Source organism: Larus michahellis, chromosome 2 (genome assembly GCF_964199755.1).
Source record: "Larus michahellis chromosome 2, bLarMic1.1, whole genome shotgun sequence".
In the NCBI taxonomy this organism is placed as follows: domain Eukaryota; kingdom Metazoa; phylum Chordata; class Aves; order Charadriiformes; family Laridae; genus Larus; species Larus michahellis.
Genome location: NC_133897.1, coordinates 79,361,139 through 79,477,321, shown reverse-complemented (window position 1 = coordinate 79,477,321; position 116,183 = coordinate 79,361,139). Strand labels below are relative to the sequence as shown.

The window sequence follows — 116,183 nt, the reverse complement described above, 5'->3', positions numbered from 1 at the left end:
GAATCTGTTGAAACAAAAAGGTGCAACTGAAATCAGAAACTGGCTTTGGTTTTGCCTTTTTTTTTTTTTTTTTGCTATAGAAAACCTGTCTGGCTCTGTCATGTTGTCTTATGTTACCAACTAAATACATATTCTTATCCATATTCATTAAGGGGCCTACGCAATCCCTGACTATTTCATAACAATAAAAGACAAAAACCACAGCCAAGATCCTAGAGAGCGCGGCCTGTCTGGAAACACGCTGAACACGCGCAGCGGCTGCTGGCAATTCAGATGATGAATTAACCCTGTCAGCCAGAAAAATGTATCTTCAGGTTAAATAGAGCTTCAAGCAACCAGCTTGTATAATCACTTTTATATTCAAGTCATATAATGGAAAACGATAGACAGTCATTTTGGCCAAGAACTTTTCTTTCAACACAAGAGAAAACACTCATGGAAAAGGGAAAAAATGGAAAAAAGGGGAAAAAATGCAGCCCAGAGGTTAACTGAGGATTTAAACTTTTTGTGCATGGAAAACAGTACAAGAAAACTAAAATAGAAGCCATGATTTCACATAAATATTTAGTATAAAACCCTGGAAAACTCCTTACCAGCTGTATCATCAGGTTTTTTTATCTGTGAGAGTCGAACTAGCTAAATAATGGAAACAATACTCGTTAGATAGCTTTCTAAAAAACTGCAGTGGAATTCATTGGGGGCATTAGTTCATTCATGTTTCTTGCTATCCGTATCTTTGACACCGGTATGTTACTGTTGGGAAAACCAACTTACATCAGTACGAGCTGTTTCCACGTGTGTTGAATTCCCCAATGATTTTTGAAGCAATTTCACTAGGAGATTGGCTTCTGCTTGTTGAAAGCAGCATTGCCAATCCTGTGTGGAGACTTTACATGTCAGCCTGAGAGGAAATGGACATTTTTGCCTTGGGTCTGTTTCAGAGGGACAGGAAATGGTGCAAGCCAAAATGTCCACTTGTGAGTGCTTCTGGTTCTGATGGACTTTTTAATGCATCATGGAGTCCTTCAAACTGGAGATGACCCTCTTTAGAGGGAATATAAGAGAGATATATAAGACCAGTGGGAGTGAGAGAGCAGGGAGCAGCCACTCCATTTCCAGTATAGCATCTTGCTAATTACCATAGGGAGGCAGGGAAAAGGTAAAAAATACTTTGCTTGGAAAGAGGCCATGAGGCACGATGGCTTCGAAACTTTAACTTCTTGTTGCCAACATTTTAGTAGCCTATTATAGACTACACTGTTTGATGGGGCAGTCCTGAGGGGCACAATCTCTCTTCATGCAGGACTGATGGAAAAACCTACTAGGGCCTGCGGAATTAAAAAGCACCTGTGAACATTTAGCCAAGCTGTGCTGCCCTCTGAAGGCCAACACATGCTGCTTAGGTTTACTCCAGTGCTGGGAAAAGATACGGTGACCAACCCTGCTCTGAAACTGGGGAGACAACTGATTGTTTCCAAGGAAAGGGAGGAGTCGGGGAAGGCGGAGAATGACTTGAGAGCAGCCCTGAGGAGAAGGACTTGGGGGTGCTGGTAGACGGGAAGTTCAACATGAGCCGTCAATGCACACTTGCAGCCCAGAAAGCCAATTGCATCCTGGGCAGCATCAAAAGAACTGTGGCCAGCAGATCCAGAGAGGTGATTCTGCCCCTCCACTCTGCTCTGGTGAGACCCCACCTGGAGTACTGTGTCCAGCTCTGCAGCCCTCAGCACAAGAAGGACATGGACCTGTTGGAGCGGGTTAAGAGGAGGACCACAAAGATGATCAGAGGGCTGGAGCACCTCTCCTATGAAGACGGGCTGAGAGAGTTGGGGTTGTTCAGCCTGGAGAAGAGAAGGCTCCAGGGAGACCTTATAGCGGCCTTCCAGTACCTAAAGGGGTCTACAGGAAAGATGGGGAGGGACTCTATCAGGGAGTGTTATGATAGGATATGGGGTAATGGCCTCAAACTGAAAGAAGGCAGATTTAGGTTGGATATCAGGAAGAAATTCTTTACCGTGAGGGTGGTGAATCACTGGAACAGGTTGCCCAGGGAAGTTGTGGATGCCCCATCCCTGGAAGTGTTCAAGGCCAGGCTGGATGGGGCTTTGAGCAGCCTGGTCTAGTGGGAGGTGTCCCTGCCTATGGCAGGGGGGTTGGAACTAGGTGATCTTTAAGGTCCCTTCCAACCCAACCCATTCTGTGATTCTGTGAGACGAGGACAACACATCCTACCCAGCAGTGTACGCGGTAAACTCAGTCACAAAGAAAACTGTTAGTGTGCATCCACCTCACATAACAGGTGAGCCATTGGCCTAACTGTTGGCAATATCCCCTGGCCTAGAACACTTGCAGAGTCATGTATGCTGTGTGTTAGCCACCCCACGAGCTCTTAGTGAAATCCCTTTAGCACTTTGTCTCTTGTCCTGTAACGTGGCAGAAAACCTGCCTGGGCGAGACCAGGGAGAGACCAGGGCCTGCTGGGGAGTTCATCTGCATGATGAATAAAACTGACATAGGTTCCTAGCCAGATGATTTTTGCCACTGGAAAATTAGTAACGAAGTCTCCATAGTAAGGTCAGCAGGTTCTACTTATTATTTTTTTTATTTTTCTTTTGGTGGGGAAAAATGGGAAAGAGTACAAAGAACCACGGGAAATGCCATATACACGGGAAAAGCAATTGTGACCAATGCAAGAGCAGCTTGATCAAACCTCCTTCCCCTCTTCCACATCAAATACACAACACACAGTATATGGAAGCCCAGGACTCTGTCTCACACCGTGCTACACCTACTCAGCTCCCTTCCTGCGGGCTGAACTCGTCTCAGCAGCAGGCCTGGGGATCAGGGAGGGAGGACTCACCACTGCTGTTCTGCTCCAGTTCTGAAAGAGCTGCTCGGTGGGGACCCATCCCAAAGCTCCTGTCCCAATTCTGTGATTTCAGCCTCACGTCCGGTGCTGGTCACAGCAGTCCTGGCTGCTGGGATGATTCTGAACCAGTGTTTCAGGGGTGCCTCCTCACTCCATTATTCCTCTGTGTAGATTCAGCTACATTTGTGCAATTGGGAGTCCTCCACCCCTACTTCCACCTCAACCCACGTGTTCCTCCACACAGTGCTCAAAAGCTCCCAAGTGAACACCAGACAAGATCCCTGGCTCAGATCTACAGGTTATGAAAACTTTTCCTAACCTGGACCTGTACAGAATCAAAGTCCATTAACTTTTCAGTTTTCAGACCCTATCATGACCACATCTTGCCTTATTCCTCCATATGCCTTTCAGATGACTAGCAGGATAAAAATACTAACCTAATTAATTCAAGCAATGAGAAGGTTCCAATGAAACAACAAAACCAGGTGGATTACGGGTTAAAAAGAAAAACATGCAAATTTACGTAATTGAAGCTTGTCAAAAGACTTGCTTGTCTTTAGAAAGACACTTTGCTCGAAGCTTTCAAAAACTGTTGGTATTATCAGCTTCTGGGCCTCATCAGATGCCGTGGAGAGATACCAAGCCTACTGCTAGTTTATAACCCACTGTTTAGACAAGACAGGGCAGCTGTTGATCAAAACCTTTGGAGATGTGTGTCCAACCCCAGAAGAGAATAGTTGTGACATATTTTACAGCTGAATTGTCTTGGTAGTTTCGATTTCTTGCAATACATAAAAGCTAACATTACCAAGAATAAGAGTCTGAAATGTCTCGCTAGTAATTCTAAACCAGTCTTCATGCTTTGCTGGTATTCTTCATCACTAAATCCCCTGCCTAGCATACTCCATAAGCATGCACCAGGCATGTCCGCTAATATCTGACCCAAATAGCAACACTTTATGTCCTCCAAATACTAGCCCAGCAAAGCAAAACTCACGCTTTTGTTACAGTTTTCAGTGTTTGTTAGCAAGTAAATCTTGAGTTAAACTGGTCTTGAAAAAATAGTTGCCTACTAATAGGTTATAACTAACCAATATATCCTCGGTTCTAGGCGATGACTTCTCGTAAGCATGCCACAGAATGTAAATGATAATATCTAAGCCCTCATAGGTATGGAAAGCCTTACTTCTTGCATTAGTAAGTGTATGGCCCTGGTCAGTCACTTTGCATTTAATCTCAGAGCTCCATGAGTAACCGTCTTCTGCCTATCATACACTATATCATTGTGGAAAAGTTTTACAAAGTGTGAGAAATTCTTCCCCTTCAAGTACAATTTTTGGTGTCCTGTATTTTATGATTCTAGTACCACCCTGAAGGTCCTCATCTGCTTTTTTTCAAAAGTCAGTTAATCTTTATTATAGGACTGACACTGTAATTATTAATTAAATAAAAAATAAAAAAAATCAGTCATATTACGACTTCAGCCATCTCAGTTGTTTTTTACCAGATAAAACAGTTTATAGTTTACAGTTATAGTATTTTCTCTGTAATATGAGAAATAAGGAATGATCCTTTGTGGGTACTTAATATAACAACCTTCTACAACTTCCATTGTTGCATAACCAGCTTGTAAAATTACAGGAAAGACAATGCCTACATCTCCATCCCCACGTACCCATTTAAGTCATACCTTATCTATTAGTATAGAATATTTAATTTATTAACTTCAGGATATATCTGACATACATAAACATTTTTTCCTGCAGTTCTTAGAGAATTTGCAATATGGCCCATGAACAGGTATAGTCTCATCATCAGTAGTGTGGAGAATAGATCCCTTACCCTTTTTCCTTAACATCACAGTACACTCTAAAATAATAATTACGTATCATGTCACAGGTTGTAGACGGAGGTGTGAGTTGGTAGATGAGGAAAAGGCCCAGGCTCTGCACGGGGCTCTGGGTCTTTGTCTCCTTCCAAATTAACAGGAGGAGGACTGCCAAGTCGGAGAAAATTTGCAATGTAGCGTTGTATGGATAATGCACAAATACTTGGAGGCCTGTGGTGGGAGAATGGAGCACGGACTAAGTATTTACAAAGGGGGAACCCACAGTCTATTCAGACAAGGGCAGAAAGATTTGTATTTGCTTGAACCAAAATTCATATCGATTACAGAGAATGCAGAAGTATCACCCCTACGCTGTCTTCCACTGGAAATCCATAGTATTTGTTGCACAGACTATACAGCAGCATTGTTGCAGTTTCCTGTCACCTCCAGCTCTTGCTTCTACTGACGCAGAAATTTTTTGGCCACATTTAAGGGGACAAACAGCTACAGTCAATAACTATTTTTAAATTAATTTTTCTTACCTGCAGGCTTTCTTAGTGCCTCACTTTCACTCTCTCCATGCATCAGCGTGTGTTAATTTTCTTCATATCAGCCACAAGCTCAGCAATGCCAGTTTTCTTCCTCTGTGCGTTCCTTGCAGGACAGAGGCAGGACCATCACGGGAGCACTAAGAACACAGGAGAGACTGTCTCTGTTTGCAATTCTGCAGTGGCCTGCAAGCAACTCAGAGGAGAATCTGGAGAGAAAACAATAATCTCTGCGCAGCTGGACTGGCTGTAGCCTCTACAGCCACAGACTTTTTTGGCTGATAGAGACTCTATCAGCTAAACTCCACCGTCTTTGCTGAGTGCACCACAGATGATCTTCATCAGGTCCACGTTGAACACACCAAGTCGCTCCAGAACAGGGGGCACTTAGAGAGGCATGCGGGGCAAAACACATGATTACCCTCTCTGCAAAACTTCTGTGCAACTTCTGCTGTAACATCTGGGGCACAATTTGTTGTAACAAGCGAAGTTTGATCAAGTCCTATCTAACTAAAAGAAGAGCTGTAAATAGTTAATGCTTCAAGTAAAGGTTTCTGTCAACCGCAGGCAAGAAACTACAGTCTGGGATTTCCCTTGGGTAAAACTTTATAGTGAATTACAGAATCACAGAATCTTAGTGGTTGGAAGGGACCTTTGAGATCATCGAGTCCAACCACATAAAAAAAAAAAAAAGCACCCACCAACTAAACTCCACACCCACAACCCCACACAAAACACCCCACCACAAACCAATAATCTTGGGCACGAGAGCATGCCCTGAAGAGCCATGTCTACACGTTTCTTAAATACCTCCAGGGATGGTGACTCCACCACCTCCCTGGGCAGGTTGTTCCAGTGCCTGACCACTCTTTCAGTAAAGTCATTCTTCCTAATATCTAATCTAAACCTCCCCTGACGCAACTTCAGACCATTTCCTCTGGTCCTGTCATTATTTACTTGGGAGAAGAGGCCAACACCCACCTCTCTACACCCTCCTTTCAGGTAGTTGTAGAGGGCCATGAGGTCTCCCCTCAGCCTCCTCTTCTCCAAGCCAAACATGCCCAGCTCCCTCAGCCTCTCCTCATATGACCTGGTCTCCAGACCCCTCACCAGCCTGGTAGCTCTCCTCTGGACACGCTCCAGCACTTCTACGTCCCTCTTGTACAGAGGGGCCCAGAACTGAACACAGTACTCGAGGTGAGGCCTCACCAGTGCCGAGTACAGAGGCATGATGACTTCCCTGCTCCTGCTGGCCACGCTATTCCTGATACAAGCCAGGATGCTATTGGCCTTCTTGGCCACCTGGGTACACTGCTGGCTCATGTTAAGCCGGCTGTCCACTAACACTCCCAGGTCCTTTTCTGCCGGGCAGCTTTCCAGCCACTCAGCCACTCAAATTAGTTTTCAGCACTACTAGGTACTAGTAAAATTAAGAAAATCTGGTGAGGTTATCCCATTCTTTCTGCTAATAGAAGGAAATAATAGAAAAATACCTCTGACTGCATTAGCCCAACACTTCTAACTGCCAGTTGCGTCAAAGGGAAGCACATCAACCCTTCCTACACCTGTAAGAGAGAAAAACATCTTTAAATTTACCAATCTATTGATTTGATTTACTTTTCAAGCTGGGGTCAGCTTGCAAATCATGGTCCATTTAAAGAAATATTTACATCAACTCTAGCTGAAGAATTAAAACGAACATTGGTTCATTGGCACAAGTAATCCAAAATACTCCAGGCAAGATTAATATAATCCATGTTTTTGTCTCTGTTCCCATCTTTCTACGTATCTTGAAAGTGCAGACACAAACTCAGAGAAGCAGCTCCTACCCGGCTAAACCATCCTGCCGTGAAGAACTGGGCTACTTATTTGAGGAAGGAGAACACATAGAAAGGTTTAAAGAATCTGACTCAAACCCTGTAGCAGTATGCAGTCATGCAGTCAGTTTAATTTCTGAAACATTTCAGTTACACCACGATCCTTGGCTTAAGTCCTACATTTTTGTCACGCAGAAGAACTTAATATGAAGACAACCAAGCCGGAAGCCTTCCAACAAAATTAATCTCTAATACAAATACCCTTTGGTCAAGGGAAGACAGTAATCAAAAACTTTCTGCAGGGACAGTTAGAACAGATTTTGCAGGTTGTATGTTGAAAACCTTCGATCAAGACCAAGGTCCAGCAGCGTATCTCGAAACATAAAGAGTAATCAGCTGAATTTCCTGCTGCAGGCAAGTCAAGTTGGCTTCCTGACTTGGAATCACATCCCCAGACCACAGACCTCCTGGCCTGCGGAACTTGCTCTGAACAAACTCTGGATGCGCAGTTGAAGCAGCACCCCTGAACTAAGCTCCCGACAGTACCAAAAACCTCTGCCGTCAAGAAACACCTGCCTGCAATTAGTGCAAACCAGCCGGCTGACCAGCAGGTGGCTGGGTTGTACCACACGCACAGCTCAAGAGAGGTGCTAAGAGCTCGGTACGGCTCCAACGCAAAAGAGTTTTCTTCCTTTGCCCGAAAATTAAATATTTATTCACAAATTGAATTAGGTAGCTGAATGCAAGTTTGTTTGTTTTGCTTTTCTTTTTGATGTTAAATTCAATACTGTAACTGCAAAGCAAAGCACCAGTTATTTTTCAGCCAATGCAACACATCAGTAAAAAAACCCAAATTATTCAGTATTATAAAAAAAACAACCCAAGAACACAATCTGTGGTACGCAGTCCTTTTGGAGGAGTTAGCAACCTTTTGACACCTCTCAGGGGAGTCAGCAGAGCCACCTCCTCCTTTTGGCAGGGATGTGGCATTCTTAGTCAAACAGCAAAAGATCAGAAGCCGTGCAGAAAGCATTGTAAGCTTTGATCTCATCACACGTCGTGAACTAAGCAGGATCAGGACAGGAATCCTTGAAGTCAGTCCATCGGGTAACCGGTAACAAAGGTATACGGGGTACGTAGCAAGCAAATCCTGAGTAGTTACCGAGCAAATCCAGCTATAACTGCACTGCGCTACCATGTAGGTGGTAATTTTCAGCTAAGACACACATCCTCATCACTGGTAGCCAGTTTACTCCACGGCACTTTGACGAGTGTGGACGGTTGCCCCAGTGCCTCCTCAGTATTTTGGTAATGGAAATCTTCTTCACGAATTATCTGCTGTAATTCTAGCCAAACACGGCCCTCTTCTGCTACCCAACTGCTAGTTAGCACAGTCATCTGCTGTTTTAGCAGTTGCTGGCTTTTCAGCACACCGGACCACTGCACACTTAAGGAGGATTGAAGAGAAGAAAAATAATCAGCGCTTAAGTGAAGGAATGTTGTCAACATCACGGACACTGCCATGACCGTACGTTCCACTTACTGAAACGTTCAGTCAACAGCAATCTTGGACGTGGATATGTTTTCAGTAGGAAGAGGAAGCCAAACTCTCTATTATAACAGCAGGAAGTCAATTTGTGTCTCTCTGCTTTCCAATTCAAAGCTACTGGAATTCCTGAAGCACAACTGGAAATACATGAGCATGTTTCACTACCAGGAATCTCCTTTCCAAAAGCACTTCCCAGAATGTCACCACACAATAAAAAAAATTTAAGTGATACAACTTAAAAAACTAGCATAATTCAGCTATTTTCATGCCTATTCTACTTCCAAAATGATTTACTCTTGCTCTGGAAAGCAGGGCTGATAAAGTTAAAGGAACCTCAAACTTTCAAAACCACACTGCTGTCATAAGAATATTTAAACAAATGCATAGACACTATTTTTAACAACTTTATTGGTTTAATAAATGCTGTTGTACAAAATTAGTCTCTGGAACATTGAAAAAGCATGAATTACACTGTAATTATATTTTATTTACCATATTTTAGCAGAGGGTGTACGATTTACTATTTTTCCAGAAAATAAACATTCTCAAAATCTGAAATAAATACTGATTTTAAAAATCACCACAATAATATTCCTTGTCTCACAGCAAGAGCCAGAAATATGTCTCTCGTTTTTCCTCCATTTCATTTGAACCAGAGGGTAACAGCACTGTACTGATAAAGCTTTTTGCATTTCTACACTGCCTAGCTGCAATTCCTGACAAAACACCTTCAGAATAACAGCAGCAAAACCAGAAGGATAAGAAAGTATCTGAAAGGCTCAGTGGCTTAATACTTTCAACCACAGTAACAGATGGCTGAAACAGTAAGGGGAATTTGCACCCCAGTACAAATGTACGAGTCATAAAATCAAAACCCCATTCCGCGCAAGGCGGTCACGTTTCTCGTTCCTTGAAGAAGTCCGTTCCTTTCAACTCTTCTGGTAGATAGTCCTGCTCTACGGGCTCCTTGTACATGGGGTTATACTTATAGCCTTTACCATAGCCCAGGTTCTTCATGAGCCTTGTTGGGGCATTTCTCAGGTGCAGCGGCACAGGCGGCAGAGGTCCCGTGTGCATTCTCAGACATTCTTTGACGTTGCTATACGCCCTGTACACCTCTATAGACTTTGGTGCTCTGGCAAAGTACACTACACATTGTGCTAGAATGACCTGGAAACAAGAAAAGGAAAAATGTTAAATGACTTCTTTTAAGCTTTTTGGGAAAAGGTCTGTTATTCAGGTTGTTTGTGTAGCGTGACAGGGATTATGTTTTTAAACTGACCTCTGCCTGCTACTATAGTACAAATATGATTAAACAATCACACAGCTCTTCGCAATTTTCACTACTAATAAGGAATTGCTACTTTATAATATCAGAATATTTTAACAGAGAGAAAAAAAATGGACACAGCAAAATGACGTTAGTTCACATACCACATCTTAACAATAAATATGCAGTGAATTTTATTTCAAACTACCACATCTATTTTAAGATTTAGGATGCTCTCTTACTTGTCAAAGAAAGGGCGTGCTGAATGAACAAGTAACTAAATTTTCCTTGTCCTTGCAATCTCTGTTTCTTTTTATAATTACAGATGGGTTTTACAGTTTGCATTGCTTTCACATCAGTGAATTAATGAAGCCTTTACCTCACATTCCGGCATTCCAATAAAGTGACAGCCTTGATAAGCAGCAACTGCTTGTGTTAAAGCCAAAGGGTCTGCCAGCCCTACAAAAAGGGATCAGATAAAAGCAGGTTAGTCAGTTTACTTTAGTTACCATGTCTTCCCCCACTCCTGTAAGATAGAAGGTTATCCATGCGCATTTCAAAGTTGCTTTCTTAGATGTTGGAACCTCTGGTACAATACTTCGCAGTACATAAGAAATACTGCCTCCATCCACAGCCTTCCTTCTTCTGCCTCCCCCCAAAAAGAAAGGTCTAAATTGTGGGTATGATTTACAGACTAAATCTGTTGCCACATGGTGGCAGCCTGAGCAGCAGCCGCCCATATATGATTCACTTACTTTTCGAACTGAGAAAGAAATGGGGAAATATTGCTATATAGACATAGCTTCCCCAGATCTCATAACTCTTCACCCATCACATACGTGCCTGAAGTGTTGCTGCAGCTGTTACTGTGGATAAGTCAATCAAGATGCCTTACAGCCAGGGAGTCAGCTATCAAATCTGAGGTTTGCAAGTCAGGCTAGGCATTCACCTTCCAGAGTCACTAAAAAAGCAGACATCCCTGAAATGCACATTCTCTGTTACACAAGTTTACTAGTGACCTACAGTCACCAGAGTTTAAAAGAATCCATATTAATACACTGCCAAAACCTGACCCAAAAATATATGTTTCTCCTGCAGTAGGTAATCATCACAATGCCACGGCACATAGGTCTCTGTCTGTGTATACAAAGTTTTTGTGGGATGCGGAGCATTTCAGTGTTTTGTACCTATTCTGCATACAGCTGTTTTGGGGTCGTTTTTTTTCCTCCAATGCCAGTTTTTGGAAACCTGAAGCCTGGCAGATCTTCACTCAACATAATATTCCAACAAGAAATACTGCAAATACTGACCTATATCTTCACTTGCAAACCTCACCAGCCTCCTTGCCACATAGAGTGGATCTTCACCACCTTCAAGCATTCGAGCAAGCCAGTAAAGGGAAGCGTTTTCATCTGAGCCTCTCATAGACTTATGCAGGGCAGAGATGCAATTGTAATGTTCTTCTCCTATTTAGAATGGGGAAGAAGAGATACACAAAGCTGTTAGGAGGAAAAAAAGTGAAATGCATTTAAGGGAACAGAATATATTTTACTAGATCACAGCAGGTAAACATAACCTGCTTTTTCAAGTTCTTTTTATGTGTATGTTACTATGGTGTTCATTAAAATGTTTTCAACGTCGTCTTCGTGCTTTTCCACATGGTTCATTCCACTAAGTACGTAAGCCAAACAGAGTAACTGCAGATGAAAAGGAGGGTGTTTTTTTAAACACTGCACGGCAAACAATTTGGTTTTGGTACCCTAATGAACTTCCCTTCAAAACAAAAAACATACAGATATTTTAAGCAGTTAGGAAGAACACCCTATATAAATATCTCCTAATTGACAACGAGTAAAGTATGACCACATACAATCCACTGACCATTGCTTTTGGACACACACAGAGCTCTGAGAAGACAAGAGAAGATTCAGAGAAATCCAGTACTATACACTAGTGATGATTTAGAAGAAGAAATTTCACATCAACTAAAACCAGAAAATAAAGCGTGCAGTAAAGGACACACAAGTTTGCTGTACTATGTAGGGAAAAAAAGGAAACATTGCTGCGGATATATAATGATGGCACATTATACAATCTGGAGGAAACTGTATCACAGCACACAACCCTGGCAAATTCCTAAGAAATGTCAAGTTCAGTTGTGGGCACCTGCACTACTGGAAGGGTCCTGAAAACTGTAAGCCGCTGAAACAAAAACCCCACAAACAAAACCTGAAATGCCAGACTGCTAAAGAAGGAGTGGGAAGATGGAATGAATTACCAGGTAATTTTTTTTAACATTAAAGTTTAATATAAGATTAGATATGGACTCCAAGGAGAAACAAAGCCATTCCACACATCTTTTCAGGGCTACAGATAAAACAGAGGGTCAACATTACACACACTGAATGAGACCCTTCCTGCTTGCAATTTTTCTCTGTGCAGCTGGTTTTGATTCTTATGCATTTCTTTTAATCAAACTCGTAAGAGTATTTTGCTGCAATATTGTTGTTAAACTTTCAACATAATCTGCCTTTTTTATTTTTTAAAGTGCCTGGCATTCCTTGGCTCACAGCGAAGTGTGTATTATAAAGACAACTGGCTGCATGCATAGCCATCTGTTAATACTTCTCTTCTTCCTACGGCTAAAAGGATTTACAGCTCAAGGGCCGTATCAGAAGACATCACCATCATTTGTAGCCCCTGCCAAATAAAAGGCCGCATGCATGAGTTAGAAAACCAAAGCTCCCATACAGCTGCAATTTATCCTTTCATAGCCAGCAAGATCTTTACCTCCCAGGTCAGAAACTAGGTCCATCTTCCTGCAACGCTGTACACGCTGCAGTATGGTTCTGTGGGGAATTCAACACACGCGCTGCTGGCGTACACAAGGCAGCAGACAGCTATTTTTGCGAGGACTCCACACAAAGAGCCCTGTGGTATGCAGGCATTACTCGTGCCAACACAAACAGCGTGTCCATGCTCTGTCATAACACTTGAGTGAGTTAGTTAGTAGCAATAAACCCAAGCAGCTGAACTTGCACTGTCCTCTTGGAAGAGGCGTCTCTTGGTCTCTTAAAAGTAAGGAAGACAGTCTTTAAATATCTGCAGAAGCTGGACTCATCCGGACTTTTTTTTTTCCTGGAGTGCTTTTATACACTGTTTGGGTTACTGTAAAGTGTCATACTTGGGGATAGCAGCTGGAGAGGCAGAAGGAATCCAGGAGATAGGTTGGGACTAGAGATACATACCTGCAGGGGACTTCAGAGTATGCAGGCTGAGAAAGGGGACAGTTTTCTCCCTTTATCTCCTTCCTCACAAAGTTAATGTTGGTGACTGAGTCATCAAAATGATGACAATACTTATACACCAGACTTGGACTTCTTCAGTTGTATTTTAAATGCAATTTCAATTAATGGCAAAATACATGGAGCAACGAAGTTTTATGTTTCTTTTTAAAAAATGCAGTTTCTATATATTCTATGTAAGTTACCAGAAGCACTTTAAAAAAAATGAAAAAATTTAAAAAAAATAATTAAAGAACTTTTTACAGACCATTACAGACCTTTATTTATTAGCTCTGTCTCTCAGGCTGGTTAGCCAACACACAGATTTTGGCCATATCAATTCAGTGGAGACAGACACATGCCAACTTATCTATCGCTGCTGTTCTGCATCCTGGATGCCTCTTGAAATCAAAAGTCTAAAGAGTTTTTGGAATCAAAACACATTTGCTCTATGCAGTTCCCACAAAGGTAAGTACCTTTCCAATGAGAAACAAGATACTGCACAAGAAGCTTTGGGGAGGACGGGACTTTCTAGTGTCTAATGTATACAGATGCATAAATCTCTTTTGATTTATGCCACTAAATTGCTTTATGTGCTCATGAAGAGTCTTCCAGTTAATTTAATATGACGATTTATCTAAAGCCTTATTGGTAGAAGACAGGGAAAAGACCTCAGTTTCACTGACCATAATTAATATCTGGACTTCTTCAGCAATCCCTATTTATAAGGTAGTGGGCAGAAGTAAAATCACAGTTCCCATCTCACAACATTTTCTGTCTTAGCCAAAAGTAAATATCAACTGCCCATCCATAAAGGACAGAAGAAGACTTTTGAAAGCATAGATTATCTGCACAAAGATCAGAACAATAGCCTAATGACTGCATTATGAATCATTTCCTTCCTAGACTTCTTGGTGAAAGTACATAAAAGAATGTCCAACTACATATATTTGTCAAATTTTGCAAAAGGTGACCAAAAATAAATAATGATGTAAAATCAAAATTCCAAATTGACACAACTCTGACTGAACACTAATCAATTATTTAGTGCTTTCTACATGAACACACTACATGTCCCTCCACTTTATAAGGCTGAAGCACTTTATATTAGCAGATTGTAGATTCCACCACCACAACGGTGATTCAAAAAGTATTAGCTAAAACTTGCTACAAAAATTCTCTATTTATACAGCAGCCTCTATCCAGAAGCCCTTTGTATATAAAAAGACAAACAGCTATCTCTACTATGGACAAAAGTGGTCAACCGAGACACAGACTACTCCACAGAGGAGAGGAATTTTGTAAAGGCATGTACTCGAGCAACCTGCTATTGTGACAGTATCTGTGTCAGGCTCCTTGGCATTCGTACAGTCAAGAAAACCAGAATTTTCACTGCTCTCACCACTCTCTGAAAATCTCTGACAGAAAGAAAAACCCTATACAGAGCTTGAAGGATTTCTGTCATGCAGAAGGGGCTGACACATGCTACCTAGACTTGATGCAAGCCTTAGGAAGAGACACTCTGCCATCTCTAAGAGCAAATAGGCTTAGGAAGGCTGGGAGCAATAGACACAGCCAAGAGTTCTGCATGACAGTGGCCACAAGGCGACAGCAAACACACAAGGGACCTACACAGCACAAGAAACTCACACCAGTAAACTGGTCAGATTTTCCGTTTTCTCCTAATCATGACTTCTTCCTGCCACAGACCCCATAAAATTTTTCTTCTCCCTCCCCCTGTCTACCCTCGACTTAGCTGCCATCATATCAATATCTGCCCAGCTGACTTTCTCTTGACAATGAGCCATCGTTTCCTCTGTGTAACAAGAAGGCTGCAAACAGACATATACATTATGGAATCACGGCATTTTTCAGAGTTGGAAGGGCTTACAACCAACCTCGAAAAATCCATTATCACAGGTTTTGAGTAGCAACAGTTAATTAAGCATATCAGATACAGTGGCAAAACAAAAACCAATCAATCCTCCAAATACTGCTTGGCATAATCATTTGATACTATACTGCACAGTAATTCAAGTATTGCCGAAGAACTAGCATATGAGTTCAAAGGGATTCATCTAATCCCTAACATTCACTCTCTGATTTTTAACCTTCTCACATAAAATGGTATAGTGGCCAACTACTGTGATGCCTAACATTGCCAAGTCACAAATTTAGCAAGAGTGGTTATCACATTAGGAAGCCTTAAATGCAATTAGATTTATGTGACCTGCCCTAAGCAAGCTACAAAATTCATTACCTTAAAAAGCAATTCTAAAAATAAATCCAGCTGCTCAGGTTTTCACCTATATTGTTGTGAATGTGAGCACGTCCAAGACTTTCAAAGGAGTAGAAGCGCAATGGAAGATTTCCAACCCTCCAAGAACAAATCTCCTCATCAAATTACTTCTCCCTCTTTACATTGCAATCCCCTTAGAAGACAATATTCTAATAACCTTAAAGAACACATAATTTCACCGTGGAACTGTTGGCAGGGATGCAAATACGTCTTTCAACTACCCTACACTTCTTAAGTGGTCAGAGGAAACCCTGTTTGGAAGGAATTTCTGGGTGAGCCTGCTACACTGTAAAGTAAAAGTAATTTTTAGGCCAAATTTCAGTACAACCACTGATTCACCATCTGGTACGCAACGGGGAGAAGAAACAGAAATTATAGAGACTACCAGCTCTTGAGAAGACTGCTTCTCAGAGACTATGTCAGGAACTCACCTGCTCGGTCATACAGGATGTGAGATCGCTGTAGCCCTTCCTTTACATGCTCTTCTGTTATCACAATGCCATCTGCAGAACCACCTTTGCTAATATTTAAAGGGGTGGTCTTCCCCGCTGCTAATCTGGCCTGAACTGCTAACTGGAGTCCATTTAGTCCGGTCCTTGCATCACCATCGCAAAGGTAGGCTAGGGTATTTAGAGCTTTCTCCTCGATGTACACCGGGAATCTGCAACAGAATAACCATACAGTTAGCCCTGATCCATGCTCCTCTCCTTTCGTATTTAAGCTAGAGATGGCATTTCTTTACAAAGTTTGTTGAGAGGCAAAGGCAAGGTTTGTTGGGTTCAAGTTTTGTTATTAACTCATTCTGTCATGATTAAGCATTGCAGAGTGTGGGGGAACACTGTGGGACCCAACCCCTCTTCCTCCTGCCCCAATGCAAGTTAAATACAATTGCACATGAAAAAGGTAGGGCAGGAGCTCTCATCTATTTAACCCCCTTATTTTTCCTCATGTCATCAAGCTCAACAGAAAGTAGGGCTAGCGTTTTGCCAGAGCACAATTCTAGCACAAGCAACTGAACTTTACAAGGTTTTACTCCATCAGCATTTCATAGCTAGCACTTCAAATTCCTTGTTGGAAGGAGAATGAAAAGGTAGGAAGCTATCCACGTGTACGTGAGAGAGTACACTGAAGTATAAAGTAATTAGCATAAGGTTTTGAACTAACTACCACCAGCAAGAGAGGCTATCAGGTGTTCTTTAAAAAGCAGCAACTGGAAGGATTGTTTACATTGTAAAGCATCTGAGTGCCCTGCATTCTTTTTTTTTAAATGTTAAGAGCTATTACATCTTAGTCACTGGGGTACAAAAAATATCTTACTAGAAAGAAAAGGCATCCCAGTGCATGCACTGTTCTTGCCATCTACTACTCCAAGTGTGCCAGACTATACAAACACATAAAAAAGCAAATTCCAGTGAACACACAAGCTAAATGAACAAGACAGGAAGAGTTGAGAAATGCAGCAGCAGGTAAAGATCTCCTGAGATCTCATAGCGGGTCAGTGAAAAATCTGGGAAAGTCCTCAGGCTCTTTCTCCAGGTTTTCATCTGCTGGGCTGCAATCACCACTGTCAGGGCACATGCAAACCAACTCGCCTCTGCACATCTCACATGCATACTGTTGAGGATTTGACCCTCAAACTTCAGTTATGTAGACAAGATAATGGCTAAGGTGTTTGCCGGGCAGAGGGTACAACTGATTTTATTTGGAAAGAGCAGCTAGTGGAATTAAAGCATGACATTAAGTAACGGTCCAAACTTAGCCATTTTTAGTAACTGGACTGAAAATCAAGAGTGACATGTATCAGCATAGATTAACGCACAGAGCTGGCACGAGAGGCAATTTCTTATGAAGTCCTTGTGTGCCAAATAATTAAGGATTCACAACAGCCCTGCACCTCATTCATCATAAAGATTTATTACTGTTACTAGAAGTGGTGAATGAAAAGGCAACGCCAGGGTTCCCAGACACATGTATCCACTGATTTTTATTACTTGCCTCCTCTTCCTCCTTGCAAATCCACTTTGCACTTGTCACACAAAAGAAAAAAACAGTAGATGCTGGAAAAACTCCAACAGACAGTATTTGTGCCCCCTCATGTCCACATATAAGAGAGAAAAACTTTTAGAGCTACAATCTTAATTCCGCACCACTGCAAGTGAAGACTGACACATGTCTTCTAGGGCCATAACCCATGTTGCAGAGATTAGGCAGCAGTAATCACATCCTGTGGGAAAAATAAATCTATCTATATACACATATGCATCTCATCATATTTTTATTTCCATCTTCTTCATTCTCATGTATTTGATAAAGCTAAAAAAACCCCAAAACACACACACACAGTGTGGCACTACAAAACAACTGCACTTTCTCCTATGTGTTTCAAACACCATCTTCACGTTTGAACTGTAAAGAAGAACAATGTAACAGGGACTTATTCAGTCAAGTATCTCATGCATCAAACTCCTTGAAAATCAGGGAGCTCCATTCACCCCTTAGCACTACAGATAGGCACCAGATTTTTCTACGTGCAACGAAAGAAGCCAGGAAAGAAAGCAAAGACATTTTTAAAAACCCAGCAGGCACTACAAACAGGCATCCTGCTGCTAATACTTCCATCAACAGGGAACAAAACCAAATATGCTGCACACTGAGCAAACACTTGGTATACACCAACAGGGCAGACTGAAGAGAAGGTTTCACCTGCAAAGGCTAAGCTCTGCCTCCTGTTTGCAGAGAAGACCATGTGCTTGAGGCTTCCTCACATGGATACCCACAGCTGCGCTCAACGAGTGCAAGTGGAGGTGAAGCTTTCAGAGCCCTAAAAGGCAGATACTACACTTGCAAGAAGCTGAGACGTCTGTCCCAAACAAAGTTGAGGCCTCAGAGCACTTTTGCCATTTATTTGCTAATTAGAAGCTGGGCAAGAAAGCCGAGTTGTATTCCTCTCTCTTCAATTTCACTGTAGGTCTCTAAGTGCCCTGCTGACTCAACACAAGCAATTAGTATCACAGGAATTGAAAAAAATATGCACAAGGAAGTTAGGAAAATCTGGTTACAAGCAAAGGCCTTGTCCACTTCCATGGTGAAATCCAAGTTACAACATACTGGTAACAGAAATTCCACTCCAAATAATGTATTATATATCAGGCTGATCCAGTCCATGTCTACAACAATAGCATGACATACAGGGCATAATAAAGAACAAAACCAAATGGAGAAAATTGCCACATACAAGCTATTTGCACAGCATATTGCTGAGAATTACTGATTGGAAACAACATAATGCTTCCCTGTTCCATAATCTCAGCTCCATTTACGCTCAGTATTTGGAAACAGTAACATTTTATACTCAGAACAACTGAATTCAGTTATTTTTTCTGATGAATTGAAATCTTAAGTTCCATTTTTTTGATGGTTTAACTTCACTAGGCAGGAGCCTTATTTCAAAATCAGGATGACAATTATTTCATTACCTTGGCTTTCAAAAGACCCTTGCTGTATTTTACATTTTTAAGCCCACCCTGTCTTCAGAAGTTCAAGTGCCCTACACCCTTACACTTTACCCGACTTCTGTACACCCTGGAACTGCAAGGCAGAATAACTCCCATGGTTTCTGACCTCTTCCCAAGCTCCGGATCCTCTTGCAGATGGGCAAGCTCATATTTTTTTCAATCTCCAAAATTAACACTGAACACCCACTGCATGCCAATGCTTAATGTTGGTACCTTGTAACTGATGATACTTGGAGACAAAAACATAAACAAGCCAAAAGGGATGCCCCAGGATCCATCACTCACTGAGCTGAAGGTGATATATTAGCTTAAGAAATGGAAAACTACCACTACAGGATAATAAATCCTTCTTCCCATTCCTCCTTATCTCCATACCCTCAAGACAGTTTGTGCCAAGAACCAACATGAAACATATGATGATCTACCCATAAAACCTGTACAACAGCGCAGCATTTGATACAATGAGAAGAGGGCGTAAGAAGTATCAGAGAGTAAATACAAGGTAGTCCAGGCCAGGAGAACCTGTATCATGAAAGATTTAAAAATAATTGAGCAGAACATGAGATGAAAGTACCCACTGCTTCTTTCACATATAAATCAGTACTTTCTTACTTTCTCAGTGCAATATTCTCACTACACTCGCTCCTTGACAAACTGCAACACTCTTACAGGCAAATACGGCTCTTCATCTGAAATACTGCAGTATGATAATGTATTGCTCACTGCCTTAACGGCATTGTCTTTGAATGTTGCCTCTCATGCTGGCAACTCTATTTCCTGCAAGGAAATTGGATGGATGTTCCAAAAAGGGAATGATTTTCAAAAAGGCATTGAACACTAAAGACCCAAAGGAAGACCATCTTCAACACCGTGATTTACAAACCAGTGAATTCAAAACCTGTCAGTACTTGTAATACAGCCACTAACAAGCTGAACTGCATGATGTCTGGGCTTGCCAAAAGGAAACTGGGGATTCTTTCGTTTCCCTCAGCTGTGCACCTTCTGTGCTATCTAACTTCAAATACATTAATCCACCATCCAGATTACTGTCTGACTTCAATTAGAGATACCACTCTGAAGGCAGCACTTGAATGATAAAAATAAAAAGCCAAGAAAAGACGAATTTTATTTCCTCCATCACTGACACGTGTAAGTGTAGCACATCAGTGTACACCCGGAACAGTTTGCGCTACAACTGAGACAGTGTCAACTGCAGAAAGCACAGGCAAAGTTTCAGTAATATAAAGCATCTTTAACATTGACTTCTCCTTACTTTTCTTCTTCATTAGTATGTTTCTTCCTTTTATATTCCTCTGACTTTCAGCTTAATTTACCGCAGGCTTTAAGAGGCACACTTTGATGGCAGTAAAGTTCATGAAAATACAACGTAAAGCACATCTTATCCTAAAGAAATCCAGTAACTAATAAATATAAAAACTGTCAAAGAAGCTTTATGAGCGTGATGATATAGCAAAGAAAAAGATACCACAGTAGGTAACACCTCCTGCTATCTCTATTTCAGCTTTACAGCAAGAAAAGGCCACAGTGGGGTGAAGCGAAGCCAGGCGACATAACCTCATCAGAAACCTGCAGCAATGGTGGAAGCAAGATAAGAAAAAGCCACCAGGAAAACTTAAGGAAACAGATTCATGTAGAGCACACTTTCCTTTTGATAACTGCTGTACATGCATGGAGTGCAGAGACAGTGAAACCTATTGAATCACTCAGCGATGGCTGTGTTCTTGCTGAGCACAGAAGATGCCTGTAAAGACTAAGGAAGATTCACTCTCATCTTATTCTTCAAGGGAATGGGAGAGACCACAAAGAATCATCCTCTTCTTCAAAATGTCATCGAGGTCAGACATCATGTTAGGCAAGTAATGTGATACCAAGACCATCTGATAAACTGAGGCCAAGCAGCACATGCAGTACTTCATACTACACTTCTGTGGTTTGGTAAGGAAGACTCACATGGGAAATGAAATATAAAATTCAATATACACATCTCTTGTGCCTTCTGGACAGATCTCTGCAGCATTTTCAAAGTGGGCATGCCCCACATTTGGGGACATGCTGCCTTATAGCTCCTTTTCCAAGTCTGGAGCAAAGGTGAGCACAGTGAACAACCAATTCAACTAGAATTGGTGACTTTAATTTATTCCTCAGGACAGCATGAACACTGCTACCTGCCTGCATCTAACGACAGCCCTGCTTCATAGAGGCAGGGAGGTGAAGAGGTAAAAGGCGAGACACATCTGCTCCTGTAGACTAGTAGATGGAGAAGAAATGAAGAAGCAGAAATGGTATGGACAGTGAAGCAAGAAGGAGGAAATGGTATGGACAGTGAAGCAAGGAGGAGGAAATGGTATGGACAGTGAAGCAAGGAGGAGGACAAAAACCAGAACCACAGTGAGGGACAGAATGGCTTATAGAACACCAAACTCATCAGCAACAGTATGTATCAACTACAGACCTGAACCAGATAGCAGCAGGAGAGACAGGAAAGACTTAATGCACAACTACCAATGCTCCTAGATTCTGAACCCCATTTTAATTTTCAAATGCTTGACTCCTATGTTAGCCATTGGAGTAGGGCCCTCTCTCTTTTCATAGATTTCTGAAACTGTGCTAGTCTGACAATCTACCTGCCAGACTTCGTTCAGTTTGATGAAGCACCACACCATGCTGTTTAAATCATCCATAGCTAACGGAAGGTTACAGATACGGAGAGTCTAGCGAAACCCAAACCCAAACAACTGCAGCTGAAACTATGCCTTGTACTTTAATCCCATACAGAAAGGAAAGTCTCTGAACCCCAGTCAGGGTGTAGTCACAACCACAGCTGTGCCATTACATTAAAGCTGACATGCAGTACTGCCCCCTCTTCTAAAATTCACATTACTACAATATGTTAAAGCTACAAATGAGTAAGCCATGGGGCAGGGTATCCTAAAAATAAAATGGGAATAGCTTTCCTTTTCCCTGCCCTGACCTCAGCATTCAGGCGAGTGATTCTTAGTGCTTACGTTCTGTGACAAACCTAAAGGACAAAGTGGACTCCCCCTCATTAATTTTATACAGAGTGCTGCCCAATTACCACCATGTCAATAGACTGTTAATTACTAGGAGTACAGACAAGAATCAACATGAAGGAACTGTAACAACTTGCATAAAAGTAGTACAATACCAAGCACTATTCTTATATGCCACCTAGTCATTTCAGAAGGCAGATAACATCCCTTATGGACAAATCTGGACCTCGGTTTTTCCAAAACTCCTCCAAATGTTTAATGTGATTCTATCTGTCTTGGACAACAATGAGCAGAGAAAAACAAAGTCTATCTTAAAACAATCTATTAACACCTCACAGCGACAGCCCCCCCTCCCCACAGCATACCATAAAATATACAACAGCACTTATCTTGCATAGTATCCTCCCTGATCTTATTAGAAAAAAATTATCAGAAAATAACAAGCTTTTGTTGGCCCCTTCCAAATTAGTTTAAGAGCGGATGCCCCATCCACCACTTAATGGTAACATGATGCTTTTACAACCAGTAGCAAGAAGTAACACACATTAGGACATGACAAAGACCCAGTTATGGGCTTCCATAGCAAATCCTCAGCAGCAGAACAGATTTAAATATCCTGGGAGGGTGAGTCAGGAGCTACAGATCCAAGTATAAAACCCTCTCTCCTAATCCAGACGGTGAGATTATGTTTTGGATGGAGAGAGACAGTGCTTTGAATTCTCTCTCTCCTATCACCCCCCGCCCCTGCCATATGCTGCTACTTCTTTTCTTTACTATTAGAAGTGGCTAGGGTTTCTCTTCCCACCCCCCAACTGCTTCATTCTCTCCCTGGCAGGCAGTCAATTCCTCGGGCTGTGTGCGTTAACACCCTGCAGCCCATAAAGTACTCACTCCGAGCTCTCACTGCTGCTGCCAGTCGCAGTGTTGCCGTGCTGGCTGCCCTGGCCCAAAACCTGGAGCCCTAAAGACCTGACGGCCCGCATCAGAATCGCCTCCATCGCTTCAACCGAGAGCTTCTCCAGTACAATCACCCGGCATCGGCTCAGAAGAGCAGCGTTGACTTGGAAGGAAGGATTTTCTGTGGTTGCTCCTATCAGGGTCACCGTTCCACACTCGACGTGAGGAAGGAAAGTGTCCTGAGGATGGGAGGGAAACAGAAAAAGCTGATCGCAATCAATGACAACCTGAAACATTCCATGTGAGTAGGCTATGTTTTTTGTGTCTTGTGAGTCTTTGGGTTCCCTGTTGATATGACAAATAACCTCACTGACAAGGCAGCTCATCTGCTCAGCTACCTAAATGATTTAATTTCACACACACAGCACGTTATGGGCTGTTCACCTTAGTAACTCCTGCTTGCACCAAGAATGACCCTACCAGCTGAAAAGAAACAGTGTCAAAAATCTGTGAATTTTTAGTTTATTTATGTGACCTCAGTTTATTACTTGGCAAACGTAAGATATCATGAAATTGCCGTATCAAGTATAACAAATAGTGAGGTTACTTCTAAATACTCTTGGAACCAATCTTTAGGGCTACAGTTCCCTGCATAATTCTGTAGGATGGCTCAGAAAATGATAGGAAGATCAGAGTACAGTTTGCTAGAGAAACTGCAACTGTATTGCAGAATTCAAGCTTTCCATGGTATGACTATGGTCTCTTTTCTCACAGAGAAGAGGGGACAACATTAAACCAAACACCCTAGGCACATCCGCATTCCAGACCTTTTTAAAGGTAATGCAGAATGCTACCCTTGTGGAGGAGGCTGAAATGAAGATATGTACAGCAAACATTACTAACATGACTTTGCAGAAACAAAAGTCAAGTATAGCTCAGACTTTTATTTAAATCTTTGAATCACAATAATTAAACATTGATCAGAACTTAGCTATGAAATTTAATTTTTATGTTTTTCCCAAATTAATCTACTAAAAACATTAACATTATAATCAAAAGCCTGAAGTAAGCTATCATCTTAAGGCAAAGTGGGAACTTTTACAGAAGTACTGACAAAGGCTTTTTCCAAAAAGCGGCGTAGTACAGTACCTGTTGAGATTTATTGAAACGATGGATCTCGTCAATAAAGAGGATGGTTTTTCTCTTGAAGAGTCTTTTTTCATTCTGGGCTTGACTGATGACATCTCGAACATCATTTGTCTTGGCACTTGTGGCCGACAGTGTCACAAACCTCGTGCCATTCTTTTTGCTGCTGTTGGCTATGATGTGTGCCAGTGTAGTCTGAAACAGCAATAGGAGAAAGCTTTGTAAAAATCGTTTTGGACACAGACAGTACTCATTTGAAGGAAATATGTAAAGAACAAAGCTAAATGTTCTGGACAAAGGGACCGTGTTGACAGTTTACAGAGTAAGGTATTTTACTTTATGCTATTCTAGCACACAGAAGATTTAAAAACTTCCTGCAAGAGGCAGCTGCCAATTCCACTGCTGCATTTCTAATGCCTGCACTTTTACGTACCAGACCTACTCAGTCGCAATACTGAAAAGGACAGCAATGACAGCTGTCTCCTTTACCACAGAAGAACTCTTCACCAAATACATTTGTCACATAAGACGGGCTGACTGCAATTTGCCGTTCAATTATTTTGTAGAGTATATTAATGGATAAAGAGCTGGACTACCCCGAGACACCTGCAGGAGAGTTTACGGTGCAACCACGTTTAAGAAATAAAAAGCTACAGTACTAGAAACTGTAGGTATACTTAAGAAAATGTAACTCTTTAAATCTAAATAGTCAACAGCAATCAAATACTGGCCTAGGGAAGTAAAAGACAGCTGACTGAAGAAACTGTTGTCTGGTTTGAGCAGATACATTGTTTTTCTTTCCTTATAGACAATTCCTTCAAATCAGAATTTATTTATAGGGAATTTCACTTGAGCCTAACAAAGCACAAGCAACCTCTGGTACTACTAGGCAGATTTACTACACCCAAAAACATCACAGGCATTATTTTCAGACTTTTCTTCACAACCCCTAGTAAAGGCAGGTGTATCTGGATGTCCCAAGCAGAGTGGATCTCCACTTGAAAGTGCTGCTACCGAAAAAACAGGTGATTCTTCCACCAAGCTCACTTTTCTATTAAAGGAGGAGCCCAAGGAGACTGAAGACAGGAAAGCCTCAGCAGATGAGGAGTGGGACAGGTGCTGACAAAACCGCTTCAGAAGATATTCCAAGTACTGAGGTTAAAGCAGCAGGTGCTGCCAACCTGATCCTCTTGCACGGAGGCTGCAGAAGCAACCACCTACCACACGGCTACCAGTGGTGTTGGCAGGACCTCATTCACTGCCCTAACAGCGCTGCTCTTTTTAATGGATCTCCTTGTCCCTGAAATGGCAACCAGCCCAAGATGGGAAAGGGGAGGCTAAGGGGGAGGATGTATCGCTATTTATTCTTGCTTTAGTTTTAGTAAGGGCTTCCTGAATGTCTTCAGCAGAGGTGTCATTTCATGTCCTAATACAAGACTCACATCCTGTGTCAGATCCTCTCTCAATCCTGCAGCTGAAGCACTAGCCTCTCCCCTCCTTGTATCACTGCAGAAGCAAGACTGGAAAGACACTGGAGTGCTTGCAGCAAAGCCTACAGAAATCAGGAAGAACTGGGAAATCAAAAACCAAAAAGTGAAACTATCTTTGAAACTAAGCTGACAAGATAAAACCAAAGTTGGTGTTTCCTTACAAAAGGGCCTTGATTCAGAATGTACCTTCAGAGCATGTACTCATGCTTTAAAAATCACTGAAAGAATGGAAACCCCCAATACATCAAATTTGAGGATGAAAAAGGAAAAATGTACCTCTTCCTTCTCTAAAAGTGGCAGCAGGGAGGGAGGGGGGGATAAAAAGAAAAAATATCAAGTGGCTATACTTCTTGTAGCTCCACTTGAACTGGTAGCTCGAACTGCATCCTGGCCTTCATTAGGTCATAGATAGTTTTGTTGTTCAGAAAAAAAAACGCAATGAGGATTTATTTTTAAGCACATGCACAGAGTCCATATTTCTACCCCTAATTTGGAAAAAAAATTACAGAGATTTGTTTGAAAGTTACTGTTAGATCAAGAATCTGCTTGAAAACTGCTGCACGGCTCTCAGCCAGCATGTACCTCTCCGCTCTGCCAACCTCTGGGTCAACAAAGGTTGTAATAAGAATAACAAACATTGCCTTTCGAAAGCAGTGCTTGACATGGACAGGCATGCTCATGGCTTCTTCCTTCTGTTCTGCACAATCATTCATTTAGTAAGTTAAACTGCCCATCACAATGAAACTTTCCCTATTCCTCTGAAAGCCTATTATTCCCAGCGAGCTCAATTTTTTTATGCTACTTTTTCTCCTACCATCTGCAGTGAAACTCAGTAACATGCTACACTGTTTTCCCCCTCTTTGTTACTATCAGGTTACAACCTAGGGAACATATAACCCACTGGAGACTTTACGTTAAGCAGGATGGTCTAAGTATGGAAGGCACTAGCACAGAACTGCAACTAATATGCCAAACCTCTAGTTTCTCTCACTAAATTCAGGGGCAATGTATTTGAGGGATAAGAAGAAAATTAAAAACCCAATACAGAATAAGGCATAAGAAAACACACTGACTATCTTTCATTGTCTGAAATAAATTTTGTAGTAGGTTTGATTCTTACATTAGGAAAAAAGTCTTTTAAAATAGTGACGCTGATGTTGCAATTTAATATGAATGAGATTTCCATATCAGAATGAACATAACAAGCAGGAAGTGGAAATCTAAACAAGTTGATATTCTGCTCTGTTTATTATATGGGTGTTTCTTCTTTAGATCATGTTTTTTTTCCTTTTGGGGAGGAGCAGAAGTATTGCTTCCCATAAGTAAAGTGGTATTTATATCAATGAGAACAGGACTGATCCTATGCCTTTTGCTAACTTCACTAAAAATTACACCTTACACCAAGCTCACAGTGTAATATCCTTGCCCCTTTCAGAAATCCCGTCCTCTTCCGTGACCCCACCAAACTGTCCAAACTCATCTCAAGTTTTATGCTGAAAACTGCAAGACTTTAGTGACTTATCTGTTGAGACAGCCTGAAGAAGTGCCATCATAAGGAGCCATTCTGAAACATGGAAACATATCCACCAAGAATTTCATGAACCATTACTCACCCATGAATAACATTTTCAACTTGAGCCTGTGGTCCCTTATTTCCAGATTCATTACAAACAGAACAAACATTTAACTACTGAAACTCTCCTCCACCATCCTGCAAATTTCTTCATGCCAGCCCAAAGGGGAATATCCTTTCCCAAAGGCTGCAATTACCCGAGATTTACAAAAACCCACCAACCAAACAAAAAAATAGCCAAACAAGCCCACTCCCAGCAACTATGCTACCAGTTCCTCCAGGATTAGATGAGAGTTATGGATGAAATAAAAGTAACCCACAAAGTGTGCTTGGCTATACGCATCTCTTGCTGTCAGAGCAGATAAGTCAATCAGATTTGCTGTTTTGGTTAGCTGTATGTCTGTACTAGCAGACAAGAAATTTCTGTATATCCACAAGTTTTCTTGACTGGGCAACTCTCTTTGGCGTAACCTATTTCCCTATTTTCTGCGCTGCCCCTAGTCAATGCAGCCTCACACCCATGGCTGGAAGAAAACAAAAAAAAGCAAGTACAAATTAAGCATGTCCTATTAATGCTGATGTTCAATGCCTAACATTACCCGCTTAGAAGCAAGGTGGTCTTTTAATTTTTGCACCTCTTTACCAGGCCATTAAACTATACCCGCTGCATTAGCTCATCAAAGCCAGGAATAAAGAGTGGTACTGCCTTGCTCTCTTCAGAAAGCAGAATTGAAAAAATTGGGAAGAGATTACTGTATATGGTCAGATCATAGTCAAGACGACTCCAGTCAAGAGCTGACTGAAATCTAAGGTCACTCTTGTGGAAGATCAGCTAGGCCTTGTTTAGGGATCTGCCTACAGTTGCCTGTTCATGGAGACTTTCCTTATTCATTCTTAAATTGCATAACTTTAGCAAAAAAGTCACTGTAGGTGTCAGTCACAGAAAACACATGGTCTCTCAGGTTATATCTATACTGTGTTCAGCAGTCATGTCAGAGAGCTCCTGCAAGGTGTGCAGAACAGCTCACAGTTGTTCTGTTCTGTTCCAGCCTCACAGCCCTTTTCACCTCTCACATCCTTCTCATGAAGAGCTGACACTCGTACTACACTTTATGGGACCACACTGGTGCAAGAGCTCCTTGTACATAGATGGGGCCTTCCAACATACATGCTTCTCCCATCAAGTCTGGAAGGTTGCACAGTCTGCTAGGCCATGTTTGGGTGACCAAAGCAGATCTGGCACAGATCTGCATTAGAGTATAGACTGCAGTGCAGCATGGATTATTCCTGAGCAGGGATAATCTAGTTGGCATCTAGGCTTCCCCACCAAGTGACTTTGCTGGTTTGTTCCAGAGCAAACCACAGTGTGAATTATGTTTGCAGCAGGAATGACAAAAGACTGACAGCCTAGTGCAAAAGCCCAACAGGCTAGCTACACCTATAGACTTGTAGGGTCTAAACTATGTTATCAGAGTTCTGAACTGGCATCCTGCTTTTTTTATGCTGCTCTCTGACCGTGACTTTCCTCGTATTTTTGCCTCTTCCTTTATTCTGGCCAGGATTTCCATATCTTTGCTTACACGGTGTTGCCATCAACAGCCTATCCTCACGCTCAACCCTCCCTTTGAGGGCAGCAGGGCCATACTGTGGTTGACAAGCAGTCAGGAAAGGCCACAGTCTGTTTCACTGCCCTGAGCGTGACACCAACAGTGCCAGCATCCTTGGATGCCAGCCAGGGGAGCAGTTCCCTAGGATGCAGCTTAAAAAGCTGGGGTCTGTCCTACCCAACACTGCTGAGCTCACCCCAAGCCACCGCACTGTGTCACAGGAGATGAGCCGGACTGCGTCTAAAGGAAACTGGCAGGATAGCAGATGAACATGGCTCAGGGACACTGCCTATAGAGATAAACGCAATCAAAAGTGGCAGCAGTTGGCATTTATATAAGGGCAGATGCTATTCTTACCCATCTTGTTTGGTTCCTCACACCCCAAATAGCCCACTGTGAGACTACTGGAGGAGTAAGGTGTCACTGAACAACAGCCACAGCATGTGGTTTACAGCACTTCCAGAATCCAAGTCCGACCAAGCATAAACAGAGGCAAGGTCATTGCATAATGTTTACTGAAATGGAGCTGTGCCTCCATTTGGTGCATCCAGATTTGTCTCCTTGTATTCCATCTGCTTTACAAATACAATTGTATTTTCTCTCCAGTTTTCTCTTCCTAGAGAGCTACCCTAAATTATTCCAGATTTAGACTAGCATAAGCAAAATCAAGCACACTGTATTCGAAGACTTCTCCCAAGCAATGGCAGAGACAAACTCATTTTTCAGAGGTGTTCTCGACTTTCACTCTATGCTACTGTAAAAGACAGTATTTTCAGTCAGAAATCTCATGGTAATCAATCAAAAGAACTCATTACTTCAAATGGTTCAAATCAGGCCCCAAACCGTACGAACAAGAGAAGATGAAATACACTCAAGTAATCAAATAGCCATTTAGGTAATCACTTGAATTAGCAAAATAAAAAACGCTGGAGGAAAGGGACAATAAATATGCGGGGAGCAAAATACATAAGTTGGACTTGCTGCTTGTGTTTCAATGTGTCACATAGCAAAGTCTTGAATAAAAAACAAAGACAAGAAATACAAGAAAATCCCAGAAACAAAATATATACTCAGTGGAGATTTGATACAAACTTCAAAGACCACTTTGGTGGTCTTTGAAAGAAAGGGGTTTTTAATGCTTTGCGCTCATATCAACATGGCATATTTCACCTTAGTACCAGATTGCAGATATGGACCCCAGAAAATCACGCATGAATGTTCGTCTTATCTTTTTTAGCAAGCAGGTTCCAGACACTTGCTGCCTACATTTTGTCTTGCTAAACAGCAAACATAGAGGGAATGTTTACCGTATTTAAATACAGAATGTTCAGGTTTACAAGGCTTAGCCGTATCTGTGGCAGGAAAATTATTCAGTGCTCAAGTTACGCTGTGTCCCCCAGCTAACTCTTTACTAAAATTGGTGCCCCATGGCAGACAAGCAAAAATCTAAATCCCTGCATTAAGGTGTCATAAATCACAGAACGGCTTACTCGGATTACACTAGGATTCATACAGGCTTTTAAAAATTTGCATAGTCAGGATGAACAAGCTAACTGTTCCTAAGTTAATAACCACGGCATCTCTTTGAGGCGGTGTTTCTTCTTCTGGCCTGCATCTGGCCAGCTTCTTAAAAGCAGAAAATACATTCTTGTGTTCAACACTTAATAGTGACAAAAGTAAAAAAAACCAAAGAGTCAAAGCCTTTTCACCTAGAGCACCTTGGCTTCCTAAGAAATCAGGATGACAAATTAAAAGCACAAAGATCACGGTCCCTTAAAATAAGAAAACTCAATAAATACAGGTGGAAACTCAAAAGAAGATAAACTCATAAGAGAAGTACCCTGATTTTGTCTTTTCCAATTTTGATTGTGATTCCTTGAATAGTCAAGTGCAGCTGAGGCTGAAGTCAACTTGGGCAGAGCAGTACAAAACACAGGTATTTCTCCTCAGGTATCTAGCTTTATTAGAATCATGATAAAAATTCTCCAAGAGTACTCTTGACCTACAATATGAAATACTGCATTTATAGCGGTTTAATAGCCAAGATCATTCTCTTCTTGCGTAGAAGAGGACAGAAAAAGACCGATGAACTACTACTCCTCATAAAGGTCCAGATTGATAAATAATATGTAAATTAATTTGAAATTTGGCCCAAGGATTAATCCATCTCCAGTTATTTTATTTTTTTTACATAGTTCTGCTCTACCCTTTTCAAAAGTATTGGTTAGCGCGGCATTTAGCTGTAGAAATAGAAGAAAGCATAGATGGGCGGCAATAATCAGATTCCACGGGTAGCAGAAGTGTGAAGAGGTTTAAGGGGCCTATAACCATCTTACACAGCACTTCTGAATTTAGACCAACATATCTAATTATACTCCTATTTTAGCAACTACTCTCCAGTGCAAGGCTATTTTCTTTGATGAGCAGAGCTCAGTACATGGGCTTGTTACATTTGAAGCTACATAACATGCCATTATTTCTTAATATTTTCCCACTGAAAAAGACTGTATTTAACAGAAGTTTTTGATTATCAGTCAACCAGGTCCTGAGGCAGCGAGAATACTTATTTCTCTTTCACAAGATCTTTCAAGTTTCAGGCACTAAGTTATGTGATTCTTCACATAAAAAGAGATATAGGTTTCCCTTTCATCTGTCCATCCTCCACTTGTTTCAGGTTACTTCCTCATGAAATGTGTTCTTACACATTATATACACACAACCCAAACAGTAACTGAATAAGGCAGGCAGGCAACCACAGACTTCTTTTTCCCTCTTTAGGGGGACTATTTTGCCTTGCATATTAAATCTGCAAGGACAGGAATTTAATATCCAAGTAAAGGATAGAACTTTAAGCCATTTACCTGAGACAGACAATATGATTCATGGGAAAGAAGGCCTGAGATAAAATTATATTCTAGCACTATCCTAGAGACATTGATACGCATGGGTGAAGGGAGAAGTTCAACTTTTTGCAGTAGGCATTTCTGGTTCAGCCAGGAATGGATGGTCTGAGCATGTAGCCTCAAAACTTATTTGTTGAGGAATAACCTAGGAAGGAGATGAGCTACCCAACAGCTTAAATACTTGGAATGAGAAAATATAACGGATAAATTGTGGAACCGCTCCTTGATGGGGCAAAAGGCACAGTCTTTGAAGCACGTCAGATGACTCATGAGCAGTAGAATTTAAACTCTATGAGAAGAAAGCTTAGTAAATACAACTCTGCACAAGGCATATGGGTGAGGAAGACAGGTCATGGGAAAGAAGAGTGAAAGCTGCATTATTACATGCATGACACAAGTCACCCCTATTTGAAACGAGCCTTAGTACCACAGAAGGCTCCTAAAAAAGACCTGAAACACAAGTGTAAGCTGTCACAAGCTCTTGAAAAAGCATTTCCATAGCCAAAAAACCAGTGGATTCATCTGACCACAACCCAAAGGCCAGTGGATTCAGTTCCAATTTCCAGAGACTGTATGCAGCCTTTGCTTTGTTACCACTGTATACGTAACAGCATTATCTTCTAAGGAAAAAAAGGGCTTCAAGAAAGAGCAAGCAGATGCTGTTGACACAGATAAGAAACCAAAGGCAGAAGAGTATGAATAAATACAGACGCAAGCCCCTGAAGACATTCCTCCTTCAATAAGGTGGACTCCTATTTATTAAAGAATTCGATTCTACTTCTGTCTCTGGCCATTTTGCTTGGCGAGCCACCTCACCCTTGACAAGTTTTTAGAAACAGCCCTTCTTTACCTCTTGTCCTCGGATCTTTCTCTTTCTGGTATTACCCAGTTATTTTAAAGAAAGGGGCAATAATTTAAGCTCATTAGCTAGTTCTTTTCAGTTTTGTGTTATCTAGCCTGAACAACTTGTTGCATCATTGCTAACAGTATTAATCTATCAATTGTTCTCACACCTGCTCCTTATTAACTTACATTATTATTCAAATACCATACATATCAAGTCTCTTCTTATCTTCAGGTAAGTGTGCTGAGCAGAGCAAGCTGCTGCTCTGTCCTTAACTTCTGTGCTAGCATTAATTCATCAGTTATCATTTTCCTTATCCAAAATTTCCCACAAATACTCTCAGGCAAAACCAAGATATCTAACCACATATAATATGCAAAACTTAGTGCTGTGCACACATTAGACTGACAGAAATAACCATATATTTTGCTTGCTTAGCTTCACCCCCAACCCCCAAAATCTACAACACAGAGAAAAAGGACAAAATGCAGGTGAGATCTTTTGAGATCTCCCTCCTGACCACACCTGAGACATTCATTTGGTCCTTCCCTCACTACAGCTGTGGATCCCTTCACTGCTGTGCTGTAATTATAGTGCCTTTTGGGATTCACCATGGTCAGCCCCTGGTATCTTAAAAGAGGCAGAACAAGAGACTCCCTCAGCCAGATCCTGCAAAAACTTATCAGTTTCAGGTGGATTATTTTATAGGTTTATAGGTGGATGGGTGGCTGGCCATGATGTTAGCTCCCTTCCACACCTGTGCTGCCTTCTGTCAGGGGGCTGGAATTTGTGAGCTAAAGCAAACCCTACACTAGTAATCTTGCCAGTATTTCACTCAATTTCCTACCCATCTTTACTGATTCCGTTTTGTTGCTGTTTTTAAGCGTCTCACCTTCTGCATTTTAGTTAACAGCTTTGGAGTTTACCAAATCTAGATTATATGAAACTGACAAGGGCGTGCGTAACCAAAGTGCAAGCTGCAGGGAGTGGGGCTGGTGGGGTTGAGCCACTTCTGTCTTATTCAGGCGGCAGGTGGTGCTTTTGTAATCTAAGTGAAAACTTCTGGGCAGCAGCCCACATAAAGAGATCACAAAAGAAGCCAATAAGGCAAGAAAAAAGGGTGAGTTCAGAAAAATAAACCGGTCCCACTCTTTAAGTTCATTAGCCTCGAAAGCCACACGAGACAGAGAAGGGCCTGGGCACCTAACCCGAGCTGCGCGGGGTGAACCTGTGCCCGGTGCCTCACCGCTGGACCCGGGGCCAGGCCGTGGCAGGAGCGGCGGCGGGGCCCGGCGGCGCCACTCACCTTGCCGCAGCCCGGTGGCCCCCAGAGGATGAGGGAGGGGATTTCGTGGGTCTCCAGCAGGGACCGCAGCAGGGTCTGGGCTCCCAGCACCCGCTCCTGCCCCACGTAATCCCCTAACGTGTCCGGCCGCAGCCGCTCGGCCAGGGGTTGCCCTTCCAGCTTCTGCGCCAGGCTCGACCCGCTGCCCGCCGGCGCTGCGGAGCCTCCCTCCTCCGGCTTCACGGCGGCCTCCTCCCGCCCCGCCTCGCTCCTCCTGCCAGCGGCTCCCGGGCTCTGCCCGCCGCCCCGGCCCTTGTGGAAGAGGGAGAAGACGCGGGGGGGTCCGGCGGCCGGGCGGGCCTCCTCCGGCTCCCCCTGCGCATGGCTCCCCGGCGGGGCGGTAGCGAGGCGCGGCCGCTTGGAGGGGGGCGAAGAGCCCGGCTCGGCCTCAGCCCCCCGGTCCTGCAAGCACTGGTCCAGGTGCGAGTTGATGTGCGCGCCCGGCAGCTCCCGCAGGCAGACGGGGCACTGCACCCGCACCTCCTCGTCGGTGCCCTCCATCGGCTCCCGCCACCGCCGGCCCTTGAGGTGAGGCCGGGGCAGGAAGCGAGGCCGCCGGCCCTCGGCGCCCGCAGCCCTTCGGGAGCTGTAGTCCGCCCGCCTCCGCTCCCCGCCCCTAGCAGCGAGGGAAGGCGGATGCCGTTTTCCCGCCCTGCAGGGAACCTCGCCGGCTTCGAGGGGAGGAAGGGGACAACGGTGCCTTCAGCGCCCACCGCGCCGCGGCGGCTTCCCGCAGGAGCGGAAAGGCCCCTGAGCTCAGGGACCACTATGGCGCCCTGAGGGGAGCCTGCCCTCAGCCCCTGTACTCCCAGTGCACCGTGAGGCCAATTCCTCAGAGGTAGGGGCCCGTCTGCCCCGAGTTATGCCTGTAACCCGTGCTACTGTTTTTCCACCTTGACAGAAAATGTTGAAAAATCTATCTGGGATGTGCAGTGATCCTTCAGGTTGTGATTCTTGGGGCAGCATAGAGTTGTCACTGCCAGCTTCGTGGTGTGCAGGTTTCCAGTCAGCGCGCTGCCTCAGAGGGGCTGTGCAAATGTTCAAATGGCCTGAAGGACTGTGGAGCTGCTTCTGGCTCATGCTGATCAATAATCGTCAAGGTCTGTGTATTTTGGGGGTCCACCTGGTTGGTTGTTGAAATGTGTGAAGGCTTTGTTCTCAGTTGCGGAGCTACCAATAATTTTTATTTTAATAATAAAAAAAATACAGCTCTTGTATTACATAGAATGCAGGGCAGGTTGTATTTGAAAGAAAGGCAGAGTAAGCAGTACCATTTGCACCCTAATTTACCACCTCAACTTGACCCGCTGGTAATTCTTTCCACGTTACATCTTGTTTTCTTTCTTAAATTATATATTTAGGTATAATTATATACTGTTACGTAATCGTTCCCAGCTTGTAAAATTCAGGTCAATCTAATGTCAAGATGTACTGGGAGGTAAACAAGTCTGGCTATTGGCTAACAGTGCCTGTCCCTAGGCTTAAATTTTGAAAATGGCTGATTTGCAAGTGGCCAACGGGTCAGAAATAAAGTTTTTAGTTGAACTGAAGATGGGCGCCAAAGGACTGAGTTTCGAGTGAGGTGCTTTATGGCCCGTCTTGTAAACCTAGTTCTGGACAAAGGGGTTACAATCTAAAAACAGATGGTGAAAGAAAAAGGGGTCTTTTTGTGGGTTCTTCTTTTTGGCTAATACCTATTTGCCTGCCCATTTCTATTTCTAACCAGTTTTATAAACATTTACTGTATTGGTTATATTTTTATTGTGCAAATTGATTTAATTTCTGCTATTGAGCAGAAAAAGCAGTAGGACTGTAGGTATATAACCCTTGTGCATACAGAAAGGCAAGTTTCGTTGTTTTTATGACGTGTGTGGTTTCTCAGCATGTAAGTGAAGATGTGTTCATGATGCAAGCTATTTTGCTTAAAGTGAGAGATTGGCTTGCTGAAGCCAACCCAGAATAAAGAATCCTCCAGGCCTAAGATGGGGAATGTAAATGATGGGAGGAAGGTTTTCACCCTCCTTTGGAGGAAATGGAGCTGAACACCCATGTGAACATTTTTTTTTTCTTTTTGATTTTTATTAAAAAAGCACCTTTTTATTAAAAAAAGCACCTTATTAGGTGGAAGGCTGTAGCTTCCTATTGCTCAGTGGCACATGACCAGGGTGGGATTGCTTCTGTGGGACTGTGGAGAAGGCACTTGCAAACAAATTTTGCTGTGTGTACCTCAGAAACCGTCAATTGTTTAGCTTATTGTTTCAGGGATATATTAAGGTAATAACGGGGGAGAGGACAATCATGTTTGGACTCAATCGTAGTCTCTGCTTGGTAAGAGAGCCCAGTAATACCTTCGGGCTTACCATCCCATTAATATTTTCCCCAGATAACTGACCCATTGGTCAGCTTGAAGGAACAACGTGTCCTTTCAGTAGGACATGTCATTCTCATTAGATCAATGGCCACGTTTGGTGGTCATAACCTAGAGGATGATGTGCTCTTTGAAGAGCTATGGAGAGCCTGAATCAGCTTTCCTTGCTTGCAGTAATGTCAGGCCAGAAGTCATCTTCACAGCCAGGTGGCTTTAAGACACTGGGATTTGAGTAGCTGGAGGCATGGAAGCAGTGGGAGGGCATCTGGAAATATTACCTGTTTTTTCTGACAGCTTTGGAGTATGTTGCATCACCCCTTGGGGTGGAGTAGATGAGAGGATCTGTGGAATAATGGCTCAAAGGTTAGACTGAGCCCTTGTGGTATGTCACCTGCAATTTTAAGTGCGTTTAGGAAAACTCAAGAACCTGCTCTTGAGAAATGGGAAGAAAATCTTGTAAAGTGTCCTTTCACCTGAAGGGGATGGAAAGAGACATGACAGCTGGTGACAGAGGCTAGAAACAGCAGACCTGGCATTTTTACATACCAGGTGCATGACTTCTTCAGTTGATGAGTGTTTTACAGTCCTATGCTGGTGTCCCTGCATCTCTCACATTAGCGGCGCACTCTAGGGCTGCATTAATGTGGCAGTAGGAATCTCTTCTGGAAGGCACTGTCTTTTGCTGTCCATCATCTATAAATGTCGCCACTACCAAGCCACCTCCTGTGTCACACACGATAGCATGTGGCATCTCTCGCGTCTGGGAAGAATTTGGAGGGATAACTATGGGCGGTGCAGTTAGTTCATGTAGCAGTACGCATAATCTATTGCATGTGCACAGATGTGGAGTCAAAACACAGGCACGTTTTCTGTTGGAAGGTGTTCAGGTAAAAATAACTGATTTAATTGGGTCTCTGGTTGTACACTGAAGGCTGTTTCTCTGTGCTGCTAATGACTGTAAGGTTGTATATACATTCTTAATTAGGCCATATAGTTTATGGCATTTATGCAAGTTAAAATGGAAACCATCAGCCGTGTAATGAGACGGACCAGATTCAGCTTGCTAGAGCTAAAGCATTAGTGCTGTTGTTTGGTATCTGGGTTTCCAGTACAGTGAACGTACAGTCACAGTGTTTTTGTCCTTTATTTCCTGGGTCTACACAGAGTTGCTAAGTGAAATTTTGGAGTAGTTTCTCGTACTCATCTAAAATTAGTTGTGCAAAAGGACACATTTTCCAAGTGTAACCAAGTGATTACTTGCAGGGGGGAGGGACAGATGATGACACCCACCACCTTGCTGTGAAATAAAAGCCCTTCTACAGAGAATTCATCCAAACTAACAGCTTGACTTGCAATAACTTTCCATCCATTCTTACTATTAGACAAGCCTTGATGATCCTGTAAGTACTAGGCACAGAATGAGGGCCTACAGTGGGAAGGAACCCAGCTGAGGACTGTGCTCTTCTGCAGCCTTCAACAGAGGGCCCAAAATCACCACTATTTTGGCAGTTACCTATTTCCGTGGTATAGGGTAGTGGGAAGAGAGGCAAGGACTGTGTTCAGGCCTACACCACTTTGTTTAATATCTAAAATCGTAATGGACTTAATAAGAGAGTCCTTGCCTGTCAACTTGCTGGAACTGCAACAGAGAGAAGGAGAACACATTGAAAAACAGGGAACCACTGAAGTGGTTAAAAAGTGGGGAGTGATCCATAAACAAGGTCTGCAAGCAACAGCAATGTGTATTGATTTGATTGAGCTAAATAGTTTCTATGAATAAATTAAATTACATTGTAGCCTGCTTGAATTGTCTGGTGTTGAATGTAGATGAGTAGGTAGAACGGCATCTGTGAACAGCTAGTGCTGTTAACTCTGTTTTGGTTCAGAAAGTAAGAGTTTGGTTCAGAGTTGAAATATAAAATACTGCAACAATGGCAGTTTTCTAAGCTAAAATGCATGAGTAACACTGATCCTTCTTATTTGTCTTTCCTTTGTGCAGCCAAGAAGTAGGAGAAATCAGAAGTTACGAGTGTTCACTGGTTTACGAATCTAAGGTGGAAAAGAAAACAGACAGTAAATTAACTGGGCATAGTATGAAGCTACTAAAGATTAATAGGCTGGAAGAGTTCCATACACGATACAACAGCAACAGACTGGAAAAAACAGCCTTTTTTCAGAGGATGGAAAAAAGGGAGAGGACTAGAAGCTTTCAGGAAGAAAAATCCAGTGAATCAGATCCTGGAACAGAAGATGAAAAGGTAACTAACTAACTGCATAATTAATTTTGTCTTCTCAAAGCTCTATCCCTTTCTTTCAGGCAGTTAAAGAGTTTACTCTGTGTGTTCCCAGTAGAGTTGAATTTTTCATTATCAACTGTAAAAATGTATTGCAGCTGTGAAAGACTGGTCAGCATGTTTGAATCTTTCGGATTTATAGAAACAAGCATGTGTGGTTTTATTCTGGGGCTTATTTACAGCTGGACTTGTATACAGAAATTGTAAAGAAGTTGTGTGGTTCTGCAGCTCTTCAAAATCAGAAGGTAAACATGAATTTTGTTGGATTCATTTTATTTAAAGCATTTGTCCTATCTAACAGTTCTTGAGTTAGTGGGGACTGAATGAACCCCATAGAAAGCGCAGTTTCCCCAGAGGAAGTTAGGCAGCTTTGTCATTTGCTCCCCATTAATGCTGGGGGAGCAGAGCATGGTTCCATGCTGTGTGCCAGGCTTGCAGACCAGTGTTGTCTGGTGTATCTCTGTGCTGCACCTGTCTCCAGCAAGAACGGTGCTGGGCATCATAGTATGGGGTATCTGGCAGGAAAATGACCCCGTGATCAACCAAAATGTGTTTAGAAATAGCAACACACTTATATTATGGTTTTTCTATGAGAGTCTAGAGGAACCAGTATTTTTATTGACATGTCCTTTAGACAAGAACTAAGAAAATGTGCTTGCAATAGGGCAATGAGAAATTAATTTTACACACCAGCTTGTGAAAAGACGTGAAAAATTGTACTGTGGCTGTTTGTGTGCTGGTTCAGCTGATGTGGTAGAGCAGTTTTTCAAGTATTCCGAATATTTTTTTTGTTCGTATCATACTTTGGAGCATTGGTGTAAAGTAAATTTCATGATGTTTTCATTTGTATTCACAACTCAAGAAGTTTAATTTTTTGTATTTTTTAATCTGCTGGGTCACTTCTGTACAGAATTATTCCAGTCTTCACTAAGGTACTACAATTTTTACTTTGTAGAGACAGAAAATGATTTGTATGTTAAGACAAACAAAGCCTGTCTCATCTAAGCAGGATGTGTTTATTTTAGAGAGCCTCATTTAGTGTTACAGTGAAAATCAGAATTAAAAAAAATAAATCTGTGTGGTCGGGGTATGGAGGATGTTGTTAGCTCTTTTAAGAAGGGTTTCTTCCAGTATGAAAATCGCAACTTTTGCAGGTAAGAAAGTAAAAACGGCTGTTGCTGCCACGGAGTTCTTCCTTTGAGTTTTGTCCTGTTAGAGTTAAGAAAAACGCTACACAAGCTGCTTTGCTTATGTTAATGTATCTTAGTTTGATGACAAATTGCAGATAGTAGCTAAGGTAGGGGGATTTTCCATCACTCTTTGCTGCAAAAACTCTTAATGTTTTCTCCTTCAATCTAATGGTTGGAACTCGCTCTTTTTTAGGAGCACTGTAAGAAAAAGCAGGGAGAGTTTGGAGGTGCAGTAGTGGAGAAAGGAATAGGTTTAAAAGATGAACAGCTGGTGGCTAGTTGCAAGCTGGAGAAATAGCTCTGTATTCCCATTTTAGCTCATCAGTCTCCTGGGGACAAGACTTCAAAGGTGAAAGGCAGTCCAGCTGAACTCTGGTAATATACCTTACTGGTGTGAGGTTTCGAGATACATAAACATTAGTTATATTTGTCCTAAGCTTTTACAAGCTTAGAAGTTAATTGCAAAACTTAACTTTCACACTAATTTTTTAGGAATTTCTCAATGGGATACAGAATTGGGCCCTAGCTGTGCCATTAATGTTGATGAAAGAAAAGCCAAGAGCTTCCTTTGAAAGGTCTTAGCTTGCTCTGCTTGCCCGATGAATAGGTTTATTGATTGGGAAAGGAAGGAAAGAAGATTGTGCTGGCAGGAAATACAGTAAACTTTGCTCAGATGTATGCACTTATATGTGTATGTTTGTGGGCATATGCATGTAATTTCTGTGGATGAAGTCCTGCTCACTTTGAAAGCAGTGACAAAACATCTATTCACTGCAATGGGAGTGGGTTGCAACTCAGGAGACCATCTAGAAGAGACTGATCAAACGGTGTATTTGCTGGAAAAAATGATTATTCTGAGACTAACTGATTATAATTACAGAAGAAAATGATCCCCTTCCTCAAGCTTGCTATTTTTCTAGATATGTTTTTTAAAAAATAAGCAAACACAGTTCTCATCTTTCAGTACAATATATTCTTGCAACCCCCATCCCCCCAGTCTAAAAAAGAAAGGGACTTGCCAGAGCCATTAAAATACAACTACGGGAAGCAAACCCAGCAATTGTTGAACATCAGTTATGAATAATGACTTTACAGTGTAATGTACGTCTTGGTGCTGCGAACAAGCTGTGGTGTTGCAGTCCTCTAGATGGCACCCTTTGCCACAGCAGCTCTCCACCAGGACCATTTGCTCTTGGAGAGGGTGACTCAAAATAAGTTGTGGCAAAACCGCTCTTTATCTTGTTTTACATGTGTTTTGTTCAGAATGTCCTCTTGCCCCCAGTTTGTACAGTTGGCAGCATCTGGCTTTGTATCTCGGCTAGGTTTTGTCTTCACGAATGAACACAAAGTTTTGCTTCAGGTGATATGTTATCAAGTGAGAGACACTTTGTTTTATAGGAACAGTTTTCATGTGTGAGAACCAGATTTAAAAAAAGACTGAAAATCCAGATCTGTCCTTGACGCATTGCACTGGACAGCCGCACCAAGGGGTTGTGCTGGTCCAAGGGAGGAGGTGGCACAAGGTAGGAACAACTGTGGAAAGGTAAACCCACCTCTTTTGACAATAGCACCAGCTTACACAAAGGTAAATTGATTGTGAAACTATTGCACAAATTATCCAGCTGCATTAGCTCCTTGTGGTCTCCACGTACCCCAACTAGACTGCTTCTGATGGCCCAGCCAAAGCTGCAAGCTGGTGGTCAGCAAATCTGCAGTCTTTTCCTTCTGGCTCTGTCCTTGTAAATTATGGGTGTGAGAATACAATTCAGTTTGATTTTGAATTGCTACCTGAAATTAGGGCACGAACTCCCTCTCCCCAATAACCGTTCAGTTTTAAGTACTGTAAAGTGATCTTCTTCAGGCTTAGGGACTTGTTTTTAAACTGTGTCTCCATGATTCAGATGTATGAAGCTTCACTCTTTTCTACTAGCAGTAGAAAAGCAATGGAAGTAACATTAGTAACATACTTTAGAAGCTCCTAGGCTGGTATTTACCAAGTTAATAACAAAAGTAACCCAGCCACATTGTATAATAATTACATGACCACTTTTTCAGGAGAACAATGTTAAATAAACATTCAACAAAAGCTAAATCTAGCTGTAAGTGAAGCTTCAAAGCTTTCTGAACTCTGGCAGACCACCCAGGGAACGAGATTGGAAATTCAGGGTCTCTCTGCAAGCATAATGCCACTGCTCTTAAAGTTTTTGCAACCTAGAGAGCTATAGCTACAGCTGCAGTTCCTGTGGTTGAGCTATCACTAGTTGACAGTGTAATAGTAGGGTTTCTGGATCTTCTCAACTTGCATCTGCAAGGATTGGCCATTACCTTGACTTACCATCCATCTCTTTTACTTATTTGCTATGTGGTGCCAATACATTCATTCATGAGGGTGATACGCTGTGACAGGAGAGGTGCTCCCTGTGCATGGACATCAGCAAGCTTTCCTTTGGAGGTGTAAGCATTGTGAAGGACCTTTAGCTAGAGCTCAGATACAGCTGAACTAGTCTGGGTAGTGCATTGCTTGCTGTCCACCAAGCAGTGGTGACTGATTGCTTGCACACTTACAGTCTGCTGTAAAATGGAAAGAAAAGGCATTGGTAAAACTCATTGATTTAAATGTTTCTTTTACTATGATTGAACCTTACATTTGCAGAGTTGTACTCTAGTCATTTGCTGCAGCTCAGTTCATAAGATAAGATGTATAACATTACTTAAACTGCAGTTTTATGTACCAGAATAGAATTTCTCCCATTATTAGTAAACATAAATGCGAATCCTAACATCTGCTAAAAAAATGTGACTTTGTCATTTGCAACCTACTGTTGTATAAGAAATAACCTCTAGTAGCTCTACTGCCCTTGCTGTCCTCTTTGAAACAACAGAATTGGCAAGAAGCAAAGCTGCTCTTTCCTTACTGCCGTATTTCAGAGCTTCTTAGTCCTGCTCTTAAAAGGAAACCATAGTGTAATATGGATTAAACCTCCCACTAGCTAGTTTTATTTTAATAGATAGTTGCAATGCCAGTTCATTTTGAATTTCTGGAGATGTTTGGAGTACTTTGAGTTCAGGACACAGATGTTTATTTTCTTGTTTGTTTTTGGTTTTGTTTTTTTTTAACAAAGGTGGAAAAAATACTTCTCATTAGTACTTTGTTTCTTGAGTTGGCAATACAATTTTCCATGCAAAAGTATCCCTTTGATGATATTCTGAAAACAGTTTAAGGACAAACTTTTAAATATTTAGCCAGCTGGAACTGTTGGATATACTCAAATGTGTTCAGTTAAGCTAGGCCTGGGGATGGCCAATTGTCCTCTAATTCCTTGTCTCCAGCCAGAATGGGATCAGCCTTATCTCCTTTGAGTCCTCTTTCTCCCTCTTGACCACTGCCACAATTTCTCTAGCAGTTACTTTCTCTGCAGCCTCTGTGTTGGAAATGACAGTGGTTATGGCATCTTTGCAAGTTGCTTTCTCCAGGCCAGGCCAGAGTCATGGCAGTATTTTGAACAGGGAACAAAATGATCATGGTTGCATAATTTAAGCCAAAATAACTTTCCTCTGCCCCCAAACACTGTTCAAGATATTGATCTAAATATTTTGACAGAAACCTATTTCTTGTTTTAAAATTTGAATCAAGAACGACTCTTTTAACAAAATCCTGCAAGGGACTCCGAACATTTGCAGTGGGACTTCTTAACTAACGAAGAGATCAAAACCCTCAAGGCTTTCTTCAGCCTTGAAATTAAAGCACCACATCTAAAGCTTGGCTTGGTATGGTCAGAAAAGTGTAAGTGGACTTCAGCCAAGTTTGGGCCCAGTTTTTTTTACCAACCTCCTTTCCAGCTTGCTTGAAATGCTGTCAACAGGCATCATGTTGCCAGCCTCAGCCTGGCACAGCTTTACAGAATATCCCTTCTGTGGTGCACTCTACAGGTCCCAAATTTATGGCACTCTGTTGTTGTGTGGCAGTGTGTGTAATTCCATGATTTCAGGCAGCTTTGTTTTACTTAATGCTCCCAGTTCCCATACCTGTGAGAATATATATCTGTCTGTCCCAGAAAGAAAGAGAGGAGTACCAAGGTTTCCCGACTGAAAAAAAAAAACCAAACCCACAACTAAACCCACCCTCCCCAACATAACAACTACATAATAACTCAAAATGTGACTTGAGAGTGCTCTGAAGTCTCAGAAGCCAGAAATTGACTAAGGAAAGGACAACAGTCATCATAATTTTTTTAATCTCTTGAATTTTTTTAAATAATGCCATGATTTTTGTGGTTTGATTTGTGAAGTTTTAGTACTTGAGATTTCCGGTACTCATATTTCTCCACACCCAGAGGGAGTGTTTTAAATTCTTTGCTTTTTCACCTCCAATAAGATAAATACATAAGCAGAGAAGAAATGGCAGCGTTTCTTCTTACTGCTTCATCTTCCACAATGACTGTTAGTGCTCTGTAATTATGGGCACCTGTTGCACAGAAGATGTATAATCCTTATATATAAGGATTATAAGGATATATATATAAAAGGAGATATATATATGTAAGGATTCCTTCTTTATATATAGACCGAAGACCTTATGTAATCGTCCTTCACAATCCTTATATATATATATCCTCATATATAAGACAATAAACCATGACACGCTTTCTTCCTCAGATTTTTAGTTTTCTATCTTTAGAAGTAAACCAGCTTCCCTGGGTTTATAATGAAGCTGGTAGCAGGACTTTTTATTGAAGTTGCTTACCATTTCCAGTTTTAAGATCCTGTTTTCAGTTGTTAAAAAATTTCCCGGGTTTTGGCTGCTCAAGCCAAAATTTTCCATGCAGAATTTGCATCACATTGAATTACTTGGAAAAATTCAGCAAAATCAGTCTATCTGTTTCTGGAAATTTTTGGGGAAAGAAGTTACCTTGATGATATTGAAAGTTTCACATCCCTGTGGTTGAAATGATTGTGCATGTCCATCCTTTAGATTAAGGACTTGATGGGTGGCAGGTGAGCAGATGCTGGATGTGAGATGGAGGGACAGCTAGGATACACTTTCTGCATGGTGGTGGTTTTGATATGGGAGCAATGTAGGCAGACTGCAAGCATGGGAGCAAAAGGGACTGCAGACAATAAAGCCATGGCATTTCAAACTGACCTTCCTATGCATGTGCACCATGACGCATTTTAAGTGATTGTCTTGAATATGGGTATTTGGGTATTTTTTTCCCCATTTCTTGTCTATTTAGAGGGAAAAAAAATGACCAGTGGCCTGAATCGCTAACTGCAAAGGGATTGCACTAACAGTTTGCTTTCATTTGAGAAGTTCTGGGATGTCAGAGTAATTGCCTTTCAAGTCCGTGCAATACACATCTCATGTGTAGATCCCTGCACCTGTTTCTCGCTTGTCAGTAGGCCATCACTTCTTTTCCTTATAGGTTCAGGGAATGTGTTGAAGTGTGAGATGGGATCCTGCTGTGTGTCTGAGCCTTGTCTAGCTAGGTGGTACTTACAGAGCTGGGGAAGGTTTTGAGGGTGCCTGCCAAATAGCATCTGCTAGAGCAGGAGAACCAAGTTAATCAGTTGATTGAAAATAAAGGCATGGATCTACCCCTGCAAAGAAATGCTGCCTGGATTGCAGGTAGTTTCTGCCTTTTGGCTTCGTATCTCTGGCACACCTTGTGGACTGTGTTAAGCTGTGGAAGAAAGAAAGGGATCCCTGCATCTGGAAATACACAGGTAGTAGATATACTTTTAATAAGTTAGATATATTTCACTGATCAGCACTGATATTGTTTAACTAGATGAATGCTGCTTGTGTTCAGATGTAGCCAGTTAAACCTATCTGTTCTTTCACAGAGCAGCACATATTCCTTTCTTTTCTGAGGGTCCCTCTATCAGTAAATCCTAGACAGCTGATGTGCTTTTCAGGAACGTGCATCTCTTCCCTTGGTGTCGGGGTGCTTTATTTTGCCATTAAAACATGATGCATCCTCTAGTGACCTCTACTGGGTGCAGTACAAGGGACTGCCTCAGGGTTACCCACTTTCACCACGGTGGGAGCCAGGTTGCCAGCCCTTCTTGTTGTGGGACTCTGAGATCTCACTAATGCTCATGCCTGTTATTTTCCTGTTGTTGTCAGGTGAATGTAGCATTATCTCCCCAAAGAAGTAGTATCACTAGTTATTACATCACTAGATGTTGCAGTCAAAGATAGTATGTATGTTTGCTGTGGTTAGACAGAAGGTAATACAGTGCTGTGATGACTCATTGTGTTTCAACTCAAGAGCTATTAGAAGAATTCTTAAAAGGAAGCATTGCTTAAACAAAAGAAATATATGAATTTAGAAGGGCAGAAAGGAGGGCACTTGTTCTAAAGCAGGTCAAAGGATGAAGATTGCCAGAATGCTTAGGATTTTAATTAGTTTGCTGTAAATTAAATTTTTCTTCCTTCCTGTGAAGGCATCCACCTGCAGAATCTCAAAACTGATTTCATGTCAAAGGTTTGAGATCTGAAAAATCTGCGACCTCACACTTGCATATTCTTCTAGTACTATTGGCCAAAAGAGACATGACCTAGTGTCAACATATAACGGAATTTTTCACACATTGTGTGAGAAGCTTGAAGGACAGTGATAAGGAGAACTGGAATATTACTACACATATAAGCACTCAAGATTAATAAGATTCATAAAGAAATCGAAGAAAGAACACACACGCACACACACAAGTGTAGAATTCTTTGTATACTCTACCTAAGTTTGATGACCTAAAAACTCATTGTATGAAGGTCCTTTAATCCATCAGAAAAATTGTTCTTTCAGAAATCTGTACTAGTATTTTTCTGAGTAAAAGCAAACCAGTCAGGTTTTATTAAGGTTTTTTTGATACTGTTTCCATTTATACTGTTTCTGCTTCTATGACATATATGCATGGATAACTAGAAAGAAAGGAAAAACTAAGGCGACACTCAGAAAGTAAAAACATGTTAGAAATGTTTGTATGCATGTTGCTAATTAATTTGGTAGTTTCAGTTACGGAATGATTTTTTTTTTTTAGAAGTTTCCTTTAAGTAAAGATCTTTAAGTCCATTCTTCAGCCAACTTGATAGAAGATGAAGAGCTAGCTGTTCAGTACCATACTGTTGAGGAGAGTACAGCTCTGTTGAATGTAAAGTTCAGTCACATTCAATTATTGAAACTGCTAATAGTGTATAATTGTGAATTTCATGCAAGTTAGTCAAACAAGAGTGGTAAAGAGAAGATAACTAATAGACACACTAGTACTCTGTTCTTTATAGAAAGTAGTTTCTGTAGATTCAATGGCAAATTAAAAAAAAATCAAGTCTGTCGTTGGTAGTTTGCATTTTGCCTCTGATGCAGTCTGAGGCTGTTACAGCACTCACAGATGAGCTTGAAAAAAGATGTACTTTTTTGTTTATGCCTAGCTCACGAAGATTTTGCATTTTTTCTTGAGGGAATTATAATTTGTAAGGAAAAAGAAGTTCATTTCATTCCACTGTCCTTTTTTTTTTTTGCACTTCTACTGTTTTGCTACTGTCAACTTATTTTCCAGTTTTTAAGAGCTAAAGCCAGTGCATTAAATGGTACTTGCTAGCAAGAGATCTATATCCATTGCACTGCGAAGAAAACAGATTTTAAAATGCCCTGTGTTAAGACTAACAAAGGTTGCTTTCTAGTCCTTATCTGCACTAAAGTATTTTTTTAATGAATTTTGCATAAGTTGGTGACTGTCAGAGCTCTTTGCCGGTTTTGTTGCACACATTGTGAACCCACTTGAAATTCAGAGTTGTAACATCTGTCAGACATTTTGGTTTTGGTTGTTCTGCATGTAAGTTACGTACTTTCTTTTGAGTTAAAAGGTCTGTCGTGAAGTGCAAGTTTCTAAGGCTCTTTCCTAAGTCTTCATGCATAGAAAAGTGGCATGAACTCACAAGTATTTCAAGAGTGGGGCAAGCGTCCTTGCCAGGGACTGGCAGTAGGGCTGTGCTTGTGCATGGACTCCTGGATAATCTGAATCCTTAGCTTTGGGAGGAAATGAGCCAACAGCAGCCTGAGACCAAGACTGCTGTGTTATCTCAGGACCCTATGGCATGTTCATTCCATGTTCATCCTTCCCCCTCTCTGTCTAGAGGAGTATTGTTATTAACTGCAAGTAAACTGTTCCTAGAGGTCCCTTGTTCCTGTGCATGCTGATATGTGTCCTGTGGCTCTCAAACCTGTGAAGGTTTGGACACATGGCTGGTGTGATCAGAAAGGCTGGTGATCTCTACCAGAGTTCATATTTGAGAATGGTAATTCCTTGAACTCCCGAAGTGAGGAGAGAAGGGGAATGGGATCTAAAGAGCTCTATGGGTCTTGCTCACTTTTCTGTGGTTCTGGGGACAATGTGAGTTTGGCTTCCTAATGGAGCGTGAGGCAACAGTGCTGCCCTTTGGTCATGATGGTCCTTCCTCAAAGCCGCGTTAATCGAGAAATAAAATGTAGAGCTATAACAAGTAACTTTCAGTAAATCCGTTTTCTCTCTGCATGTGATAGTACAGCAGAATACTACTGCCAGTGGCAGGTACTTGTGGTAAGCCTGTATCTGTTCAGTTGATTGTAAAGGCCTTTGGTAATAATTATGTGTGTTATTATGAGCAGGGAGAGACCCTAACTGAGATTGTGTGCGGCACAGTACAGGTCAAATCCACTCCACAGAACTCATTGTCTGAACATCTGGCTAAGGGGGAGGTAAAATAAGAAACAGGGACAGAGCGTGGATGAATAGTCTCTTCAGGTCACGCTCTCAGTCAGTGACATCCATATAGAGACATCTGTAAAATGGAAATGAAATTGCTGACTCTCTGTCTAGTATGCTCTTTACATAGCTATATGCTGAGATCTGAGGGGAAGCATGCCTCTGAACCCTCAGCCTACTGGATCCCAGCCATTTCCTGAATGTTGGTTACTTTGTGAAGGTCCTGCACACCATTTCATCCAGGATCTAAAATTTCAAAAATCTGTAGCAGCTTCTAGGTGTTTTCTTTATTTTTCTGGTGTTCATTTACATGCAGTTCACTCCTTCCTTCCCCAGTTTATTCTCCTTGGTTTTTATTTAGATCCTATGAATATTGTGGTGAGAGGTTTATCACAACCTTTGGAATATGTGACTGTTAAAACATACGAAAATGAGATGAGTTTTGAAACAGCAAAGGCATAGATATTTATTTCAGTGTAAAAAATGTTGAATCTCATTTGTCTTCCCTTAAAAACTCCTCTTTGACCTTAGATGCATGGTTTAGCAAAGAATTCATTTAGCCATGATCATTCAAAAGTGTCTCGTTACAGGTTACCTACCCAGCCAATTTGTAATATACACGGAGGTGCAGGGAGGTACATCCAGACCATCCCTGTGACCTTTCTGTTCTGGCACCTTGTGCAATGTCCAGTGGACACATTCAGCAGAAGTCACGGTGCAGTAGAAGTGACTTTCCAATGCTGGGCACAGTGTGAGGATTCCAAACAAGGGCCCTTGCATAGGAGAGGTCACATTTCTGTCACCTCGAACGGAAACCTCATGTGTAATGAGCACTTGGAGGAGTTGAGTAGCTTCATTTTTCCCCATATATGGACAATCCAATGTTAATTCCTGGTGTTTAGTCCTTCTGTGTTTGCTGAAAATGGTTTCTTTTTCACTCCTGAGTTAAACAAATTGCTTAATTGCTTATATTGAAAACATAACTGTTTGTTAGGCATTGTATAGTATATAAGGGAGGATTTTTTAAGTACTAAGTAGTCAGATACTTTTAAGTGGTTGATCAACATTTACAAAGGAAATTCCTGACAGAAATAAAAATGTCCTCTATAATATGACCTTATGCTAAAGAAAGCACACAGGATGTTTTTATAATACACATAAAGGAATTTGTTATTGATACTAAAAAAGAGGAGAGAGAGTGTTTTTCCATAGTTCCCTCTCTTCAAGGCTAATGAAGCAGACAAAATACATATGATACACGAAATATCCCTAACTCCAAGCCTGGACTAAACAGTGATGGAGCAGATACGTGGGCAGATAGGTTTAATTTCAGCTATGACCCTATCTAGTTATGAGCCTGTCTAGTTGACCTCTATCTTAAATAGCAACTGTAGTTGGAGGCGATAGGAGAAAATTACAGCCTTTTATCTTTATCTTAACACTTCCTGCTGCCTTTCTGAAATTCGTGGTAGACCCATTTTTGGTAGTTCTAAATCTGGAGAAACCGCTTTAAGCCTCTTGGTTCTGTATGTTTTAGGCCATTCAGCGGCATCCTAGGTCTCCTGTTTATACCTACTCTATGTATTTCTTCCAACTCATATGTCAACAGGGCTTTATTGTGGTTTAATAAGAAACCTATTCTATTCTATAAGAAGAGAAATGTACAGTACGGAAATGTAGCTTGCTGGTGAGGCCATCTAAAGAGTTGGAGGGTGTGAACCTAAGTCCATATAGTACCACTAAAATAGAAGAATGAACAAAATTAAGAAGATTAGGACAAATTAATCAGACCAATTGACTAAAACTATTAACTTACATTTCTATAAAGAGGTATTTTTATTTTGGTCACTTCTAATCCTCTAAGCTGTCCTTCTTTCAAGATAATATTCTAGTCACTAAAAGGCAGATCTGTCTCCCTGTGGCAGCTTTCCAGCACGACATCCAAGATCTATATCTTTAAACTCTGTTGTGTATGTGCTTCATTTTTAGTTGTAGAATAACTCACTGTCTTAAAATAGAGACATGTGCAAAGATATGGATTTGTCCAAATACTTAAATTTCCCAGGTTTTTGAAGGCATTTTCTCTTCATTGTCCTGATTCCACATGCAACTACTGCCTCTCCTGTCATGTTAGTTACTGGATTCATTAAACACAGTATTTACAGTGCTTTCCTTGCTGTAAGGAGAACACCTTGTATACATAATGCTACATAATAAAATATGTATTTCAAATCTTTATTATAAAGTTGTACAACAAATACAAGTTGTAAATTTAACTGTGAGTCACTGCTACTCCAGAGAACAAGCATGAACATCTTTAGCTAGGAATTCGTGGTTGTAATTCCTAAGAAGTCAAACAGATTTTATTTAATGATCTTCTTAAAGAATCCCTATGAAATATTTTCTGCCACCAATTGCTAGCAGATTGATTCAAACTGTGAGGGTTAGTATGGGACTTGTAAAGAAAGCTTGCGTGATGCCTCTTTGCACTATTGCTGGTTCACGCCTGTGCTGTGCATGGTCCCCGTGCTTCATTTGCAGTAATTTCATGCGTGGTTTGATAGTTCAGGAGGCCAGCTCAGGATGAGCATTTGCTCGTTATGTCCTTAGGCAACACAAAGTTTCACTGCATTAGGGATTATTTATGGACGCTGTACGTGAGTGACAGTTGTCACATCAGAGGCTTGACAGTCGTAAGTAGGCAGGCCGTTACAGAACTTTATGGAGAGGCAGGGGCTCAGGGGGATGGAAAGAAGCACCCAAGGTCACCGAGCAGATCTGACCGAAGCAGGGCTATAAGCCAGATTTTCTGACTTCCAGGCTGGGTCCTGAGGCATACTGCTACTGCAGCGTGACCCCCTTGCAAGGAAGGAAATGTCTTCCTTATCACACCTGTTTCTTATGTCTGGATTTGTATTCTCTGGCACACATTGTATGAAAGCCTTCGTGTTATTAGCTAGCATTTGCCAAGTGTGTGGGAGATTATTTTTTTTTTCCCCACAAATTCTTCAGTCATCTCCATTTCAGCATCATGTGACTTGTGGTAGAGAAAATTGGCTTCTTGGTGATCTCTGGGTTCCAAAATCAGTGGAATGCTTAATTGAAAGAATATGGGTGCGTAATAATGATTTAAGCTCTATTTCCAGATCTGCCAAGTTGCCCATAGTTCCCAGGATCTCCTACATCTGGAATTATACCCTTAATGTATGCAGAATCTGGAACTATGAACAGTTTTCCAAAATCTTCAGCAGACACCAAAGAAAAAAATAGACTCTTAAAAATACACCCCCCCCATTATCTTTCACTTACATTTGATTTTAGAAACTGCATTTTGTGTTTTAGCTTGGAAATCATCATAATTTATAGGGACCCATCAATGCAAGGAAGGTCAAGAAGAAAAGTGCATGTCTGTAGTGTTAGATAGGCAGTTTATCAGCATGAATTTGGAATGGGAATTAATTTGAGTGTCAAATGAAACACTGAGGTTTATGCCAAATAAACATTTTCTAGAAAAAAAACCCCAAAACATTGCTTTGGAGCATCTGTTTATCCATTGTTCGGTATCTGTCTTGCTTTTTTTCTTCTCAGCTTATAAAGCCATGCTTCCTTTGGTTTTTGTGGTACTCCACTGTAGTCCAAAAGAGTCGTTCAGTATTAGAAAGAACTAGATGAAACTGAAGTGTAGCTTTCTGAACTACATAAGACATTTAAAGTACTGCTATCTGTTGGTCAATTATAATTGCAAACAAGCAAGTACTGTTTGGTTTAGTGAAAACCTAAGATTTTCTACCTTCCAGTAAACTAAAATGACACGCTAAGGGATATGGTTGGAAATGTTTCACCATGTGGTGGTCACGGATTACACATTATTTACAGTGAGCCTATTCACATGCTTGAAGTTAAGCATGTGCTGAAATGCTTTGTTAAATCAGGGTTGTTAGGTATTATGAATTTATTTGCACTGAAGTTGAGCATACATCCAGTAAAAAGGCAATTACTCTTTGAAGGAGCTCATATTCTATGTGTAAATAAAAAAAAATGGAGAATGACGCAATAAAGCAATGAAGTTGTTCAATGAATTTGTCGCTAGCCTCTGCTTAACAGATAGAATGTTTTAATCATGTCAGAGGATTTTTTTCAAACTTCATTCTGCAGTGTTTGGTTTCTGTTAGGATTTTGGTGTAGTGTGGATTGTGTGATAAGCCTTCTGTTGCTGATTCCTTGAATTAGGTTAAAGTGCGAAAGAATAAAGGGAAAGCTAAAAGATGAATTGGGGGAGCAAAGAAAAGCTGGCCCCTTTTTATTTTCTTTTTAAATTGTCAGAGAGCCAGATAGCTTTTCTTTTACACAAGTTCTCCATTTGGATCAAACCAGGCCAAACTCCTGTAGACTTATTCTGGTTGACACAAGCCAAAAATTGGTCTGCTGTGTTTCACTGAGCAGAAAATAAAGAAACCTGCATTAGGATGATTCCCCCTCCCCACCAAAAAGTGGAATTTCAGTACATAAAATGTTCGTTTCAGATAAAACTTGCCCAGCTGCCACTGATTCATTGTCAGAATTGTGGTCAAATGGGAGTTTTGGTTGTATCCCTGGAATGTAAATTCTTTGGTTTATGAAGCTGGATTATTTTTTTTAAACCATTAGGACCTAGCTGGGGACATTTCTCTTTATTCTTTTCCAGTGCTTCCATACTTATTTTCCCTGAAAGTGAACCCCTACAATATGGGAGACAGGAACTTGGACTAACATCCCTTTACTGTCGGAGCATCAGTTTAAAATCTGTAATGTATATAGTATATATGCACTGCTATCTGATTTGAATGGGGTGGGCTAGGAATCGCTTGAAAGATTGTTCACAATAATGGTCATTGAATGCAATGAAAAGAGAGAAGAAAACTGCGTTCAGATGAACTGTGATCTATGGATTACATAGGATGTAAACCTTCAACCCTAGCAGGCTTATGTTTTTATTGGGAACTGTTGCCAAACGTTTGTCATTTTTAGAGATCCTAACGCAGATAATCCTGCATTTGTTTTCTAAAACAACTCCCATGATTTTTATGAGCTGCAATTGTAGGTCTCCCATTGTTTCCCCATCACCTTATCCGTTGTTAGCTTGCTGGTGTTCAGGAAGTGTCTGCAAGACCGGTAAGAGAAGCAGCCTGACAGATGCAAAACGGGTCCCTGTGCATACGCAGGCACATGTCTAAACTCTCAGCAGTCTGCCAACTGCTCTGCTTGGAATAAGTTGGAACAAGAATAAGCCTGTCCCCAGCAAAGAGAAGTCTTCACCGTTTAGCTAAAAGTATTTTTCAAATACTCTGCAAGTGATATTTCAGTTCTGTCTCACCCCAAAATGTGGATCCTACACACAGTGTATTTTTTTTTTCTTTTGAGGAGCTGATGAAGAGCAACTACAGTTTACAGTGACCTCCAGTGGTGAAAAATCCTTCTGGAAGAATGACATAGCTAATACCCCAGTGTTGTCTGAAAGTCATTCCTCAGAGTGTTTAGGTGGTGCGGATTTCAGTCCTATAAAGCATATTACATTCAGATTTATTTATCATGTTTTGAGACTCGTTTCTGTTGTTAATTTAAAAAAAAATCTTGGCTCTGTCTTCTTTCTGCTCTTTCTCTGAGAATCTTCTTGATTTTTGGATTGACAATAGTTGACATACTGGAGCCATATTGTATATGAGCTTTATGAGGCTTTGCTGATTATGTGTTTCGTGGTATGATAGTGTGAAATCAATTCTGGTCTTCCTACCCCCAGAAATCTCATTTTCTGTAGCCCTCTCAAAGCTTACAGTTTATTCCAGCTCCTTCCACATCTGCCTCTCTGGCTTTCCCACGTATTTACAAAGTTTCTCATATGTTGTTCATTGAGCACTTTTTCCATTTCACTTAATCTGGCTTCTTCACTGTTCTATGTTAAGGGTTGATTCTGCAATGGTTTAGCCATCTGGCTAGCCCAGACCCCACAAGTAGTATGAAAGAGTAGATTTTTGGAATTGTTGATGCTGGAATATAGCATTCGGACTGAAGAGAAGGTATTTCCATGTTCTACAAGGCAGAATATACCTTTATGCTTTAGAGTCATTCATAGTAATTTTGTATTAGAAGAATACTTGTCTTTGCCTACGTTGACTTCTGTATTGTGGGCAGCAGAGATTAGCCTGATGCTGTCAAGTGATTGTCATTCTTTACTTCCATTTCTTAGCATTACTGACCTTTCCCTGTAGAAAAGAGAGAGCTATCTTCAGGAATGAAAATGGAGCTGAATTCTACAAAGAGCAGTCAAGATGTCAGGTCATTTGTGGTTTTATAGGGGTGGGGAGGAAATTTTTTGGGGTTAATATGATACAGGAATCACTTGCCTTTCCCAGATGATTTTCATTCTTTTACACATCATATACCAAGTAAATGTGCTCTGTGGTAGACATGCAAGGGATCAGAAATCATCAGACTTCAGCCAGCTGCTGTGAATGTAAATTCACTTGTGCGTGCCTTGAGTGGACATATTCTGAGTTGCCGATGAGCTTATAATGGGAGTTGTCTTTTCATGGGAATATCTAGATAGAGAAACAGAAAAAACAGGTATGAAGATCATGTTTCAGAATTTGCAGAAGTCTTGTTTGCTGACTTTCTGAACCAGGTTTTGCTGATTATAATGGGTCTGTAATTCTCGTGGACTGACTTTGTGATGATATTAGAGACTGTTGGAATGGAGTACCTTGTCTTGCTTGACATGGGCTAAAATTTGGAAAACAAACTAAGCAATTAAACAACACAGCAGAGCAGCCCACTGAAAGATAAAGCATAGAATATTCTTCTGCAAACTGTGCTTGGGCTGGGTCTGTCATAAATCCTTCCCAAAGTGATCAGTTGGGTGCTGTTGAATTTCATTTAGAGAGGCTTTTCCGTACCTTTGGCATGACCACAGTGCCTGGGAGTGAAAGATCTTGTTGTCCTTGTAAAAGAAAAGAAGGTGTTGCCCTTCTTGACTGAATTTCTGCTTTCCATACTCTGCTGCAAGGGGGCAACTATGCTTGTAAATGGGAGGATTCAAGTCCTAAGAGACAGGGAGCTTGGGTGCCTTGCTGGCAAGGCACTAGTTAACTTCCTGGGAATCTCTCAGTAGCCTGCTCCTTGTGAACTCTGCAAATGCCTGGAAATTGAGTACATATTTCTAATAGCCGTGGAATAAACATGTATAAGAATAGCCCATTCGTTTGATTTTCCAGACTGACAGAAAAACAGGGCTCACATTGGAGTTGAGGTGAAGAACTGGTGATGGACGTAGCCTGGCTGGTTCTGCCATGACAGGCATGTGCTGCTCACCCTGAAAGGTTTTGCCAGTAATCTCTGGGCAGTGGAAATCAGACATCAGGTTTCATGCCCTCTGAGAGGCTGTGGACCTCTGAAGAGATGCTGATGGTGTCAGACCAGCTTGAAAAGTTAGAAGACTGTAGTTGTCAGCAGCACAGCAGGTGTTGGAGTGACAAAGGTTCAGACCTGTGACACAAATGTAATAGTGCAACGGCTGTAGCTGGCTCCTCTGTTCTGGTTTATAAACCATCTATATCAAAGCTAGCTGGGAACTGAAGTACCTGCAGATGGTGATGAGTCTTGTGGGCTTAGGAGACTTTCTGAACATGGTGTTCAGTGATATGAATGTTAACTATAACACGTCCAGCTCTTTCCAATTGTTTCTGTTCCTTAAATGGCTCCAGGCATATTCCTTTATCCCCGCTAATAATAGATAGGATTTACAGATGGCTCATATACCAAGGACTTAATACCAAGCACTATCAAAATGTGTCATAGCATCAAACCATAGTTTTGGATGTTCTACGTGAACTTACTTGTGTCAGTACTTTCCAGGAGTGCTTCCTAAGGACAATGGTGTTTCCTTTTTTGGTTCAGCAATGATAGGCATCATGACAGTGAGCTGTTTTCTAAGGAATTCTTGAGAATCACAAGATAATCTTTAGGAACTAATGCAAGCTAACTAGAATACCTGATTATAAACTGCTCATCCTATCCTAAAATCTACAGATCTGTGACCGTGTATTAACATAAAAAAAAAATGAAGCTGCTTGCATCCACCAACCTTATTTCCCAGCTCAAGATGAAGCAGGGCAGAAACAAGATTTGTGCCTCCAGATGATCAGTATCTAGATAAGGAGTGAACAGTATCACTGTACAAGGCACTTCTGATGCCTTCCTTGGAGACTTTCATCTATCGCACCTTGGATGAAGGAAAGCCGGGATGCAAGCCACTGAAACACTTTCCAATTTAAAGGCATTTGCAGGGTTTCATGTTTTGAGTGATTATTATAACTACCTATAGATTGGGGAGGTAAGGTGGGAAGAGAGGGGAGGGTGGAAGAACTGAATGTATTTATTATTTATTTTTCTTTCAATCTACTTGTCTCTTTCTCCTTGTATCTTGTTGGCTCAGATTCTTCTGTTGAGTACTTTAAAAATGAACTGAGTTTTAAAACAATTGTACTCAAATAGTCTGTTGTGAGCTTAAGCAGACTAATTTATAGTGCTGTGAGGGGGACTGCAGCACTAATGAAGCAGACTGAAACCTTTTACTTTGCAATCAGGTTTAACTCTGTCTCTGCAATTTCTAATGAGCCATGAAAGCCCAAGAAACCTCAAAAAAGCAAATTGCATTGCTTATTCATATTAAAGCCCACTTCTAAGTGTCTATTTGGGACACATAAATTATTGTACACCACAATGGAGTAAGGTATTCAAGGTTCATTTAAATTGTTTGTGTGTGTAATCCTCCCTCACTGTCCTCTGTCCAGTGAAATTTTTCCTTGATTGGGATTAGTCTGTTCAAGCAGGTGAATGCATATTAGTGTGCTGAAATGGTATGAATTTAGAGTTTACCAGCAGCTTCCTACTTAATCTTCACATATACAGTATTAGCACAGGGATTAAGTCAACGAGACTTCTTTGAATGTTTCTTCATACTTCGAGGGCCTAAGAGGTGCTGTGTGTGGAGTGAGTGTGAAGCAGGGAGCATGCTGCCTGTGGGCATTCTGGCACATCTAAACACCCAGGTTACAAGAATCAACAGCTTTGCACGAAATGCTTCTGAACAGTGACCTGAGCACAGTGATAATGTGTTCAAGAGGAGCAGACGGCTAACAGGTCCTCAATATTCAAGTTGGACCATTTCAAGAAATCATGTCCCTTCAGCTGTTACTCGTGGCTTTGCCCCTGTGAGTCATTTTTCCTATAGCAATCGTGAGCACTCCTTCAGAAAGTGGAAAGGTTAAAATAGATTGCTTACTTTAACTATCATTACTCAAAAGAGGCATAATTTTTCTGTTGCTTAGTGTGATGCGTATCTGCTCCACTCCAGCTCTGAATATGTCCGTGACAGTTACAGATGCTCCTGTGGATAGCTTTCGGCATAACAGTTCTTTGCATTTTCATGGCCTGATGTCTCCTTCCAATCTCAAAGCTCTCAAAACATCTTATGACTCCTCTGCATGATACTGCTGTATTGTTATCCTTGTTTGAAAAATGGAGAAACTGAGTCAGAAAAGTATTATGCAACTAGTTTATGGGGATGCACAGAAAATAGATACCAAGCAGAGATTTGCCCTTAGTTCCCTGATATTTTCCCTTGCGCTCAAAAACCTGAATTGTGAACTAAATGAGAAGAAATCTTTTAATTTATTTTGAGTATTCTTTTCTTCATGTTCCATTCAGTTCCCAGTTTCAGCTAAGTCTGAAAGCACTGGACATAGTGATAATGTGTTCAAGAGGAGGAGAGGGCAACAACAGGTCCTTGAGATTCAAATTAGACCATTTTAAGAAATAATGCCCCTTCAGCTCCCTTCAGGAGCACTGCCATGCAAGTTTGGGATGTTCCCTTGTCACTACATGCATTCAGGGCATGTTCCTTAAACGTTTAAGTATTTATATACTGAGCAACAAATCAATGCGTGACTAGCAGTGTCTAAAAAGATTCACTGCACATGCAGTATTGCAGGTGCTGCTTGCCCAGAGATGTCGGTATGACCAAAGCCATGTTTGACAAAGAGGCATTGGGCTCACTTAAGAGAACAATCATTTAACCACCTTTGCCTTTGCTGTGTTAGTCCTCAGTGCCCAGTGGTGAAGCTACAGAGACACAGTCCCCCCAGCTGAGGTCCAGGGCAGTATCTGCTCCCCACTCTCCCACATGTGATGCTTCGTTCCTTGCAGTTACAGTCCTGATCCATGACACTTGATTCTGGATGGTGGCAATGCAGACATCTGATCCTTCGTGCTTGATCTGTGATACTGGATCTCCGTTAGGAAAATTACTGGTACCTGATCTGCCTAATCATAGCTACTTGATATATGGTGATGTTCCCCATTGTGGCATGTTTACCACTGAAAGTAAATTTGAAACAGCTAGTACAGCAAAAACAAAGAATTGAAGGATTTCTCTGTACTCTGCAGATACTGTGGCTGAAACATGATGTTAAAAAACCGTATCTTTTAAGGAAAATCGCAAGAAGCAGTAGTGCAGGGGTAAAAGGAGAAAGGAAAGAAGAAATATTAAAAAAAAATGTGCAGATCCCAACAGTTGTATATGTTGTCAGAGCTTCATGCTCTGTCTTAACTCTGTATGTTCTGCCTTAACACAGACTAGCATTTAAAAGAAAAACAAATATATTCCAAGGTTCCATAAAATTGTCTTTTTATGTCAAATTTAGTTGATTCTGGTTCACAATAAGTATACTTTAGTTCACTCAGTAGGTTTCCAGAAGCTAACAGAGCCTTTGACTAAGCAAGCTGGTTGAAATTAGCTTGCAAAGAAATTTATAATCTGCCTCATTTCATAAGGTTTTCAGTTTCATTGTAATCATTTTGTACTACTGAAGAGAGGGTTGTAATAAGCAAAACTGCACTGAAATGAAAAATAGACATGCTTCATTCCAGTAGGGTTGCAAGCATTGCTTTGCTTTCTTTACCAGTTAATTTTATTTGGAAGTAGCGCATCCTCATGTGTCCATCAAAGTCTTATGTTTTCATGAGCCATCATTTTCCAACACATTCCAGTGTTTTGTTTCAAAACTCTTTGGTTAGCTCCAGTGATAACTATTTTTAATTCTCGCACTGGATCATATGAATTGGTCAGGGAATAGAGACTTGTGCTCCTGGTAATCACAATTCATTTTCCATAGTGTCAGATGAAAAATTTAGGTAAAAAAAAAAATGCAGCAGTCACGAAATTGAATCCCACAGGCAGAAAGGCGAGTGAGGTCACAGCAAGGCTTCCAAATGTTTCCAGATGCAAGCAGGATGGGAAGAGAAGCCAAATAGCCTGAAATATTCCATGCTGTTAGGTTGGACAGACCTAGAAGTAATTAATAGAAAGGATTACAAACAATTAAGCAGGGGTTTTCATATGTATAGTCTGGATTTAGAGGTTGATCGGCATCCCAGCTTCAGGTAACTAGTAGCAGTACCTAAAATCGGGGAACATGAGGTGATATTCTTCACCTGTGAGACCTTCTTAGCTCCAGACAGTGAGACAGCAGCCCACGGCCAGAAGTTACATCTTCACTATCGCAGCTGATGAGGCTATCCTTTGTAATTTTGTCCAGTACCTTTTTTATCTGTCCATTTACCCCGTTGCCCCCACAATATCCGGTGGCAGTAAGCTCCACAACAATTAGTGTGAGAATCTGTTGTTCCTCATTTGAAATTGGAGCGCAATACTTGTGTTGTGTGTCTCTTGCACTGAGAGAAATGGCAGTCAGTTGTTCCCCATTCATCTTGTCACAGCAATCATGATTTTCTAGAGCCATGATAGTACTTACAGGTGTATGTATGACTCTTCAGTGAGTACTGAGATTAAGGCAAAAGCATTAGTTAGAAACAGCATATTTCTTAAAAAAAAAAAATACAAAAAGAAAAAAGAGAGCAAGTGAGACCGAGAGGGGAATGAACTGTTTTATGAAACCATAAAACCATCTGAGCAGACTAACAAGAAATGGAACACTATGGCCTAATTGCAAAGTGAGGTTGCTGTGTGAAATTGCGCTGCCTTTCCAAAGAGCATGGATTTTTTCCAACTTGTGAAAATTGCCTTTCTGAAGAGTGAAAGTCAGATATTTTGAGAGGAATAATCCCTTTTGCAATGCTCATTGGTGTTGTGTAGGCAGACAGAGGAAATAATCTGTGATTTCTGATCAGTGCTCATATATTTCATACCCTCAGGACAAGATCTAATCCATGATTCTTGCTGATGCCATTTCTCCAAACAACATTAGAGGTACATTGATAGGAATCATGAAGAAAATACCATCTGCCATGTCTTCTCACAAAATCCAACACCCACTACTTAATGTTTTGAGACAAGAATAGGCTGTTTTATTGTTCTCTCTCATTAGAGCATACCCCAATGGTACAGAAGGAGTGGGGTTACAGGACTGGCTCTTGCTGAGGACAAGGGCAGATATAATTTAAACGATGCTGAAAGCTGTAATTCAAGTTTCTGTGATGATGATGGACTGTTTTCCAAGCATAGTTGTAACCATTTTTGAAGTGGGTGAGAAAGGTGAGATTAGTCTTCTCTGCCCATAGCACTTGAAAAGTTAGGTGTCTAATGGAAGCTGGTCTCCTCCTTTAGTCAGGAGGGAGAGCAGTACCACCAGGGACACATCTTCCATTTGTTCTCCATTATAGCATGGGGTTGAACTGTCCTGTAAGACATCGCTCACTTCTCTCCCTTGACTGTAGAGGATGCCTACCTTAAGCTAAACATCTTTTAGGTGACTAGATTTAGATTTATCGGTTTTAGAGGTTCTGTACCTTCATTTTCCTTGTGTTTATGTCCAGCTTTAACCACTGTAATAGTACTAATTGCTGGCTATCCTGCTGAAGAGGAGAGGAAAGACAGACAGGAGTATCAGTAGGGCTTTATCTACCTATGCCTTCCCTTCAAATAGGAAAGAGAAAAATTGTATGACTTGTATCTGTGATCCCAAAGATATTACAGAGTTTAAAATAAAATAAAAAAAGCGCCCATAACATAAGGTTCCACCGTCTGCATGAAGTGAGAAGGGACCATTTTGATCCTCCGCTCTGCCCTTCCACAGGGCAGAGGCCATGGAAATCGGCCAGACAGTTTCTGTATGGAGCCCAAAAACTTGTGATCAAATTAGAGCGAGTAACGTTAATGGAGTTCTGTAAATAGAAGAAGTGAGCAGATGAGGATAGGTCAGGGGAAGAGAGGAGAGGGCCTTTGAGGTAAGAGGAGAGTTTGTTTCATAACAAGACTGCTCTTCTCGTGTTTCCCTGTCCCAGAAGCAAAGTCACTAGACACTCAGGAATCCCAAACTCATCTTTCATTAATATAAATGTAACAAACTGATTTTAAGCAATGTTATGTTTACTTTTTTTAATACTGAAAAAAGGTAACAGTTTAGCCTGAAAACACATCTAGAAATGCAAAAGATCTGGCTCCTAGAGAATGTTAGTTTTCTTACATTGCATAGCTGTGTTTCTTTACCCTGATGTTTTTTTCAAGACAGTGTTTTCTATTTTTGAGGGGTTACTAAATGTTATAGTACTGCATAATGCAGGATGAGCACAGTGATCAGCTGTACAATGCAGCAAGTCATACATTTCTGTTCTCTGTCTCTTTGCATTTTAACAATGCTGAGTTAGAGATAGCCTGTAGTCCCCCTTATGCAGAAGCACAGGAAAGTTACAGGTGCAAGCAGACCCTGCTGGCTAAGTATCGTCACCCCTTTTTCTTTTCTCAGATAGAATAAGAAAAACAATTAGTGATTGGACCAACTACATGGGGTGAGTGGGAAAGGTAAGAGTACAAACTTTTCCCCCCATCTTCCTTTTTTCTGGACAGGTTTCTAGGAGAACACTGAGGCTCTCCTGAGGGCAGTGCTTGCTCTGACCACCTGCTTCATTAAGAAGCTAGGCCTGTTTACCAGCACACACAGCTGGCGTCCTGCATGAGTTGTTCAGAGGATGACTGTTTTTCTCTTCAGCTTCTGAAGGGTTCCCGCTCCAATACCATAGCGGTGCAGTTGTTTTCACCTGAACATTCAAGCAGGCCCTTCAGAAGTTCACAAGTAAATGCAAACAGCAGGCAAAACTTTTCCTTAAAGGCTTTTCAAAGACCAGTCAGAAATGCTTCTGGATGCACATAATGATATCAGGTGGTGAAGCACACTGAAACATGATTACTTTCAGCAAAGGTTGCCTTGCATCTGTTCTTGCCGCCTGTGTGGAAGTTCCTTCCTAAATGCATCATACTTCAGTTCTGGTGTCTTTAGCTTAAAATCCTCCTCATAAAACTAATGTTGAATCCTGCAGTATGGACTTACCAAAGACTTAAAGCCTCCACTTCAGTAGCCTGCAGGTGTGCACTGTAACTGAATTTTAATTTGGAGCAGGTGACAACAGAAAAGCACAATGTGTGCATTTTGGCAAAGAAGTGATACAACTGTTGAGCTCCAGTAGGCAAATTGAGTCCATTGGTTTGCTGCTTTTGTACTCACTGCGAAAAAATACCTGGCTTGAGACACTTGTGAGCTAGTTTAAGCTATTCTTAAGCCATTCTGTTAACACAGGGCTTTCATTCTGGACTCTAGTTTAATAATGTTGACTACTGGCGTTCTTCAAAGTCTAATGAAAGACTGTCTCGCATTTTCTGTAAGGAGAAAAAAAAAGAAAACTCTGGTAGTTGCATGAAACCAGGGGTTTAAGTGGTAGGACTGCAATCGTGTAAATGATACGACGTTGTAGGGAGGTGAGGCTTCTCAGCAGGCAGCATAGCATTAATAAAATATTTTTTCCTAAAAGGGAAAAAAACCAGTAATTCCTCAGCATTTACAGCCTGAAACACACTGTTTAAGCAGTGGAATATTAATGAATCAGTAATGCCAGACTCTGTTTTATTTAGCCAACTTCTGTAACACTGGTGTACTTTATTGTTTATTCAAACTGGAGACTTATCCAGCATTACATGTTGATAAAATTTCTATGAAAAGAAACTTCTGTCTGGGAAAAGCTACAGCTGGCCAAAGGAAGCGCTCTTTTTGCTTAGCCAGTTGGCCCAAAGGCTGAGCACTTTAAATGTTACATGACTTTACTTAGCCTGCACATTAAGGTAGGTAAATAGTGTTTCAGTTGTAGGTGCTATAATCCAGCTGTGTGTCTTTTGGGTCATTGTGCTCATCAGATGGCCAAACTGACCTCTGAAAGCAGTTTCCCTGCAGCGTTTCTATGAAATAAAAACTTAGCTCACCTTCTTTACTGAATGATGCAGCTATTATTTTACTCCTGGCCTGCCTTAAGGGACACTGCTTCCGAAGAAAAGCACTGACAACTTGAAAAATGGCAAATATACTGCCTCAGAGTTTCTCCCGCAATTCTTATGGACTGTCCTGACATCTGGTCGCATACTATTTTTTTGGGGACCCTCCTGGATGATAAACAGGAGGCTGTTCACAAGAACTTGATTCTCAGGACTTTTGTTTCTTCCCATTGAGTACATCCTTCCTTGTGTTACTGACTCCACTCCATTTAAACAGGTTCTTCACCGATTCTAAACTGCCTGCAGGGTGTCACAGAGAGAAGCGAAAGCACAGGAGAAAAGATGTCAGTGTGCAGGGGTACATCTGCCAGTGCCACTGCAGGCTCTTGAGGGTGAGAGAAGCATCTACAAGGTAAATCCTGCCCTGACTCCCTGTATCTGCAAAGAAAGTCTTCCCTGTACTCAATGGCCACCAGGAAAGTGATCTCCATGCACCTTGCATGTAGCTATGAAAAGACTCTATGAAATCTCTGGCATAAGAGCCTTAGAAGTTGGTGAGATCTGAGCATTCTTTTATTCAGTTAGCAAAGGCAAGTAATTATCGGCAAGAGTCCTCTCTGCAGCTTTTGTCTAAGAGGTGATAACAATATATTTAGCACACACAAAATGTCTTTAAGTTTCTTTTTTTCTTGGAAATGATTTAATTTGAAATTTCTTACAACATAAGGGCCAAGACTGATGTTAATTTTTGGAAGATTCAAGCTGAACTATTAAAGCTTGACAAATTAAAACAAAAAGGCTTTATTATAGAAGATATTTGGTGAATCTCAGCTTGTCTGATGTATTAGTGTCTAGCCAGCTACCATATCTAAGGTCTTGCCACCTTTTAGATTTCATTAGGTAACTGAAAATTGAAGAAGTGCCACATAGGATCTTTGTAATGGCAGTTGATATTGTTCATTTCCCAAATGTCATCGGTTGGGCACTGAATGTGGCTAATCTTTACAGCCAGGTGGCTGGGCATCTGTAATGATCATTTAGTTGGAATATGTGGGGGTTAAAGGAGACAAAAAAGGTAGTGATTGTGATAGCTTTCAAAGTCTAGCTATAAGGCTGAGACCTTGCCAAGTTTCATCTTGGAATGAATGCTCTTGGTGGAAGAAAATGGCTGCAAGAGAAGACATGTAGCTAAAAGGCATTTCTGTCACTGAGAATATCAACCAATGCAAAATGGTATTAGCACGTGCACCCTGGGCAGGACAGGAAGATGGGGTGGAAGACTTCTGTGACCTTTATTTACCTCCTGTTCATTCATTCTGTCGTAGGAAATTGAGTAGAATGGGCTGTTTGTATTGGTATAAAACAAACAGATCAAAGGGGAGAAAAATGTAATACTTCCTGGATTTTAGGGCTTTTTACTATAGCTCAAAAGTTAAATTTTATGTAACACCCTTCCTTTGAGTTCTTCTTCCCCAAAACTTAAAGGTATGGTATGGAAACGTGCCAGGCCCCAGTTACAATCTATTGAATTATCAACAAATACTCACCAGAATTAGCAAACCCTGCAAATAAAATCAGCTCAAATTACCCCTTCCCTAAAAACACTGGTCTCCAGTAAATGCATTTCAGGATGCTTTACCACCTTCTACAGTCCTGGATTCTGACATTCATGCTCAATATGAATGTGCCATTTATTTAACTTTTTTTGACACTTGACTTTCAAGAAGAAGAAGAGATGAGTCAAGGCATTTTTTACATGCAGCTTCTTGTGCTGATTTACTTAGTTAAAGTCTGTTAAATTCCAACTCTGGTTGCAGTCATACTAGTAAAAAAAATGTTTGCTTCAGCAGAGCCTGCCTGGATAAATAGCCAATGCCCTGGCTCACCTACAAAATGAGTGGATTCCTGATTTTGGTGCAGTGCCTTAGCAGTGGAGCAGGATAAAATAATTTCTTAGTGAGTACCTGATGCAGAAATAGGCTAATAGTAGTTGTGGAGAGTGTTTACTGGTATTTTAAAAAAAAACAAACAAGCAAAAATCCCCAAACCCTTTTGACCACTTCTTCACTCCCATAGCTGGTCTCACAGTAGAAGGCAGCAGAAAACAAACCACCACAGGTGAAAATGAATGAGTAGTAATTGAGCAGAAAAGCACTACATTCCCCTCATTGCCACGCTGGGACCTTCCCTAGGCTGGATATTGTTATCTTTGCAGTGTTCTTTCAGCAGGGAAAATAGGTTAACTCATAATGATTTTGGAGATAATTGCCTTTGCTTTTTTAAATGATAGTTTCATAAAGCTGTCTGATCGCAGAGTGACAGCCCGAGACACAAATGGATCTCAACTGCTCTTTCTGTTGATGCTGCCTGTTGGACGGGCAGCTGCCATGGAGGATGTCCACTGTTGCTGACCAGGGCTCTGATATCGTGGGCTGGACAGTAGGTAAGTTTTGTGGCTTGAAGGAAGCTAAGCTGTCAGTATCTTCCTTCTGGAGAAGATAATACATCCTTTGTAAAACTTCTACCTTACAACAGGCCAGGCAGCTTTGGGGCTCTTGTCCACAACTCTTTTAACGATCTTTTAATCAATACAGTTTCCCTTTCTCACTGAAATTACATTTTCTGTATTTTTAGTATGTTCTGATGGAGCAAAAGGTGTTACTTACATCCAATTTTCCATATAACCACTTCTGATGACTGTCCCTTTCAAGTCTTTTCAGCCTATCCATCCTGAATTAACTTTTTTGTAAGAAAAGGCCTTTCGTGGTTTATAAATTTTAATACAGGATGCTAGCTGCCAGAAAGTTTTGGATTGCAACCAAAGATTTTAACCAGTCTACCCAGCAGATGAAATGAGGTACAGCTCCTGCTGCACCTGGAGACAGTACTTCTTTCATTGCTCTGTTTCAGAGTTATGACACCTCTGCTTTAGCCTCAGAAAGTCAGGAATTTTCCTTTAAACAGGCTTCCTGGAAATAGAGTTTTAGGCTATTAATGGGTAATTTATCACATAGTATTTTTCAGCCTTAAGAAACTGGGTTTTGAGGTTTGTTTTGTTTTTAGTATAGTTAAATGGGGACAGCTAAGCAGAGGTGAGACTCTGGATGTGATATCTTGACAGCAGATGATGATAGTGGAGACCAACCCTCAGTGAAAGAACATCGTGCACTTTGATGGTGAAGTGCTTTGACTTCAGCTTCAGCTGTTAAGCAGACAGATGCTGATTATGGTGGCTTTTCTATGTCCTGTGCAGATCTTATTCAACCAAGAATCCCATTAACAGTGGGACGCCATGTGTGAATGAGTTGTGCTTGATCTGGATAAATGCTGCACTGTGCAACTTGCAGTGGCTTACCTCTCTTGTGCAAATGCTTTACCACATGAGAGAGATCTGTGGAGCTCCAGTGTACGAGGGGTATTACCCCCAGAACATGGGTAGTCTTGAAAGATCTAGGTATTTTCTACAGAGAGAGATACAGCTCAATTAACGTGTTTTTTTTTCTGCCAAGAGTGGTCAGTCATATGAATGCTTACAGAGAGGCTAAAAATTTGAAGGTCGTAGTATATTTAAAGGCCATCTGCAGATTGATCACTGAACTGTAACCAGGATCTCCCTGCAGTTTGTTTCAGGGACTTGCTCTCGTGATTTATCACAAAGGTATCTCCAGGATACTTAGTTACCAGGGTCATTATAGTAAAGGAAGTCAGAATTCATAATTAATTAACAGGTCGTAGAATAGTTGTATGCAGAGTGCCCTGTGGAGCAGTAAATTCCCTAGTCCTACCTCATGAAGTTCAGTGCCAGACTTTTCTTGCTCTATGCTTCTGCCCTGTATAAAGCTGTTTCCTTTTCTGACCTTAAGCAGAGTTCCAGACTAATGTTTTGGGCAGACCCCAGGGGAACCATAAAGGTATATCACTTATGACACAGTATGTCGCTTAATCTTAGACATACAGTTATTTCAGCCCCCACAGTGAAAGAGTCCAACGTGACTGCTGATTGTAGAAATGTATCATTTTGGATGAATTCCCCAATCCATGTTGATGTATCTTTTTTGGGTGAGAGGGAGGAGGGTAGGGGGAAGAGAATGGTTTTCCTGTTCTACCAGCACAGACATCTGTGAACTTTCAGTAAACAGCATGACTTTCTGAATCTGGTTCACAGCTTTCATGCTTGCTTTATAATTTGTTTCAGAGCTGAGCAGCTGTAAGCTTATATTGTTTCTCGGGGAGCTGTTGTTGTGTACTAGAGAAAGAGCAGGCATGCTTTAGCTCTCACTTGTGCACTACGTATACACTACTTTTTCTGCTTTGTGACTAGGATATGGCAATCCTTGAATACTTTAGATAGTGGCTCTGCTGTTCCCCAAAGTCTAAAGTTTTTTCTTCTTTGAGGCTTATTGAGATTTGAATCTTACTGAGATTTCTACAGAAATATTCTTTAAATGATATAAAGGTGGTCTTCAAAACACTTATGATTAAAAGAGGTAGCCACCTTTTCTAAGGATGTCTACAGTTTATAACCACTATCACAATGGTGAAAAATACAAAGACATAATTTATCTGTAAAACACAATTCATGATTTAGGTATAACAGATATTGGAACTTCTCTGTTAGGTCCTACGGCCAGTCCAGCCACAAAATGTGCATCTCTATGGCCAATCAGAGAACAAAATCTGCATCTCCCTTGATCAGACTTTCAGAAAAAGATTATTTTTTTGCTAATTTGATACAGCATTAGAATGATGAATTTGAACTAGAATTTTATAACAGTAGGCTAACAAATATTCCCTGCCTTTTCTTAGTTTATGAGTTTTCATTAAGAGGATGAATAAAGATCAACTGTAGGATAAAAGCTGAAGACAAGAAAGTGGTCAAGATTGCTGAAGAGAATTAATTTTTAAGGAAAGAAGAGGAACTTAGAAGTTCCAGATATATAGGGCAGGGATATATAAGGCACAAAATAGATACTGAAACGAATGAAAATAAATAAAAAGTCAGCAGAAAAGTAAGAGTAATAGATAAGGATAACCTTACAAAGGTCTTAATTTAAGTAATTAAAATATCAAACAGTAGATAATAATTTTATTATCTGTGTTTCTGAAAAGTTGACTCCTGCTGTATGTTTGTGAATTGATGTTTTTCTTTTATCTGTCCTGAGATTTTATTTTAGGGATTTGAGAATTTTTTTACTAAAAGAGGAAATCAATATGTTCAAAGGGAAGCCAAATCTTATGTTGTTTTGGGAGATACAGCATAATATGTTGACTTGTACCATTTTAACAAAGGAATTTATAATAAGTCCATAGACACACACAGAGTATCTTCAATTTCTTTCCATATAGGAAGGCAAATTCTTCAGAAAATTATTAAAGAAAAATTTTCCCCTTTTTTTCTCAATACTGATAGAAAATTGTAATATATTTTTGTGTGCAATATAACGATACTTGAGAGAATACTGAGGAGGAGATGCAACAATAAACTTCAAATACATAAAAGATATCTGCAAAGGAGAAGAGAATAAACTGTTCTTGCCATCTATGGATAGGACAAGAAGTCAACTTCAGTCGCACCAGTGGAAATTTAGATTATGCTTTAGGAAAATCCTCTAACAGATGCAAATTGTCAGCACTGCACCAGGTTGCTTAGAGAAGTTATGGAAGCTCCAGCACGGAGAGTTCTTAAGAATAAACTAAGTGTATAAGACAAACTTTCATACAAGTTAAGAACTTTATTTGCTCCACGTTGTCTTTTAGCTGCATAAAGACAGCTGACTTTCCTCCAGATATTCCCACTACTTTAGTAATAAATATTCAGGAAGATTCAGTATGGATATAACTTGAAATACATCATGCCCTATCCACTCTCACCTAGATTGCATAAAATTTCTATAATGTACTTCTGAGTGATCGAGGGAGGTTGTTTTATAATGTCTTTTTCCCTGAAGGTCAAAGTCACAGTGGCCCAGTCTAAATTACCATTTGTAAATCAGAGCTAATTTTTCATGCTTACTCCCCCTGCCCTTCATATATACCCTATGCAAACCTGATCCTTGCCAGGACGTAGGTACAGAAATGTCAGGAGAACATATACTGCTTACAGGTATGAGTGAGCAATGGCTGGAATGTGGAGCGTGCGTCATACACGTGCTGCAAACTCAAGCATGGCAAGTGTCCCCATGTTATTTCTAGGGGAAAAACACCCCAACCCTCCACAGCAGTAAAATATTAAACTGGACTTGGGATTTTTGGAGCTATCTGGTCTAGAACAGCTTGAGATTGATAAACATGGTACTGTGATCTCCAGATAAGGTTCCGTGATAGCAGTCTTCCACGAAATAGAGCATATCCTGGTACAGGACTTAGTGCCCAAGAAAGTTGGAATAAGACTCTACAACTCCAACATTTCCACTTGTGCTCTTGTTTATAATGTTTGATGCCAGCAGCCATAAATTTACAAGGTGCTCTGTCTGGGCCTTTAATGGTTAGGAAATATGAAGAACTGAACTGAACTAAATTGAAAAGACTCAGGCTAAAAAAGTGGGGAGGAGGAGGAGGAAAACTTTTAATGTGGGTCCAGTGGAAGAAGATAAGGTAAGGCAGGGTAGTTAACATCTCAGCAGTATGATGAGAGGACCAAGAGCTGGTGAAGAGTGAGCGAGCAACTTATTTAAACAGAAAGCAGGCTTTCTTTGCGCTGATAACTTGTCACGTGAAATTAAAAAAAAAATAAATCAAGAGCAAGTATTACCTCTTTTCACTGATGAGAGATTGTTTGGATGTTTTGGGCTATGATGATTTTTTTAAAGATGTTGTTTTTCTGTAGTACCTATGAGCCTGATATCCAAGTGCTGTGGAACTTGAGGTCCTCCTGTCCTTCACAGGCTTTGGGTCAAAGTGTGCTAAAAGCTTAATCTGGGCACCTCTGAACTGGAGGCTAGCTGTTCAGAAGCAGACAGCTAACAAAGCTGGGGTAGCAAACAGACTTGTCTGTGATAATTTCCTAATGCTAGCCAGCTTTCCGTATTTGTGTATGCAGAGAAAATAACCCTGACCACAGTTTGAGATCAGGAGAGAAAGCAAAAGGAAGACTTTACTTCTCTAGCCTGTCCAATCTTCACCTTTAGCCCCTTTATCTATATCTATACAAAGTATGAAGTTTTACCACATCTCTTACAGACTCATTGTATCATGTCTGCAGACATGTTAAAAACGTGAAGGTTGTAGTAGCAGCAACTTCTGTCTTTTCCAAATTTTAGATGCCTCTATACTTTGAAAATTACGCATACGGCTTTAAGGCCTTTTTCAACTGAACTTGAAATAAAAAGGAAATACGGGTTAATATTGTATGTAAAAGTCACCTAAAAGAATTCAACATCATCAGAGCAGCAATTGTATGGAAGAAATAAGACTCTTTTGGCAGATTATTAAATAGCATCCATTTTCACAGTTGATTAGCACTATATTATATAGTGCAGGTGTGTGCAAAAATTCCCAGGGTTTCATGTCAGCCTTTGGACCGATACTGTCACTGCCATGGTGCGGTGGCCTAGTGTTAATATTCTGAAATGTAATATTAGGCAATGTTAGGCATATAGGGAATTGTGTCATCTCTAAAACTAGTGGAATTGCTTTCTTTCTTACAGTATTTTGATTGGTTGTGTTTCTTTGTTTGCATTCATGAAGGGTAACCATTGCTCCAGCTCATGCCCTTAATCTCCAACAGAGATATTTTTTTGTATTTTTGGTGCTGGACAAATCCAATGTCCAGTCATCAGTAAAATTTATGAGATGAAAATTAGGAAGGTATTATGTGGGCTTATTTTGTGCGTTAACGATAGGTACAGTGGCTAAAAGATTCTTTCAGTGACAGGAAAAGTGCGTTCAGGTATTTGGTTATTAAAAATATCTCAAATTATTTACATATAATATTACCGAATTTCATGAAGTAGCTGTGGTAATAATCCACTGCACAAAGAAAAAAAGGTTCAGATACTTTAAGTAATACTTTGACAGAAGACTTTCCCCTAAGTAATTAATTCTCACTGAACTCTTGAAAGGTATTTGAATATCTAAGATTATTTCCAGTTTACAGAGCAAGAGGCAGGGATCTCAGATTCCCAGCTGTGAAGAAGTTACTGGCAAGAGCTTTCTGAGCCCAGAAAGCTCTTGCTTTCATTTATTCCTCTTTTCTAGCCACTACACAGCAGTTTTCTCTTCCAGTTCAGCTTCAGACAGAACTGCTAACACATACTGATGAGTTTTTAATGAACCATTTTTATAGTTTTCTTTCTACATTTTAAAAGTGTCTGGCATTTTTGTATGTCATGGCATAATATTAAATCAATAGGACTTTACAGATGATACTTGATAATAGGATCTTACCTCACAGAGCTTAACATTTTTATTAGTGTTTATAGTATTGGTTTGAGGTATTTCACATAACATTTCCCTGGGCAACTGTTAGGAGAGATTTAAATGTTTAACACATGTGGCTGTGCACACTAATATAACACATGATTTTACCATTACTATCTGTATGTCCTTTTTTTTTTTTTTCATCATTTCCTTGCTCATACAAAATAATGTTCCTTTTGGAGAGGATCCTTGTAGCTGACACGCTTTGCCTATGAAATCCCCCAAGTAGGAGTTCCTAGCTGGATGGGTGGCAAGGTCTAATAAACCTTTAACCTTTTTTTTTATTTTTTTTTTTTTAATTTTTTTTTTGTGCAGAAGATGTAGGGGACAAAGGGGAAGCTCACCGTGAGCTCCTCCAGGGATGTTTAATCCAAGATGAATGGCTCTTCAAACCTGGCCATTTTACAGACATGCAAACATCTCTCCTGGAAGTTTGTGTCTAACAGGAGCTTCTGCAGATTGGAAGCTGTTAGGAGGGTTTAGTTTATGTTTCTAACAGAGATGAGCAGAAGAAGGCAAAGGGATTCAAACGTATCTGCTCTCTGCTGGAACTGACATGACGTTCTTTACATCAGTATTCTTTTCTTTTTTTAACTGCTGTCCTGTATATTATTTTTTCTGTGAAATAGGGATCACTAAACTCCTCATCTTTTTTTTTTCTTTTTTTTTTTAGCTATCCTGTTTCCTATTTTAAAAACATTTAACCTTCTCAATCTGCTCAGTGAATATGCTGTGCACAATAAAACATGATGATCACCTCTTGGTAATGTCTGTTATCTAAAGAAGAGATAGAGGAGACTTCAATCCATGTTTTAGGGCCATACATGGACACAGTTCACCTTTCACTCACAGTAACATGCTGCTCTCAGAAGGTGACAAATGTACCTAGGAACTTTTTTCCTTTATTAACCTGTGTTAACTGGAGAACAAGCTCCTGAATTAGCTTATCAACACTGACTATGTGTTGTTTCATAAATGACTGTGGGAGAATGCCTTTGGAAACTTTTAAAACTTCAGTTGTGGTTGACTCTAAAAGACATCTTTGGCACCTAAAAGTAAAGACAGGACCTCTCATATTCTTCATTTAGTGAACAGATGCAATTTTGAAAGGCTATTTAGTGTGTTAGATATTTGGAACTTGCTATGTGCTCTGTGTAATTATCACTCACGCTCCCCATTTAAAGGGTGCAGAAACTGAGGTTGGCAAAAGAAATAATTCCCCAGGAGCACAAAAGAAACTCTTGATCCTTTGAGTAGGGCAGCAGTCTGGCTGTTTTCCAACCAGCTGGCTGACTTTACATGTTTATTTCTATAAGAGGTACAGCACAAGTGCAGACTGACCTATGTGTGGTTAATCTATGACAGTCATTTGTCCAAGGTAGCCTTTTCTTTGTATTTCAGAGGCAGCCTTTCTCCATCAAGGTGATCCATACTGATTTGCTTCTTGCTCATGTGGAATATAGTTGACTTCAGATGAGTAGTTCTGGTTTTATTATTTCTTTTTAATTCTGTTTTTCATTTTCTAACCAACACGAAAAATGTTCAACAATTCAAACCTATGCCTAGGGGAATCCTGTTCCCAGTCATGAAGTTTCTTCTTTGTCCAATCTTGTCTTTCTGAAAGAAATGAAGGTCTTTTGCAAAAGCAAAACATAAACAAACTGTTTGAGTTATGAATGCTAATCACTGGTTTTGAGACGTTTACTGTCAGGCAAACAGAGCAAAGAATTGAGTCTCTCTATCAAACTTTGTCTTTTGGAATTTGCCTGAACAGATCATAGTAAAACATAAAAGCCTCTTCATTTGTGGCAAATTACTACAGTCTCGTTAAATACAGAAGTAAATTAAGGTACCGTCTATTGAGAGAACTGCTTGTGTATTAAAGAGCTAGCTAGGGGGTAGCTGAAATACAGGGTAGAGAAAGGGGTTCTGATTTTTTCAAATATCTGCATGTCCTCCTTTGTTTACTTTCTTTAATGTGTTTTCTTTTTAACAACTCTATTGACTTCCTGCCTGATGTAACAGGCTTTTCAAGCAGTAGAGGTTTTCATCTGAAAAACTCACCTTAAGACAGTAATTTCAAGCAGCCACATTTAAGGTCCCTGTAAGGACCTTTATTCTTTTCAGAGCAGGGATCACGTAACATACTAGACTTTTGAAAAGCAACAGCACCACTGCCAAACTACCCGTAGAGACTTCTCAGGTATCGCGTAGCCTTTTTGCTGTCAAATTCCATTGGAGTGCAAATAGTTCTAGTCCCTGCTAGGGCTGATGTCACTGAGCTGAGTGCATTTAGGATGCGCATCTCTATATTCACTTCATTTGTAAACAGAGATATATATATATATATATATATATATATATATATAAAGAATGGATCAAAGGCGTTTTTGTCCCTAAATAATTTGGGTGCCTCTTTCCTCTGTTTTAGTCAAATATATGAGAGTAGTTTATAAAATTAGTTGAGCTGGAGTTGCCAAACTTGGCTGTATATCTGAGCAGTCTGGATAGGAAGCCTTTGCAACTGATATTGTCCTCAAGCAGCTGATCATCAGAGCATTTCCTTCCCCTGTCCATACCAGCAAAATGACCACATCCAGCAGGCAGAGCTCTTCAACGTCTATGGTCAACAACTTGGCCAAAATATTCGATCCAAACGCTTTGCAAAACCAAGGGCCTGATAATGGAATGGACCCCCCCCAAATTCTTCATGTTGCAAGCAGTGATGACAGCACATCTGAAAGCTTTAACATCACGGATATGAAGTTTGCCTCCCTTGAACAGAAAATGGATAAGCTGTTGACTCTGCAAGACAATGTCCTTAAGAAGCTTAACAGCATTTCCCAAGAAATCTGTTGCATTGAAAAAGACATTGAGATTGTAAAGGCAGAAAGGTCTGGAACTGGACCAAGGATGGAAAGAAACAAAAATCTGAGAAGTAATGAAATGAAGAGGCTTTGCCTTAAAATGCAAAAATCACTTTCTGATATAAACAGGAATGCAGAGCGGCAGGTTAAAAGACTAGATGGACTGGAACAAAGCGTTTTTGGATTACAGAAGTTTGTAGGGCCTCTGGTTGAGAAGGTTAAAACATTAGTAATTCATAATTCAAGTGTAAAACACCATGGTCAAAAACGTAAACTTTGCAAGGCAGGTGATTATACAAAAGAAGCTGGACATCTTTTTAGGATGCACGTTTTCTCGGAGACAACAGCTGCTGCCCTGCTCAAGAAGAAAAGTGAGAAGGTGAGCCCAGGTTTGTGTTTCCTCTTGTCAGGAATCATTGCAAGCTACAGATACGTTCTGCTATACACGTAGCTTTTTCATTTCATTAACTTTTAAGAGAGAACACCAATATGCTCTAAAAATGAAAAGTATTAGAACAAACTGAGCAAGCTTCAGTGGAAAAGATATAGAAAATCTACTGAGAGATAAATACCTTCTTTTTTTTTTTTTTAATTATTTCTTTATGGTTGTAAAACATAACTAGGGGTCACTGGCATTGACACAGACTTCAGGAGGCTTGGGTCCTGGCCATACATTTTACTATAATCTTTTCTGGGTTTATAATTATCGGTGGGAATCAAGTTGCAGCAGTCATGTTATATGGAGTGGGATCTAGAGCTTAGTGAAACTGGTAAAAATCTTTCTTGGGTCAGGGCATGTACATATGTACGTCCTTTATTTCAAAAAACAACTTAAGTGTGCTGTTCCAATCTGGTATTTCTGCTGACATTGGCGGGGGGGGGGGGACGACTTCTAAACTGGGATCTGAGGTAGGGTTACCGTAACTGGAGCTGTGGCTTGTGTAAACTTCCTCAGGGCAAAAAATGCCTGTGTCACCGTAATGGGAGTTTCATCGTGTTCTTTACAGGTCAGATTAAAAGACCACAAAAATCTCTTGAAAGACTCCATTGATTATAGTAGGCTCTTGTAAGGTAGTTTAACTAGTCTTTGTTTGATAAAGAAGCCCAATAGAATTAGAAAATTAATGAATTTCTTCTGACAAAGTGTGTTGCTATTTAATTAACCTACAGTGAACCAAAAAGATTGCCTTTCATATTCTTTTCTGCTTTTTTTTCCCCTCAAAAAAAGTCACATACAGGCTTTACTTTTTGATACATTTTAAGAGTAATTCTTGAGTTTGTTTTTCTAAAGTTTTTGAGCAGGAAAAACATCGTGTGAAGGTATTATTGGAAATTACATTCCTTGAAAAAAGAAGCACCCAATATTACTCAGACTGGTCTGGTCAGCAAACCAGGTGCTTTTCAGCTTGGTTACTCAGAGGCAGCCCCGCTTCTCAGGTAGACAAGTCATCGTAGGAAACTATAAAAATAGCCGTCAGTGCTGAGTAGCAGCAGAGGAGCATCTTGTAAAGCTCTGTCAGCTGAACCGGCTGATTTGCCTCTATGTAAGGATATAAAATGTGCAGCCTTGTTTCCAGAGCATCATTAACTGAAGGGAAAAGTTGCTGCCCTGCCAAAGGACACCACCAACAAAAGTGGTTTTTACAGGCCCTTCTTGAACACTAGATTGGACTCGTTTCAGAGTTTTAACAAAAGTGAAGTTTTCTTCTTTTATACCGTTACTTTGGTGGGAAAATGTTACTTATTTTGAGCATCTGAGTTTAGGGCTTCTTTTACTTTTCAAACCATCAGTGAAAACATCTGTTGTAAAAGCCTCATCATAGTGAGACCCGCAGGTCATCTCTGCAATGCTGCGATCACTGCAGTTTGTGGCAGAGCTCTACTTGTCTCGGTGAAATTACATATTCATCTAAACTATTTGTAAATATTAACTGAATCAGGCCTGGGATATTAATGAACTGGCAGCTCCTGAAGGCCCGAGTAGGTGCAAGGGTCTCTGTGCTAGAAATGCAGGGTAAGAGAAAGGAGGGGACTGCACGGGCTTTGTTGGTGAGTTTATGGGAGACAGTGGGTGTAGTGGAAGGGGCAGGTCAGAGGAGGAGGTCGTACCCTCGACACCCAGAGGGGAGCCATGGTAGCAGCAACAAAGGTGCCCAGTGAAGAGTTCAGAGGTATGAAGGGCCTGGAAGAGGAAGGTAGAGGGCTTGAAGGTGATGGAAACAGAGGCAGCCTACTGACAAAGACCCAAAGAGGGGAAGACTGAGTGGAGTCTGTCTTTTTGCAACAGCAGCTCCATTTGTAAAACCCTCACTGAGTCATTTTTGTTCAGGCAGACTCTCGGCAATGTTGAGTGGACTTAGTAGGAGCTTGTGTAGCAGGAGGGCTTAGGGAAAGCAGCACAAGCATATCTGGAATCATGCTGGTGATATTACTTTGTTAATATTTTGTTTGTTTTATGAGATAGCATACATATGTTAGCTTGTCATTACCTTCCTCTCTGTGCTTCTGATTTATTAGTAAAGCACCATCATAAAATTATCAAGCTATCCTGTGAACAACAGCTGGCTTTAGTAAACACTTAGTCATCTTGGGTTTAAGTAAAAACAGACTTGAATTCAGTCCTGCATTAAGAATAATAGCACATGGTATGATATCCTTCAGCAGAGGCCGCTGAGCTTGGCTGTCAGTTTAGTAGGAGCCAGTATTTACCAGTATTCAGAGCAGACTCTCTTCTGCCTGAGGGGGTAGGAACAGCATCTCTGAGCAAATTAGTGAAAAGACTGGTCCATGAGACACTGTGAAGTTGGTTGCATGTGCCTCTGCCTGTCATGTTCAAACTGGATTTACAAGTGAGGTTTTAAATTGTTGAGATAAAAGCAAAGAAATAGAGAAATAGGGGTTGTCGTCCTTGCAGTTTTACACCTGAAATGTACTACTGGTACCTGGTGGCATAACAATGAACAAACCTACCTGCTTATGCAGAAATCAATCATTGCTTCTTTAAACACAGTCCTTAGCACTGGCTCTAGTCCCCACTTGATGACAATTTTGAACAATGCTGATGCTGCAGAAGTGCTGGCTGCCAGGCAGTCCTAGGTGAACTTTATATGGCAACACTGAGCAACCATGCAATCACTTTAGACATAGACAGTCCTATTCTGTTTCCTTATGGCTGTGAGCAAGGTGATCCATTCACTACAATGTGGTCACATTCAGCTAATTTGGAAGGACAGTACCCGCCTTTGTGCACTGCTGGAGATGGTCAGGTATTTTTGGATTATGTCCCTGTTTATCATTCACCCTGCCCTAGCTATGAGCAAATGCTGCCTCTTAGTTCTAAGGGCTGAGCTGTCTAACAACAAATACTTGTCTGTCCCCAGCCTCATTCTGCAAAATAATCTGATCATTCTTAGTTGCTAGTAGGTGGTGCAATAGGTGGCCATGGATGCATCTGAATATGTGTTTACATAGTGCTTAATCACCTGCCTTACCATTCTTCCCTCTTTAGAGAGAATCATAAAATGTGTTGGGTTGGAAGGGACCTCTAAAGGTCATCTAGTCCAACCCCCCTGCAGAAAGCAGGGACATCTTCAACTAGATCAGGTTGCTCAGGGCCTCATCCAGCCTGGCCTTGAATGTCTCCAGGGATGGGGCCTCCACCACCTCTCTGGGCAACCTGTTCCAGTGTCTCACCACCCTCATTGTAAAGAACTGCATCCTAATGTCTAATCTAAACCTACCCCGCTCTAGTTTAAAACCATTGCCCCTCGTCCTGTCGCTACATGCCCTTGCAAACAGCCCCTCCCCAGCTTTCCTGTAGCCCCCCTTCAGGTACTGGAAGGCCGCTATAATGTCTCCCCGGAGCCTTCTCTTCTCCAGGCTGAACAACCCCAACTCTCTCAGCCCGTCTTCATAGGAGATATGCTCCAGCCCTTTGATCATCATTGTGGCTTTCCTCTGGACCTGTTCCAACAGGTCCATGTCCTTCTTGTGCTGAGGGCACAAGAGGTGCTGCTCTTTCCTTTATTAATTGTAGGATTGTTTTTTAATTTTTCCTAACTAGCTCACTTTACAGACCTGGATTAAGTAGAGAGCAGTGGAAAAGACAGAACAATGAGGACAGAAGTGGGGGAGTGGGAGAGAGGTACAGGGGGGATGATAAGCAGCTGGGCGTGTAATCTCTCTTCTGTCTTTAGCAGCAGCTGGAACAGTTTCTAGATCATAGGCTCCACAGGGACTTTTTGTGCTCTGCAAAATACAGGGATCCTTCTCCTGTGAAGCAAAATTTCTGCTTTCCTGCCTTTTACTGCCATCCTGAAATACCTCCACTGCCTCATACAGGAGGTTAGTTTATTTCTGTTTTGGGTTGGAGTTATAATATTGTGTAGCCTGCAGACACTTCATGCTTTGTCAGTGCTGCCAAATGTCTCCCAGCCATTTTCCACCGAGTGCAGCGTGACCCTATCACCACATGGCTGAGAGGAGTAGCATGTATTACTTGTCGTTTTAAGTTATTTTCTCACTACTAGCGCCAAGGGAAATCAGCAGTTCTACAGTAAGGGTCTTTAAAAGTCTTGAGGTTTTCCTCAAATTCACCTTTTTAAGTAGTCCGTGATAATCCTGTTGCGAAATGACTCTGTAACTCCATTTTCAGTCTTATTCCTTCCACTTACAAAGAAAGGGAGTAAAATAATACTTCACTTATTTCCTCCAAATTAAACAGTTTAGAGATTCTATACTATTAACCTGCGAATACTCACCTGGAGAGTCAGAAAATCCCTTTTGTTGCCATCGTAAAGCGGTGTTGAACTTTCTGCAGTTGCCTGCAGGTTGCTGTAACTTCAGTCTCTTGCCATTTTTGCAGGCTTTGCCATAGGACTAATAACTTGTGAGCAGTTTGAGGCTGTTTCCCGCACTAAAAACACCCCAACAGTGGGAGCTGTACTTTCTGTTTGAACCCTCTGTCCCTCCCATGCAGGTATCATGCTGCAATCACAACTTACTGGCTGCGTTACTAGGAGTCTGCAATGAAACTGCGGTTTGCTACACTGTGTTTTAAGATCCATTCAGCCTCAGTCTATAACCGTTCTTCTGATTCCTTCATTTCGCCTACAAGTACTAACGGGTCTCTTATGTATTATTTAAATTCTCTCCAGATTGGCCATGTTCTGTGAATTTTTCATATTCCAGTCAAATAGGCAGGAATTGTTTCATTTTCTTTTTTTCATCTGTCTGCAAGAGTTTCTTCTATCCTTGGTGGTTTTGAGGGTAGAATCTCAGCAGATGGGTTGTCTGCTGCTTGGGCAGTGCAGCTAGTCAGTGCCTTCGTCTGCTGTTATACTTGGGAATGCCCTTCTTCCCCTCAAGACTGATGCCTTTACCTAAATATGTTCTTGGTAGAGGTATTCAAGTTTTTGAGTGAGCTATAATGTATTAGAATTATAATTCTCTCTCTGTCTATAAAACCAATATGTTTTCTCTAGGAAAGATATTTTCATCTTATTTTGCCCCATTTTCTCCCTTACTGACAGCCATAGGAGGTGTTTCATGGCCTTCCAATTCAGAATGCTGTTTAATTTTGTTTTCATTTAGCCTCTGAAGTTGCTGTCTGCTCTGCAGTCCCTGGGTAGGATCCTGCCCTGGGCACTGTTGTTGTGGTTTTGCTCTCTCCACAACTCTGAGGAACGTGTGGAATCAAAGCAGGGATAGCTGATTTCTAAATACCTGCACGCCACCTCAGATGGCTTATGGGCATGACATTAATGCCTGTGTGTTACAGTGACTAGGAATCCATTAGGAATCCATTACAATTCCTTTGCAAAACTAGAGAGACCTCATGATGAAGATGAAAAGATAACTGGTAAGTGCAGGAGAGCAAGACAAAGCAGGTCATCAGAGGGCAGTCCTTTAAAAGCAGAAGGTTCCTTGAAATGGTGAGACAGTGGTAGGAAGGATTTGCTCGGGCAAGAGGTCTTTGTCTACTCCAGTCATCTAAAATCCACCTTCTGTCATCAGAAATGGTAGCCATGTAGTCAGTTTTCAGGTGAGGACTCCTCTCAGCCCCGATCAGAAGTTGGATACCTCTGCCAGTAGAAAGGGTACCATGCTTGAGTGCCTGCTCTGCTAGGAGAGTGCCATTGCAGCTAAATGCAGGGTCTCCACCACACTGGCTTTTGATGACAAGGGTAGCCACTCTGGAACGTGATTAATTTGGTGCCATCCTGGCAGCACCCTGGGTTTTGCGCACATGTGCATCAGTGAAGAGGAGTGGTGATGGGTGGCTGGGCAGCAGCCCCAGCAGAGCCTGTGAAGAGTCCCACCACATTCTGTTTGCTGGGTGCTGCCTGCATGGTGAGGTGCCACGGGAGAAGGTCTGTCTTTAAAGGGGAAATAAAGACATTCGAAGTCCTTCCCCTCCGCCCAATCCCCCTTTTTGTTAAGTGAAGGGCGTTATTAGGAAACCTGCGTTTCTGGACTCCAATTCAAAGTGAGTCATCAAAGCTGTAGGGGACGGTTTCTGAAATTCGTAACCCTTTGGAAGTCTCCCAAAATGTTGATTTCCCAAAAGCAACTGAGGAAGGGTGGTTCAAGAATTCTGAAGATATTTGCCGTTCATATTATTGCATGCTTAGCTCAGATACATTACGAAAGCGGAGGAATACTCTCTTAGCAATGAGGCTACTTAACTGATATTGCAGCAAAAATTAGCCGGAGTAGTTTGACAGATGGGTGGATTATGCCTGCAGTTAAAAAAAAATCTGCCACTAATTTGCCTTCAAATTGGATTTTTTTCCTCCTGTCTCACACTGTGTCAATAGCGGAGCCCACTTTAGAGGACAAGCCATTTTACAGAATCACGTAATTGTTCGGGTTGGAAGGGACCTTAAAGAACATCGAGTTCCAACCCCCCTGCCCTGGGCAGGGACACATCCCACTAGACCAGGCTGCTCAAAGCCTCATCCAACCTGGCCTTGAACTCTTCCAGGGATGGGGCATCCACAACTTCCCAGGGCGACCTGTTCCAGTGCCTTACCACCCTCACAGTAAAGAGTTTCTTCCTGATATCCAATCTAAATCTACCCTCTTTCAGTTTGAGGCTGTTACCCTGTGTCATATCATTACACTCCCTGATAAAGAGTCCCTCCCCATCCTTCCTGTAGGGCCCCCTTTAGGTACTGGAAGGCCGCTATAAGGTCTCCCTGGAGCCTTCTCTTCTCCAGGCTGAACAACCCCAACTCTCTCAGCCTATCCTCATAGCAGGGGTGCTCCAGCCCTCGGATCATCTTCGTGGCCCTCCTCTGGACCCGCTCCAATAGGTCCGTGTCCTTCTTGTGCTGAGGATCCAGAGCTGGACGCAGTACTCCAGGAGGGGTCTCACCAGAGCAGAGGGGCAGAATCACCTCCCTTGACCTGCTGGCCCCACTTCTTTTGATGCAGCCCAGGATGTATTTCTTTTTTTAGTGGTAATGATGAAAATTATGGAGAAGAGCACCTAGAAAATTTTGGGGTTATGGCACAGGTGCATATGAAGGACATGGGACCTTGTCAGTCATCACACATGTGAGGGCATTGAGCAGTATAGAGAAGAGGTAGATATGAGGCTGTCCAATATGTTGGTAAGACAAGCAGCCAGAGTCTCCAGTGGTTGTGCTTGCCTGATGTTGTTTTGCTGCTGCCCTGATTTGTTCAGGTGAGAAACCCAAAAGTGATAGTAACAGGGTGATTTGATTTCCCAGATGCAGTGTGTGGAAGCCAGGTAATGCTGAATGCTCTGGTCTTAGGAGGTGGATTGATTGCCTCAGATTTGCTGGTCATTATTACAGGCCTCTGTGTATTCCAGGGACATTAAAATTATATCAATCAAATTGGAGTTAAAACATCTACCTCCAAAGCTGCTCTTAACACCTGATGATGACTGTTAAATGACAGTGACTGGACCTCAAGGCAAAAGTAAGGATGCTTAAAAGCAACCTGTTAATGTTAGTGCAATATGCTGTGTCTTCGCCATAGCAGATGGCACGTTCAAGGCCATGAGCTCTGTCAGGAGCCTGGTTGCATGAAAGCCTCTTCTGCTCTTCACTGTAAGACTCCTGTTTTGAGAAGAATGGCCTGGCAGGAGGAAGCATCCATTTGAAACAGGACAGCCACCGCTTCTCCAGTGCAGCGGGTGGGAAGTTGGAAAACTGAAGTGGGGAATGGACAAGGCTTTGGCTTCGCTGATCTTCAGCTTCTCGCATAGGATGGTGTTATTCCAAGGGATTTTTCAGTATTTAGTATGTGCCTTCATGCAGAGGTTGTTACCTCATTATCGATGTATTTTCAAGGCAGCAGGTCACATAGAAATTCTCTTGTATTTCCTAGTGGGGGAATCGGGATTCTTATGGCTCAGGTTATTTTTGTGTGGGATTAAAAGGTACTTGTGAATTGAGTTTGGGTTATACAGAAGACTGATTTCCCTATCTAGTTCAAGGAGCTCTATACAGATTGTGGAAGAGTCAAAATCTTTGGCTGAAGGTGCCAGCAGTTTGTGTAGTGTAGCAAAAAATAATGACATGGAAGCAGATGTACCACCTACCAGTAAAAGCAGAATTGCCATGTGTACGTTTTATATCGTTTATAAGTTTGTATCAGAAACATGTTCACTGACTATTTTACATTGCTGGGGGGAAAAAAAAAGGTGTGTATTGAAGAGGAACACAAAAGGGAAGGAGGGAATGGACTCCAGCTTTGGGCAATAGCACAGGAGGCATCACCATGCATGCTGTTGCCCCAGGATCTCTGTCGCGTGTGATGCATTCTCCCGGGTACTGATGTGGGGATACTGGGAGCGTCCACAGTAGTGTGCTCAGGTGGCAAAGCCCATGGCTGATTTCTGGCTGTTAGTGAGATGGATTCATCACAAAGCCCTTAACTTAAGCCCTTAAAACTTAATCACATTGATAAATGGATGGAACAAAACCAGGATATCTTGCTGTAATAAAGCTCTGACAAGTATCTAAAGAACACGAGAAAGAAACACCGAGTAAGAAATGTGGTTTAGGCACATGCAAAGTTTTGTGTCTCGGTATCTGCTGATTGAAGTTGAGAATAGTGTCTTGACATCAAATGAAATGTGACAGGGTGATAAAGGACCTTTAACTAAAAGGTTGGGGCTGCTTCATGAGGCCATTCATTACAAAAATTTTTGCAGTAGGAAAAAAAAGTCAAAGAGTTTTATTAGGTGAATAAAAAGAATTTGAAAGTTAGCTAAGAAAACATTCCAAGGGTAGGACTGCTGCAGTATAAAGAAGGAATTTAACTAAGTACAGCTCATTAAAAAGGAGTCAGATGTCTATAAAAAACATTAATTTCTCACTGCATTTGAAATTTCTGTTAAAATATGTAATATTTATATATATAATTGCTCATTTTCTGCAGATTTCTAAAGTAATTTTAAATAATTTCTGAAGGTGGTTTTTTTCCATTGGTCTATACTGAAGTTTCAGTCTCTGGAGTATCTCCTGTTATTCTGTTATCATCAAGTGGGCTTTTATTCTTTCTCTATTACTTAGAGTCTATCAATACTCTGTATGAAAGAATACATTTAAGTCTGGAAAATGTTTTTTTAAAGACACAATACCAACTTGTGTAGGTAGACGCCTTTTTGCTTCGGTATATTTTGCAGGGTCACGATGCAACTTTTTGTATTTAACCTTTTGTGGAATTAAAATGAAAACTTCATTGAAAGCTTTTGGCTTGTATGAGTCAGGAAAATGACTGTACTCCCATTAACCTCATTGTGCATATTCAAGTCCTTAAAGAAAGGGTAAAAACAAGGTGGAGACATAATTTCTAGTATGAAATATTATTCTTGTAATTTTAGAAACTACAGACTGGAAAAAGTCACATGTCACCAAAGTTCAGGAAGAATAATACATAAATTAATAAATAAAATCCCATTAGGAATCAAGTTAAACAGACCCTTAAGAAAGCACTGCTAAGAGACTGAAGGAAGAGGAATGTTATGAAGAGTACTTGAGTGGGATGGATGTCATTAACAAACCACCACACCATTTGGACAAGATTTTCAGAAGAGCGTGATTGCCTTGGGTACTCACAACCTGTGGGCTCTCGGAGCAGCTGGCTCGACCGCCTGGGGTCGGACATTGCGGGGGCGTGTACCCCCAACAAACTACAGGGAGGTCTTCGTGCCTCCCGTGGCATGCAGCCGGCCAGGAGGGATGTGGCAACTACAGTCAGCTCCAGAGAACCTGTTGCAATCCCACCCTTCACAGGGAAGAAATCACGAGCAAAAGTTTGTGTTTTTATTTGACAGGTCAAAAATTGATAAGTTGAAGTCACATATTTCTAAAAATAGCAAAACCTGGAGAAAATGGGGATGCTCATGTATAGATGACTCATGTGTCTACAAATAGTCCAATATCTAGTCCTTATATTTGGATTTCTTATTCTAGTGCACTACTGACGCTATATTTGTTGCAAATAGCTGCATTTATTGATTCCGAAGGATACCGGTAAATGTTTCATTTCTATTTTCTTTTTTTTTTCATTTAAATTAGTACAAGCTCCTCATCTGCTGTTAAAATGTAAGAGATCAGAAATGATGCTTGAATAAACATTGTAGTAATTTATGTAACGCCCTGGCAGTTTCAGATATTTAGCATCGTCCAGTGTTCCACCAGATTTTCAAAAGCTGGCTTCTGTATTTCACACCTGCAAACTACAGCAATATTTAGTAGGAAGCACTGTGTGCCTGCAATTAATTCTGAATGCAGAAGTGAAATCTGGCCCCATGCATCAAAGAGCTTGGAGGCCGTTTCTCTGCTTATTTGCTCAGCTGACTGTATTTGATCAGAGCTGGTGTCCTCAGCTGTATGGTGAGGTTGACATACTTACAGGAATCCGATTGCATTACTAATTGCAGAATGAATAAGTCTAAGGCTTTTCCCTACTTCTTTTAGTGCTTTTCACCATTAAAAAAAAACAGAATAAGCATTGGTTGATGCCCTGTGATTCATCTGGAATCGTGACATTTATATTTAAGTTCTGTGTGAACAAGGCTCCAATTTATATTTCAAGGGTACTTATCTACTTGTATTTAGCCCTTTTCCATTTTGTGGCCTGCAACTTCCTGGGACCAACTGCGTCCCAGAAAAGTTGTCAGTCTCAGTTCTTATGCTCATATTACAGTTGCTTCATCCCTTGCAGATCAAGATTTTCTGAACAAGTCCTCCTGAAATCCTTTCATGCAGTTTCATCCCATTTTTCTCTCCTTTCCCTTGAACCCTGTTTATAGCGGATACGCGTTGCTTTAAGTTCATGCCTATTTTCTATAAAGCCTAATGAAATTAAAACAAAAAAAAAATAAAGCATAAAAAATGCAGAGGGCTTACCAGAACAAATGTTTAGTAATAGAATTGATTCACGCTCAGAGTACAATATGAGTAAGCCGTGGGACTGCTTGCATGATTAAGACACTCAAAATTAAGTGCCTGGCCCTGTATATTTTGTTGAAATATGTATCACACTGCTTCAAGATCAAAGACCAAATATTTGGAGATATCTGCATTTTTCACACCCTGTGGATCTATTAGTAATAATGATAGCGCCAGTTTCATAGCACTGTGAGAGGAAGAAGGCAGGTGGAAAAGGAGAACCGAGTAACAGCAGACACCATGGTTTACTGTGGTCACCATCCTACTACGGTCTAGGAGTGGCCAATGAAAAAACACACTGAGCAAATGGCACAGGAATACGGGTAAATAGCCGTAAAGCTCACAGTAATAGCAGAATTTTTATGAGGAGCTAGCTTGGTAAAAAGCACCTCTAGATGTCACTGCAACATTGTAAAATGTAGATAAAAGAAAGCTACCAAGCTGACATTATGGTTTATACGCTCTGATTCCTGGTAACTGTTTTGGTCAGCCTGTAATAAATTATTGGATCATTAAAAACGCTGTTACCAGATGTTGATTAATAGCAAAAACTTTTTGAAATATGTCAGTAAGACTGTTACTGAACATTTTACTAGAATATTAAATATTACTAGCTTTGGTTTAACTAACCTAGTTTTTAACAGCAAAAGCTAGTGCAGAGCAACAGCTCATTTCTGGATGTTTTTTTCTTTCGGTCCCTGAGGCTCCATCCTGATCTTTTCTGGGCTGTATTTATGCCAACACTGATGTTGATTACAACTGAGATAATTTCTTTTGCTTTACAGTGGTACCAATCTGATCAGCTCGGTAGTGATTAAAACAAGGACCATAATTTATAGGAAAAGCGTGAGTTAGAGCACGGAGTACTTGCATTTGACCAAGAAAAATCAGGCTGCAATTTCATGAGGAGTAATGCAATGTGAACGCTGTATACACTGACTAATAAATCAATTGCCTTCTCCACAGCTCATCAAAGAAAAGTTACATTTGAATGAGACGGGAACAAAAGAGAAGCCACCAGATTCAACAGGTTAGAATATTTTTTTCTGATTGGTTTCTTTTTCCTAAGGGTATAACTGCACAGAAATAGCCACGACTCTCCTGAGCAGCTCCAGTCAAGTTGGTTCGGTTACATGTGTACTCATCGGCATAAGTGAGAATTGTCCAAGCAACGTCAACCTACTTATCACATGCCTGTGCACATGATGGCAAACTGCACAAAAAAGTGCTGTGCATGAGGAGTTTATTAACCTTGACTTGGCTTGGTCAATAAATTTGAGTGAGAAAAATGTTTTCCAGTGCTGTGTCTGAAAGGAAGAGTTTGTGACCCATGATATCCCAGTTTTAAAGGAGGAGTCTGTTCTTGCCTTGGAGACTTTTACTCTTACCTTGAAAGTGGGAGAGGAAACAAGTGCTTAGTTCAAAACACAACAGAAGTTATGCTAAGTGTGCAAGCCTACTTTAATATTGTTACTAACTATCAGAGAATTACTGACATATTCCTTAGTAACCTATTTACTTACAGAGGGGGCCATCCAGAAGAGCCAGTCGTGCTCTCAGGAAGAAGTTGTTGATAAGCTCAACAAGGAAAATGCTGACACAGAAAGCTCTGTTCTGCTTCAAATGGATCCTCCCAAATTTCATACTGAAGGGTCAGAGAAGAAAGGAGAAAGTTTGGCTTTTGAAAGCTGCTGCAAATACAGGAGAAGCTCTGTTCAGAAATCCTTCACTACAGAAAAGCAGGAAGAAGATGCTGTTGGTGATGCTTGTCAAAGGATAGCTGGTCGGGAGATAGAGAGTGAGTCCCCAGGAGATGGGGAGAGGAAGGAGGAACAGCAGGTGTCTGGAGATGAAAGCCAAGAAAAGAGGGAGAATGAAGGGGAGGGAAATGCTGATAAGAGTGAAAAAGAAGTTGAGGAACCACCGGCTCCTTTCCAAAATGAAGATGAGGCAGGACAAAGCCACGATGAAGAGGCATCAGAGGGAAGGTAAGGTCTGAAGCTCAGACTGCACATTCGTAAGAGACTCAAGCTTTAGGAAAAGGTGTAGTTCAAGTTTCAAGTCAAAGTGGCTGGTTAATACAAATATTGGTGAAAATCCAGCCCAATACAAAAGTGTAAAATGGGTTTATCTCTCTGACCTGAGCTCTAAGCTGAAATTATACCCTTAAAAAAGACGGGCAAACAATCTACCATACATGGTACTAGCAGTGTGCTTTGGTTGTTTGCTTGGTAAATAGGTTAGAAACGTGGGAATTATGTTAGGCTATTATTCGTCTCTGAGGAGAACTTCCCCATTGTTATGTTTATATACTGCAGCATCATACAACCTATGAGCAAAGTAAGGTTAGATTAGGCCATGTACCAATTAGGAATTAAGTTACTGCAAAATGTAATAACTTAAGTGATAACATAAAACTGTGAAACTTTGCCCAGGCAATTAAACCGATAAATTTGTTTACTGTAATTCTTTCTTTGCTGCATTGATATATAGCCCTTCGGGATAAACCAGTTTAAGCTCTCAGGAACAGAGTGAAAGCCCAATGCTCTGCCATTGCTTTAAAGGTGAGACTGATAGCCAAATGTTAAATTTAGAAGAACTCAGGCAAGGATTTCAGTCATGGAGAAACATTTTGCTGTCACGATTAACTTAGAGGTCGTTTTTATTTCTCAAAGTGAATATTAAAACAGTTTATTTTACACCATGAAGCCAAATAACCTAATGTTATTTGAATGCAATATATTTGTAGGCATTTTTCACCTGTGTTTCTAAATTTGCTCTGCTTTAAGTGTACTCTGCTCTAATTCCATGTTTTGTCCTTGCAGGTGTAAAGGCTGCGAAAAAGGTACAGGAAATTATAGTTCAGTCACTGAGCAGACCTGCCAACTTGAGCATAGTGGTAGCAGTAAGCATCGAGTGAATGACGAAGGCCTAATCAAAGATGACAATAAAAAGAGCAGGCTAGATGCAGAAAGTGCTGATGGCATACATAAAACTGAAAAAAGCTCTTACAGGAAGTATTCCTAAAGGCAAAGCATTTGATTCCACTGGTATTACAATGACGATCAGAAAGAGAAATCTACAGAAGAGAATAATTTCATTATTGTAATTAGTAGGGGGAAAAGGTGTGCATGGTAGCTGTGATGGGAAGCAGTTGTTCATGGGCCACATCCTGATTCCAGCTGATGAGAAATAATACGGTTCTGTTTGCTTCCATCTTAGAGGCTTCTGTTCTGGCAGAAATTAGTCACAACTAATTTGCTTCTGCCACAACTGCTCCACTAATACTATCCTCTTTCCCTCTTGTTTTAACAACAGAGCTAAAACTCCTAAGTATAGAGTGGTGGGAGAAATTATATCATGTGTGGCAAAATTGGTTGACCTGTGGAAGTGCTGAGAACATGTGTTAACACAGGATCTGCAATGCTCTGGATGTAGTTTGCAAAACCAGCTTGCTCATATTCGTACCATTGCAATCTGAAGTGAGAACAACTGCAGCCCATAAAATAAATATGGATTTTTGTGTGGAAGCCTCACTGATGCTGTTGAACAGTCAGACAAATGCTGCTGAGGCACCGAACTCTGAAGCAGTGCTCACTGGGGTGAAGCAGAGATTTCTCATATTAGACTTGAGAATTTCAGTGCCTATCCATCCCTGTATATCAAGTGATGGCATGTGAGAGGATGGCCTGAAGGATTTGAAGATATATGTGTGTGCGTGTGCATGCATAGGACTCAGCATGAATTTATTTGCATTGGGAATGGCGGGAGAGTGGAAAAGGAAAACATTTATTAAATGTTTGTGCTAGGCTCTTGTAGCAAGAAACAGGAGGTAGTGTACTAAAACTTTAAATTCCATAACCTGTCCTGAGCTCTGGCAGATTGTTGGGGATGACATTATGGTTAGAGTGTCTCTCTTGGAGCATCTTTGATCTGCAATGGGAGGTCATTCTTGAATAGGGAGAAATCCCCTCTGGTGTGCAGGAAAAGGAAAATAGAGGGTCTGTCACTGGGAAAATCTTGAAGGCTAAAACTGTAGCATAGTTTTAAAGAGGCACTCAAGTCTCTTTAAAAGAACCCTTCTTGCTCAAAGTTTGGTAACATTTGGGAGCTGAACTTTCAGAAAGACATTTTCTTCTGTCACATACATGCTGGGGCCCCTGGAGTTTGTGTTGTTAGAGTCAAATTCTGCCTTTAGGATAGAGGTTTTCTTGGTATTTTGTAGGTTGTGGTAACATACAAAGGCCCATACTTAAGGACGTGCAATTCAAATGCTGCAGAATCCCAAGTAGGTGGCAAACTTCCAGAAGCCCCAGCTTTTCACAATTCCTTGACCATGAACTAACTTCCTGACCATGTAAGTTATTAACACTGTCAAAAAAAATCTAGGTACACAGCTGGTGTCCTGGAAAAATGGACATTTGCTGTGAATAAGGACAATCTACTGCTACATTAATGACCAAAGTGTTCCTGCCAGCTACATGCTGTCATGGGGTTTTTTTGTTTGTGTTTTTAATCATTTTCACTGGATTAATGAACGGTTTTAAAATTGCTCAACAAGCCTCACACAAAAGGGAGCCGGCATTCCAAACCAGAGAGCTCATGTTGAAATGCTGGGGCTCTAGGCCTCCCAACCAGTTGAAGAAGTATTTGTCACCTTGGTCAGCCAAAGGTCACTCTCGGGAATATCAATCAAATGAAAAACAACGTGGGTATGAAATTGAAGTCGCAACACCCTGCGAAAAATCCAAAGAGAAATTAGGCATGCAGGGCTGGTCTCCAGCAGGGATTTTGATATCAGGACGGCAGAATGGTCCAGCATGCGGAGGTCTGGGCAATAATATCAGAGAGCTGCATTTGTGCTGAAACTCCATAGCTGCTGCAGTGTGATGTTGGGAACCCATCCCTTCTCTGTGCCCCTCTTTACCTCTTATCTGCTGTCTTTTTTTAAGGACAGAAATTCTTTAGAGCAGCACATCACAGTTACCGTGTGTCCTACCACACCGGGTCCTGAGCCATAGTGGAAATCCCAGGTGCTGCCTGCCAGGGTGAAACTCCCTCATGTGCAAAAGCTCTAACTGTGATCTTTAAAGGTGATGACCACACTGTGGAGGATGACAAGTTGTGTCAATCAGTAGACAAGGGGATTCTTCACTATAAGCAAAAGCTGGGAAACAGCCTCTTTTAGGTGGGCCTATAGGAGAGCTTGGTATCTCTTCCTACACCACTGGAGAGTTACAGTACATACTCACCTAGTAACAGTCCCTGAGGGAAGAAAAGCAAAAAAATCGGAGAAAAAGCTGAATTCCTTCCAGACAAATTGCTGAGGCCCTTTGTGGGCATGAAGCTACATTGGCTTAGTCTAGCAGTGTTCACTTTGCCTCTTGCTACTGTTATACAGAAGATGCTAACTTAATAAAGGAGTCCTTGTCTTAGTAGTGTAGCTCCCCAGCAACACCCTGTTTTCTGAGCCAGAGTTCCTGGAATAAAACCCTTCTTAAATAACAGAGAAAGGCCTATCTATAACTTACAGTAGGTGTATTCAGTTCTTAAATGAGTTTATCTGGGGAAAAGAGTGACTAAAATACAAGATAGACAAGCACTGCACGTGACCACTCACATGCTATCTGTCTTTTTTGTCTTTTATAGATGGTAGTCCTACTCCACCAGCACCATTTGATCACCGGATTGTCTCAGCCAAAAGGGTGGGGATCAGCAGTTATTATAATGTCAGCAAGAATGAAATCTTGGGAGGGTAAGTCAGATGAACCCAATCAACGTGGAAAGCAAGGCACAAATTTACAGCCAAGCACCCCAGGAGGTGAATGGAAGCAACATGCCTCACTAGAGTCAAAGTCATGAAAGCCTAAGCTCTAACAATGCTTTAGAGAGGGATGAAAACAGGAGACTGATTTTACTGTGTGAGTGAATTTTGGCAAAAGGTTTGGCACCAGCAGATGTGGCTTGGATTTGGTATTGTTCTAGGTCAGCCAGCTGCCCTTTAGGCTTTATGACAGGGCTCTTAGGATGCTGTAATACTTTACCTCACATTGCAGCCAGCAGGACATAGATACATGTTGTAGCCTTCTTTCTCTCAGTAGGTCCCATCCCTGAAAACACATGCATGTTTTCAGATAGATCAGCAGGCTAATCTGACAGGCCATGTAGTTACTTGATCTCTCATGCTGACATTGTTTAGGAGAGAGTGTTACTGTCATTTTTGACGGCAGCATGGTCTTGGGTAAGGCTTTGTTTCATCATGAAATCACAAATAGCAGCAATAGAGCAATTGAAATGGAACCCAGTAGGGAGAGGATAATTTCTGTTGTTTGTAATCTAGTTTACATTCAGGGCTGACACCAGTACCTCTGGATGAAATTTTTTTTCTCTTTTTTTCCCTAGAGGGCGATTTGGTCAAGTGCACAAATGTGAAGAGAAAGCAACAGGTCTCAAGCTAGCAGCCAAAATTATAAAAGCGAAAGGTCCTAAACAGAAGGTTGGTAGAGTGTCATATTAGTCTTTTGTTCTGCAATGGATCCTGCACTGTTCTTCATCTACACAACAGACCATGGCCAAGTGGCCCACAAGCCATCACACTCATAGGACCTGCTGAATTAACATTGTCTCTAGTTCTATTTCCCTTTCTATATCCCTCCAGAATTTCTAGTAACTCATCAAAGTCCTCTTTTTGGGTTTTCTCTTTTTTTAAAAAAATAATCTTAATTTTTCCAACCTTTCATCTCTTTGTCTTTCTTTGTCTTACCTTTTTTTTATTTTTCTTTCTGCTGTTAATTGTATTAGCATTTTCTTGAATGGTAAAAACATTTGTCAGTCCTGTAACAGAGCATATTCCCTCCCGAGCACACCGTAGCCTTTGCTGCAGTGAGTTGATGTCACTCTGAGGGATGCTGATAACAGGCATGATCTGGGCTCCTGATATCAACACGAATACAGATGAGGAGAATTAGTTTGGTGCGTTTTGCAAACCTCATGGCCATCTGGGGCTTGCTTTCACAGGAAAGACATGCATAGCATCCGTTGTGTGACAGCAGTGGCATTAATGGCATTCAAAGGTGGGATTTGTCTCTGCTAACTAGGGTTACTATGTACTATGGTATAACTGTGTCCAAGCTGATCACCAAGATGTCCCTTATAGTCAACGGAGAGAGATTGGCACCACCAGAGAATGATTCAGCCCATCCTAAACTGCACATCTGAAATAGCTGGGCTGAATGGAGGTACCAGTCTCTCTCCCCTGACTGCAAAGGGAGATTTTGAGGACTGTCCTGGACTTTTCTTACACGGTTTAATTTTCTATACCCACAGCTAGTTGAACCAAGTCCTATTCTGCTTCTCTCTTTTCTTTACATCCCTGTGAACGCACCGCTTGTTCATGTGGGCTCTCCCCTTCCTTTTCCCCCCAAATAGCTTATTACTGAACCAGTCCCCCACTCAAGCCCTGAGTTCAGTCTAGTAGCTCCTATAGCCTTGACATCTACCACTGCAGGAGCAATCAAAGGAAAACCCTGAGTTTGGTTTTGAGTGAAAACATGAAGATAATGTAGATGTCTGGTTCAAACTATATCCTGTTTGACATAGCTTTCTTAGAGGAAAGGCATCTGAAACAGTATGAATCTTTACAGGATGAAGTGAAGAATGAAATCAATGTCATGAACCAGCTGAATCATGTGAACCTTATCCAGTTATATGATGCCTTTGAATCAAAAAATGACATTGTCCTAGTCATGGAATAGTAAGTGTGTTCTTTTCTTTCCCTTTCTGTCTTTACCACTTTTGCTGGAATTGTCCATTTCCTTCTTACTTTCTCCTGAAATTAGAAATAGAGCTATTACAGGTGGAAAGGACAAATGAAAGATGTTCTCAGGAATAAAATAAAATGGAATTTAAGAGAAAAGTTTTCCCTTGCAACCACTTATGCATTTTTTCCAGTGATGTGCCACATTCCTGGTGTTGTAAAGCCACCGCTCCGTTTGATGATAGAGCTGTGTTATATATCTTCTCTTTAACTTCAAATTTTCATTTGTGTCAGCTAAGAAACAGACCTCTCAGAATACCTCCAGCTCTGTGAGGCAGATGAGAAGACATTTTACACTGAAGAGGAGCCAGCCGTAGGTGTTGTGCCTAATCCTTATACTGCGTGCCTGAATGGCTGAACCTGTTTTTTATGCTGGGTTATCAGGATAATTACACACAAAATAGCTGCCTTAAAGTCAAGTTAAACAGATGTTGCCTTAAGGAAGCCAAAAAGGGTGTAACTAAAACATTGAAAGGTATGGCAGAAGGTTCAAAGTTACATGAGTTTGGGTATTCTGGACATTCTCAGTCCTCTGAATTTGGCCTACATGATTAGCGTATCACAAAAGGTCTGTGTAGCTATAAATGGGTAAGCTGAAGACATTCTGAAATCTGATGAGACATTAAGAAGTCATTTTTGTTGACTTTAGACAGTTTCAAATCAAAATTTTGGACCACGTTTCTCTGAGGGACGAGACCGCAGATTTAAATGCAGATTCTCCAGCACGTTGTCTTGATTTTCCATGTGACTCTGTTAATTTCACTGGTACAAAATGATGACTCAAGACAGCATAAGGTTCAAATTTCAAGACGACTTACTTGTCAATGGATGGGAGACTGGACTCTCAGAACCTGGAAAAGTTTAGGCCGGTATGCATCAGAACCTAGTTCTTGGGAAGCAGATCAGAGTGCAAGCTCATAGTGTAGACCCACCTTACTGAACTTGACTGTGAATGATTAAAATAGTCAATAGTATAAATTCTGTATTACTCTAACTGCATGGGATTGCATTTGGGCTTGGTCATCACTTTGTTGTCTTTCTCTCATCAGTGTGGAAGGAGGAGAGTTATTCGACCGAATTATTGATGAAAACTGCAATTTGACAGAGATGGATACTATCTTGTTGATAAAACATATCTGCGAGGGAATTCAGTACATGCACCAAATGTACATTCTTCATTTGGATCTCAAGGTAGAGAATTGAGATGCATGTTTTGTGCAATGACAGCTGCGGAAATTCTTATTCTTAATGGAAGGCCATCAGCTTAGCAGATTCCCATGGCAGAAACAACAGAGGACCTTATTCTGCTTTTCTTATACCAATGTGTATTTACTTTAACCGCATTGAGAGCAGTTAAATTACTACAGGGGTAAGTAAATTAGATGAGAATTGTGGTCATATGTCATCAAGCCTCATAGCGCTTGAATTTTCCACAGACTGATTTTACAGAAAGCCAGGAGCTGACTACAAATATCTTGCTATTTTCAATTTTGATATTTGGATATTCTATGTGCAAATATTATTTAATTCAGGTGCACAAGATTTCTGTTTTACACATCAGACCTGGGGTAGCAATTATCCCCATTTTTTACCATGCAGAAACCAAGGCATGATGAGAGAGGGGAACTAAATTCAAGGGTCATTGAGGATTGGTGGAAACCCTGCATGTCTTTCTGACGACTACACTACACTGTCATGGTCATGGAAAGGTATCAATAGATAGCCAGCTTAAGGGAAAATACATTAAAATGTACTTGCTAAAATGAAAGAAATAAAAATAGTCGGTGGCTGACATAACAAATACAGTATGTCTGTGTTGGGTTAGGCAATAGCTGCTAGTGCAGCTGAAAGCCCAGAGAATGGTGGCAGATTCTCTGCCATGTACTTGCTTGGTTATCTGAGCTATTGAAGTTCAGATATATATACACAAAAAGTTTCCTCACTTCTTTTTAAAGACAAATACACCAATTGCACATTCTTACTCTGGTTGACTGCTGATGGTTAAGTGTCACCCCTTAGAAAACATTTGTTGTAAAGGTATTCTTCATTAGACTGTACATTTGAGCTGTCTCTTTCTCCCTTCACCTGTTTTTATCAATTAATAGACTTGTTTCTTACCTCTATTTAGTGCAGGAATAAAATGGGCTGATGTCTTTAGTTTTATGACTGGCTATAAAGCTTCCTAGTGATCCCTGAGCTGTGCAACAAAGCAAAAAGAAACAAAAAGTGCACAAGATGGTTTTCTCTTTGGTGAGATTTTTATTATGGCTGCTGGTTTTGGCTTGTAATAACTGAGTTAATATAATACATCTTTGATGTTGTTAGCGTATATGTTGTTGCAGTGGTTAAGCAAATGAACAGATGCTTGTTGGGACCTCCTTCAGTTGCTAATCAATGACCAGACTCACTTTTCACTTTCTTTATAAACATCCAGTTACCTAGAAACCTATCAAGCAGAAATTCGCACAGTTCTTTGGGACACATAAATTATATTCTTGGATATGGCAGAGTTTTAACATGAGGTCAGACTACTGACAAAAGATACATACGCAATCCAAGAAATTCTTCCCAGAGACCACTTTTCATGTGCTTGCCAGCTATGGCTCTCCCTTCTGTTTTGTTTGTTCATAGATTGCTGTCAGTAACAGATGAGTTTGGGGAAGAAAGCTTGAAATTGAAAGAAAATCATCCTGACCGTAATTGTCCAGGACCTCAGAAACTATGGACATACGGTGTTTAAAAGCCCTATGGTGTTTAAAAGTCCTACATGTAAAATGAATTAGTAATGGTGACAAAGGTTAACTAATGTTTTAAGTGTTGAGGGCTGTTTTGTTTCAAAGAGGACTCAATGAGCAACAAGACGGAGTAGCTATAAAACTGCTGGCAGTGGATATGAGACTCTATTTTAGGTATTTACATTTCAAAGATAATTGGCCAAATTCTGTTCTCAGTCCCTTCTGTATGAATTTGGAGTAATTCTAGGAAGTTAATGGATTCCTGCCAGGGAAGTGAAGAACAGCATTTGGCCCTATGAAAATCTGGAGGGAATTAACCTGGGAATCCTACCTTTTGATAAAATATCTGAGAAAAGCATTAAGTTGATGTGACTAGCTTAATATATCAGTGTTCAATCAGACAGTTACTGTCAGAACACTCATGAACTCAGAAACGTAAAGCTGTAACATAAACTTCAAAGTCCAACAAATTCTTTTTTTTTTTTTTTTTTTTTGTAAAAAATCAGTGTCAGCTTATAAAGGTCTGTAAAATCACAGTGCCAGAATCCCGAAACCCCTCTTTGGAAGTCTGCATTCTCTGTCCCACTCCCTCTAATGAGTTCTTTATCTGAACTGCTGCCTTATGTCAAATTGAAAAGCCAAGGAGAAGAAAAAGCAGTTGCAAGGCACAGAACACAAAACCCCAACTGCTTTGTGATAGCAGGAGGGGGTACCCATGTGGAGAAATCTGACCAAGGAGAAAAGCAAAAGGTGCTTATGAGATGTTTGCTATGTTTTTAGACTTTTTCTCCCTACAGTTTGTTAAAAGCCCAGTTTTTAATACTTGCTTCTCATTAAAGTGTTTTTTGGTTTCTTTTGGCAGCCTGAGAATATCCTGTGTGTGAACCGAGCAGCAAATCAAATAAAAATTATTGATTTTGGATTGGCAAGAAGGTACGTGCATGTGTTCTTGCTAATCGTAAATGAATTAGGAAACAATGAAAAAAAGTATTACATCTCTACAATGACATATTTGATACATAATGGTCTCCTACTGTTCTTAGGACAAATTGAACATGTCTCTTTTAAGCAGTAATATCTTTTAATAAGGAATGTTTGGAGCTGAGTAAAAAAGATTTATTCTGAAGCCTTTTTTCAGGTACAAGGTTGAAAGAGGGTTGATTCTGACTAAGCAAGCACATAAGTATCTTGGAACAGCTGAAATGGACAAAACCAGGGGTATATCTTCTCTGGTCTTTTGTCTCCTATATTATGAGATTCTTTCAAAAAGAGTGTAAGAGACCACCAAGGGCTGTTATAATATATCCCATGCTATATCACTTTCTGGTTTAATTAGGTACTATAACCTCAGTGAAGGATTTACTGGTTAAAAATTCCATGCCTATGATGTGGAAAAGTCCCAAAAGATGATAACAGCTGCTCTGAGGGGTCCTTGAAACTTGAATATCTTCCTTTGTATAGCAGTTGGGTTTTGTCCTCAAGTACGATCTAAAGCTTGCAAGCATTTTTCGATCTGTATATGGGTAGATTTATTTTTACTTTGTACCTCTGCCTGTCCTTGTTTTCCTACTGAATTTCCTGTGTGCTTCTGAAATCCCTCTAAGTGCTGGACAACTTATGATGCAACTTTAATTAGAGCTGTAATTGGTGTCCTCTGTTAATGTTTCCATTTCCTAGATATCAACCCAGAGAAAAACTCCGAGTTAACTTTGGGACTCCAGAATTTCTTGCTCCAGAAGTTGTGAATTATGAGTTTGTCTCCTTTCCTACAGATATGTGGAGTATAGGAGTCATTGCTTATATGCTGTAAGTAGGATTCAGTATCTGCATTGTAAGCTGTTTCTAGGTTGAACTGTGTCAATCATCCAAATTTGTTGTTATACTGGAACATTGGCAAAATCTGTATCCAAAATAGAAAACGCAGGCATCTTTCCAAATGCCATATTCAGTAATCTCTCCTCTTTTCCAATCACCATGAGCTTTTCTTCTTTGTTACATTGCACATCTCATGAGTTTTTGAGCATCACAATTCCAGAATACTGTAGGCTGCTTGGTAAGTTCCCAGTAGGTATGTGCAAGAGTGGTCAAAGGTATAGAAAATGTAACTACCATGAAAGACAGTAACGCTTGATTTCTTAGGGAAGAAAGGTGATCATGTAAATAGAAGAGAGAATGGAAATGTTCTGGAGATTTCTTAGACAATAATACATTTCAAGATAGGCCAGAATGACAGCACAGTCATAGAAGATCATGTACAGGAAGGGGAAAGGCAGGAGGATTGAACATATTTCTTTTTACTTTAGCCTCAGTGGATTGTCTCCTTTTTTGGGTGAAGATGACAATGAGACCCTCAACAATATCCTGTCCTGTAGCTGGGATTTTGAAGATGAGGAATTTCGAGGTGTTTCTGATCAGGCCAAAGATTTCATTTCAAAGCTTCTCATCAAGGAAAAATGGTATATAATCCCTGTATCTTTGAAATGTGTTTTCCATGCCGTCATATCACAGTTGTGTCACTTTTACTGCTCCATTGCAGAACTGTTGTGACTTATCTAAGTTTTTTGTGTCCACATAGAATACTATAATGCCACTTCATTGATGTTGTTCATTGTGTTCATAAACACTCTGAAATTACCTGAATGGATTTTTGCTGTGAAGCAAAATTTACATGGATTAGATGTCATCTGGCATGGTGTCCTGAAGTGACAGCATTGCATGATGGCAGAACACATGACCTGTAGGAAATAATTGTTGAATTTTCAGATTCTGGGAAAAACATTTAACAGCATTCTGGTTCTCCTCTAGCTGGAGGATAAGTGCAACTGCTGCCTTAAAACACCCATGGTTATCAGACCACAAGCTCCACTGCAGACTCCAGGTCCCTAAACTTAAATATCCGTGTGCATTGTAGAGCTGCTGTTGCCTTCTTGTGTTGCCACATCATTATTTGCTTTGACATTTTTCTTAACTGCTTTTGATTCTTCCTTGCTGCTGCATTTCTTGCTACTGAGAGCCTTGTGTGTCCCCTTGCTTGTTTTTTTTAGCTGTTATAATTTGCATGCTCACACTTGCTCATCAGTTCTTGCACATCTGGGAAGAAATATAAGATCATGCAATTGCTGTGTGTTGCTGGGTGGATCCATTTCTTAGCAAATGGAGACTATTTGCAAAATGAGCACTGAGTTACCATAGGAAAAGATTTTTCCAGCTGAGGATAATTCTTCCTGCTTTGAAAGCCCTTTCAGGCTCTCTTGAAGTCCCCCATGAGTGCTGTTAGGTTTCATCCTACTTCTTCCCGAGTGATACCTTTCCCAACAGAGCTTGGAACCTCACCCAATCCGTGTCTTTGTATTTAAGCACCTTCTTGCCGTTCAAGGTAGCCAGCGTAGTGGCCAACACAAAAGAAGCAATTGTTTGTTCACAGAAACGATTCAGTTGAGCTGAGTGGATCATTTTGATTATTCCTCTGTTAAGTAGTCAATGAGTTTGAGAGATTCACACTGTTGATGAGCTTGCTGTTGGCTGATTCTAAGGGAGTCCACTCTGTCTTTCAGTTTATCCTTGGGGGATAATTTTAAGCGGGTTTCAGAATTTTTACACTTCCTCCTCTTCAGGCAAAGCACATCGATGTTAAATAAAATGATTGCTCTATTGCCTATCAAGCTGCCTTTTGAACTACAGGCATCATTAAGAATTAAGAGACCATATTATTAATTAACAAAATAATCCTATTAAAATAAGAATAAAGATTATGATGATAATAAAGCAGTAGTAGCTCTGCTGATGAGGTGGTGTGGGTTCTGGGCAGGATGGACTGAACAGTGTCTTGACAGCTCTGTCCTTGCGAGACGTTCCTGTTACACAGAGTAAGGATAACAAGAAGTAGTATAAATTGGGAAATAATAACAATCAAAGAAATTATTATAATTTTAATTGAAATTTAGTTTTTATTATAAACTCCCAGAACAGCAATGCCCATGAGATTATTAGAAGATTTATAAGTGTGCGTACACAGTAAAAATAAGAGTTAGTCATGGTTAAGTATCTCTTTATAGAGGGCTTCATAGGATAAAATTTGACTCCTTTAGTTGGGGTCCAGTGAAGCTCCGATTCCTGCAACCTGGGGAACAGGCTATCTTTTCCAAATGCTGCAAGAACACAGGGTCTTACCTGCTGTGCTGCTTTCTGTCACCAGTCTTCTTCTGGGGTAACCCTACCCTAAGAGAAACCTTACAACTCATGTCATCCTTTACAGTTCCCACCTCGGTATTTTTTGTTCATACTTTTTGTGGTTTGCAAAATAGCTTCACTAAACATGCTTATGTTGCAGTGTTCTGCCATTACCTTAACTAGAGATAAGACATGATTGATCTTCAATTAATGCTCCAATAATGGTATCTTTCTATTGTTTTTTGTTTGTTTGTTTTTCTTTTTCCCCTAGAAGAAGGCTAAAGGTGACAGTGTGTCCCAAGCACCCCCGGCTCAATAACCTCTGAAAGAGCTGCCAAACAGAAGGTTTGTTTCAGGTCCCAAGTCTTTCTTCAGACGCAAATACTGTAGCCCCGGCAGAAGAGATCAGTGGGCGGCCAAATCCTTGCATAGTCCAAAGTGCTCAGTCCAAACTGTATTCACCACCACCATCCTCGCTGTTGTCTGGAAAGCATTCAAAATGTAAACTGGCCCTATCACTTACCCCAAGTCACAGCAATGTGCAAAAAAATCATATATGTGAAGCCATATGTGCTGCAAACCCTGGCTATTTTAGAGCGAATGGTTATGCTCCCACTGGCTCTCATGGGGCAGGATTTCACCCAATAATTTTTCAGTGTTGAAAGCTTTCAGGTTTTCATGCTGTGGTTAGGAGTATGGTTTAAAAAGGGTAGAAATATGAAAAGTAATTAGTTTTTAGCAGAGGCACGGGCCAGACGCTCAGGGCAGCTCCACTAACTGTAGAGAAATGAAAGCAAGGTGTCCCCTAAAAGAAGCTGCTCCACACTTCTGAGGACCCAGTTTTGACAGGGCACTTCTCTGCCCCCTGAGCCAGTAGCAACTCAAACAATTTTGACAGAGCGTCTCTGTCCTTTTTTTTCTGGCTCCCTGTCTTTGCCCTTTCATTAACAAACACTTCATTAGTGGTTGTCAGGCTGGCTTGGTTGCCTCCCCTGGGGATCAGGGAGACTCAAGTCTGCTCTCATGTTCTGTCTCTGGTCTTTGACCAAAGCATGCTCACTCAGCCACTGTGAAATAAAGCTACCTCAGGCGGCACAGTATCTCCATAAACTAGTAGACCAATTCCCACAGCCCCTTTTACCGACTACCACAGAAGTTGGTGCCTCTGTTGAAGGACCATGGGAACCACTCAAAGGTTCTGGGGGCATCTTTGGGCAAGACTCAGTGGAGGGTCAAGATGTGAATGAGGCTGAGAACACACACACTGTGTAAAACCACTTCCTTTTAGTCGTGCGTCACAAGTAACAAAATAACGGTTGCCAAAATAAAAGTAGTCCACTTTTCACCACAAGCAAATTTTTAATGCTGCCATTATCCATCATCTGCTTGGTCGGGCAAGTGATATCCTGGGTTTTATTTGCAACAGGTTTTGTCCAGAAACATGTAAAAAAGATAGTATTGTGAGAGGCTGAAATTTTTGTTCTGTTTTGACTAAGCAGGATTAGAACAGATTTTATACAATGTAGTGTAGTAACACAGAAGTTAATGGTCTTTAAATGAGCTATCCTGGGGACTTGAAGCTGCCTTTCCATGCTACGCTGGAGGTCAGAGAGGGTAAGGTACCATTACGATATCCTACTTGCTCTCTGAAGCCACATAGCTTCCTGATACGGTAATGTCTGAACATCAGCCTCTGTAGTAGGAATCCAGTGGGAATGAATACCTCTTTGTGTTCCTCAGCATTCATCCCCACTCCACTGGTGCCGGGACAGGTTACGTGGAGGTTTTGGTCCACTCGTGTGTGCTTCTACATAGTAGTTTTCTAAACGGGTTTTCCCCACCTGTTACAGGACTAGTGTTTTTATCTGTATTTCCCATTTCAAGCCGCTAACTGCACAACAACCAAATGGTGAAAATTCTCCCTCTCAAATGCAGGAAGCACTGTATTACACAATTTTCTATTACAACGAAAATCAACTTTGAGATAAATTGACTGTCCAACAGCAGTCAGAATTATTTTTAAATAAACTTTTTATAGCTTTGTAACATAGTAACCTACCCATGATCTAACCTGCAGGAAAACCTGGTTTTGGCTTTTGCAGTGTTATTTCCTCTGTGTGTGTTTTTCTTTTTGGAGTTTATTTGAGTTTACTTAATGAGTGGATCTAAAGTCATAGCAGTGCTTTGTTTTCAAAGAATCCCTTTAGCTATTTTTATCGGGCAAGTAGTATGGTTACCACATTTAACCCAAAATAATACACTTAAGTGCCAGTTGATTTAGACCTGGCATTATAAATGCTTGCAGTGGTAACACAAATAAATGGAGAGGTTTGCAGCATGCCTTTTCATGCTGTGATCTGTATGACAAGAGAGGCAAAAAAACAGAGTAGCTGCATTTCAAGAGAGACCTCCAGGACCATTTCTGCCCTTAACAAAGAGGCCTTGTCTTTCTAATATTGTATAAAACATCTCACAAATAAGGTGGCTGCAAGAATCCTTTGTAAGCAAGAAGATTCGGCGTTGCTTTCTTTTCCTTATGCACAAAGAAACCACCATGTGGTTGTCCTAGAATGCTTAACCAAATAAAAAAAAGTATACTGCTGAATTAACTGGATTTTTGTTTTGTTTATTTTGCAGAAAAGCTGCTGTGTGGTTACTGCTGCTAAGAGATTTGAAAATAGTAGCAGTCTTGGTGCTTTATCCCCCTGACATGACCAAGACTTCTACTGAATGGACCAACAGCACTTTAGCTGCAGGACAAGTCCCAGCATCGCTGAGCTGCTTCTTCTCTATTCAGCTGTTGAAAGAAGGAAAGTATTTCTTCAGGTTGTGGGAAGGTGTTTCTTCTGGACACCGTGTTCTTCATGTCTTGGAGTGCTACATTAGCTTGGATTCATAACGAACTTTTCTCTAACTTGTCTTATGTCCCATTTTACTTATCGAAGGCTCCTTAAGGTTAAAATTATTAGGTTAAATTGACTGTTTCTCATCTCAGCGCAGAAGGCAGTCTGTCACTGTCTGTAGACAAGGTTGATTTGACACTAGAGTCAAATAATTAAAAAAAAAAATTGCAGCCAATTTAAAGCTGCCTTATGTAGAAGATTTGAAGTTTGTTTTTCCTGTCACACTAAAATGAGCTAAGGATTAGCTCAACCAAAGTTAAAGCCGTGTTAATGTAACACCAGTGGAAGTGAGAAATGAGGCTTTCCTTGCACATATGTGAGTTTGCTGCAACCGTGATATGATGCATTTTAGGATTTTTTATCCTGATGATTTAGTTCAATTTAAATACATTTGGATTAATTAAAAAAGAAAGAAAACAAGGCACTATTCACTTGTACCCATGCAGACTGTTCTCCAATATGCAAGTATAATTCAGTTATTTTAACAGAGGGTGATTTCACACCAGCTAATTTGTTTAATGCTAGTAGGACTGATTAAGACCATTGGCAAAGAGGAGAGTCAGTCCTCTGCTCATTATAACCTCCGGGTACAGGCTCAAGTGCAAATCCTCTGTTTTTCTAAAGTTTTCTTTTCTTACCTTGCTCCCAACCCTTTCTGATTCTTAACTAGATAGAAAACTGGGAGTCAGAACAGCTGAATTATTTACCTGAGGTTCTTTGACTATGGCTCATTGTTAAGTGAATCTGAGTGTTAATTGCCTAGGCTGTGAGGTTAAAATAATGAAACTTATTGCCTGCTGTGTATGGCTTTCTGACTGCTTGGTTTCAGAACTACATAAATGCAAAGTATAGTGACTATTTTATTCAGTGATGCTGACATACTATGGTGCCTTTAGATTTTCTTTGATTAATCCAGTTCTGATCAAACTACATATTAACATAGCTATCTCTATATATTTATCTATACATTTCATATGTATTTATATTTAAATTATGTCTTTTTTTTTTTTAAAGGGGATCAACATAAAGACAAAACAGTATTATTCATCACCACCTAATGAATTGTTTTTCCTACCTTCGTCCTTTCTGGATAGCATTCATATTGAAATAGAAGGGGCCCATTAGTGGGACATCATGGCCATGACATTCTCTACAGCCAGTTTGATCCAATGTTTTAAAGCCATTGTAGTAGATCTCTTTAGGCTGCTCCTGTAAATTAATAGGGCTTGTTACAGCTATGAAATCTAAGAAATACTGATGTGTTGTACTAGTTGTTGCAAATACACGAGCCCCATTACTACTATCACACAATGACTCACCGTGCAACTGCGATACCATGTAGAGCACTGCCACCTTCAGATCCTTATCTGTAGTCTTAGCTGAAGTAAACTTTGACTAGCAGAAATGGAGGTTTCTTTGGGAAAAGACTAAGCAGTCTCAAAGCAAGAAAACGAGCATATGACTTTTAGATAGAAACTGGGCTGCTTATTTTTAGTCACCATTTATATTCACCTATGTAAAATAAATAGAAAAGCTACCTTTCTGTTAGGGCTGAAATTCCCACTCCTGTTCTGACTGCCTTCAAGATATTGTAGCTTTTTGTTCGGTAAACAACTCAATGATCAGACTAAAATGCAGCAGACCACTTTGGAATGGCAAGATCTCATTATGCACTTTAGTGACAGCATTGTAGGATTGGGTTGCGGGTTTTGTTTTTCCTGTGGTAGATTTTACATGGGTATGAATAAATTGCATGTCATTTTGAACCTTATTAACTATACTAAAGTAACAGTGTGACTACAGTCTTACCTGCTTTGTTGCTCAGTTGAATTAAGAGGATTTATCATTTGTGGATATATACATCTGAGTAGTAATTAAGAGCTTAGTGCCATAAAGATCAGCCCTGTGTTAGAGTGTCTTGCGCGGAGTCGGCCACAAAACCTCCAGGAGCTGTAGGAGAACATGGCCTCTGTTATGCACATCCACGGAGTTCATCCATACAGTGCTCTGTCAGAAATACGCACACATGATTTACTAGGGAGGCTGGGAGAGCTTGACATATTTCACTCCCCTTGAGAAGTCAGGCCCTTTTACAAGGCAGGGGTTGCGGAGGGGGTACCTCGCCCCTCGCCAGCCCCTTGCTTGTGCTACTGGGCAATGTGCTAATATACTTAAGGGACTTAACTTTCATTCTTACTGACATGGATAATGATGGTCACGCTCTTGAGTCTTACCTGTAGACTGCCCCGCTCTTTCATCCTTGGAACAGCTCCTGTAGTGGGGGATGAGGTTGAGGTGGGGACAGTTGGAGGAGGCTGGACTGAGCGAGGCTCTGCAGTGACTGAAGGTGCCATTTGGTGCCCAGTGTTAAGCACAAGCGTGGGCCTGCAGATGTCCAGCGGCGGAGGAAAAATTCCCAGGCGTACTTCTTGGCATGGCCCCATAGACTCTAGATCTGCAGCACCAAATCAAAAGGGAGCTGTATTATCAAGATCATTATCATATTAAGGGCAAAAAAATTATATTGCTGTGTAATTGTCACCGCTATTTGTAGTGGTGTGCCTGAGAAAAATGTCTCCAGAGATGTTTGTTTCTATCTTTTCTGGCTGTTTTAATTTTAGTTAAATAATAACTTGACATAACTTCTTTTTAGTGGCTTTCTAATTCTGTCTCATTGCACTTTGAGCAGCATGCTGTTTTGTGTGTGTGTGTGCAAGTTTGTTTTTGGTTCTGTTTTCCTTAAATATGTTCTTTAATGACTAATAGCTGTATTAAATTATTGTTTTGACACATCATTATTTATTTTCCACTAGGTAATAATAGTAAGTGGCTTAGTTTTTATAAGTCAACTGCATCTATGTGAGTTTGCTTATTATCATTTTTGTTGTGTATTGGTTTAAGCGATTGCATTTGGAAACTGTGAATTACTGTGCTTGGGAGCAGGTTTAAGTGTGAAAGGCACTGTACTAGCTGCCGTTACACCATTTAGCTGTATGCCCACAGACAGAGATGGCTGCAGGTGCTACGAGAGCGATATAGAAACATTAGTTGTGGTGGAGTGTCAAGATGCAGTATTTGGTCTGTGTAAAACATTGTGTTCTTCCTGACATGTAAAATTAAAGGCCATGTCATGGGAACATAGTGATTTATACCAGGTGATGATTTGACCTCCAGGTTTGCATACAGACTCCCTGCTGGACCGCAAAAAGGCAGAGGGCTTTCTGGTTGGAAAGGCAGCTTTAGCAGTAATGTTACATAGCGACTGTTCTGCAGGGACGACCTGCGGGAAGTCACTGGTAGTTGGAGGCACTCTGTAATTTTCCCAGGGCCTCAGATGTAACTGTACTCAGTAAAACACATCTTTATTTGTCAGGCACTGAAAGACAGTTATCACCTAGTGCTTAAAAGAATTAGGACGGTGTTATTCCCATTTCCATAGATGCAGCGGAGAGATTCAGCTAGAGAAAATCTCAGAGAGTTTTGCCCGAGATATGCTAGAGTAGTCTAACATTAGCATCAGGATTAGAAGCAAATTTATTTGGCTCAAGGTGGGGCACTAGTGGATTTCCAACTCTTGTTGCACGTGGAGCATCCTGGAGGCTATGAAATGTGTAAAAACCTTTACTACAGGAAGATGTCCATACTATCGTATCCATGTTTGTGAGCACCTGCAGCCAGTTGCGCCCCTGAGTACCTTCACAGCATAAGCATCTGGCAATCTGTGATAATCCACTCTCGAGATTACAACAGAAGCTACTTCTTAATTTATTTTTCATATTCCTTCTTTCTTATGTCAAAAGCTGAATAAAGTTAAAGCCTAAGCTAAATTCTGCTGTAACTTGATTCCAACTAGGAATAACAGTGCAGCTCCGCAGAATTAAATAAAGGAAGTGCTTGGTCCATCTTTTGTGGTGTGAGTAGCACAAGAACCCAGTTTAACACACACTCCCGCCAAAAAAAAATCTGCTTTGCACCAGTCTTGACTAGTAAAAATAAAAAGAACCTTAATTTTTTAACAGTTAAGGAATCTTGGTCAAGATACTGTTTTTCTTCAGTGGTTAAAGTGCTGCAGTAAGAGTCAAGGTATCTTCAATTTAATGCTGATATTACAAATCACTGGCAGCTTCTTTCACAAAATGGCCCCCACCAGCAGGAGGTGTGAGAAAAGCAGGTGTTTTCAGCTCTTTTCCGCTGATGGGGACCTGAAAACATCCCATCCCCTTCCCATGGTCGCACCAGTGAGCGGGGCAATTCTTAGCTTGTGGACACTTAATATGTGATAGCGATTGCAGTTTTGCTTAGTGTCAAACCCACAGCAGTGATGAACGAATGCCAATGCTCCAAACTCCTTGCAGGAGGACGCTGCATCTTCGCATACTACTTTTATCGTCACCAGTAGATACTTGTCCTTGTATCTCGTGTGAATACAACTAAACACTGCATGAATCCGTTTAGGGACATTAGACTCTTTCACCTTCCATGAAGGCTTGGTCTTTGAACAACTAACTACCTGTTTCAAATCTTAGATGAAGACTGGCAGAGATAGTGCTTTGTAAATACGTTGTTTAGCTATGTCAGTAGAGCTAACAATCACATTTTGGTGCGGCAGAACTAATGTTTGTGTACCCCACAGCAGCTTCTCTTAAAGTTAGATGACAGGCATGTGAGAACTAAATTATGAAGCATGTGGATTTTCATGTCCCATATCACTTTGGCTTGTGTATCTGGTTTTTTAGATTAACTCGTGTATCTCTGGTATGTGTTCTTTTGTGGAAAACATAGAGCAGTCCTGTAAACAGATGACTGAGGAATAAATGCTGATTTTGTTTACTCCAGGGTTTTTGTTTGCTTTATTTTATGTGCCTGTCATTTATCATAGTAAGTAATGGAAAGAAACCGTGCCTTTTCTGCAGCTTGCTAGCTGTGAAGGTCTCTAGATACACAAAGATAAAAGAAGAGTCATTTCCAATGAAACAAATACAGATAGCTGTCAAAGGTCCGCTCACGTCTCATACTCACCTTACATCTTGGAAGGAAGCCTCAGCGCTCTCTGCAAATAACTGGGGCCTGAGATGCTCTCGGCTGCAATCTTGCTGCAAGAACTTAGACCAGGTCACTAGGGAGGAAAGAAGAGAGAACTGAAATTTCTGGTGCTCGGTCACTCCAGGGAGCTGGTGTCACTCTTTTCTCCCTAAATCGTCACACTCAGACCGTTGGCTTGTTATTTGGTATTGCTGAACCTTACCCCATCTAGGAGCTCACTGACTAATAAGTCAGCCTGAAATCAGAAGGAATGTTTCCTGCAGGGTTAAATCAACCTTAAATTGGGCTGGCTAAGTGAAAAGAAAAAAAGAAGAGCAAGAGCAAAAACTGAGAAAAAAGCTAAAGGATGAGAAAGCAGGAAGCAGCCTCTGCCTGGCACTGGCCTATACTCAGCAAGTAGCACTTTTTCTGGGTGGTTTGTCCACACCATGCTTGAGGAGCAACTTTGGCTTCTTACACTGGAGGGCTCCTATTTAATATCAGCCTGTATTTGACGAGCCTGAGCTTTGCAGGCGTGAGATCCAGGCATACAGCAAGACACCCTCCTGATTAAGCTGTAAGTTACATCAACCAAAGAGTCACACTCATCCCCCGGGGAGCTCAGCGCTCCTGGCCAACAGGGAGCAAAGCCATCGCAACCCGTCTGGCAGAGCTTGGGGGTTGCAGGAAGCAAAGAAGCCAGAGAACAGTTTTACAACAGCCCAGCACAGGACACGGAGCTGCTGCCTCTTTACACCCGCTCAAGGCAGCCCCGAGACCACCAATCATTTCAACAGCGGGGTGCTGGTTAGCCCAGGCAAAGCCTCTTTCTTGGCGTCCTTCCTATGCAAGGAGGTGAGAGATTTCCCGTCCAAGTTGGCGGGCTGCGTAGCCTTCACGCAGAGGCTTTGTTTCCCCTTTCTCCTGAAAAATGTCTTCTGGCGGGGTCCCGAATGTCATCAGCGGCCAGGAACATCGCGGTGCCCTCGCCACATCTGGAGCCCACACTCAGGCTCCTGCATAAGTTTCTGTTTCTGCACAGAGCCCTGATGGGTTCAAAAGGTGTCCAAAAAGCTTTTGGGATGAAACCCCATAGTTCCTATGCACGCCCAGGCCCTGTACATTTGCTCTTCACTTGCCTTTCTTGAAGCCAGCCACCATGTTCTAGCTTTCACTGCCTTTGACCCTGAAAATATCAGCATCCGCGCTTTATAGCTGGTGCGGGGGCCTTTGCCGGAGTACCTCGGTCCTCTCAACAGCTCCTGCTAAATGCATGCCACTGGCGAAAAGAAAATGAATGTGGATAAAATAACACTCAGCTCCCTGTATGTCTGTAAAGCAACTCCACACTTTTAAAATGTGTTCGCTAAGTTCATGTGGTTAAAAATATGTTGACTACAGGAAAAAAAATCCAACAAGGGACATTCATAATTCTTCATTAATTAATAGTCAACCCTTTTTCTCCCCCAATTATTTCAAACACCTGCTCACAGTAAATTTCCTTTGCAATTTTTTAATGCTTCTTTAATATTACCCAGAACTTGGAAACATACACTAAGCTTCTCTTATTTTTAATTATTTTCAAATTAATTTTAATTTTCTGAATATTTTCAGTGCTGCCCATTTGTTCAATAAAACTGAATTTTAATTTTAATTTTTTTTTTTCTTAAAGGCCTCCTAAAGTTTCCAGAGACTGCTTTTATGGGCTGTTTTAATGAAAGCTTTTGGAAAGGGACTGGAGATTTCCAAATTCCGCCCTTGAAGCCTCCTCATCCAAACAAAAAAAGGGGGTTGGGGGGAAAAAAAATCACTTCATCGGGGGTGGCTCACATCTCTTGCATACGGCTGGTATTCACCCGGGAGCTAAGCCGTCCTGTACTGGAGGTGCCGGCTGGCGACGTATGTGGGGGCGAGGGACCAGAGCCCCCTCGGCTCTGGGTGCCTGCAGCGGGAAGCGAGGGTGCCTGGCCGTGGGCAGGACCAAGCTCTCAGAGCTCCGGGCTGTGCCACTTGAGGTCCTGCTATAAAGCTTGCGGAAAGCGAGGAGCACCTTAACCCTCTTTGGACCACACAGACCCTAAATCAATGAAAAGCCTTAGCAGGGAGTGCAGTGCACGGGGGTCTGCCCCCCCCACCAGTGATGGGACTAACTGGAGAGGGAGGCGGTGCTGGAAGGTTTGCTCCATGAGCCGGAGTTTTCAGGCTATTCTGGGTGCGGCAGCAGGGCCACTGCCCCCGGCAACGCCGCTCCTGTGCTGAGCTGGCGGTGTCCGACATCAGGCTCTCAGCTCCCACAACAAACATCTTCACTGCCACCAACAAATCGGACGTGAAGCTTTCTCCAGGCCGCAACGTACTGTTGTCTATTGTGGACCCAGGGCCGTGATTGTAGCAGAGATGAGGGAGAGGAAGGGAAGGTGGAAGTCATCCTTTTCCAGAGCCATCCACTCCTCACCAGCTAATTTAAATGCACCTCCCCTCTTTTCTTTAGGTGTCCAGCCACTGTTTCATAAACTCTTATCTTTGGCTCTCTCCATAACATATGCAGGGTGTGACATCTGACCACTGAAAACAGGCCATAAGGTCACTTTGAGGTGACCTTAGTCCTTCAGAAAGTCACATACTTTCAAGGAGAGGGTACCAAGACCCCCAGCTCTGAAGCAGAGACCGATCCATAGATGGATCAGTCCCATTTTGGACTGTGTGGTCTCAGGGGTTGGCAATGATTTAGAGACATGTGGTAGGGTATTGCCTCATTAAAATGTGATGGCCTCAATGTGGCAACTGAGGGTTCCTGCAGCAGAACTGTGTCACCTGCCACTTGGTACCCCTCCGGTTCATCAGGGTGTTCATAACGGGTTTCTGGTCCCTCACTGACAAAGCTCACTTCATGGGTAACACTTGAGTGACCCAAACCACCAGACTGCTGAAAGGAACTATTTAACTGGCACCGACATTTGCTAGGTTTCCTTGTTTTGCTTTTAGCTTTATTTTTTTTATGGTTCACTTGTCCAGACTTAAGAAATATCCACTGCAAGGAGCTTTCATCTACTTTGTTCTTAATCTCTGCAGATGCCCATGTTTCGGGGGCTGGATGAAGCTTTCTAATTAAAGGTCTTTTTTTTTTTCTTTTTCTTTTCTTCTTTTTTTTTCTTTTTCTTTTCTTTTCTTTTCTTTTCTTTTCTTTTCTTTTCTTTTCTTTTCTTTTCTTTTCTTTTCTTTTCTTTTCTTTTCTTTTCTTTTCTTTTCTTTTCTTTTCTTTTCTTTTCTTTCTTTTCTTTTCTTTTTTTTTTCTTTTTCCTTTCTTTTTTTTTTTTTCTTTGGTGAAAGTGCTGTCTGAGAGCTATTCAGAGGACCTGAAATGTTAGACTTAGTCCCACAGGCATCGGTAGGTAGAGAATAAAGCAAAGTGCAGAATTAAAAATGAGTTATGGCACATAAAGCTGCAGTTTGTTATTTGAATGGCATCGCCACATATAAATGACCCATAAAATCTTCTGTAATGGATTTTACATCAACTCATGGCAGAATTTTATCTTGTTATAACCTGTTGTCCCAGCCGTTTTGTTTGTTAGTGCTGTTGCATTGTAACAGTATATTTGGCTTCAGCAGCACTTGGCCGTGCTCGGTGCTCCCAAATCAATCTCTTCCAGATAGGTCACTGTTCGGCAGGCAACAAAATGTGGGCAGCCAGCTTGATTTCCGTGCAATAGCAGCAAGTTGGGTCCTGGCCACCGTTTCCTTCCTGAGCTGGGGCCAAAATTAGCTGTCAGTAGCAGTGGGGTGGAGCTGGGAGCAATGGGAAGGTGATGCCCCCATTATGGGAAGCATAGCAGAGCCTGCTAGATGTGCACAGCTGATGCGTGGAGATGCCACCGGTGATACCTTGCTGCAACGGGCTAGGATGGCCACGAGAGGTCAGCATTGTTGTTTCTTATTTAATAAAATGGTCACTTCCATCTTTTTGTTGAGGGGCTGCTTTGGGATGTCAAGTTGCACAGAGAACCGCCAGCGCCGGCTGGGGTATGTAGTGCTGTGGCACTCCCAAACCCCAGTGAGGGACCACTTTGCCAGCCCATTCTCCCTTTAGCAATAGCACTGCTTTAGGTCCTCTGCAGAACACGAACAGAAAATCGACGTGATTTAGGATTTGCGTGTAAATCAGCTGACATGAGTAGAAAAGCATGAAGAAACTGGAACGCTCCGGTTGTAAATAGAAATCTCCCCATCGTATCGTTTGTATGTTGAGAAAGGGACTCTGTAGAAAGTTCAACACATCAAGTGAGATGACGAGTACTGTTCTTCTGGCTTGAATGGGATGCAAGGGCATTAGGCAACTACTAGAGTTGGTCCTTTGTGTACTAAAACATCTATTCTGTCTTTGCTCTGTGCACAGAAGTTCTGTTGCTGTCCTGAGAGAAAGGGTAAGAACGGACGTCTCAAGTTCCATATACTATCTCTTTCTCTATTTGTATGAAAGCTGAATGATTATTTGCAAAATAGAACCAGAAATTATACGGTCAGAGAAGACCGCTGTGATGGCCTTGTCTGATCTTCAGTGCATTAGATGACATAAGACCTCCCCCAGTTAATTTCTTTTTGAACTACAGCACATTTAAAAAAATAATTTACTTCTTGTCTGATTTTGTTCACCTTCTAGCCATTGTCTCTTGCTTTATATTTGGCCAGGCTGAAGAAATCCCTACTAGCCAATGTCTCGTCCTTACTGAAGTACCTCTAGACTGACTGTCCAAACCCCTCCTTGACCTCCTTTTTAAGATAAGCATGGTTGCTCTTTCCTGTCTTTCACCACAAAACATTTAGATCATTCTCATGAGTCTCTTTTGTATGTATGTGTTGGTTTTCCAAGGCCATTCTTATACTGTAAGCACTGTAATATAACACAGCATACCAGTAATCTGTCACCTCAGTGTCAGGTACAACAGGAGCATGGAGTCCTTCCTATTCATTCCCCTGTTGCCTCTTTCCACACTCTTGGTCACCATTATCCTCACTGGTCATTAGGTCACTAACGTTAGCCTATGATCTGCAAGCCCCCAGTGCCTGGCTGTTGCCACTGTTGCCAGGAAAGAAGTTCCCAGTCCACGAGCAGGACCTGCGTTATTTGTTAACAACCTGGATATGTAGGGAGCAGTCACTAGGCTCCAGAAATAATGTCAGTTTGCTGTGGGTGGCCCTTCCCTCTCTCTGTGTACCAGCTGAAGAACCCACCTGACAACAGTGTCTCAGGTCAGTCCAAAGGTTTTCACCCCAGGCGCCAATAGCTGGAGCTATATATTCTTTCAATCAAAGCTTAGATTCCAACGAAACCAGCAGGGTCAGCGGAGGAGACATTTTAAGGAAATGTGGCATAAATCAAGAAAGGCCTTGTTCGTGAGGGCCAAGGGAAGGAAGACATCCACAGGTAGTATGGGAGCAAGGTAGAAATAATCCAGCCTTAAGAAAAGTGAGAAGTCTGGCTCACTGTAAGCACGTGATGGTGATGGGGGTGGGAGTGAGGAACTCCAGCAGCATCATATTTGCCAGTGAGGAAAAAAATACTCTTGAGAGTTTAACAGAATGTTTTAAAGCAAGGCCTAAAAGAACTGAGAGCAAATTCATCTGCTATCATTCATTTTGGTCTTCCAACCCACAGCTAAGAGAGAGCCCCTTGCCTGCATGGTTTACAATCCAAGCAGACAAGCGAGCCGAAGGCAGTAAGGAGAGCAGAGGTGCAAAGTGCCTTGACCGGAGCCCACTGCTGTTCCAGGCTTGGTCACACATCTCCTCTTGAGTCCTGCTGAAACAAGCCACATCCCCAGCTGCTGGCCACCACCCATCCATACTGCCATAACCCCCTGCCACCCAGGTGTGGGGCTTCAACCACGAATGTGAGCGTTCCCCAGCCTTTCCCAAGCGAAAACTGAGCTGAGGCGGTAGATCATTGCTAACCCAACTCATGCTGACAGAGAGCAGCTAATAAACACTCGCAGAAGCAGCTCTGGCAGCAGCTCTGGCAGAGGGAAGACAACGAACAGCCAGGGGTGAGGTGAAGCTCCTCGTGTCCACAGCCAGCTCGGCTGCAGCCTGGTGGACCAGTCGGCACGTTCTGTGGAAGAGCTTCGTCTCGAACCTCTGGTGCTTATCCCAGCTGCAGCTCACGCTGCCTGCACAAGTCCCCGGCGCAGAAGGGGAATGTGGCTTGCTCACTTGAGAAAAGTTAATGTGAGCCCCAGCAGCCCCCTCTGTCAGTGACAAACGTGTTGCTGGTTTCGAGGATAAAATGGGGATAAAATGGGGGTGAAAGGCTGCAGAAAGCAGTTTGTAACAAATAGGCAAAAAGAGGTAGCAGAAGGTAGAGGACGCACACTCTGCTTCCTGCCATGGCAACCACCACTGAAGTTAACCAGAACGTTACTGGTGATTTCGTTAGACAGGGTCAGGGCCTTTGGTCGTGCTGGTTTGCAGGGAAGGATCTCACCCCAGGACAGTGAGAGATCAGCCATCGGCCTCATTCTCCTGTGAACCCCAACCATGTGTTCATGTGTTCCCTTTTAAAGAAGAAAAAAGCTCCACAGCGTACAGCATGTGCTGACACCAGCTTTCTTGTAAGCAGTGAGATGTCACGGGTGTCTAATTAGCAAAGGCACAAGGGATGGGCATTCTCAAAAGGCAGCGGAGGTGAGATGGGGCAACGTCTTCTCCCTTTGCCACCGCTTGAACCAAGAGAATAAGAAAGAAGCTGCAAGGGCTGATGAAGCAGACGGAGGGAGTCCTTACTCTTAGTTTGTTGAGCGAACTCGTGCATGGTGGCACACTCAACACAAAGGCAGCATTGTCAATTTTGTGCATCAAAGCATCACGCCTTCCAAAATCCTGAGAGTGGCTTAAAGATCCTGAGACTTCTTAAAAACAACAAATGTCAATTTCCTTTTATTTTCCTTTGGGTTTTGGAGCCTTTTGGGGAGAATTTGCTTCCTCTTTGTTGCAGAAGTAAAGGTTTACCTTTTGCTCTGAATGAATGTGAAGGGCCTTATGGACTCCCTTGATTCCAGCTTCTGGGTCTTTAAGGGAAACACCAAAAGTAATTAAGA

The 116,183-nt window shown here is 41.3% G+C and overlaps 2 protein-coding genes across 7 annotated transcripts; one reads left to right on the top strand and one right to left on the bottom strand.

Annotated features, from left to right (window-relative positions):
• Nucleotides 1-7,180: 7,180 nt before the first annotated feature.
• WRNIP1 (WRN helicase interacting protein 1) lies at nt 7,181-34,496 on the bottom strand. The gene is made up of 7 exons (XM_074576079.1): nt 33,778-34,496; nt 24,058-24,249; nt 22,903-23,147; nt 15,896-16,125; nt 11,192-11,347; nt 10,261-10,340; nt 7,181-9,781 (listed from the first exon to the last, which is right to left on the bottom strand). Exons 1-7 carry the CDS (start codon nt 34,315-34,317, stop codon nt 9,506-9,508), a joined length of 1,719 nt encoding a protein of 572 aa, XP_074432180.1. The 5' UTR covers nt 34,318-34,496; the 3' UTR covers nt 7,181-9,505.
• On the top strand, nt 23,086-104,469 carry MYLK4 (myosin light chain kinase family member 4). 6 transcript variants are annotated; one of them, XM_074576076.1, is made up of 15 exons: nt 23,086-23,209; nt 38,184-38,442; nt 87,410-87,473; nt 87,969-88,431; nt 89,269-89,288; nt 92,093-92,198; nt 92,846-92,939; nt 94,087-94,196; nt 95,309-95,450; nt 97,857-97,927; nt 98,672-98,800; nt 99,298-99,450; nt 99,800-99,872; nt 101,436-101,509; nt 103,802-104,469. In XM_074576076.1, exons 1-14 carry the CDS (start codon nt 23,154-23,156, stop codon nt 101,481-101,483), a joined length of 1,788 nt encoding a protein of 595 aa, XP_074432177.1. In that variant the 5' UTR covers nt 23,086-23,153; the 3' UTR covers nt 101,484-101,509; nt 103,802-104,469. The 6 variants fall into 6 exon arrangements, 5 of the variants coding, with proteins under 5 accessions (XP_074432177.1, XP_074432178.1, XP_074432176.1 ...); XM_074576077.1 differs by lacking the exon at nt 23,086-23,209 and adding an exon at nt 34,718-34,916; XM_074576075.1 differs by lacking the exons at nt 23,086-23,209; nt 38,184-38,442 and adding an exon at nt 74,517-75,387 and having other exon boundaries at nt 101,439-101,509.
• The last annotated feature ends 11,714 nt before the right edge of the window (nt 104,470-116,183 follow it).

Bases quoted from the DNA above. Each gene is read 5' to 3' on its own strand.
- MYLK4 (XM_074576073.1), top strand. From the start codon at position 74,728: ATGACCACATCCAGCAGGCAGAGCTCTTCAACGTCTATGGTCAACAAC. The intron at 98,801-99,297 runs GTAAGTAGGATT...TTTTTACTTTAG, and splicing joins GGAGTCATTGCTTATATGCT to CCTCAGTGGATTGTCTCCTT. The intron at 99,451-99,799 runs GTATATAATCCC...GTTCTCCTCTAG, and splicing joins CTTCTCATCAAGGAAAAATG to CTGGAGGATAAGTGCAACTG.
- WRNIP1 (XM_074576079.1), bottom strand. From the start codon at position 34,317: ATGGAGGGCACCGACGAGGAGGTGCGGGTGCAGTGCCCCGTCTGCCTG. The intron at 23,148-24,057 runs GTACTGTACTAC...TCCCATCCTCAG, and splicing joins GTTTCAATAAATCTCAACAG to GACACTTTCCTTCCTCACGT. The intron at 10,341-11,191 runs GTCAGTATTTGC...CCCTTTTTGTAG, and splicing joins GTTTGCAAGTGAAGATATAG to GGCTGGCAGACCCTTTGGCT.